Source organism: Pomacea canaliculata, linkage group LG6 (genome assembly GCF_003073045.1).
Source record: "Pomacea canaliculata isolate SZHN2017 linkage group LG6, ASM307304v1, whole genome shotgun sequence".
In the NCBI taxonomy this organism is placed as follows: domain Eukaryota; kingdom Metazoa; phylum Mollusca; class Gastropoda; order Architaenioglossa; family Ampullariidae; genus Pomacea; species Pomacea canaliculata.
Window position 1 is genome coordinate 16,953,007 of NC_037595.1, and position 144,179 is coordinate 17,097,185.

Genomic DNA, 144,179 nt, shown 5'->3' on the forward strand with positions numbered 1-144,179 from the left:
AAGAACGCTGTTGTTGTTGTTGTTGTTGTTGTTGCAGTGTTGAATGTCCGCGAATCAAATTTTGACCGGTATTCTAAAAATTGACAGCTATCTGTGAGATTCTAATTCAAAGAGCATTTACGCGGTGTAAGCTATTTAAAATATAAGTTGTGTGATCGGGTAGAATAATTAAATAAAAGATTGTAGTTGTATGCTACAGAGGATTTACAACTCAGAAAGTAGGTAAAACGTTGAAAATAAGCAAAAATATTTACACGAGATAAACAAATATAAAGTACCAAACAAACAGATATTTTATTAGAACTTACATTAAAATGCAAATATCATTTACTGTTTTCTACTTAGCTTTGGTTGTTTAAGTACCATTCAATGTTAAATTGAGTAACCGGTAACCGACTTAAACATTGCTGTTGATCAGTTTTTCGCCTACTTTCAAACATAGCGAAATACCTGAGGGTTTATTTCTATACCTGTTTTAGGGAAGTGATTTATAGTGGGACAACTTCTATTGGTTCCAGTAGTTGCCTCCCTTACGTATTTATTTAAGCGCAGTGTAAAGTGTATTGCGATTCTACCCCTAATTGTCAGCGAGTAGTACATATGTGTACGAACTGTCTCTGGCGGCAGTGTGCAGGGTGAAGTCAAATTTGAACCAACTGCTGAGAAGAGGCTATTAAGTCTATTGCCAGAAAAAAATAAAATGCTTCTGAGGATTATAGATGTATGGTGGGGCGAGGAAAAGGTATTGTTGGTGCATTCGAAGGTTTATGTAAACGATCATTAAGAACAGCTGACTGTTGAAAGTAGAGTTCCTGATTCGTGTGACAGCCATGTTAGTGTGTCGGCCTGTCTGTCAGCGCTGGGGACGCCCCGGTAATAGACAGGCTGACAGCAGACGACGTCTGACGTCATAGCCCAGGCTATTTTTACCAGGTTCGGGAGGGGAAAGGTTGAGGCCTTGTTTTCGCTGACTGTAGCACCGTCTGACGTCATGCCCATGTTACGTCACGCGTCGTCTGCTTGATGCTGACTCTGCTTCTTGTTGTAGCAATTCATTCGCTGTTCATGGCCTCTCCCAGCCCTGTCCGCAGTTTGGGCGCCGAACGCCTTTACGCTCAGTAGCGTCACGTGGGTGTTGTGGGCACTGGCCATTGGTTGCAGCCCCTGGGAGACAATGCAGCGAACCCAGAGCGTAGCGTCCCTCGCGGCATCCTTCCTAAGACGCTGAGAGGAGCGGGTGGTTGTGAAAGGTGAGAAGCCGCCTGGGCAAGGGGCCGTGTGTTGACACAGCAACAGTAGTGACCACAGGGAGCCAGTGGAAATCCGTGAGGTCTTGATTGTCGTACGCAAGGCTGCGCATATATGTGTATGTGCGGTTGTGTTATACTCTGTGCTAGGCTTAAAACTTTGTTTGTTGATTTAGTGATATTATCGTCGGTTAGCGCATTGGGCGCGCACTCTGTTGGTTGAAGTTGAAAAAGGAAAACTTAATAGGACTGTATTAAATCATAGCTATAGGTGGGTCTTGAAGAGAACGTTTTTTGGTTTTATGCTGAAGCCAACTAGTGACAAATGTTCTTTTATTTCTCTCCACTCTTCTCATCCTTTGTCACCTTTGTCATCTTGTCATCTATGCGATCACTGCATTTCTTCAACTACATCCTCTCATTCTTGTTGCGCCCTTTCCACATTTGTGCTGTACAAATAAATAGCTGTTCTACGTTTGATCCTCCCTTCATTTCTGAGAGATCGGATTGAGTTTTAAAGGAAACGAACATGTCTAATGAATTTCGCGATGGCCAGTTTTTACATCCACTTTTCATCGGTAAGATGTTTTGAAATTATGACGACGGTGAGATAGCAGACAAGTCGACTGGCAAAGGCGTCAATTGGTTTGACACCTGTCTGTCAGGTTTACTAGGAAAGGCTTAGTCACCTGTCTATCCCTTGACAGTTTTTTATATTTATTTTGCACATTTTTATGCTAAAAATCTGTTATATTAAACGTTATAGAACATGTCGAGTTTTGTGTTCGGGGGAACAAACTGGATCGAGAGGCTCGTGAGCCTGGTGGTGAAAACTGGCTGATCGACGTGTGATCATTGTGCGTATGGTCCTCCTGCAACTGTTTATTGACGTCTGTAGCAGGAGTTAAAACTTGTCTCCCACAGTTCACTGGGGTCATATATACTGCAACACTACCCTCTGTCTCTTAAAGATCACGTTCTGTGAGAGGGCGATAGGTATCTGTAACAAGAGATTGAGAACCACGTGGAGGAGTAGAATATGGGAGGATAAAGATGGAAGCGATTCCGGGTAGAAAATGATTTGGTAAATTATTGAGCTAGTACTAGAAGAACTGAAGGTGTTGGACGTACAAGGATGCTGATTGAACAGGGTCACCTGTAAGAGACAAGAGGCATAAAGGAGCAGCGGGATGATGCGGAACTGGGGGAGAATGGAAGAGAAGTGGACCTGGTTATGCACTAGGGTAATGGTCTAGCAAAGCAGTGCACGTCACACGTTCTAGGACTGAAGAATTGAGAATTTTATATCAGATCCTTTAATGGAACACAAACGTGCAAATTTTTTTAACCTTTTTCTGAATAATGACTCCAGAGGTTTTTGTAGATGTTTTGGACTAAGTACCCCTTTATGCCTACTCATTATTCGTATGTACAATAGTGCAGAATAACCGCCAAATAAAACCAGTTTTTTATCTTTACAAATAGCCAGCAGACCAAACATTGTTCTACACCACCATAAAAACTCTGCAGGTCATATTTACTTATGTACTCAGTGGAACTTTCCTGATAATCGTCTGCACGTGCCTCATCACATCCGCCACGTGGGCGGATCCTAGTGTCTGTTGAAGCTGCAGCATATCTGGAAATATTGACATTTGTCGATCTCCGAGCTTCTCTCCTTGCAGAAGTAGACAGATCCACCTGCAAAGATTAAACTTTAAGAAAAAAACGTTGCGCAGTTTCTCTGAAAAAAACCACTGTGACCTTTTTGTCTTAGAAAAGTGTGTTTATGAGTAATTCTAAGTACTTTACTTTATTTGTTTAAAAACCACACAGTGTCATTTAAATACTGACCACTAAACATTTTGAGCAAGACTAATTACCTATCGTTTCTATATAGGTTATTCCTAAATTTTCGTAATAAAATGACATTTGTTTTGCGAGACATCGCCTACTTGATTTTTACTAACGGATGTCTATTTATTTTATTACCATTAAGATTGTCATGTGCCATCAAAAGTTAAACGACACTACAGGCTTCAATGTTGTTAAGAACAAAACGAGTCTCAGCTGGTGGGGTAAAGCAATATAACTATCATCAGCATAGGTTTGCTGAGAAACAAAACCCAGACTAGATGCATGATCAAAGTGGTTTTGTGTAAAAAAATAATTAGAATATTGACGAGTACTGAGCTTCGTGGGATTCCATTAAAAAAGTTTAGTAAACAACACAAAATTTACATCACAACTGTCAAACCCATGCAAATCAACAATAAAACAGAGACTAACGTACAAGAAGTAAACGTGATATCATATATAATTACTATTTAATTTTTTATAATTCGTGTTACCGCGGTTCTTAAACCACAATGTCAAGAAGATACAAAAATCAATCTTGAGGTAGGTAGGCTCTCTCATAAATTTAATTAAATGTCCGTAATTTAAGAAAAAGAATAAGGTGTATTTAATTTTCTTTTCTCACAAACAATATATGTCGTTAATATGATGATGTTTAAGTACCCAAGGTCAGTTATTAAAATATAAAAAAGCTAAATATTTTAAGAAGAAGCAGATAATTGTGTTGAAAAAAAAAGTAGAAAGTAAGCGACAGGTAGGGTTTGTGTGTGTGTGTGTGCACAAACTAAAACTAAAACTAAAAGTCATAACATGCAGTTGTAACGCCGGTTACTAAGCTCTCACAAGCAGGAGTAGTTTCATTGAAAGCATCGCTCTGTGTGTAAATGAATGAATTTAAAAGTGAAACAACTACTGCAGTCTTTATATGAATTGTTTCATTATGAATTTCTTCCTTTTTACAGCTAATCGCGTCAACCAATCAGATAGTTTGTTATGTTGCAGGCAATGGTTCGGTTTATCAAGCGCTCGGTTGCTGGTTACTGAAAATGTAATATTTTAATGAATTGAAATGTATATTCTTATAAAATAGATGTAGTTTTGGCACTTCAATGTTTGTATATATTGTGTAAATATTGTTTCGTTAATTTCTAACTTTTGACCTACTTCTTGATTTGTGATTCAATTTGCAATCTATCATTTTATTTTACAATAAGAAACCAAACCCTAATTTATTAAAGTTTAAGAGGAGTATCACAGATTTTTTTCTGTATTGTAGATTAAATAGATTTCCAACAGTACCGGTCGAAATTTTATTTTTGGGTATTTTGCGCCACGTCTAGAATAAGTATCGCGGGCATTCGCCGTTACGTCCCGCGTGAGTTTTAGTACAAAAATGATTTTTAAACAGGTTGAAACATCTAGTTCACGTTACAATTTATTTATTTATTCTTTAGAATGAGCGCTAAAACCACAGTTACGCAATAACTATATTCTTTATAGATGGCTGAATGGTCTAAAATCAAATGCTTTATTTTTATGTGACAATAAAGGTTTTATATTTTCCTGAAAAACAATTATAATGCAATGCAAAACTACATTAAACATGTATAAAAACATACATAAGATATACATATTTATATGAAGAGCCGAAAACAAAATAATTTACACATGTAGTTTTTTTTTTAAATAGTACAGTTGCATTGTTTCTCTTTATATCAACGTTAACAGGGTTTAGCCTGATTAAACTTCGGTCTCTATTATGGCAGTACAATAAACCAAGATATCATTTCCCGTTTTTGCTTCCGTCAACTAAATAATACACGTCTTTCATGTTTTACACAAAGTATTTCGACCTGTGGACCAACAAGGCTTAAAATTACTCTGTACTGTGAATTACAAATTTAAATGGCTGTATTTTTTCATTACAGTTCAAAAAAGATATACTTTCATTACAGTAATATAGTAATACGTTTATATAAAAAACATACTTTACAAAGTACGCAAACAATTAAATCTAAGGGCGTGCACTGCGTTACTTTGGTAACGGATGACGCAGTCAAATGACGCATTTCTGGAACTGTGACGTCAGGAGTTAGTTGGTCAGCCAGCCAACGAGAAGCTCGGCAGCGATACAATAAACACTGGTGTGAAATTAACAGTGGACTAATTAGTGTACCTGGCGATTGAAACATCGCTTTCTGACATATGATGACTGTCAGCAGCGGACCATCTGACATGCGCACGGCCGACACTTTGAAAGCCACTGGTCTACAGCGTCCTAGCCAAGGGCAACAGATTCAATGCCTTGTGGGTAATCTTGGGTAAAACTAACGGTAAGTAACCCCATGGCATCAACATATGATGCTGACACCGCATAACTAGGAAAAAGCTTTCTTACACAAATTTACCTTCTGAAAATAGTGACGTGGATGCGATACTTAATATCAAAACCATTATGTGCAGGTGCTAGTCATTCAATAAGCTATTTTAGGTTTGTGCAAAATTACTATAAATCTAAATATGACTTTTTTTTTTACACAAATTAGTGTTTCCTGTATTGTTAAACATGTACTTGAAAAGTATTATGAAAAAAAACAACCCTACACGACTGCTACTTCCATTTGTTTCGTTAGCACACCCTTCTGCAACTTATGGTTTGTACAGACATTGATCTGAAAAACATCAATGGTAAACTGCAAGAGCTTCCCATCCACTAAAAGACAATGGCAACTACATATAAGATGGGACTGCCAGTGGCAAGCGCAAAGTTATAGTTAACGCCACTGACAACAGCATGAAAAAACTTATTTTAAATGAACACATCTCGAGGAAGTTAAACACTTCTAGTACTTAAGAATCAGTGGTTACCGACTACAGACAATCTTTTCGTTATCTATCTCATATTTAACAGATGTAAGACGAGAGCACTAATTAACTTGCCGATGCAGGTAGGCAAAATTAAAACATTCGACACCACGTGTCTGAGGACATGTTCCAAAAATGTACAAAAAACGGAAAACCAGCTATAAGGCCACTTACTTATTTTATATTACAAATTCAACGTTACTGATAAAACATATCTTCGCCTATAATACGAGATTAACTGTGCATATACTGTTTACTGGCAAATTCTCGTACTCCGCTAACGATACCATTCATGGTCACTGCCATATTCTAGTAGTGAACAAAAGATAAAGCCTCATAAACCTATGAGTAAAGCGAATCGAAAGACAATGTATATCTATCTATCTATTTATTGGCGTTTGCACATAAGGCTAAAAGTCCGCCAATGTCGATCGGCTGAAACAAGCTCTAGGTGACCCACATGTCCAGCCCTTTCCTTTCATTTTTCCACTTAAGTTTCTTTGGTCGTTTTTTGGCCGTCTGGAAGTCCATCGTAGGGCGACTCTGGGAGAGGTTTGGTGTCTGTGGCGGAGCACATGTCCAATCCATCGCCACGCCTTTCGTTGAACCTGACGGACTCGTTTCACTTCTTCGGAGCCGACGTTTTTGCCGATGGACGTTTCGCCGCCGAGGCATCTGTTTTGGAGTCAAGCTTGACGATTTTTGTCATCTCCAAGATTCTGATCGTAAAGGAGGGTGCGTCACATTCTTGAAAGATTCTCAGCTTGATCTTCTGGCTGATGTTTTTTGCCTTCCATGCGGTGAGGCAAAGGCCTGACTGGCATTTCGGTCAATCTCACGCATCCCAGGGAACTTTTGGACCGAAGTCAAGATGTGTGAAACTGCCCTTCCTCACATCTCTCTCCATTGTAGTTTGATGCTGTCTCTCTCGTTCACTATCTCATAACTGTTAGCTTTTCTGACTTCAAGCCATTGCTGTTCTGAAAGGCCTTTGTTTTTCCTCATGCTTGGTGGCGGTGTGACAGCAGGGCAATGTCAAGCAGTGAAGTGTGCTGTTGAAGTCATGGTGAGCACTGTAAAATTCCAGTCCATTGAAGAGAAAGAATTATTGGTTGTAATCTGTGAGCTCCGTACAGACAACTGGATTTGAAATCATTCAGCATTGCAATGAGAAGTTTTGCAAGTAAGCTCTCTCTTCTCTCTGACATAATGCGGTGAAAAGCCGGTCGCAAAACGACTCAAAGTATTATTTATGGCGTTTTAAAAAAAAAAACGCCGCAAATTCACGACAGGACCTAATACTCATTTCCGATATGTTTGTCAATAGTCTGCTTTAAAGCTTTAAGTGTTTCTTACAACAATTTTAGGTTTTCTATTATTAGGTAGCGTTAGTTACGATGTTAATATTTTATACTAGCTTAATCTTTGTGCTATAAGTCATGGACGGGCAAAATGTCCATTTATGCGGACCAGTTTCAAAATCTACGCTAAACGGCGGCTGGTAAAATACCCTAATCCCAGGCCACGTGACTACACAACAAACATTGTGATAATGGAATGGAAAACAAATAAAGTCTTAATGGCGTTCGCCTATCGAATTTTTCGTTTAAGTGAAGCTGTTTGAATTTGCTCACAACAAAACTTTAAAACCAGTCGTTCGTTTGCAGTCGCCCCGTTCTTCTCCTCCCATGGACGCTCTCTCACGACTTCATCAGACATGTCAGCTGTGGTAATTGTTATCTTTGTACTTCGTTTGTGTTATAACCCTAAAAATTTTTGACGAAACCAAGTTAATGTAAAATTAACCAAGGTTAAATAAAAAATAAAATGAAAACAAGTGCTCTTGTAATTTTTATAGACCGAACGGTCGAAAGATGTTTGCAGGCCATAAGTTGACCACCCGTGCTATAAGGTGTTAGCATCAGCAATGTAAGCCACGACATAAAAATTTTAAAAAGCATAATTATAACATTTCTTGACATTAGAGATGTTTGCCACGATCTGAAGTGGTGTGGGGAAAAAAGCTTCTTTGGTGTCGATGATTGATAAAAATACTATCCATTTTTTAATTTATCTTTGTCTTAAATGGTACAGACAATTGTCCTGAGATATCTGTTAAATCTGTCCTGAGTAAAAACGTAGTAACGACAATGCCCAACGTCACAAATAGTATTTTATATTCTTGGAACTAGGGATAATCATCGATATTGACCACTCAGTTTCCTTTGACACGGTTAATCCTTCCTTCTTACTTAGTGACCTTACCACTATATGTACACATAGTTTAGAATGCACACTATTGACATTTATGATACTCCGAGTAAATAGCACATAATGATCGAAAAATATGCTTTACGATTTAAGAGAAGAAATATTTTAAGTATGCGAGATATACAGGTAAGGTAAACTAAGCACAAAACATTGATTTCATGTCTTTTTTAAAGCGAGAAGATTGAGCGAAATAAATTAAAAAGTTTACAGACGTGTTTAAAAGGGGAAACAAATTTCCAACTGTGTGAGAAACTATTAAAATATGTGTGTACCTTGGACTGGTAGAAAAATCAGGCACCGCCAAGAGTCAGAAACACCACCAGCACAAAAGGCATCATGGAGATGATGTAAGTACACGACACAAACACCAAGCATGCGCGTCAGCAACGTTTGTTGATTGTTTACTACATTTGTAGAACTGTTCTTTTCTCGCCACATAATGGCGGATTTGAGCTTAAAAACTGTGATTGCCGTCACTACGGAAACAGTTACGAAGGTTGAAAACGGCAAACAAATGCTCAGTACATTGTTAAGGACGACGTCGAATAAAAGTCGGTTTTTCTGATACAACTTAGAAGTACTTAGAGTCCAAACGCTCTCTATTCGCAATAATCGTTTCAACCAAAGTGAATTTAATTGGAGCGGTGACAAACCCCAGCTGTAGAATGATGGCAAGTGACGTCAGCAGAATCCCCATCGAGCGAGTCGTTACAAGTGACATAACACGCAGTGGACACGTGACGCACACACACCGCTCGATTGCTATCACCATGGTGTATAACCCAGATGTCGCCCTGAAAGCGTACATACACCCTGTAATGTTTAGTGATATATTTTTCAGCAGCTTTTCTTCTTCGAAACCCCATACACCTAGGTGAACTAATATAGTTGTTAGGCTGTTGATGAATCCAGTCGTTGAATAGAAGACATCTGCCATCGCCAGAAAGACAAGACAAAGGTTCATTCTATCTTTTAGACCCTGATGCCGAAAAATGAGGCAGTTTAATAAGTTAGTAAGAAATCCACAGATGCTTAACAAAAGAGGTATGCAGCCATTGGCGATGAAGCGTACTTGAATAAAAACAGCATGAGAAATTAAAAAGTTTTCTTCTGACACTAATATAGGATAGGCAATATACGAGTCTTCAGAACCATTTGATGTACGGTTCGTACCGTTCGTAACATTCATTATTGCTTCCCTAAAGCTAATAACTAAGGTCATACACAATGTATACAATATCAGTTACTTGCATTTACGATACCTTTTGGAACACTAAGTCTGACTCATGTGAAAACGTAGCTACAAAGGTGCCCATATATACATGTTCTTTTTTCATGAATATGCGTTCACTTATGCGCAGAATCGAATTCCAATGTTCTAATTATATTCATTTTAATAATATAATAAGCTTTTCTTTATAACATGGCGAAGTAACTTGATGTTTTTCCTACGTAGGTGTGCCTGTGCTTGTGTTTGAAATGCACACGGACTCTTTTTGATCTTTCAAATACTTTTTTTAAGTTTAATTAGAATTTATTTTTTTAATTATATTTTATGAAACCTTACACAAAATGGTGTTTTCTGTCTTCAGAATCGTCTTTTTTTTACTTACACACAAAAATACCATATTACGGCATATTCATTTATGTGCGAGCACACTCACACACACACACACACACTTGTGCATAAGGGGTAACAGAAGAAACCGTAGTCTAAATTTCATTGCAAGCTGTCATTTCAAAATAAGTCTTTTTATAAAATACATATGATATTTATTTTCCTAATTGGATTTGTCATTGGTTTATGATTCCTTAACAGAAGCCCTTAGAGTTCCACTTATTGATTCTTAAGGTGTTCCTCCAGAAAACACACCGCCTCCTTCACCTGCTGCTGCTGCTGCTGCAGCACTCGTAGACAACATGAGTGTGTTAAAATCCAAAAGCCCGACCTCTTCTCCGTGATTTGTGTCTGTTAATGATCTCCTAATTCGTGGATAAGTGGAAAAAGAAAGACATTAACAACAGATAAAATTATGTTAGAAAGAACTTGCGATCAAAACGAAAGAGCGAATGCCCACGTTTTTGTAGACACATCGGTGAATGTCCGCGTATGAAATTTTGACAGTTTTTTTTTAAAAATTGTAATCTATTAACCGACAAATAGACAACTATCTGTGATACTCCGTTTTAAAAAGAATTTGAAAAAAATTTACGTGGTGTAAATTTGGAGAAATATTGATGTTCCGAAGCTCATAAAAGACAGACTGAAGGACATAAGTTACTTGTCTATCATAACAGACTGACAGACTGACATACAGCTGTAACTTGTCTCCAAGGGACATGACTGCAGTAACGATAACCCGAGATTTCGGAAAAGGAGGTGAAGGTGATGTTGGTGTCGCCCGCCTTGACGCACGTGGGTGGACATATTATGAGCGATTATCGAATTCTTCTTCTCGAGCAGAAAAGGGCATTCTTTTATCATCGTCTGTCCCATCAAATCTGTGATGTCATTATAAGCTTCAGTGGTGTTAAGAACAAGAGAGTTTGCCGGCGGTGTAGAGCAGTAAAACATCATCAGAGCAAAAACTAGACTGGGTGCATGCTAGAAGTTGTTTTATATACAAAAAGAATGCGGCCGATTACTGAGCCTCGAGAAGATTCCGCAAAAAAAAAGGGTGAGATGTTTCAGAGTCGACAACACAGTCTAAGTCCGTTTCAGTTGAATAGGCATCGAGCCATCCATCTATGATTCTTAGATGCTTTCATACATTAGAATTTATTCATGCACTGTGTTAACAGTATTTTGAAATCATTGCATATTATATTTCAGTTTTAAAGAGTCTTAGGCTGTGTACAATTGTTGCTTTTCACCTTATTAGTTTACTTCTTTTGTTAACAATCGCAATAATAAAGTCGGTTGCTATGCTTATGAATGACAGATTTATGTGTGCATTTGTTTTGCATACAAACATTTTGGTTCAGTGTACTACAAAAGATAATTTTTGATCAACGTGGCCATGTCGTTCCAAAATTCGCCACTTCCTTCTTGCCAACATCATATTTTTACCTGACAGGGTACACAACACTCAACAAAAAACAAAACATTAAAAACACAACTGTGAAAACGTAAACAAATCAACATTTTACAGGAACAGAGAGACTAATCTAAAAATACGTAAAGGTGAGATTTTACATCATGAATATTTAATTTTTATTACACGTATTGAGGTAGATAGGTTCTTGCTTAAATTTAAACGTTGTCTTCAATTTTTAAAAACTGTGTTTTTTTTTCTTTGGTCACAAACAATAGATATAGATAATTTGATTTTAAAAAGTAACCAAGGTCCTATGAAAAAGAAGATAACTGAGTTGAAGAAAAAGTAGAAAGTAAATGACAAACAGGATTTGTGATCGAGCACACACACATTACCTACACTACTTAAAAGCAACAAAATAAATTAAAAGGTGGTCGTAATGCCGGGTACTCCGAACTCACAAGCAGGGGTAGCATCATAAAGCACATCGCTCTGTGTGTAATGAATATATAACGGAAGGTAACTACTGAAAACTTTAGAAAATCTCCACTATGAATTACTTTCCTTAACAGCTGAATACATCAACCAATCAGGTTTTTCGTTATGTTTCAAAGTAGGCAAAGGTTCAGTTAATCAAGCGCTATGTTGATCTCAGTTGGTGTATTTGTACCCAAACAACCGACAATGAGAAGAAGACAGTAAGTGATATTTCAATTCATATATTTACAAAATATTTGTTTGTTTAGAACTCTGTCTCTGATGTTATTATGTAAATATTTTATTGTTAACAGTTACCTATTGACGTATTTATGGTTTTTAAATTCTCTGTTCCATACAGTTACAAGCTTTTTATTTGGTTAAACTAGAAGAAAGCAAAACCTATATTTCTTAGAATTCACAAGTGGAGTATCACATATAGTTGTCTTTATTGTCAGTTATAGATATAAGTTGTCAAAAATACCGGTTGAAATTTTAGTCGCGGGCATTCTTCTTGACAACCAGTAACCCAGTATGAGTTTTAATAGAAATAGTTGTTTCACACGCTAAACATCTAGTTTACTTTACAATATATTAATTTATATTTTTGAATGCGCGATGTTAAATGTTGATTGAAGGTGCGAAAAGACCTCAGTATGCGTGACCTTTTGTTTTTTTAAATTTCTGAATGGTCTAAAAAGACAGATGCCGTATTGTCATGTTCCAATACACGTTTTAAATCGAAAATAATGAAAACCTGAAAAAATAACAAGACAAGGCGAAATTTTATTAAATGTGTCCAATAAACAAAAATAAGATATACCTATTGAGCATCTGCACAATGAGCTTAAGAAATCTTACTGTTGAGTCATGTTTAAATCAATGTTAAATGGTTTAGTCTCATTAACCTTTCTTCCTTATTATGGTAGTACAAAAAAGCTAAAAAATTATTTCCCGTTTATGCTTCCATCAACGGTGCTGTACCACGAAGTAATACGATATTCCCGTGTTCTAGAGCATCGTAGCCAGGGGCTTTTGGTATTATCGTTGCCTTGTGGGTAATCGTGTGCAAAAGCTAACGGCCAAGGAAGTAGCTCCCTGGCATCAAAATATGATGCTGACACTACTGGGCAAAAATCTTGAATACAACCTTATCTTCTTAAAAAGGTGACGTGGATGTGGTTCATAATATCAGCACCAAACAGGTCTCGGTTCTAGACATACAAGGACTGAGCAAAGGTTTGTGCAAATTAACTATAAATCTAAATATGACTTTCTTTTTACCACAACTGTTTGTATTTCCTGTATTATCAAGCATGCACTTTAAAATCATTATGCAAAAAACCTACATCACTGTTACTTCCATTTCTATCGTTGGCAAACCATTTTGCAACTATGGTTTGCATCAATGGTAAACTGCAAGACCTTACCATCATCTGACAGACAATGATAATACTTACATAGAGAACAGCACTGACAAGCGTTAAGTAGATAACGCCATTGACAACAACATTTATATAAATTGTACAAAGATTACACACATCTCGAGGAGTTCAAACACTTGGGAATCATCCTCTAAACACAAGCGGTTACCGATACAGAGAACTACTTCATTACCTATGTAATAAGCGAGCAAGCCGATGCAAGTATCAGAATAAAAACGTTCTACACCACGTGTCTGCGGACATGTTCCAAACATGTAAAAGAATAGAAAACCAGCGCTATTGCGCTTTACTCATTTTATATTACAATGCCACTGTACTGATAAAACATATCTGGGCACCAATTATACAAGATAACCTACACACATACACCTTTACTGGCCAAATTCTCGTACTTCGCTAATGATACGAGATAAACTATTCATGTTTACTCGTACTGCGCCAATGATGAAAGCCATGAAGTATCTCGAAAGACATGTAATTATCACAGAGATTCCATTTACAATTTTGTATACAGTAAAAGAAATGCACAACTCTTTTAATGATGTTTTTAATATAAAAATTTATTTTCGAGAGACCTACACGACCTAATGGTAATTTTCTAATTGTTTCTAAATAGTCTCCTTTCTATTTTAACATGTTAACTGCTTCTTGCAACGATATTAGGTCTTTTATTATTAGGTACTTAGTACAATTGTTAATACTCTTATACTGGCTTTATCCCTATGTTATAAGTCAGGAATGTACAAGTTTGTTTTCATGCGGGCAGGTCTTAAAAATTTACGGTTAACGATGGCCAGTAAAATACCAAAATCCCAGGCCAGATGATTATACAGAACCCGTAGTGATAATCAGGGTTGTCCATGGGACATATTTTTCTATCCCATCCCATCCCGTCCCATGGCAATTTATGCCTGTCCCATCCTATAACATCCTATGGACAACACTGAAAACCACTTTCTTATATTCCTGCTACACATACAAGATGATTCAGAGTTTCCTTGTATGATGAAATAACGTACTTTATTTTGCAGATCCCATCACATCCCATGAGTGTGACGTTTTTGCGAAATTGGTGCGAGAGACCTTAGGGAGGTTAGTAAAAATATTATTCATTTTTAATTTATCTTTTTCTTAAGCGTACATACGTTTTTCCTGAGATATCTGTTAATCTGTCTTGAGTCAAACGCAGCAACGGCTATGAAGAACGTAGACACTAGGTTCACTCAGATCCCTTTGACTCCATTCATCATTCCTTCTTACTTAGCGGTCTTACTACTATGTGTAATAATTCACAACACACACCGTTGACACTTATGATACTCCGTGTTGGCATTATATAATTATGGCAGGTGACTAAAGCTTTAGGCAGCAGGTAAGTGTTTTGGACACGGATACGACGAGACAATCCTCGTTACCGAAAGGATAGCAAAAAACCCCCAAAACAGCGGGTCATTAGGAGAAGAGTTTGAATGAACGCTGATATTACCAAGCCGGTAATATTTTTACGTTAATATGAAAATATTTTGTATGTACACTGATAAATATACACAGAATGTAACGATTAACTATGCGATGTCAAACCTTTACTTTAGAAAATTAATTGATGAATCTCAGTGATACATTTTGACTGATAGAAAATGTAAAAAGGCTGTATCATAGAACGATGAAGGGTGAAATGGGAGTACATAGTACATAAAGTCGAAAATATGTTTTAATTTTTAAAGAGAGGAAACCTTTTTTTGTAGGCTATATAAACAGGTAAGGATAACTAAGCACAAAACATTGAGTTTATGTCTTTTTTAAAGCGAGAAGATTGAGCGAAATAAATTAAAAAGTTTACAGAAGTGTTTAGGAGGGGAAACAAATTTGCACCCGTATGACAAACTATAAAAATATTTGTGTACCTTGACTGATAGAAAAATCAGGCACTGCCAGAGTCACAAATATGACTAGCACAAAAGGTATCATGGAGATGATGTAGGTACAGGACACGAACACCAGCATGCGCGTCAACAACGTTTGTTGATGGTTTACTATATTTGAAGAACTGTTCTTTTCTCGCCACACAATGGCGGATTTGAGCTTAAAAACAGTGATTGCCGTCACTATGGAAACAGTTACGAAGGTTGAAAACGGCAAACATATGCTAAGTACATTGTTAAGGACGAGGTCGAATAAAAGTCGGTTATTTTGATACAATTTAGAAGTACTTAGCCTCCAACGCTCTCCATTAGCAACTGTGGATTCAGCCAAAGTGAATTGAACCGGAACGGTGACGAACCCCAGCTGTACAATGATGGCAAGTGACGTCAGCAGCATCCCCATCTTACGAGTCGTTACAAGTGACATAACACGGAGTGGAGACGTGACGCACACACACCGCTCTATTGCTATCACCATGGTGTACAATCCAGATGTCGCCCTGAATGCGTACATACAGCCTGTAATGTTTAGTGATATATTTTTAAGCAGTTTTTCTAATTCCGAACCCCATACACCTTAGCTGAAGTAACATAGTCGTTAAGCTGAAGATGAATCCAGTCGTTGAATAGAAGACATCTACCATCGCCAGAAAGACAAGACAAAGGTTCATTCTATCTTTTACACCCTGATGCCAAAAAATGAGGCAGTTTAATACGTTAGTAGAAAATCCACAGATGCAGAGGTATACAGCCGTTGGCAATAAGGCGTACTTGATTAAAAACAGCATTAGAAATAAAAAGGTTTTCTTCTGACCCTAATATAGGATAGGCAATATACAAGTCTTCAGATCCATTTGATGTGTCATGTGTACCGTTTGTATCATACATAGTTGTACCACTTACTGCTTATAAAAGCTTATAACTAATATCTTAGAAATTGTAATGCCATACCCGTCACTCGAATTTCACTTTACCTTTTGTGACACAAAGTATTTCTCACGTGAAAACGCAGACCTAAAAGTGCCTTTATATACATATCTGTTCTTCTTTGCATGTATACAAGTGCACTTAGCTCAAAATCAAATATAGACGTTTAAATTATATTTTTAAAAATGTCATAAGCTATTTTTATAATACAGCTAAGTACCTGGATGTATATCTTTACTACCATTTACAGGTCTGCTGGCGCTTGCGTGTGTATACAGGGTCTTATTATCTTTCAACTACGTTTTTTCCTAAAGTTTAATTTTCATTCAATTAACGTGAATCATATTTTTGAAACATATATAAAACAGTGTACTCTACCTTTAGAATCGTCTTTTTTTTTCATGCACACAAAACACCATATTCAGGTATATGCATTTATGCGAGCACGCGATCACACACACGAACACACCTGTATCTAACTTATTAATTTAACTAAAATGTAACAGAAGAAACCATAATCTGAATTTTTTTACAGGCTTGTCATTTTAAATCATTCTTATAATATAGATACGTTGTATTTTTTTCCTAATTAAATCTGTCTTAGGTCATGATTCCTTTAGTGGATACCATTAGAGCTCCACTTATTGATTCCTAAGGAGCTCCTCCAGATAAAAGGCACGCCTCCTTCACCTGCTGCTACATCATTCATAGGCATCATAGGTGTGCTCAACTCTATATCCGACCTCTTTCTCTTTCTGGGTTTGTTAATTATATCCTAGGTTGTGGATAAGTGGAAAAGGAAACATGTGAACAAGAGATAAAAAAAGGTGGTATAAAGAAGGTGCGTGCATTTAAGGGCAGTTAAGTCTATACTCGGAAAGAAAAAAAAATCCTTCCAAGGATTAGAAATGGTGGGGCGAGGAGAGAGTGTTTTTGGTGCAGTTCGAAGGATGGAATCCTTAGGGTAAGGCAGACCAAGGCAGACTTCGAAAAGAACGGTAGAGAGCGAGGTAAAGGACGTGGGAACCACATGGGTCCAACTAAAGGGTCTGCCCTATACCGTGTCCACTGGCAAGGTGTTGTTGAGGTCCTATGCTCCTTGAGGAGTAACAAGGACTTAACTAAAAACTCGAAGGCATTGCTGAAACGATTCTTACGAACGGGTGGGCTTACAAAGAATTATCACCATAAGTACCACAGAAGCATACCTATTAAGAGAGAATGCAAGAATTCAGCAGTATTGTCACAGATAAGTATTCGTTTAAACACAAGAAAACATTACCGATAAAGATAATGTATCAAATATCCTAAAATTAAATAGCTGAGTACAGTTCAGTTAGTCACAAAACTGGCATTGAAGCATATACTTTGGGCACCAGTCGTATAGAAGCTCAGATATATAGCAGGAGAGTTGAACTCACACCAGCAGGACTGGCTGTCACTAGCCTGAGCAGGTCCTCTAGTGACCCTGTCCACCTCTTCACGTTAGTCGCACATTTATTTATGTTTGCCAGGGCGTCGACCGCATTCAAAGTAACCTTGCAGTTATGCAGAAGGCATCATGTCGACCATTGTAGGTTCTGCAGCGTGGCGGTGGTGAGCAGGACCTACTGGGGACCCACTAGACCGCGGAGTAGCTTGGATACGTTTCTGTAGGTTATAAGAAGTCTTGTGGATCACCTAATTAATTTTAAATGCCTGGATCCACTTCTGTTCTGTTAGCAGGGTCCACGTAGAAGCCGTACAACGAAAGGCTTAATGAGCCTGAAGTTCGTCAAGAATCCGAGGCTTCTGCTGTTCTCAATTTGTTGCCTGTTCATTGTTTAAAGAGAGCAGTACAATCCATTGTTCATCATGCCATATTCTGTCTAATGCTTTCTTAAAGCCTGTGCTGTTCTGGTATATGTTTTTACTGTGCTAGTGGTGTTTTTCGATTGGGACTCGACTTTTGATGATTTGGTCAATAGTGCTGTTGTCGGCCCCGAATCGACCTGTTCCTCACCAGGTATGTCCTCTAACGCTGTTGTGAGAAAGTTTGGGAACACCTTCAGCAAAACTTTGCTTTGGTGACTGAGGATAGTTCTGACACCGCTTGCGTTATTTGTATTGGGCAAGGTACAGCAAGTACCGCGTCCAGTTTCCTTGCCATTGCATTGTTGCCCAGATCTTTCAGCATAAATGGGTAAGAGAGTTCGACCTCTGCGCGTAGGACTTGTAGGTCCTCCCGGTCGTCGTTCGTTAAGTTTGTGTCCTGGAAGATGTGCGTGTGTCGTCAACTCCACCCAGCGATCCGGGAGTGCTTTTGAATTCCAGAGCGGGCGTTATTTTCTGTCTTTGATAATGGACGATGCCTTTTGGATTATATCAACAACGGTTCTAAAAAGGCGGGCGACCCAGACTGTAAGGGAAAGTGTATTCTGTTGTGAGATCGCATCGCTGTTGCCAGTTATCTTCTCACAGACCCATAATATTCATTAGCAAAATTGAGCTGTTATTAGCTGTAGACTAGGTTTTAGTCAATCTTCTACTTTACATATCGCACTGCAGATAAAAATCAACACAAGTATTGACAGACACATTGATATTTTGCTTCTTAATGCACTAAGTTTCAACAACAATTGCAAGCTTTCCTTGCAGTAACACAAACTTTCTTACATGACAGTCATCAGAAGGTTCTTTCACTTGTTATATATTTGGATGCCTTAATGGCGAAGCTAGTCCCAGTCCCATAATAAAGATTCTCTACACCTATCTTTTTTATTACTTCTTGTACATTCAATCTTAAACAGTTGTTTATAATCTTGTTTCTATACAAAACTCCGGCTGTCGCGAATTATAATCTTGTCGCAGAGTGCCAAGCTTTTTAAGCTCCCATTCCCATCCCGTGATTCTTAGTGTGTTTATCAGCTTTAAAGACAAGAATAGAATTGAAACGAGATAACGTTGATTCATCCTTTAACACATATCACAACTGTCTGTCTTTTAAGTGTCAAATCCTATCCTTTGTGTTAGAATATACACTTTAACTCATTTTTGTCTCATTTTTATCTTCAGATTTTGTGCACACACACACACACTTGCTTTCTCTGCAATAGTGAAAGGCAGCCTTATGTATCATTTATTTGCACTTGTCTTCACCTTCTGCTGAATATCTAATACAATACTCCTGTCATCGATCGGAAATGGCCAATCAAAAATTTCATAACAGGTAAGAACAGTTGGCACAAAAACCTGACTTGCCATCACCCTCGTTTAGGGCAAACCACTAGTTGTTGCACGAGAAGAACACAATGAATTCTAAGATTACATTTGTTGACATACTGAAGAATATAGTTACGATATATAGTTTGTATTCAAGTCATGCACACGTATCCATTACAAATAAAGAAACAATGGAGACATAAATCAATGAATTATAAGTGTCCAGTGGCACTAAATCTTTTGTCACAGACGATTGCACAAGAACGTTTAACATTTAATGCGTAAACAGTAATATGTTGTAGTTTCTTTACATGCGTTACAACATATAACCAACGTATATACATTTCATGGAAAAAGTTCATCTTAAATAAAAAAAACAACAACAAATTTTTTTGTGTTGAGGAAACCAATGTGTGTTACCTGCCTTGTTTAATTTGTTTCATTACAACATTGCACGTGGCTGTAGACTTTACCATCAAGGAATAAAAAGAGACCAAAGCTAGTTTCCTAGAAAAAATAGAAACCACGTAGAAACTCCTAAAATTAACACAGAATCTGAATTTTTTCTTGCTGTACTAAAGCATCAATATCTTTGTCATAACCGTTCATAATGTCCAAAGATAAGCATTGTTATAGAAATAAAAGAAAGAGCACAACAAATTTACATACATTTTAGTTTATTTACATCTTTGTTTTGCAAACAATTAAAAAACCAGCATATCTAATTTAATTTACTGCGTGAGTGATAATTCTTCTATGACCAGCTAGACTCAAAGAGTGTTCACACATAGAGAAGCACAAGTATAGTCTTTATAAGGTACCCATCACGTGCACCTTTATCGCACCAATCGCCTTCTTGTTTTTCCTAATAACTTAATTGTCCTTTTAACATTCCATTGAAAATAAATAAAACCACTTATAATTACAACAGTTTCTGAAAAAAGCCTTTAAAATACAAAATGTTCAAGTAAATCGAGCTATGCTCCACAAAAAAAGACTAGCTATGTTACAGCCATGTTCTAACTGTACGTGTGGCTTCAGTCGAGATGTTTTAGTCTGTGACAAAACATGTTTCTAAAGATTAACTGGTATCGAGATGAGCGAACATAATAAATAAAAATATGTATGGAGCTGTTCATTGCCGGAATCGAATGTGAAACTGCTTTCAAAGTTAAGTAAAAATTGTAGGAAGCGTTAAAGGGATCAGGTAAAATGTAGTAAATAACTTGGCAAACTACATACGGTATCAAGGTGACGATGTGCACAACAGACACCACCAGCAGCATCACAGTCAACGCCGTCTGGTCGCTGTCGTTGTTCCTTGTCACCGCTACACACCGTTGTCGCCACGTCATGGCTACTTTTAGTTTGACTACTGTTATGGTGGTCATCACTACTAGGATTGTAAGGTTAGCAACTGGAATCGCTACGTCAAGAAACAGTGATTGAAAAGTTTCAATTAAGATTGGATTGTCGCTTAAGAATTGTGTCTAACGCCATGTACCAATTTTCACCTTTGGTTTATTTCTACAGACTACTTCTAAAGAAAGTGGGTAAGTAACATAGACACACTGAAATGACAAGAACGAAGCAATCATAAGTATGGACATAGTTTTGGTACTGGTTAATGTTGAAGCCCGGAATGGAAGCACAACGCATACACACCTCTCCACTGCGATCACCACCCCGATGAAGCGTGATGTTGCTCGAGAGCAGTAAAGGACACCTACTAGAGTTGTCATAGATTTTAGGTAATATTTTTCTCCTAGAATCTCATTGAAGAAACGTACACATGAACTCACTGGAAATATTGAGAACGCAATCGTCAAGTGCAGACAATCCACGATGACCAAAGAAAAAAGACAAAGGTTCATTCGATCCTGAAGTCCCTGACACCAAAACACGAAACAGTTTATGATGTTTGCAGGGATACCAACACAGCAGACTGGTAAAATAAATAATAAAAACCAGACCTTCTCTACGATTTTTCTTGCTTCGTTGCTTAAGCCATCGAATGTAGAAGATTCTTGGTCGAAAAGGGTTGTTACCCCGTTTCTGCTTTCTAAAGTCGTAATATTTGCGAGGAAAGCCATAATGTAAGATGACTATGATAGGAGTATCTATCAGAAGCCTATTGAATAATGTCATTAGGCTAATGCCCACTTCGTAAGACACTGGCTGTTAGCCTTTTTACTAATAAACACTGACTTATTACATTCCTGACAAACTTATATAATATCATCTGCCGTGCGTCACTTAAAATTTTCTATATTATTTTTTTTTAAATTGATAAAAAATAACAAAACAAAATCTTATCTGTGCCTTTGCATTACCATTGTAAACTACAAAACATTAACTTTTTTTCTGAATTGTTAAAACACAGCCAAACGTTCTCCTGAAAATGTTTGATTTACGAAAGGAGATGTGTGTCCTTTTAGCGAATGTACAGAAACTGGTTGTTTGCCTACATTAGTGAGGGCTTTGATAAGTTTGTAGAGCACTTAACGTGTGCATTATTTACATGAACTAGCGAAATTGCATTTTATTGACGGTTGTTACTGAAGATAGCAACCTGAAATGTCAGACTAGAGTTGTAGAAAGTACAGGCTGGCGTGCTTGCAGCTGAACAGACCATCAAATGCACAGACTAAGAGGATAATAACAGGACAGACAGACAGACAGACAGACAGACAGACAGACAGACAGACAGACAGACAGACAGACAGACAGACAGACAGACAGACAGACAGACAGACAGACAGACAGACAGACAGACAGACAGACAGACAGACAGACAGACAGACAGACAGATGTACCGTCACCACCACCTGTAGTTGGGGGGATGACATAGACGCGGCAGCTGACAGACCCTCTATTCTTGTCTGTTGTGGACGACAGTCAGCAGGTCCTGAACAGGACGATGTCCAATCTTGGACTTTCGTAAGTCAGTTCGTCCTCTTGTCACCGCAGCGTTGATTACCCTCCAATGTACCTTAAGAAACAGTCTTCCACGGGGTGTCGTGTCAGGTCACGTGACCACAGAAGACTAGCTTACGTCAGTTGACTGTTCAAAGTAAAGGTTATTGGTGTTCTACTAGTGTGAGTATCTTGGTTCGTACAAGGTCCAATCACATAAGGTGCCTTACTTGAATGTGACCCATCCTTTCACCCTTTACACCCTTCTCAGTGTTTGTGTGTCATTTGTGTAGTATTATCGGCTAAGTATACTGATCTCTTGAAAAAAATATCGCTAGTGATGAAGCAGGAAGATGAAAAAAAGATTCCTCTAAAAGGAATACTGATAGACTGCTATAAAATAAACGGTAAGGATAACAGTGGCAGCTACTAGTGTTAAGAACAGAAAGAGTCTCAGTCTGTAGGTTACAGCAATATAACTATCATCAGCATAATATTGCTGAGAAACACTGGATGCATGATCAAAGTGGGTTTGTGTAAAAACAAATTAGAATATTGACAAAAGGGACGCAGTAATAAAGATTGGTAAACAACAAAAAATTAAAAACACAACTGTCAAACCCAAGCAAATGAACAATAACAAAGAGACTAATGTTACAAGAAGTAAACGTGATGTCATATATCATTAGTATTTATTTTTTTAATAATACTTGTTACCGCAGTTCTGAAACCACAGTGTCAAGAAGATACAAATTCAGTCTTGAGGTAGGTAGGCTCTCTCTTAAGCTCAAATGTCCTTAATTTAAAAAAAAAAAAGAATAAAGTGTGTTTCTTTTTTTCTCACAAACAATAGATGTAGATAATATGATGTCCTAAAGTAACCAAGGTCAGTTATTAAAATGTAAACATGCCAAATTTTCTTCAGAAGTAGGAGATAAATGAAGAAAAAGTAGAAAGTAAATGACAAGGGTTTGTGTGTGTATGTGTGCGCGCGCATTCCGTACAATACTTAAAACCAGAAAAAAACAAATAAAACCTATAAAAACATATAACGCCGCGCTCATAAGCAGTAGTAGCTTTATAAAACGAATCGCTCTGTGTGTAAACGAATGAATTGAAAGAGGAACCAACTACTGTAATGTTTATGAATTGTTTCACTATGAATTACTTCCTTTTTACTGTATTTTTTCATTACGATTCAAAAATAAATGTACTTTCATAACAGTAGTATAGAAATAAGTATATATGAAAAGCATACTTTGCAAAGCAGACATAAAAATTAAAAGCACTGTACATAGGTTTGTCCAAACTTATATAAATCTAAATATGACTGGTGTACTCGAAAAGTATTATGAAAAATACCTAAACGACTACTACTTCCATGTGTTTCGTTGGCACACCCTTCTGCAACATATGGTTTGTACACGACATTGATATATAGAACTTTAATGGTAAACTGCAAGAGCTTCTCATCGACTGACAGATGATGTAAATACATGATGGAGACTGGCAGTGATAAGCGAAAAGTTATAGTTAACGACACTGACAACAGCATGGAATATAACTTGTTTTAAATGAACACATCTCGAGGAAGTTAAACTCTTCTAGTGCTTAAGAATCATCCTTAAACATCAAAGCGGCTACCAATTACAGACAATCTTTTTATACTCTATCTCATATTTCACAGATGTAAGACCACAGCATTAACTTGCCGATGTTGGTAGCAAAATTAAAACATTTGACACCACGTGCCTGCAGATATGTTCCAAAACATTTACAAAGAATGGAAAAGCAGCGCTAAAGCCACTTTACTTATTTTATTTGCATTACAATGCCAAGTTACTGATAAAATATATCTGCGCCGATAATACCAGATTAACTGTACATATACTGTTTACCGGCAAATGCTCGTACTCTGCTATTGATACGAGATACATGTTTACTATTGATACTATTCATGTTTACTGCCATATTTTTGTACTGAAACAGCGATAAAGCCTCACAAACCTATGAGTAAAGCAAATCGAAAGACAATGTATATTATAAAGATTTTATTTTTGGCTTTTTATACAGTAAAAAAAAAACAAAATTTATTTTAAGGGTATTTTTGAATAATGATATTTATTCTGTAGAGACCTACACGACCTAATGCTCATTTCCTATGTTTGTCAATAGTCTGGTTTGACTTTTAACATTTTAATTGCTTCTTACAACAATTTTAGGTCTTCCATTATTAGGTAGTATTAGTTACGATGTTAATATTTTATACTAGCTTAATCCCTATGCTATAAGTCAGGGAGGGGCAAAGTGTCCTTTGACCAAAAGGTCTCAAAATCTACGCTAAAATACCCAAATCCCAGGCCACGTGACTACACAACAAACCTTGTCGTAATGGAACGGAAAACAAATTAAGACATAATGGCGTTCACTTTTCGAATTTTGGGTTTAAAGTGAAGCAGTTTGAATTTTCTCACAATAAAACTTTAAAACTAGTCCTTCGTTTGCAGACAGTCGCGACCCTTCCACCCATTTCGACGCACTCTAACGACTACATCATGTTAGCTGTGCTAATTGTTATCTTTGTACTTCGTTTGTGTTATTGCTGACTGCCGATTTTTAACAAATACAAGTTAATGTAAAATTAACCAAGGCTAAATAAAAAAAACTAAAATGAAAACAAGTGATGTTGACATTTTGATAGACTGGACGGACCAAAGACGTCTGCAGGCCGTAAGTTGACCACCCTTGCTATAAGGTGTTGGCATCAACAATTCAAGACACAACATAAAAGTTATGAAAACCATATTGATGACATTTCTTGACATTCGGGAAGTTAGCTACATACTTTAAATTTGAAGTAGTGTGTGGAAAAAAACGCTTCTATGGTGTCGATGATTAATAAAAGTACTATCAATTTTTTAATTTATCTTTCTCTTAAATGATACATACAATTGTCCTGAGATATCTGTTAACCTGTCCTGAGTCAAAACGCAGTAACGACTTTGCCGAACGTCACAAATAGTGTTTTATATTTTCGCAACTAAGGATAACCATCGTTACTGACTACTCAGTTTCGTTTGACACGGTTGATCATTCCTACTTACTTAGTGACCTTACCACTACAGACTAATACTAAAGAATGCACGCCATTGGTATTTATGACACTCCGAGTACAGGGAACATAATAGTCGACAAATATGTTTAACTATTTAGGAGAAGAAACATTTTTAAGGAAGGTAAACAGGTAAGGTGAACTAAGCACAAAACATTGATTTCATGTCTTTCTTAAAGCGAGAAGATTGAGCGAAATAAATTAAAAAGTTTACAGATGTGTTTAATAGGGGAAACAAATTTCCAACTGCGTGACAAACTATTAAAAAATTTGTGTACCTTGGACTGTTAGACAAATCAGGCAGCGCCAGAGTCAGAAACACCACCAGCACAAAAGGTATCATGGAGATGATGTAAGTACACGACACAAACACCAACATGCTCGTCAGCATCGTTTGTTGATTGTTTACTACTTTCGTAGAACTGTTCTTTTCTCGCCACCTAATGGCGGATTTGAGCTTAAAAACGGTGATTGCCGTCACTATGGAAACAGTTACGAAGGTTGAAAACGGCAAACATATGCTCAGTACATTGTTAAGGACGAGGTCGAATAAAAGTCGGTTATTCTGATACAACTTAGAAGTACTTAGAGTCCAACGCTCTCTATTCGTAATTATCGTTTCAACCAAAGTGAATTTAATCGGAACGGTGACGAACCCCAACTGTAGAATGATGGCAAGTGACGTCAGCAGCATCCCCATCGTGCGTGTCGTTCCAAGTGACATAACACGGAGTGGACACGTGACGCACACACACCGCTCTATTGCTATCACCATGGTGTACAATCCAGATGTCGCCCTAAAAGCGTACATACAGCCGGTAATGTTTAGTGATATATTTTTCAGCAGTTTTTCTACTTCCGAACCCCATACACCCAGCTGAAGTAACATAGTCGTTAGGCTGTTGATGAATCCAGTCGTTGAATAGAAGACATCTACCATCGCCAGAAAGACAAGACAAAGGTTCATTCTATCTTTTACACCCTGATGCCAAAAAATGAGGCAGTTTAATACGTTAGTAGAAAATCCACAGATGCTTAACAAAAGAGGTATACAGCCGTTGGCGATGAAGTGTATTTGATGAAAAACAGCATTAGAAATGAAAACGTTTTCTTCTGACACTAATATACGATAGGTAATATACACGTATTCAGATCCATTTGATGTATGATGTGTGCCGTTCGTAACATTCATTATTGCTTCCCCTAAAAGCTAATAACTAAGGTCATACAAGATGTATACAATATCAGTTACTCGCATTTACGATACCGTTTGTAACACTAAGTCTGACTCATTTGAAAACCTAACTACAAAGGTGCCCATATATACATTTTCTTCTTTGCATGAATACACGTGCTCTTATGCACAAAATCGAATCCCGATGGTCTAATTATATTCATTTTAAGAATATAATGCACTTTTCTTTATAATATGACAAAGTAACTTGATGTTTTTCCATACGTGTATAGGTGTGCCGGTGCTTGTGTGTGCTATGCACACGGACGCTTTATGAACTTTCAACTACTTTTTTTAAAGTTTAATTAGAATTTAATATTTTAAATTATTTTTTTATGAAACCTTACACAAAATGGTGTTTTCTGTCTTCAGAATTGTCCTTTTTACGTACACTCATAAACACAATATTAAGGCCTATTCATTTATACGCGAGCACACACACACATACACTTCTAAGTAAAGGGTAAAGAAGAAACCGTAGTCTAAATTTTCATGCAAGCTGTCATTTCAAAATCAACCTTTTTATAAAATAGATATGATATTTATTTTCCTAATTGGATTTGTCATTGTTTTATGGGTTTTAACAGAAGCCATTAGAGTTCCACTTATTGATTCTTAAGGAGTTCCTACAGATAAAACACACCGCCTCCTTCACCTGCTGCTGCTTGTAGTGAACATGAGTGTTTTACGCTTCAAAATCCAGACCTCTTCTCCGTGTTTTGTGTCTGTTAATGATCTGCTAATTCGTGGATAAGTGGAAAAGGAAAGACATTAACATCAGATAAGAATTGTGTTAGAAAGAAAGTGAGTGTAATACAAAAGCGCGAATGCTCACGATAGTTTATGTAGACACAGCGCTGATGGCCAACGTATGAAATTTTGACCGGTATTTTAAAACTTGTAATCTATTAACCTATAACATAGACACTTATCTATGATACTCCGTTTTAAAAAGCATTCTAAAACATTTACGCTGCATAAATTTTGAGAAATATTGATGTTCCGAAACTTATAAAAGACAGACTGACGGACATGTGTTACTTGTCTCAAAACGATGTCATGTCTGCAGTAAAGATAACCCCGAGATTTCGGACAAAGGAGGTGGGGATGATGTTGGTGTCACCCGCCTTGACGTACGTAGATGGACTGATGAACGATGATCAAATTCTTCTTCTCGATCAGAAAAGTGCGTCCGTTTAACGTTAAGACGTTAAGATTGTCCTGTCCCTTCAAATGTGTGAAGTCATTACAAGCTTCAATTGTGTTAAGAACAGGAGAGTTTGCTTGCGGGGTATAGCCGTAAAACTGCGTATCATCAGTATAGGACTGATCAGAAACAAAAACTAGGCTGAATGCATGTTAAAAGGGGTTTTATATAGAAAATAGAATGTGACCAATTACTGAGCCTCGGAGGATTCCGCAAAAAAAAAAGGGTGAGATGTTTTCGAGTCGACAAACACAGTCTAAGTAGTTTCAGTTTAATAGGCATCGAGCCATGCATCTAGGATTCTTAGATGCTTACCATACATTAGAATTTTATGCATGCACTGTGTTAACAGTATTTCGATTTCGTCGCATATTATATTTCAATTTTAAAGAGTCTTATGCTGTGTACAGTTGTTGCTTATTCGCCTATTAGTTTACTGCTTTTGTCAACAATGGCAATAATATAGTCGGTTGCTGTGCGTATGCATGACATACATTTATTTGTGCATTTCTTTTGTATAGGAACATTTTATTTTTAGTGTACCGATAAAGATAATTTTTTGCTAGTAACTTGGTCATGTCGTCCCAAAATTCTCCGCTTCTTTCTTGCCAACCATCATATTTTAATATGACAGGGTACACAACACTCAACCAAAAACAAAACATTAAAAACACAACTGTGAAAACATAAACAAATCAACATCTTACATTAACAGAGAGACTCATCTAAAAATACATAAAGGTGAGATTAATATTTAATTTTTATAACCCGTCTTGAGGTAGATAGGTTCTCACTGAAGTTTAATGTTGTCTTCAATTTTAAAAAATGTGTTTATTTTTCTTTGGTCACAAACAATATATATATATATAGATAATTTGATTTTAAAAAAATAACCAAGGTCCTATAAAAAAGAAGATAACTGAGTTGAAGGAAAAATAGAAAACAAATGGCAAAAAAGGATTTGTGCGCGAGCACACACATATTACATACACTACTAAGAAGGAGCAAACAGGAGTAGCAATAGCATCATAAAACGCATCGCTCTGTGTGTAATGAATACATAACGGAGGCAACTGCTGAAAACTTTATGACATTTTCCACTCTGAATTACTTTCCTTTAACAGCTGAATCATCAACCAATCAGGTATTTCTTTATGTTTCAAAGTAGGCAAAGGTTCAGTTAGTCAAGCGCTATGTTGATCTCTGTTGGTGTATTTGTACCCAAACAACCGACAATGAGAAGAAGACAGTAAGTGATATTTCAATTCCTATATATATTCTTATATAATATCTGCTTGTTTAGAACTTTGTATCTGTTGTTATTATGTAAAATATTTTATTGTTAAATGCTAACTTTTAACCTATTTCGACTTTTAAATTCTCTGTTCCAAACAGTTACAAGCTTTTTATTTGTTTTTACTAGAAGAAAGAAAAACCTGTATTTCTTAGAGTTCACAAGCGGAGTATCACACATAGTTGTCTTTATTGTCAGTTAATATATATAAGTTGTCAAAAATACTGTTGGAAATTTTAGTCGCGGGTATTCTCCTTGACAACCTGTATGAGTTTTAATAGAAACAGTTGTTTCACACGCTAAACATCTAGTTCACTTTATAATATATTAATTTATATTTCTAGAATGCGCGATGCTAACTATTGATTGAAGGCGTAAAGACCTCAGTATGCCATACCTTTTGTTTTGATTTTTTTAAATTTCTGACTGGTCCAAAAAGACAGATGCCTATTGTCATGTGCCAATACACATTTTAAATCGACCTGAAAATAATAACTCAGACAATGAAAAATTTCATTAAATGTGTCCAATAAACAAAAATAAGAGATACCTATTGATCATCTGCACATGGAGCTTTAGATATTGTACGGTTGAGTTATGTTTGTATCAATGTTAAAATGGTTTAGTCTCATTTAACTTTTTTCCTTATTATGGTAGTACAAAGAAGCCAAGAAATTATTTCCCGTTTATGCTTCCATCAACGTTGCTGTACCACGACTTAATACGATATTCCCGTGCTCTAGAGCATTGTAGCCAAGGGCCTCTTGTATTATCGTTGCCTTGTGGGTAATCGTGTGCAAGAGCTAACGGCTAAGGAAGTAACTCCCTGGCAACAAAATATGATGCTGACACTATTGGACAAAATCTTTAATACAGAACCTTATCTTCTTAAAAAGGTGACGTGGATGTAGTACATAATATCAGCACCAAACAGGTCTCGGTTCTAATCACACAAGCACTGAGCATATGTTTCTGCAAAATTACTATAAATCTAAATATGACTTTTGTTTTATTACAACAGTTTGTATTTCCTGTGTTATGAAGCATGTACATGTACTTTAAAATCATTATGCAAAAAGCCTGCATGACTATGGCTTGCATCAATGGTAAACTGCAAGACCTTACCATCCCATGACAGACAATGCTAATACTTAGAGAACAGCACTGACAACGTTAAGTCATAGTTAACGCCATTGACAACATGGAACACATCTCAAGGAGGTCAAACACTTGGGAATCATCCTCTAAAACCACAGTGGTTACCGATACAGAAAACTGCTTCGTTATCTATATCATATTTAACAGTTGCAAGAAGAGAGCAAGCTCATGTAAGTATCAGAATATAAATGTTCGACACCACGTGTCTGCGGACATGTTCCAAACATGTACAAAGAACAGAAAACCAGAGCTAAGGCAACCTTACTTATTTTATATTTCAATGCCACGTTACTGATAAAACATATCTGCGCCAGTATTACAAGATAGCATATATATATTACACACACACCTTAACTGGCAAATTCTCTTACTCCGCTAATGATATGAGACAAACTATTCATGTTTACTCGTACTGCGCCTATGATAAAGCCATGAAGTATCTCGAAAGACACTGTATATCACATAGATTCCATTTACAATTTTGTATAAAGTAAAAGAAACACAAACTTTTTAAATGTTTTTAAATAATAAAATTTATTTTGGAGAGACCTGCACAACCCAATGGTATTTTTCTAATTTTTCTAAATTGTCTGCTTGTATTTCAACATGTTAACTGCTCCTTGCAACGATATTAGGTCTTGTCTTGTTAGGTATTTTTAGTACAATGTTAATACTTTATACTGGCTTTATCCCTATAAGTCAGGGATGTACAAGGTTTGCTTTTATCCGGGCAGGTCTTAAAAATTTAAGCTAAACGGCGGTTGGTAAAATACCAAAACACAGGCCACAACACCCGCATTGTTAATGTAATGAACAACACATTAATTCATTATAACTTTTTTAGATATTAAGTCTCAAGAGGTGTAAAAAGGATCCTTTTTTATGGTGTTAGGGTTTAGTGAAAATACTTTTCATTTTGTATCTTTCTCTTAAATGTACATAAGTTTTTCCTGAGATATCTGTTAATCCGTCCTGAGTCCCAACGCAGCAAGGACTTTGATGAGCGTCGACAATAGCGTTCACTCACATCCTTTGACTCCATTTCATTTATCATTCTTTTTTACTTAGTGGTCTTACTACTATGTGTAATAGGTCAGAACGCACACCGTTGACACTTATGATACTCCGTCTTGATATTATGTAATCAGGGATGACGACTAAAGCTTTAGGCAGCAGGTAAGTGTGTTGGACAAGATACTGCGAGACAATCTACTTTACCGAAAGAATTCCAACGAACTTCCAAAAACAGCGGGTTAATTAGGACCAGAGCTTTGCACGAACGCTGCTAGTACCAAGCCGGTCAGATTCCTTTTACTTTTATATACAAATATTATTCATGTACAACTGATAAACATACACAAAAAGTAACTATTAACTATGTGATGTAAAAACCTTTACTTTAAAAAATAAAGGATGAATCTCAGTCATAAAATTGTGACTGATAGAAAACGTAAAGAAAACTGCATCATAGAACGATGAAGGGTGAAATTGGAGTTTGTAGTACATAAAATTCGAAAATACCTTTTACTTTTTAAGAGAAGAAACATTTTTATGCAATCTACATAAAAAAAGCGACGATAACTAAGAACAAAACATAGAGTTCATGTCTTTTTTAAAGCGAGAAGATTGAGCGAAATAAATTAAAAAATTTACAGACGTGTTTAGGAGAGGAAACAAATTTGCGACAGTATGACAAACTATAAAAATATTTGTGTACCTTGGACTGTTAGAAAAATCAGGCACTGTCAGAGTCACAATTATGACTACCACAAAAGGTATCATGGAGATGATGTAGGTACAAGACACAAACACCAGCATGCGCGTCAACAACGTTTGTTGATTGTTTACTACTTTTGAAGAACTGTTCTTCTCCCTCCACCTAATGGCTGATCTGAGGTTAAAAACGGTGATTCCCGTTACTATGGAAACGACTACGAAGGTTAGAAACGGCAAACAAATGCTCATTAAATTGTTCAGGATGGCGTCGAATAAAAGTCGGTTATTCTGATACAATTTAGAAGTACAGTGATACCTCGGTTCTCGAACATAATTCGTTCCGGGAGGATGGTCGAGAACCAAATTGTTCGAGAACCGAAGCAATGAAACCCATAGGAAATAATGGAAACTGGATTAATTCGTTCCAAGCCCCAGAAAATGCCTATTTACTGGCCTAATTTGTATATAATATGTAGAAAAACATGAGTCTCAACAAGAAATAAGAAATAAAAGTGTATTTATTAAAACAAAAACAAAAAAAATAAAATGTACTGTACAGTACAGTAGATTGTGTTTCATTTACTGTACCTGTACCAAACTTATGGCAGGAGGGAATGAATGTGGAGGGAGAGGGAAGGGGATGGTTATTGTTTTGAAGGGAGTCCTCTTCAATAAAAACAGAGGGTAACTGCTCTTCGGTGTTTCTGTTCTCTGTATCTTGCTGAGGAGAATCAGAATCTTGCTCTGCAGTTGCTTGTCTGATTTCTTTAAGGAAGAATTTGTCAATTGTTTGCTGTTTTTTTCTCCTTTGCAAAATTTTGCGGAAAGTGGACATAACATTGTCATTAAAAATGTTAACTGCTCTATTTGCTACCACTTTATCAGGGTGATGTTGTTCAACAAAATTTGCGATTTCTGCCCATTTTGCACACATTTCATGACTCTCTCCACAAAAACCTGACTCTCTCTCTCTCTGCACTCACACTGATGACGCAAGCAAGGCGCGCTGGGCCGAAATGAACGCCATTCGGCTCAACTCGGCTCATCTCGGACGTTCGGATGTTCGAGTTCCAAATATTTGTTCGGATTCCAAGACAAAATTTTCTCGAATTTCCTGGTCGAATACCGATTTGGTCGAAAGTCAAGGCGTTCGAGAACCGAGGTATCACTGTACTTAGACTCCAACGCTCTCCATTCGCAGCTGTGGATTCAGCCAAAGTGAATTTTACCGGAACGGTGACAAACCCCAGCTGTAGAATGATGGCAAGTGACGTCAGCAGCATCCCCATCGTGCGAGTTGTTACAAGTGACATAACACGGAGTGGACACGTGACGCACACACACCGCTCGATTGCTATCACCATGGTGTACAATCCAGATGTCGCCCTAAAAGCGTACATACAGCCGGTAATGTTTAGTGTTATAGTTTTTAGCAGCTTTTCCACGTCCAAACCCGATAACCCAAGTTGAACTAACATAGTCATTAGGCTGTTGATGAATCCAGTCGTTGAGTAGAAGACATCTACCATCGCCAGAAAGACAAGACAAAGGTTCATTCTATCTTTTAGACCCTGATGCCGAAAAATGAGGCAGTTTAATACGTTAGTAAGAAATCCACAGATGCTTAACAAAAGAGGTACGCAGCCGTTGGCAATAAGGCGTACTTGATTAAAAACAGCATTAGAAATATAAACGTTTTCTTCTGAGACTAATATAGGATAGGTAATATACAAGTCTTCAGATCCATTTGATGTTTCGAGTGTGTCGTTTGTATCATACATAGTTGTTCGACTTGCTGCCTACAAAAGCTTATAACTAAGATCGTAAAAGGTGTATGTCATATCGGTTACTCGAATTTCACTTTACCTTTTGAAACACTGATTATGTCTCATGTGATAACGCAACCCTAAAAGAGCCTATATATACATATCTGTTCTTCTTTGAATGTATACACATGCCCCTATGCTTAAAATCTGATATAGACATTTAAATAATATTTTTTAAGAATGTCATCAGCTATTTTTATAATACAGTTAAGTAACTGGATGATGTCTTCATTACCATTTATTTACAGGTCTGTTGGCGCTTGAGTGTGTATACAGGGTCTTATTGATCTTCCAAGTACGTTTTTTCTAAAGTTTAATTTTAATTCAATTAATGAGAATAATTTTTTTGAAACATCATACAAAATAGTGTGCTCTACCTATAGAATCGTTTTTTTCATGCACAAAACACCATATTCAGGCATATCCATTTATGCGCGTGCACGAGCACACACATATCCATACCTCTATCTAAATTATTAATTTAAAATAAATGGTAACAGAAGAAACACTAACCTCAATTTTTATTCAAGCTGTAATTTTAAATCATTCTTATAAAATAGATACTCTGCAGCTTATTTTCCTAATTAGATTTGTCTTTGGTTTATGATATTTTAACGGATGCCATTAAAGCTCCCTTATTGATTCTGAAGGAATTTCTCCAGATAAAAGGCACCGCCTCCTTCACCTGCTGCTGCATCATTCGTAGGCATCATAGTTGTGCTCAGTTCCAATAACCCGGCCTCTTTCTCTTTCTGTGTTTGTTAATTATCTCCTAAGTTCGTGGATAAGTGGAAAAAGAAACATGTGAACAACAGATAAAAATTATGGCATAAAGAAGGTGCGTGCAATTAAGGTCAGTTAAGTCTATACTCAGAAAGAAAAAAATGCTTTCAAGAACTAGAAATGGTGGGGCGAGGAGAAAGTATTTTTGGTACAGTTCGAAGGATGGAATCCTTAGGGTAAAAAAAGAGTTGGGAGACCAAGGCAGACTTGGAAAAGAACGGTAGAAAGCGAGGCAAAGGTCATCGGAACCACATGTACCCTACTGAGGGCTGCCCTATACCGTGTATCCTGGCGAGGTGATTTTAAACTCTATACTTCTCGAGGATTGACCTGTTCCACAGCAAGTATGTTCTCTACCGCTGTTGTGAGGATGTTTGGCAATACCATCAGCATAAGTTTGCTTTGGTAACTAATAAAGTTTCTACTTGGATAGTTCTGACACTGCTTCGTGTTATTTTTCTTGGGCAAAGTTCAACCAATGACCACGTCCAGCGTCATGGCCATTGCATTGTTGCCCAGGTCTTTCAGCATAGTTGGGTACGAGCGTTTATTCTTTCTTTTGTACCATCTTTGGTGAACTCCACTGGGACATTGTCCATCCCTGTTGATTTTCATTATTTTAAGATTTACGTATCCAGTTCGACTTTTTCGCGTAGCTCTTGCAGGTCCTCCCGATTTTCGTTCGTTAAGTAGTGGTGTTGGAAGAAGATGTGTGAGTGTGTCGTCAGTGGGTAGTTGTAAAAGATAGCTCCACCCAGCGATCTGGGAGAGCTTTTGAATTCTAGAGCGGCGTGTTTTCTGTCTTTGATAATGTACGATGTCTCTTGGATTATATCAACAAGGGTCCTATAAAGGCGGAAGACCCAGACTATAAGGGAAAGTGTACTCTGTTGTGAGATCGCATCGCTGTTACCAGTTATCTTCTTACTGACCCTTAAGATTCATTAGCAAAATTGAGCTTTTATTAGCTGTAGATTACGATCTAGGCAGTCTGTTACTTTCCATATCGCATTGTAGATAAAAATCAACACAAACATTGACAGACACACTTATATTTAGCTTCTTACTGCACTAAGTTTCAGATTGCTCAGTTTGCATTGTACACATCAATTGCAAGCTTTCCTTGCAGTAATACAAACTTTCTTACATGACAGTCATCGGAAGGTTCTTTCACTTATTATATTTGTGGATGCCTTAATGGCGAAGCTAGTCCCACTCCCATAGTAAAGGTTCTCTGCACCTATCTTTTTTAATAGTTCTTGTACATTCAATCTGAAACAAATGTTTATAATCGTGTTCCTATACAAAACTCCGGCTGTCGCGAATTATAATCTGGTCGCCGAGTGCCAAGCTTTCTAAGCTCCCATTTCCATCCCGTGATTTTTGCCTCTGAGTGTGTTTACCAGCTTTAAAGACAAGAATAGAATTGAAATCCACGTAAAGCTGTAAGTCATCAATGGCTAAGTGTTGCTGTATACCATTCTAATACTCAGCGTGCAGCGGTGTTCCGCATACTGAACACGAGATAGCATTGATTCACCCTTTAACACATATCACAACTGTCTGTCTTTTAAGTGTCAAATCTTATCCTTTATGTTAGAATATACACTTTAGCTCATTTTTGTCTCATTTTTATCTTCAGATTTTGTGCACACACACACACGCGCGCGCACTTCCTTTCCATGCAATAGTGAAAGGCAGTCTTATTTATCATTTATTTGCACTTGTCTTCTAATACAATACTCCTGTCATCGATCGGAAATGGCCAATAAAAATTTTCATAACAGGGAAGAACAGTTGGCACAAAAACCTAACTTGCCATCACCCTCGTTTACCACTAGTTGTTGCACGAGAAGAACACAATAAATTCTAAGATTACATTTGTTGACATGCTGAAGAATATAGTTACGATATATAGTTTGTATTCAAGTCATGTACAAGTATCCATTACAAATAAAGAAACAACGGAGACATAAATCAATGAATTAAAAGTGTCCAGAGGCAATAAATCTTTGGTGACAGACGATTGCACAAAAAAGTTTAACATCTAATGGGTGAACAGTAATATGTTGTAGTTTCCTTGCATGCGTTAAAACATATAACCAACGTATATACATTTCATGGGAAAAGTTCATCTTAAATTTAAAAAAAACAACAAATTTTAGAGGAAAGGAACCTCTTTGTGTTGAGGAAACCAATATGTGTTACCTCCCTTGTTTAATTTATTTCATTACGACATTGCACGTGGCTAGAGACTTTACCAGCAAGGAATAAAAATAGAGACCAAAGCTAGTTTCCTAGAAAAAATAGAAACCACGTAGAAACTCCTAAGATTAACACAAAATCTTAATTTTTTTCTTGCTGTGCTAAAGCATCAACATCTTTGTCATAATCGTTCATAATGTCCAAAGATAAACATTTTTATAGAAATAAAAGCAAGAGCACAACAAATTTACATGCATTTTAGTTTATTTAAATTTTTTTACAAACAATTAAAAGCCAGCATATCTAATTTAATTTACTGCGTGAGTAATAATTCTTCTATTTCCAGCTCGACTCAAAGAGTGTTCACACATAGAGGAGCATAAGTATAGTCTTTATACGGTATGCATCACGTGCACCTTTATTGCACCAATTGCCTTCTTGTTTTTCCTAATAACTTAATTGTCCTTTTTACATTCCATTGAAAAGAAATAAAACTACTTATAATTGCAGTAGTTTCTGAAAAAATCCTTTAAAATGCAAAATGTTCAAGTAAATCGAGCTTTTTTAAAACAAGACTAGCTATGTTACAGCCATGTTCTAACTGTACGTGTGGCTTCAGTCGAGATGTTTTAGTCTGTGACAAAACATGTTTCTAAATACTAACTGGTATCGAGATGAGCGAAGATAATAAATAAAAATATGTATTGAGCTGTTCATTGCCGGAATCGAATGCGAAACTGCTTTAAAAGTTAAGTAAAAATTGTAGGACACGTCAAAGGGATCGGGTAAAATGTAGTAAATAACTTGGCAAACTACATACGGTATCAAGGTGACGATGTGCACAACAGACACCACCAGCAGCATCACAGTCAACGCCGTCTGGTCGCTGTCGTTGGTCCTTGTACTCGCTACACACCGTTGTCGCCACGTCATGGCTACTTTCAGTTTGACTACCGTTATGGTGGTCATCACTACTAGGATTGTAAGATTAGCAACTGGAATCGCTACGTCAAGAAACAGTGATTGAAACGTTTCAATTAAGATTGGATTGTCGCTTAAGAATTGTGTCCTCGCCATGTACCAATTTTCACCTTTGGTTTTATTTCTCCAGACTACTTCTAAAGAAAGTGGGTAAGTAACATAGACACACTGAAATGACAAGAACGAAGCAATGATAAGTATGAACATAGTTTTCGTACTGATTATTGTTGAAGCCCGGAATGGAAGCACAACGCACACACACCTCTCCACTGCGATCACCACCCCGATGAAGCCTGATGTTGCTCGAGAGCAGTAAAGGACACCTACTAGAGTTGTCATAGATTTTAGGTAATATTTTTCTCCTAGAATGTCATCGAAGAAACGTACAAATGAACTCACTGGAAATATTGAGAACGCAATCGTCAGGTGCAGACAATCCACGATGGCCAAAGAAAAAAGACAAAGGTTCATTCGATCCTGAAGTCCCTGACACCAAAACACGAAACAGTTTATGATGTTTGCAGGGATACCAACACAGCAGACAGGTAAAATAAATAATAAAAACCAGACCTTCTCTACGATTTTTCTTGTTTCGTTGCTTAAGTCATCGAATATAGAAGATTCTTGGTCGAGAAAGGTTGTTACCGCGTTATTTCTTTCTAAAGCCGTAATATTTGCGAGGAAAGCCATAATGTAAGATGACTATGATAGGAGTCTCTAGTAGAAGACTATTGAATAATGTCATTAGGCCAATGAGCACTTCGTAAGACACTGGCTGTTAGCCTTTTTACTAATAAACACTGACTCATTACATTCCTGACAAACTTATATATTATCATGTGCCATGCGTCACTTAAACTTTGCTATATTTTTTAAAAGTTGATAAAAAAATAACAAAACCAAATCTTAGCTGTGCCTTTGCATTACCATTGTAAACTACAAAACATTAACATTTTTTTTGAATTGTTAAGACACAACCAAACGTTCTCCTGAAAATGTTTGATTTACGAAAGGAGATGTGTGTCCTTTTAGCGAATGTACAGAAGCTGGTTGTTTGCCTACATTAGTGAGGGCTTTGATAAGTTTGTAGAGCACTTAACGTGTGCATTTTTACACGAACTAGCGAAATTGCATTTTATTGACAGTTGTTACTGCAGATAGCAACCTGAAATGTCAGGCTAGAGCTGTCAAAAGCACAGGCTGGCGTGCTTGCAGCTGAACAGACCATCAAATGCACAAACTTTAATATACTGGGTTGTCAGAAAAGTAATGACGCATAATTGTAATATATGCCGCTAGTTCATCTTTGGAATTACTAGAATCATTCACATTGTATGGTATTGTATTAATTTTACAGCTTACAGTTCTAGCTTCATTCTAAAACCAAATTTATAGATTTTATTATTGAGTTTTAAAGGAAGTGAACATGTGTTGTCTGCAAAATTTCTCGATGACCAGCATTTACACTGTACTTGTTATCAGTAACAAATTTTGTCCTGATGACCACATTGAAAGCGGCGACAGTACAAAAAAAAACCATTAATGGTAAGAAAATCGTTTAGCACAAGTTTAATTACAAAACCGTTAGGAATATAGGAAAGATGTATTAAAATAGATGTACACAGAAAAAAAAGCAATATAGTGAGCTTGCCATATATACACAGCTAAAACACACTTACAGTAACTATCGTTACTGATGGTCGGTCTCTTCACAGTCGTTCTGCTGCCATCCAATGCTCCTCACTGTGTTGTGGTTTTTAAGAACATACTGCGAAATACCATTCGAAATCGAGATGAGCGATAGTAATAAATAAAAATATGCACAGAGCAATTAACTAGGGGAATCGAACGAGAGGCAGCTTGCAAGACGATAAAAGTATTGTATGTAGTCCTGTGAGGATCTGGTAGATAGTAATATACGATTTGAAACACTACATATGGCGCCATCGTTACAATATTAACGACGGAGACAAAAGTCAGCATCGAGGTCAGGGCAATCTGTGGGTTAACATTGCTCGATGATACCTGCTGACGCCATTTTAAAGCTATTTTTAGCTTAATCACTGTGATTGTGGTCATTAACGTTATCATAATGAAGGTAGCAGTAGGAACTGTGATATCAAGACATATGACAATAAAAGATTCAACAAAGGCTGTGTTTTCCGTATAGAATGTTGAGGTGAGTAAATACCAACTAGTTCTATTATTTTGATTTATCCAAGCAGCTCGTGAGGAAAGTGGAGAAAAGACATAACATGTTTGGAAGAACAGAAAAGACAGAGAAAGTATTATACCCATAGTTCTTGTTCGTATCAAAGTCGAAGCCCGAAATGGAAGCACAACACACACGCATCTCTCCACCGCAATCACAACACTTATGAAACCTGAGTAACATCGAAAGGCGTAAACAAGACCGGCTAAACAAGCCATTGTTTGTGTATAGTATTCATCACCAATGTTGTGGTTGTATAGACGAATAAAAAATGTTACCGGTGACACTGTGAAGGAACACAGCAGGTGCAGACAGTCCGAGACGGCCAAGCAGAACAGACAGAGGTTCATTCGATCTCCAAGTCCTTGCTTCCAGAACACCACGCAGTTGATGATGTTTGACGGGAATCCAAATAAACACACTGGTAATACAACTCCTAAAAATAAAACAGTTTCTATAATATTCCGTATTTCTTCACTTATGTCATGAAAGGATCCGTTTGCATCGTGATATTCTGATGTCGTAGGTTTCGCTTCTTCTGTTGTAGAAATATTAGTAAATATATCCATTGATACCTTTGTCCAAAACAAGCCACGTCGGCACTGTATGTGATACGTAGACCATACAACTTTTAATCTGGCTATTTCCTCCACTAAATAGTACGAATATCCTTTTTGTTCAGAATGCATCTATGTTTTATAGTCCTCCTCTGTGATCAATAAGTTTTTAGTTCCCTCACAAACTCAGTCGCCCGCACACGTCAAGCAGCTACACACGTGACTACCGCAAAGTCCTTCGTATGGATTTACAAAAAACATTTAATGTGGAATGGTCAAGGGTGTTTGAAATGTTTACTTATTAAATCTCCACTAAAGCGCCGGTAAAAGCATCTATTAAACAGAACCGTGAAACTCTGTTTTATTTATCTGATTTGAAAACAAATACTTTTATGCGTTCGTGTGTGTGTGTGTGAGTGTTAGTGTGTGTGTGTTTACATGGTTGATTACATGCAGGTGAACGGAGACGCCTGACAGAAACTTAAAGAAACTAACTTTTTAACTCCTCTTTTTTTGACATTTTCAAAATCGTGTGAATGGGGAAGGAATAGGAAACGGACAGATAGCCGGGCTGTCGGTAGTGGTTACAACACTAGCTTATCACCACTGGAGTCAGAGGCTCTGAGTTCAGATCTCTGTATGTGACGTCTAGGGTTTCCCCGGGTACTCTAGTTTCTAACCCCTTCTTCTTCCCACACAGTGCGAAATCACCTCACATTCCTACTAAATAAACAAACAAACTAGCTTGAAAGCTTGAGGTTAATCTTAGTCTCTTTTGTCTTAAAATCTTTCTGTAAGTTTTACTAACTGTAGTGTATGTGTGTTTTGTTTTTGTATGTTTTCTGTTGGGTTTTCTTTTGGCTTTATAGGAAAATGCGTCAAGGAACCTTTTTGGGGAAATATCATGTAGTTACACTTACATGTTAAAACTGTATTTTGTCTTCACTGAAATTAATGGGGAAGTTCTATAAACTCCGGTACTAACATTTTAGCCGGTCAATAACACTGGAACTCAAACCGTTTAAATTTGGAAAAAGCTTACACTGCAAAATATTTCGCTGAAAGGGTTGCATTCATACAAAAGCGTATTCATGGGATGTGCAGACATTCACTGTTTGCCTACTTCAGTAAAGGATGAGTTGGCAAGCACTTTATGTGTCCACTTAACTTTTCATCTACACATTAGCGCATGTGCTTTCTAAAACAGTTGTTTGTATAGTTGTAATTGTAAATGTTAGAAGGGTGTGGGTGGTCTAAACCTTTTTCTAAATGAAAGTGCACAGCGATGCACATTAACACACCTTCAGACAGAGGGAGAGGGTTAGGAGGAACTAAAAAAAAGACATAAATGTTACTTGCCTGCTGACCGACCGACCGACTGACCGACCGACAGACAGACCACGTAAATAAGCATATATTGTCACTAGGAGCTGTAGTGACCTGGTGCAGTAGGTAAATAAACATTAAACATCTCTAGGGTGTGTCATGGTCTGGTGCAATATTGTCCGACATGGTCAAGTAGAACCGACAGAAAATAGAGTAGGCTAGTGTCGTCGGTTGCCATGGTTATAACATTTCGTCGCTAGGTAATTATATTATTATCTAGGCGTATAGGCATCCTAATTAGCCGCAACTTGGGAAGAGTTGGGTAGGTAACGACTTCCCAAAGAAACACTGGCATTTAGAGGTAAGCTATCTAATAGGATGGACATTGAGAGGGTGAGTCAGTGACTGGACCGACACTTAGAGGCCTGCTGAGCAGCTCTACCACTATCATTACTATCTCAAACATCCTTCTTGGTGAAACCGGTGTGTACGTGTACAGCCGAAACAGACAATGCTTACACAACTTTTGTGTTTGCTTCTGAAGAAATAAGAACACCATGCTGGACAGCGACATTTATTTTATATTTCGCACTCTACCGAAAACTTTTAAACACAGCTCAGAAATACGAAAATATGTTGAAAAATAAGAGAACTGGCACTAAATGTGTTATGTAACAACTACATGGCTAACGGTGGCACACCAATCAAAGTAAAAATTTTAATTGTAACCGCGAGTGAGCATATAAAGCATCGTGCTTTTAGTTAAAAGATACACAAGAATGACAAAAATGCATTTGTGTAATGCCAAAGCACACTATTATACAGCGTAAACCATCTACATAGGTATTGGGGCTTTTCGTTATTTATGCACAAACATCTAAAATGCTGTTTGTTTCTCCTTAGGTTACATAAGCTCCACTGAGACAAAGATGTCACAACATGAACTTACGAAACGCATGTAAGCACACAAACACATACCTTTTAAAGGTCACTTCCGTATATAGTTATAATAACACTAAACACTTTTGTAAAAGTAAAATTATGCCTCTTTAGAATAATGAATTTACATTGGTTTACACAGATTTGCACAATCAGTAAGAAATGATTTATCTAACTGCAGACAGTTGTAGCAACACGACACGGAGTCACAAGAGGAACAGTTGGACACCTGCAATAGGTGAAGAACAGGTGTTGTCTGGTGATTATTTTTAGTTCCATCTTTTCTGCTGCAAATACTAATAAAATTAAATAGGGAAAACTTTCACCTGCTAAAGGAAAGACATTTACAAGTATTTACAATTATCATCATTGCTTTGTTTTTCTACATTTGGTATACAACTATCAGAGCCTCCTGGTTTCTAAATCTTTTAAGAACAACCTGCGAAACACACTTCGAAATCGAGACGACCGAGAGTAATAAATAAAAATATGTACAGAACTGTCGATTGCTGGAATTGTATGAGAGACGACTTTAAATGCATTGTGCATATTGTAAGCATCATGCAGTAGATATGGCAGAAAGCAGTAAGTTACTTGCCACACTACAAATGGTGTCATGGTTACAATATAAATAGTGGAAACAGCAATTAGCATGGAGGTCAAGGCCGTGTGGGGGTTAAGGTTGTTTGAAGTTGCCTGCCGACGCCACTTCATAGCAAGTTTTAGTCTGATGACTGTTACAGTTGTCGCAACTGCTACTACAGTAAACGTACCGATAGTTATGAATATATCCAGAATTTTTCCATCAAGTGTTTCAACTAAATTTATATTTTCTTTATAGAATGTTGTGGACTCCATATACCAAAAAGTTATGTTGTTTTGGCTTTTCAAAACAGCTTTGAAAGAAAGCGGATACAAGACGTAACAACTTTGAATAAAGAAGAAAGAGATGAATAGTATTATTCTCATAGTCCTGGTTCGTATCAGGTTTGGCGCACGGAGCGGAAGTACAACACACAAGCACCTCTCCACCGAAATCACAACCCCAATGACACCTGAATAGAAGCGGAAGCCGTGAAGAAGACCCGATAAGGTTACCATGGTTTTTAAATAGTATTCTTCACCAAAGTTGTGATTGTATAGACGAATAAAAAACGTTACCGGTGACATTGTGAAGGAAAACAACAGGCGCAGACAATCCGAAACGGCCAGACAGAAAAGACAAAGGTTCATTCGATCACCAAGTCCTTGTTTCCAGAACACCACGCAGTTGATGATGTTGGACGGGATGCCAACAAGGCAAATCGGTAATAAAACTCCTGCAAAGCAAACATTTTCGATAATATTCCTTGTTTCTTCACTTATGTCATGAAACGAAACGTTTGCATCGTAAATGTTTTTGGTTGTAGGTTTCTCTTCTGTTGTAAAAATGTTAGTAAAAATATCCATTGAGACCTTTCAATGAAAGAAGCTACGGACGTCTGTACGTGGGATGTAAACGATTAAAACTCTTAAAACATAGATGATAGAAAGAATGCGATTTAAGTTTTAGAATGCTTGCCGATACGATTTTTATTCATGATAGAGCCGCGCTTTATAATTTTACTTTCTTCGTAACTCTATTTCCTTCTAAGCGCGAATCGCTGGACACATCAATCAGTGAACGAATAACTAACACAAACCAAAAGGCAGGGTCTATATGTACGAGACAAGTTTGCTTGGATGATGGACATGAAGTATATTTACTCTCAGAAAATGTTGCGTGAGTTGCGCGGTGAACTGTGTCAACAGCTTGCCAAGAATCTCTGTTCTCTTTTGCTTACTTGTCACTCGTACCCAACTGACGCATTTTTATTCATTTATTATTGTGTGCAAGCGTAAGTGTGCTTTTGTGTGTGTGTGTGAGAGAGAGAGAGAGAGAGAGAGAGTGAGAAAGAGAAAGAGAGGGTTTGGCATGCCTTTTTTGGCCCATTACTTAAAGTTCTTCTCGAAGATCAACAAGTTCTTAAAGTTAAATGCTAGCTAGACGTATATGTATGTTTCTACACAAAAACCGTTTGATCAGCGTTTAAGAACATCAAATGTCGTTAATGTGCTTGCGGTGCACTTTGTTTGCCTAATACTAGAGAGCTTGTCTTTCCCTGTCTTTTTCGCTGTCCTTTCTCTTTTCTGGTCCATTTTGTCAATTTTTTTCCGACTTTTTTCCCGGCTTTTAGAGCTCCTTGGTTGCCTACATAAGCTTTTTTTACACTGAGTAAAACAAGTATTAAACATCTGAGATTCTAGGAAAAAGATATCTCCGTTATGATCTTTGTAACAGGTAAAGGTAATCTCTGACTACTAAGTTTTGCTTAAATTTAAACTTGTTATCGCTTGTATATAACATATTATATACCTGCTGAGATGCATGCATGAGATTTTAATCTGATATATGCAAATACACAATTCATATCCCTAAAAGTAATAAACACAAACTGCTGCATCTCATGCACACAGACATTCTTGACAAGTCCAGTCATACATGCACGCTTTCCTTAATTCATTCATAGCAAAATCTTACATAATAATGTTTGTAATGTAAACATTTATTTGGTTTTTCATGCTTGTTCAAATTATTACTAGCTGAACAAGTGTATTGTGATATTTAGGATTTGGGACTCTGCTTTTTCTTGAGTTGCGAGACAAAATCGTGTTTATCAGATTCGTCGTCTGATGCCTCGTGATTAACTAAATGTTACTACGATTGAAAATGGTCGCACAATTCATGTCCTTCAAAGTAAACACAACGTAAAGGTCTAAAAACATAAAAGAAACCAGTCTTTTCTTGACAAAAAAGTCTGTTTTAGTTTCTTGGAATTTAAGAGTACGACAGTGACAATTCATCAAACAAGTATTTAGCTAAGACACTCTAGGGTGGACACTCAGCTGTAGACAACACAGTACGCCAATCATATGAATCTTTATTACAGAGAAACACAAGAAAGCATCCGTGTCCTAACACAATGGTCTGATGTATGGACCTGCAAAATCTGAGGACTAACAATAAATAATTGTGTGCAACGCCTTGACAGCAGCAGCTCCAGCACTGAATCGGTAATAGATCGAGCGATACACATGCGATAGATATATACATGTTTACTGTATCATAGAAACAAACAGGTATTTAATCCCATGAAACATTTATTGTACAGAAATTTGTGAACTTTCATATGTCACGTGATGCCAACTAATCTTTTTAATCAAACTTTAAACAGACTGACAACATTATTTACACCTGTAAAGGTCAAAAGGTGTAGAGCAGCACCCTATGTTTTCACCCCTCTGCAGCATCATAAAGGTGAAAATCGTGAGTCTCAAACTTTTTGTGCGAGTTTCGGATTTCTTGTGCCTCACTTGCGGTTCTGGCTGAACCTATCTTTTGTGCAGGTGGACAGGGGTGGGTATGTAAGGGGTGGTTAGCAGCCACAGGGTTGTTGTTGCTGCCGTCGCTGGAGCTGTTAAAGCTGTTACTGTACTGCTGCTGTTTGGTTGAAAGTTAATTGCTTAGACCCAGACCTGTCGTCGGGGGATTGCCTAGGTGTGGAATCGTAAGATATGTTTAAAATTGAGGACTTCGCGAGGGCACAAGACCATCAAAGGGAGACCGGGGGGCTCCGGATTCATTGGAGTTCAGACTGATGCGTAGTACACGACAGCTGATGGGGTAAAGACAGGCAACAGGACACCAGCAACCTGATATTGAGCACAGAGCTTCACCATCTACTTAACAACAGCCACGGAAACGCATCGTGGAACGGCCATCCATATACAAACTGAGGGGAGGGACCGTAGAAACTCGGAGGAGTGTAGGGCCGGTGTCGTCTACTCGCCTGCTATCAGAATGTACACCACTGCTTTGTGGTTCATTTAACTTTGTATTTAGCCATTTCTATGCATTGTTATATTAAAATTTGTTTTTATTTTCGAAATATTTGTGTTACTTTGGTCCTTGAAACTCCAAACAATTTTTGTTTGTTTGTTTGTTTTGGAAAGAATGCGCACCTACTTCTAATGTGTGTGATTGCTTTTTCGTTCTCACATCTGGCAATTTCCGAAAGTAGTACAACTGGCACAAGTTTACCCTTCTGGTTTTTTGTGTAAATAAGGCTTGGCAACTTGGCTGAGCTTATTAAAATAGCGAAAGATCCTGGCGAAAGTATCTTAAGGAGGCTTTGTCTTGAATATGTTTACATTATACAATAGTATCATTAAATCATACTATCTTTTTACATCTTGCGCACAGTCATTACTAATAAGACACACGCATCCGTTATTGATCTTACTTAAGATATAATTATATGTATACATTTTTTTACCGAAGCAATTCTCTGTATTTCAAATGTTCCGTTTATTTGGAGCCAGGTGCATTTTTATCATGTGGTATATAATACTCTTTAATGAAAAAGTATGAGAATTACATCTGGGGTTCTACTTGAACTAATTTGTCTTACTTTTTACGTGGCAGTACCCGAATACAGCAAATGTTCTATGACTTTGGTAGGATCAACATATACTTCCCGAGAGCTGAAGGACATCTACAATTTCTTAATACAGAGGTGAACATAATTTCTAGTAAAACGTCCTTAAATTGCACCACGTGTTACAAATGTAATGTAGACTGTGTGCTTACAGCCACAGGATGTTTTACTATTTCTTTGCCAGAAGTATCATCACAAGTATCGTCTATCATGTTCAAGCAGTTTCTTCGGTTTGAAGCACATTTTGCCTTACCGAGTTCAACATAAAATATATCATATAACTTGGTCTCTCAAAGAACAAGAGAAGATAAAGTATGCCATGGGAGCAGTCTAAGGAGGAATAATAGAAAGAAATGATATGAAACAATTCAAACGCCCACCAACACAAATCAAGGGTGAGTCCAAAACCGTTCAGGGCACATCAGGTAACTTTTGTCCAGGCTGACCTGGGAAACAAAATGGCAGTGGTAGAGTGTGGTGATAGCACTTTCAAAGTGCAAGTTTTGAGAATTCTTTATTGTATGAATTGGATGTTTACAGGACCCCTAAAGGCAAAATTGCTGTTTTTTGTGGAGTTAATCATATTTATGTCAGCGCAAAAGGAGGCGCGTGATGGTTCCTGCGATGATCTTATAATAATGAGTAAAGTTACTTAGGCTGTTACTCTACCTGTGCTGAATAAATCAGTAACTGCTAAATTTTATATTTATGGAATCCGAAAACGTACTACTAAACCGCTGCACAATCATTTGTATCATAGTTGTAAGCTACACCTCTTATCCCCCATGAACTTATAAACATTCTGCGTTATACAAAAATTAGTGAAACCTTAACAACTCGCACTATTCGACTCTTAGTGGCTTCACTCAACAAAATCTTTTAACAATCGCTTTCTAAAGTTTAGCTAAAATACAATGATCTGCTAAAAGAGTCATAAGGATAATACTATTGTCAGCAGAAGTAGTAATTTCTTCGGTATACTTTAGGTATAAAATATTATATTATCAATTATTTTATGAAACAATAATAAGACAAACCAATGTAAAAAATAACAAATATATTCGAACTCTCCATACTAATTACAAAGCAGACTTGAAACAAAAATCTCCAGCGCAAATAATTCACAGTTTAAAAAACTACTTTGAAACAACATTAAAATTTATTCAAAGAAAATAACATCAGTAAACTGAGATTCACACCGTTTGGACGGCTCTCAAGAAAAACATTTCAAAACCCTCCACTGCTTAATTTGTGAACGCTTATCGTGGTTTGTTTGTTTATTAAATGTAGGCATACAGCTCTCATTGTTATTTTTTACTTTTACTTCTACAAATATATTAGTAGTGCAAATAAGTTAGCTTAATGTAAATAACTTTTGCCTGAACACTATTAAGAACACTTTATTAACGATCTTTAAACAGTAGCTTTGGTTTTTTTTTTTTTTTTGTTCTCTTATGGTTTTAGCTTTGTTTTGTTTTATAATTGAAGTGTTTTACTAGGTTACAATGCCAAACTCAAGTTTTAGAAGCCTACAGTTGCTTTATGACTCTTCAAAGGCTAACACTATTTTTTTTTAATTGACAGATTTAGGTCTTTCCGGAACAATGCACTTGACCTATTACAACTGCACAGGCTTCGTACAGACCTGTCAGCTAACAACATGTTAATAAATAATCTCATCTAAATATACTCATGTATTTTTCTACAAAATAACAATGATGTTTCACAAAAAAGTATGGTTTAGTCCTTCTTATAGAGTCAAAGGGCAGAGAGAACGCTTGGATTGTTTACTAAGAACTCATGTTGGTTTAGACATCGATGTATTAAGATGGTTAAATACCGGCACTGTAGATTGGCACACATTTCACTGAGTAACTGAGGTAGTAGTTTTTTACTCATGGCAACAGAATTCTTTTTTCTAACCTGTGTTTGGATTGCCCATTAGATGAATTGGGAAAGACGGATTACAAACCACTACTTTTGATGTTTCATTAACTACTTTTTATTGAATTTCACCTGCGTGTCTGCCTGATGGGAATACCAGAAACATTTTAAATCTGAACTTGTTCGTGCTTGAGAAAAGCAAATAAAATAAAAAAAGATCAAAAGAAATTTTGTCTTGCCTTTAACTTTCTTTCCTTCATGTAAAGTTACCGATTCAATCTGAAAAGTGACTTTGCTAATTTTTTTCTTCTTGTGAGAAAGCGTTGCTAGGTTACTCCAGTGAGAAGACAGTAGGTTTAGTTCCAGTCTAAAGCGCGACGAACAACGCCAGTATATAAAAAAAGTAATGGAAGTGTTCATTAAGGGAAACAAATTAACAGCAGTGTGAAGAGCAATAAATACCTTTTCGTAGAGACCTGTCAGGGAGAACTCGTGTATTGTAAGTCGTGCTGCCATTATGGCTACAAAAGGGATCATAGATAATATGTAGATAAAAGATACGACTACCAGCATCCTTGTCAATGATGTTTGGCTTCTACGACTTACAGAACTTGAAGAAGCCGCATTGTCTCGCCATAACATCGCCGCCTTTAGTTTCACGACAGTAATGAATGGTGGCTATGACGACTATAACAAACGTTAGTAGCGGCAAGCTGATGCTCATCACATTATCCAGAATCATGTCTATAATAAATCGATTGTTAAGCCACATTCTAGACAGTTCCAAGCGCCAGTAAACGACTCCAGACATCTCTTCACTGATCCACGGAGTACTTTAAAGGGACGGTAGCAAAGCCCAACTGCATCATCGTTCCTATCGTCGCTAACATTATCGCCATCGTTTGAGTCCTAATGAGGGATGTGGCACGAAATGGAAGCAGCACGCAAAAGCATCGTTCTACGGAAATCACCATGGTGTAGCAGCCAGAGGTGGCTCTAAAAGCGTACATCACACCTGTCAGGTATACTGCCTGCTTTGTGTTCTGCTCCTCGCCGACGCCAAACATGGCGAGGTAGTGCAGGATGGAGACGGTGCTGTGGACATAGGCACACAGAGAGAAGGTGCAGTCCACCAGCGACAGCATGAAGAGACAAAGGTTCATGCGGTCACGAAGACCTTGTCGACTGAACACCAAACAGTTCATGGTGTTAGTCGCCACTCCTAGTCCGCAAATAATAAGTGAGATGCAGCCAGTGACAGCAACATCAGTCTGCCCATAAATGATCTCACTTACATTACTGCTTAACACCGGCGATATCATAGAAAGGTTACTGATGGCGCTGACAGTTAAATTCATATTCAGCTGTTGACAAAGTCTAAAGCAACTGCCATGAATTGACTTCTCAACGAGAAAAAAGCGATCTTTTAAAGACGTTAAGTCTATCGAACTAAGATAAGCAATTTAAAAACTAAAATTTTTTTGATAATACAAAGCTCTCTTCTTACTCGTTTCTGTATAATTTGACACGCACTTATTATTCATTAATCATTAGTAGCGTCTTAGCAAAGTATTTTGCACATATCCTATATAAAACTTTATATCAAATTTCTAAAAGCTTTTCTAAGCCAATAACGATCAGAGATATTACAAACTTCACAAAATAGAATGTGGTTATATATCTAAGTTTCAGTGTTTTAAAGTTGTATTGTCTTCGCTTTTATTGATTGAATTCTGTTTAATGAGGTAGAAAATGTGAACTGGTAGAATAAAAATTTTAATTCAACTATCAGGAATTACTTATTGAACTTCATAATTTGTGTCTGAAACATACAGATATTTAGAAAAAATATTTTCCAAGATCATGTAACATCTTAAATTATTTTTATCTTTAAATATTATTTTCTTAGATTCATTAGTTCACGCACACACACACACAGGTATGAGTTTGTGCACGCAGCAGTGGAAACAGGCAATCGCGCGCGGCTAGCTTGTCGCTAAGGAGTGAATGCCCGTATGTCCTCCTGTCGTCCTACTTCTTCCTCTGTCATCGTCGATTTACTGCTGCTGATGCCAGCCTCTTTCAGCAGTGATTCTATGTGGATCTGATATTTACCAGTGCTCCCGACCTAAGCTGCTTTTATCGGTGCTTTGTATGTTCTTTCACTCTGCGAAACACAAAACATCTGTACGAAGGCTCCGCAATTGTATTTTGGTTTCCTAAAACAACTTACCCTGGCTAAGCGTTTGCTTTTTTCTATTTTTGTTTGTTTGTCTGTTTGTTTCTGTAGAAAACCCAGATAAAATAACTACATTCACAAATACTTCCTCCAGATAAACAGTGTACATTCTTTATTTGAATAAAAACAAAATTATAGCAAATATTAGCTACCTCCAGTCCCTTGACATACACGTTGTTGACCCTGTTGATTTTCCGCCTGAGTAAAAAGTGAATAATTATACATACTGCATACTAATTCTTAGGACGTAGCTGTAATATGACTGGGAAACTAAAATATTACTATAATTCTATAAATGAAAAATATGAATTATGGTTTAGATGGTATTTGTCGAGGACTAGGGATGTGCACATTTATCCTAAGCCACGTGCGTCCCACCCCTCATTTTCGGTTGTTTGAGTACAAATCCACGTCGAATTAAGCAACCGGCAACGAATGCCAACATAGCGCTTGATTTAAAAAAAACAAAACTTCGCGTGCTTCCAAACAAAACAAAATACCTGATTGTTGATTTTTCCAGCTTTTAAACGGAAGTAATCGAAAGGAAACAATTCCTAAGGTTGCCCGTGTTTTCTCCCTTATCTATTCTTTCATTTACGTCTAAAGAAATTAAAAACAACGCAAGGGGTTAAGCCTATCCGTTACAAGAAAGTAATCTGTGCGCGGAAACGGTTAAAAAATACCGTTACGTCGATGAAGAAAACACCTTATAATATTTCATTTGTAGATTCAAATCAAAGGGCTTGCTAACTTTGAAGTAAGGGATTATAAAAGCTTTTAATTATAAAATTTTATAATTATTTAAAAGGAATAGCAGCATATATTCTTTAAAAATGCATTCAATAAAACAAGTAGTATAAAAAAATGGATAACAGCATTTGAATTTAAAATATTGTAAATTAAAACATTATGTCTTTCTTCGTAATGCTCTGCAGGAGTGCAACTACATGTAGTAACAAACCAGTTAGATAATGTTTACATTCATATATAGCTATTTTGTATGTGGGCCATGTACACAGACTAGCCATGCAATATAAAAGTCTCTCATTACAAATATATTTAATTAACTCATAATCACAAACATAAAATTTTGACTCATGAAAGACGTTGGGAAAAAGTCACATAATGATTAAGGTTATAATAAAAATAAGTTGTACAAAATATGTTTTACTATTAAAGACAAGAGACATTTCTATGTTAAAGGTTGAATGAGCTACCAAACAAAACTAACACGAAAACATAGATTCAATGTCTTTTCTAAAGCGAGAAGACTGAGCAAAATAAATGAAAAAGTTTACAGACGTGTTTAGAAGGGGAAACAAGTTTACTATAGTATGACAAACTATAAAAGTATTTGTGTACCTTGGACTGATAGAAAAGTCAGGCACTGCCAGAGTCACAGTGATCACCAGTACAAAAGGCATCATGGAGATGATGTAAGTACAGGACACGAACACCAGCATACGCGTCAACACCGTTTGTTGATTGTTTACTACAGCTGAGCAACTGTTTTTTTCTCGCCACATAATGGCGGCCCAGAGCTTAAAAACTGTGATTGCCGTCGCTATGGACACGATGATGAAGGTAAATAACGGCACAGTAACCCCGAGGACGTTGTCAAGGATGATGTCGAATGCTAGTCGGTTACTCAGATACAACTGGGAGGGACCTAGACGCCAGCGACTCTCCTCCGCAACTTTGGTGTCAACCACAATGTATTTAACCGGAACGGTGACGAACCCCAGCTGTAGAATGATGGCAAGTGACGTCAGCAGCATCCCCATCGTGCGAGTCGTTACAAGTGACGTAACACGTAGTGGACACGTGACGCACACACACCGCTCTATTGCTATCACCATGGTGTACAATCCAGATGTCGCTCTGAAAGCGTACATAGAGCCTGTGATGTTTATTATTGTGTATTTAAGTAGTTTCTGTTCGCTAATGACAGCACATCCACGTGACGTATCATAATCATTAAGCTGTTGATGAACACAGTTGTTGAGTAGAATATGTCTGCCATCGCCAGAAAGAAAAGGCAAAGGTTCATTCTGTCGTTTACACCCTGATGCCGAAAAATGATGCAGTTGATTAGGTTAGTAGAAATTCCTAAACTGCTTAAGAAAAGAGGTATGCAGCTATTAGCTATGAATCGTACTTGATAATATACAGCATCGTTGATGAAATTATCTAATATATCACCGACACAGTTTGATTCCTGACATGCCTCAGTTGTATTTAATGTGCTGTTGATATTCCAGATCATGTCGGTCTCAAAAGGCTACTAGTTAGGTTCATTAGAGTAGATATCACACGGTTTATGTGCGTGCGTACTGCGCTTTTCTAAATAATTTTTCCTTGTGTGAACACTCAATTCCGATACGACTGGGTTAGCTTGGTCTTCCACCATACGTGTAAGTGTTCCATATATACATGTTCTTGTTTGAGTAAATAGGTTCACGGGTGAACTTTCGCGTAAATTCTTTTTAGAATTTTTTTCTACTTTTTTTTAGGCTAAAACAAAGATAAGATACGTTGTGTGTGTGTGTGTGTGTGAATAAAATATAATATTTTTCTCGTTTTTCAACGTGGGTATGCACTTGCGAACCCATACGCATTCACACACGCACGCATTCACACACGCACATGCACACACGCTTTCTCATACACTGACGCATCGAAACAGGCGGAATCTCACGTGCCTACAATTTTTATTTTCTCTGTGTTATGTTATTATAAATGGTGCGAATAATAACAATTAGATATTTTTTAAATCTCTACTACTTTATTTGTTTATTAAATTAATAAGAGTTTCTGCTGTAGTTTTTATTTGCATTTGTGTCCTCGGTTATATTTGTATAAGATGTACGATTTTTTATGTCTATCGATCCATCATTAGTTTTTCAAGAGGAAATTCCATTGCCTGGTGCTCCAGCACCATCAGTGACACCACTACAGCCTCTGTCGTCTTTCCCGGACTGTGAATGTTTATCTACTTTTGCGTGAAGAAGAAGTTAGCATTTGAGTGGCGTGTCTTGGCTCCAGAAAAAAGTAATGCTACCGAGAATTGTACTGCCAGTAGTAGGTACAAACAGCTCAAAAATTTTAAGAGATAACATCAAAACCAGGGTAAAACGTAAATCCTTGGTATAAGGTAGTAAAGGTGTGTTTATGTTTATGTATATCTGTTACTACACTGTCTTAAAAGAAATTCTTATTCTATAGCTTCTGCTAAATTGATGGGAAATTGTCAGGATTACAATACTTGAAATAAGGTGAGGACGACGATGATGGTGATGGTGATGATGACGATGATGATGATAATGATGATCATTATGATGATTAATGAAGAGCTACAAGAACTTTTGTGTAATCCTAGATGTAGTACACGTCTTGCACTACTTCTTCTGGACCCATTGATCGTAAGTTAATTTCTCGGAGTTTTTTTCTCCATTTTTCTATTCGTGAACATTTAATGTTTTGTGACACATTCTTAAAAGTCAAGTCGCTGTGGACCGTTTAGTTAGCAAATGAAGACTATAGAGTTTGTTTAAATTATTTCAACACTTCTGTCGTATAGGATTATTTCCTCTTTGAATGTTGATCACCATCAATGTAACCTAATTTTTTTCTGGCGAATAATGTGACCGTATCAGACGAGTTATTCCATTTCTTATTTACCCACCATCATGCTTTGAACTGATAGATGAACAAACGCAAAACCGCTCAGAAAACAACAAAACAGCGAAAACACAAGTTAAATGTTTAAAATATGTTGCTTCTGATGCTTCTATTTGCATATTGTTTTTTTGCAAAAAAGTAAAGAAATCCTGCAACAGATTACCAGAAACAGAGAGTAATGTTAAACTAAGTAAATGAAATATTTTAACATCTGATAAATTATTTTTATTATACTTGTTTTCGAAGTTATGAAAACACAAAATCAAACGTATAAAAGTCTATCTTGAGGTAAACAGGTTTATGTTTATGTTCAAATGTTGTCTTCAGTTTAATGATTAATCTAAAAGTGCTGAGTGTTCGAGTTTTTTCTCTCAACATGTGTATAATTATAATATTATTTCTTATTTCTTAGCAAATACAACATAAACAATGATGTAGCTTCTTAAGAAGAAGCTGCTAATTTAGCAAAAGAAAAGCTATGGGTAAAAAAAATTCTTTTACCTGTTGGGTAATCTTGGGGAAAAAAAAGACTTGAATAAGTGTAATGATAGCATAGCATAACTGGCCAAAGGTTTTTGTACACAATTTTGTTTAAAAAGTGGCTTGGATTCGATACAAATTATTACAAAATAGAGCTACAGGTTCAAGTTATACAAGCACTGTACACAAAGTTGTGCAAAATTACAATTATATCACTTTTCTTTTTACACAACAGTCACCCTTCTCTTGTCTTATTTAACACAAACTTGTAAAACATTGTGCAAGGAATTCTACACAGCTGGAATTTAATTTCTGAAGGGCTCTGTGTACATTAACATGTATTTCTAAAATATCGGACAATACTTAACAAAAAAACATAAATATTAAAAGACTACTTCTTAATGCGTATCCACAAAGTTATTAATTATTCAAGCACTTTAATTATCAAATAATCCAATGCAAAGTTACTTTTTTTAAGTTTGATTGTCAACAGATGAATGCTATCATTTCAAAGTTCGGCACAAAAGTCACTTTTCTAGCATTATTAACTACAGTTACTGGGTCCTGATGTCCCACTAATCCAACATAAAGACACATTTATTCCATGAATATCTTAAAAAGCTAACGCCTTTACTAGGAGAAAGCCGTTAAAACAACACGGTGCTGCCTCCTGGGGACGAAAGGCCACACTCTCTGGTCTCACAGACGCCGCCTCTATGAAATACAGGGCTACATACACTGGTGCTGTCTCTTGGCAACCAGTGACCACAACTGTCATGGCCAGATACCCTAGGATAAATACTTCATGGTAAAAACTCTCTAAATACTCTGGGGACTATCCCGGCCACATTTTACATCGCACATCTCCCATCTCTAGACTGCGCATGTTGACAATATAAATCAAGTTTAAATTACAAGAAAGACATCCAAAAAAGAACGGGAAACCCAGAACATTAGGCTACCTTAATTTTTTTTATTTTTATTGCAATGCTTCACTTCTGATAAATTAAAGACATATAATTAGAGACAAATATGAATAGCAATGTTATAAACTGAATAGTTTAAAACAAATTTAAACAGGAGGGTAAAATTTGCATCTCACTGTCAAAGCTTTCTACACGAGGTACTGTGTCCATCATGTCACCTCTCAACAATCGTGAGGTTACCAGATTAACTATACATCTTTGTTGGAATATTCTCGTCTGAGCTAATGGTAATGCTTCACAAACTCTCCCTGTTACCTGTGATTGCAGTCTTTAAAAATTCTAGGCATTTGAATAAATTAAAAATTGGCGCATAATTAAAATATATTAGGACACATAAAATTTTACGAAATGAGGGCATTGAAAGACAATGTATACATCATAGATTAATAGCATTGTGTAAAATACAGAAACGAATTTTATTTACAATATAACCCGCATATTGTTTTTAATGTTTTTTTTTTGAATAATATCTACACGACGAATCACATTCCTTATTTTTTTTTTGTTGTCAACAATATGTCCATTGGCAATTGTACAACTGCTTTCAACCATAATATTATGTATTCTCTTATCATGTATTTATAGCGACGTATTGAACAAGGTATACATAGCAGCAATGTTAACCAAAGCATTAAGCTTAGTACAAACATATTCATAGCATTTTTTGACATCAGGCGAGTTTACTACAAAGTTTTATTCTGATGTGGTGTTAATGAAAAAATGCGCTTGTGTCAGTAACTAGAGAAACTTTCTGTCGAAATTTGAGTTTCTCTAAAGTTACAAGCAATGTCCCTGAGATAACCGCTAACCTCTACTGAGTCGGTTTACTCCAATGTGAACAGCACAGAAACATCCATGGTGATCACCAGAAACAGGTTTTGTGAAACAAGAAATAATAATCGCGACTGACTGCTAGACCCCTCAGTTGCCTGACTAGACTGATCATAAACACCACATACAATTTAAGGTATTTAAGACGACAAACCCTTGTAACCCGTGTTACCTTGAGTTGGCACTGAAGTCAATATTGTTTTTTATGCAATTTTCATTTATTGAAGCATGCTGGCTCGTTTGTAGAGCTTACGCCAATAGATGAGTGCATTGTAAACAGATATGACGTCACCAGCAACGTTACGGAAAGAATCGGGAAAAAAACCCCAACAACAACCACCACCGGCCCCCACCCAAAAGAAAACCCCAAAGAATACGCATCTTTAGGAGTAAAACTGATAGTAATAATCCTGTAGGAATCATTTTACATTCTCATATTACAATTTTGTATGGACAACTGACAAACTTACTCGAAAAGTAGCAACTGGCCATGTGTAACTCTATATCTATATATTGATATGATGACCTTCCTAACAAATATTAATTTTCTGAATCACAAACATTAAGATTGTGACAGACAAACCACATAAGTAAATCTTGACTATAAACAATAAAAGTTTAAAAATACAAAGTTCAAAAAGTAAAAAATTGTGCTTTACTGTCTAAGGAAGCAACAAGTTTTGTTTATATAAGGTAAATCCTATTGCTAACAATAACTAACAAGAAAACATAGATTTTATGTCCTTTTTAAAGCGAGAAGATTGAGCAAAATAAATGAAAAAGTTTACAGATGTGTTAAGGAGGGGAAACAAATTTGTAATCGTGTGACAAATAATAAATGTACTTGTATACCTGTTACTGATGCCAGAGTCACAATGATCACCAATACAAAAGGCATCATGGAGATGATGTAAGCACAAGATACGAACACCAACATACGCGTCAACACCGTTGTCAAGGATGACGTCGAATAATAGTCGGTTACTCAGATACAACTCAGATGGAGTTAGACTCCAACGCACCTCCACATCCGTGGTGTCAGTCACAGTGTATTTAACCGGAACGGTGACGAACCCCAGCTGTAGAAGGAGGGCAAGTGACGTCAGCGGCATCCCCATTGTGCGAAGTTCGTACGAGTGATGTCAAACGAAGCGCAAACGTGACGCACACACACCGCTCTACCGCGATCACCATGGTGTACAACCCGGAGGTCGCCCTGTGGTGTCAAGTATTAAACCTTTCAGCAGCTTTTCTCCGTCCAAACCAGAGACACAGAGAGATCTCAGCTGAGTGGACAGAAACATGAGTGACGAGCCACCTGCAGTAGGCCTAGTATTTATAGTTGGTTTTTTTTTGGGGGGAACTACAGTTTCTGCTTTTTTATTAGTGACAGAGACAACGTCAACTTATTTTAATAAACTAAACTGCCTGTGCATGTAATAAACTACACTAAATGTAATTAATAATTATAAAAACTTTATTTTAGCATTTAACTGAAGTGACAGTAGTGTTTGTAAAATTTAATGAAAAAACATTTTCTTTTCGAGGTGCGGCCCGCTGACTGGCTATTACTTTCCACTGCGTCCACATGCTAATATGAGTTTGAGACCCCTGGTCTAGCAGGTAGTGTCTTAACTTGTCAGTCACCGCCCAGTTCAATAGCAAGAAATTCCAACTTCATGCTGCTGTAAGTGCTGTCATTTGCTCTGTGGGGCGCAGACGTCGGTTGACATTGGAAATAACCCGCTTTCTGCCCTCCTGCACCTGCGACAGAATGGCATCGAGTCCCTCGTTGCTGGCATCGGTCTCTACAATGAAGGGCTGTGTGCAGTCAGTGTACCCTAGAACTGGTGCACCTGACAACACCGATTTAAGAGTGTCGGACGCAGCCTGGTGGACATTTTGCTGTGATATCATTCTGTCTCTTTTTCTTTTCTTGCGTAGACTGCGTCGCCAGTAGTACCTAGCAAATCCCAGGAAGCTGCATAACTCCGTGACAGTCTTTGGCACCGGCCACTTCTGAACTATTTCCACCTTACCCGTTTCACAACTGACACCTTCAGTGGAAAGAGTGTGGCCCAGGAAGATCACCTCTTGCCGGAGGAAATTGGCACTTATCCAGCCACAGTTTTCAACCCAGTCGCCGTGATGCGCCCCAAGAGCCGATCGTGATGTGCTAAGTGTTCATCGAACGTCTTGGAGTATACCAAAAGATCGTCTAGGTACACAAGAAGGACCGAAATTAAAAAGTCCGACATGGTGGTCTGCATTAACCTCTGGAAAGTGGTTGGTGCGGATGTCAGACCCATTGGCATCCTTGTATACCCAACTAGTCCCATGGGTGTCACGAAAGCGGTTTTGTGTCTGTCGTCTGGGTGCATCGCTATCTGGTGATGTGCTCGTCACTTTAATTGTGGCCATTGGAAATGCATGATCGTGCGTGTTGCCAGCGGCCCTAGCCAGTCCTTTTGTTGACACTGTCCTCTCAAGATGAGCTTTGTGCACTGCTGCCTGTACTGCCTGCGCCACATCTGCGGTAGAGTCCATTATCCGATCAAGGACGTTCTTCTCTAGTAGAAGCGACACGCACCTCCTGCGCTTACTTGTGACCACATCGACAAGGTCCTTGACCACAAGGATAGGAACGTCATCAGAAACTGGCCGAAAACATGTCCACCACCGCCACTCCTGAGTATGGTACCTCTGCTCCGCCGGTCCCCTGCAAGGAGATAGTGAGATGTTTTAGCTGTAAGTCCTGTATGTGCCCTATGCCCACTCGTCAGTGACCGTCATTACCTCACTGCCGGTGTCGAGCAACGCCATCACTCAACTGCCATGAATGACAACCTCCGCCGTCGGACACTTTCCAGTCAGGCCAGCTACACTTTATTTCCCTGTCATCCTGTTACGGACGACGGGGGCAGTCACTTTCCCTGACCGGTCGGGCTGCAGTCCTCCGAGATGATGTTAATCACCGCCGCTTCGACGCTATGCGCCGCCTTCTACCTCGCCTGCTTAAATTCTGTTTGGTGAAAGGCAGGCTCGCTGACCGTCTAGTTGTCTCGCCTGCTGTCGTCGCAATATTTTTGTTGTGTTGACAATCAGCCTCCCGGTGCCCCTCTCGTTCGCACCAATAGCACACAAGTGCCGCCGGTCTTGTGGTGCCGGTAGGGGGACATTATTGTACACTGTGAGGTTGGGAGACCGCCTCCATTTACAACTGTCTGATTCGTGCGGTTAGGCGATCTATTTCATCCTCCCTGTCATCATTGCCCTCCTCTCTTTCTACATGCCGTGAGGTCTTAGAAGGTCGGCAACAGAAGAAGACGTGGTCAGCCAGATGTCTGGACGTTTCGCTTCGAACATGGCCATCTTTAAGACCCTTAACAAACTGGCCGTTCGCTTTCGCCTGCAAATTCTGGAGCGTCGCGGTGTATTCGTCGACCGCCTCATCACGTCGCTGTCGGCAATTGTCGAAACTGGCAATGATGTCGACATCTTTCCGTTAGCCGTACGCCTCCACTAGGACACCCAAGATCTTTCTCGGCGTATCTCTTGCGTCATGCGGGAGCATCAACACGACGTCTGGCAGGTCCCTCCAGCGAGCTCAAGATGTAACCACAAGCCGCATTCTGAGACATCGGGTTTATGGCGAGAGCTAACTCGACCTTTCTTTCAATCTCGTCGACACTCGTTTGGTCCAAACTACTGAAAGCGGAATAATAGTATGCTTATAGAGCCTCTGCCGTGCTGTCATCCTCTGCAACCATTGTGCACAAATTTCTGTCCTGGGCCTCCTGGACAGACAATAAAGTCTGATTTGATTTGATTTGATTTGATTTGAAAGAAGGAGAGAGGGATGAACATGCCATTTTCGGCCCATTACTTAAAGTTCTTTATAGTTTCTTTTCTTAAAGTTAAATGCTAGTTATACGTAAATGTATGTTTCTACACAAAAACCGTTTGATCAGCGTTTAAGAACATCAAATGTCGTTAATGTGCTTGTGGTGCACTTTGTTTACCGAATACTAGAGAGCTTGTGTACCCTTCTTTTTCGCTATCCTCCCTCTTTTCTAGTCAATTTTGTCAATTTTTACCCACATTTTCCCTGTTTTTTTAGAGCTGCTTGTTTGCCTACATAAGCTTTTTACACTGCGTAAAACAAGGATTAAACATCTGAGATTCTAGGAAAAAAATATCTCCGTTACGATCTTTGTAACAGGTAAAAGTAATATCTGACTAACAAGTTTTGATTTAATTTAAACTTCTTATCACGTGTATACAACATATTTTATACTTGCTGAGATGTATGCATGCGATGTTAAGCTGATATATGCAAATACACAATTCAAATGCCTAAAACTGATAAACACGCTTAATTTTACGCTCCATTGAACGAACCAATCGAACACCTCAAAATAAACAAAAACACTTACATAAAAAAACTTAGAATTTTCCAAGAGTTTATTTTTGAACACCAGCATTTCTTAATACATTTCTCTTACACCAGAAAACAATGTAAAATGTAAAGTTACTCATTCAATCCAAACAGTGACTTTGGCTAAATTTCCTCTTCTTGTGAGAATGCGTTGCTAGGTTACTCCTGTGAGAAGAAAGTAGGTTTAGTTCTAGTCTAAAGCGCGACGAACAACGGCCAGTATATAAAAAAATTATGGAAGTGTTCATTAAGGGAAGCAAATTAACAGCAGTGTGAAGAGCAATAAATACCTTTTCGTAGAGACCTGTCAGGGAGAACTCGCGTATTGTAAGTCGTGCTGCCATTATGGCTACAAAAGGAATCATCGAGATTATGTAGATAAAAGATACGACTACAAGCATCCTTGTTAATGCTGTTTGGTTTCTACGACTTACAGTACTTGAAGAAGTCGCATTGTCTCGCCATAACATCGCCGCCTTTAGTTTCACGACAGTAATAATGGTGGCTATGAAGACTATAACAAACGTTAGTAACGGCAAGCTAATGCTCATTACATTGTAGAAATCATGTCTATCATAACTCGAATGTTCAGCCACATTCTCGACAGTTCTAAGCGCCAGTAAACGACTCCAGAAATCTTTTCACTGACCACGTAATGCTTTAAAGGGACGGTAGCAAAGCCCAACTTGCATCATCGTTCCTATCGTCGCTAACATTATTGCCATCGTTTGAGTCCTAATGAGTGATGTGGCACGAAATGGAAGCAGCACGCAAAAACATCGTTCTACGGAAATCACCATGGTGTAGCAGCCAGAGGTGGCTCTAAAAGCGTACATCACACCTGTCAGGTATACTGCCTGCTTTGTCTTCTGCTCCTCGCCGACGCCAAACATGGCGAGGTAGTTCACGATGGAGACGGTGCTGTGTACACAAGCACACTAAGAGAAGGCGCAGTCCACCAGCGACAGAAGAGACACAGGTTCATGCGGTCACGAAGACCTTGTCGACTGAACACAAAACAGTTCATGGTGTTTGTAGCCACTCCAAGTCCGCAAATAATAAGTGAGATGCAGCCAGTGACAGCAACTTCAGTCTGCCCGTGAATGACCTCACTTACGTTATTGGTTAATTACTTAATACCTGCTATACATTAGAAAGTTTACTGATGGCGCTGGCAGTTAAATTCATATTCAGCTGTTGACAAAGTCTAAAGTAACTGCCATTAATTTACTTCTCAAGTAGAAAAAAGCAATCTTTTAAAGACGTTAAGTCTATCGAAATAAAATACGCAATTTAAAAACTAAAACGTTTTGATAATACAAAGCTCGCTTCTTACTTGTTTCTACATTATTGGACACACACTTATTATTCATTATTCATTAGTAGCGTCTTAGCAAAGTATTTTGCACATATCCTACATAAAACTTTATATCAAAGTTCTAAAAGCTTTTCTAAGCCAATAATGATCAGAGATATACCAAACTTCACGAAATGGAATAGGGTTATTTATCTAAGTTTCAGTGTTTAAACTTGTATTGTCTCCGCTACTATTGATTGAATTTTGTTTAATGAGGTAGAAAATGTCAACTGGTAGCATAAAAATTCAAATTCAACTATCAGAAAATACTTTGTTAACTTCATAATTTGAGTCTGAAACATACAGATATTTAAAAAAAATATTTGCCAAGATCATTTGATATCTTTAGTTATTTTTATCGTTAAATATTATTTTCTTAGATTCGTTCCTTAGCGCGCGCGCGCACACACAGACAGGAACGAGCTTTTGCGCGCAGCAGTGGAAACAGGTCATCGCGCGATGCTAGCTTTTCGCTAAGGAGTGAATGCCCGTATGTCTCCCTATCCCCCTATCTACTTCCTGTCATCGTCGATTTACTTTTGCCGATGGCCACCTTTTTCGGGAGTTCTTCTAGACTGCATTTATCGGTGCTGGCCTCCATTACATTTCTCTTTTTTTTTTTTTAAGAGGCCTAAGCTAATGCTCCTTGCTTGTCTGCGAGCTGGATTTTTTTTCTTGCAATCCTGTTTTATGCGATTTAGTATTACTGACATGACTTTAAACGCGTGACTGTCTCCTTCGTCTTTCTAAAAAAACGTTTGACAACTTTTTCTAACTGCTTACTTGTGGTTGGTACTTAAATTTTTATTATGACTCCGAAAAAAGCAAAGAAAACGATAAACTTTGTGTAGATAAATGACAGATCATAAAATTTGCAAATTAATGACATTGTCTTTAAATTCTTATTTTTTGAGAACCATACACAACTGTAATAACATTACCTGGAAGACGGCTAGGCTAGAGGCAGTTTGACCCACTAGTACTCATGATTTTTACCGTTTTTAAAAAAATCATAAAAAAATAACTCAAATAGGTAGAAAAAGAATTTCTGGTAGAAAAAGAATTCAAACTGATAATGATAGATCACAATGTGTAGAAAAGGAACAATCTTACCTGAAATTTGCTTGAGAACTCACTTTTATTGTAATCTTGACAGAATCGGGTATACGAAGTGAAGGTTTTAAAACGTTTTTCCGGCACTTGTTGACACAGGTTATGTCATCTAACAAGAAATTAGACTTTTAGGAAGCAGAGTTTGATGATTAAAAACCATGAAGAAATGCACACACACTGTCCTTGTCCATAGAAATTTACAAATTATGCGTTTTACTCTTTCAGGACATTTAGGCAGTTTGCCTCTCTGGTACTCAGAGGTGAAACCAATTTCGACCTTTATATTTAACCTACAATAAAAGATAAAAAATAATTTAAAATACATTTACGTGGTTTAAGTTTTAACAAACATACGTTTTGTTGTGTTGTAGTAAAATCATCAAAAACTGTAATTGTATAGGACGAAGAATTCACAACTGTAGGATGTAGGTCAAAAGTTTGATAATCACCAAAAAAAATTTCATAAAATATAAACACACACAAAAGTACAAAACAGGCATATATTTTGTTAGAATATACATTTGAATTTGAATATTACTTACTGGTTTCTATGGCGCTTCATAAACAAAACGTCGAGGGCTCTCAAACAAAACAAAATACCCGATTGGTTTATTTTTTTAGCCTTTAAAGGGAAGTAATCAAAGGAGAAACAATTCCTAAAGGTTCTCGTGTTTCCTACCTTATATATTCTTTCATTTAACAAATTAAAAAACCGCAACGGTAGCGTACGCCCGTTACCACGAGGGTGGCTGAGCGCGGCAACGTTCCTCGGCGCCAGCCACAACCTCAAAGAAAAGCGCTCTGATAGATGAAAGGACTTCAGTCATTAGCCTTCTGGCTAACACATCTGTATCGTTTACGTTTTCTTTTTGCTTAATAGTTAGAAGATAACTAATGATTTACCAAATGCTACAGACATATTTAGGTGCCTTTGCGTGTTCTTTTATTCTGTAAAATGCAAAACCTGTACGGTTGCGTTTGCTTTTTTCTACTTTTTTATAGTTTTTTTTTAAATAGAAAAAAACAGATGGAATAACTACATTTACAAATACTACCTCCAGGTTCACAGTGCACGTTCTTCCTTTGAATTAAAAAAACACTCATAGCAAACATTAGCTACAATATTGTTAACTCCTTCAATCCCTTGACACACAAGTTCTTTGCTGATTTTACGCCTTAGCAAGATTTTCGGGAAAAAAACAATCTATAGAAACTACATCCGTCTGGCTAAATTAATTAAGAGGACATAACAACATGTTATTAAGAATAACAAGATGTATTCTTTAAAAAATAATTGCTTTCAATTAAAAGAAACAAGGAGTATAAAAAGCTGTAACTAACAGCATTCGAATTTTTAAAATTCTAAAACTATTGAAACAGTGGTGTCCAGTCACTTAATCCCCAGACACTTCATCCCCGACACTTCATCCCCGACACTTCATCCCCGACACTTCATCCCCTAGACTTTTAATCCCAGACACTTCAGACACTTCATCCCCGACACTTTTATCATATTGTTAAAGAACATTAAATATACTAGGTTATATGAACTTTAACTAATGTTGTAGATGTTCAAATGACGTTGAAGTTAATAGCATGATTTGAATTTGAATTTCAATAAATTTTTTCGCTGACTTCATAATTTTTATAGTTAAGGATTTAGTTTAGGGATTAAGTGTCTGGGATAAAGTGTCTGGGGATTAAAAGTCTAGGGGATGAAGTGTCGGGGATGAAGTGTCGGGGATGAAGTGTCTGGGGATTAAGTGACTGGGAACCGAAACAGTAGGTCTTTTACATTAATGCATTACTATTTTCTATGTGGGAAATGTACAAAGACGATCAATACTATCTGAAAGTCTCTTAATCACAAACATAAAGTTTTCACTTATGAAAGACGTTAGGAAATAGCTAACGTAATGATTAAGATTATAATAAAAATAAGTATTACAAAAATATGTATTACTATTGAAGACAAGAGACATTTTTATATTGAAGGTTGAATACACTAGCAAACAAAACTAACACGAAAACGTAGATTCAATGTCTTTTCTAAAGCGAGAAGACTGAGCAAAATAAATGAAAAAGTTTACAGACGTGTTCAGAAGGGGAAACAAGTTTACTACTGTATGACAAGCTATAAAAGTATTTGTGTACCTTGGACTGACAGAAAAATCAGGCACTGCCAGAGTTACAATGATTACTAGTACAAAAGGTATCATGGAGATGATGTAAGCACAGGACACAAACACCAGCATGCGCGTCAACACCGTTTGTTGTTGGTTGACTACAATTGAGTAACTGTTTTTTTCTCGCCACAAAATGGCGGCTCTGAGCTTAAGGACGGAAATTGCCGTCGCTATGGACACGATGATGAAGGTTAATAATGGCACAGTAACCCCTAGGAACTTGTCAAGGATGACGTCAAATGCTAGTCGGTTACTGAGATAAAACTGAGAAGGACCTGGACGCCAACGAACCTCCTCCGCAACTGCGGTGTCAACCACAATGTATTTCATCGGGACAGCAGCGAACCCTAGCTGTAGAATGAGGGCAAGTGACGTCAGCAGCATCCCCATCGTGCGAGTCGTTACAAGTGACATAACACGGAGTGGACACGTGACGCACACACACCGCTCTATTGCTATCACCATGGTGTACAGTCCAGATGTCGCTCTAAAAGCGTATGTAAAACCTGTGATGTTTATAATTATGTCTTTAAGTAGCTTTTCTTCTTCGTTAATGATTGACACATCCAAGTGGAGTATCATAATCAGTAGGCTGCTGGTGAACGTTGTTGCTGAGTAGAATAGGTCTGCCATCGCCAGAAAAAAAAAGGCAAAGGTTCATTCTATCGTTTACACCCTGATGCCGAAAAATGATGCAGTTTATCAGGTTAGTAGAAATTCCTAAGCTGCTTAATAGTAGAGGTATGCAACCATTAGCTAGGAAACGTACCTGATAATAGGCAGCATCATTGATGAAATTATCTAATATATCACCGACACAGTTTGATTCCTGAAATCTCTCCGTTGTATTCAATGTGCTGTTAATATTAAGACTCAGCATGTCAGTCTCTAAAGACTAATAGTTTAGTTTCATTAGAGTAGATATCAGTGTTTATGTGCGTCCGTACTTCTGTGAACACTCAATTCCGATACGATTACGTTAATAAGGTCTTCTATCACACGTGTAAGTGTTCCATATATACATGATCTTGTTTGCACAGATTGGTTCACGGGTGACCTTTCGGGTAAATTATCATAAAATGTCTTACAACTACTTTTTTAGGCTAAAACAAAGTTACATTGTGTGTCTCTGTGTGAAAAAAAAAATAATCGTTTGTCTTTTTCCAACGTGGGTATGCGCTTGCGAATCCATACGCATTCACACACACACGCAGTCGCATACGAACATGCACCCACGCTTTCTCATATACTGACGCATATAAAAATAGTGAAGCTCACGTTCCTACGACTTCTATTTTCTCTATATTGTCTTATTCTAAATGGCACGAGCCATTATAATCAGATATTTTTTAAAGCTTTCAGACTTTATTTTTTAAATTTAATTAATAAGAGTTTCTGCTGTAGTTTTTATTTGCATTTCGTGTCCTCAGATATATTTATATAAGATTAGCGATTTTTTATGCCTATCGATCCATCATTAGTTTTTCAAGAGGAAATTCACTGCCTCCTGCGCCAGCACCATCAGTGACACCACTACAACCTCTGTCGTCTTTCTGCGGACTCTGAATGTTATCTACCTTTGCGTCAAGAAGGAGTTAGCATCTGGGTGGCGTGTCTTGGCTCCAGAAAGAAGTAATGCAACCGAGAATTGTAGTGGCCAGGAGTAGGTAAAACATCCTTGGTATAAACTAGTTATGGTATGTTTGTAAATCATCTGTTACGAAACTGTCCTAAAAACATATTAATTCTATGGCTTCTGGAAAATTGATGGGTAAATGCCAGGACTACAATACATGACATAAAATGATGATGATGATGATATTATGATGATGATTATTATTATTAATGAAGATATACAAGGACTTACATATAATCATAGATTTAGTACACGCCTTGCACTTCTTCTTCTGGACCCATCGATCACAAGGTAATTTCTCGGACAAGTTTTTTTTTCCATTTTTCCATTCGCGCACATTTAATGTTTTATGGCACTTGAATTTTTAAAAATCAAAATTTCAACAACAAAAAATTTGGCAAAGGCGGAAAATACCAGACTAACAGTAAACTTTAACAATAGTTATAGACTTTTAAAAAGCCCTTATTGAGAACTCGATATGATTTTACAAAGTTTTGTAAATAAATATTTCCGTAATGTTTTGGGGCCCCATATATATTTATTTTTGTCTTGTTATGTTATTATTTTTGCTCATTTTTGTATTTCTCTCTTATGCTGACCGATTAACAAAAGGCTTCGTCATTCTTGACAGTTTAGGTATCAAATTATAGCATGGCATAACGTGCCAAAGGTTTTCGTACACAACTTTAGTTTAAAAAGTGGCTTGGATTCGATACATAACAAGAGAGCTACGAGTTCAAGTTATACAAGCACTCTACACAATGTTGTTAAAAATTACCACAGTATATCACTTTTCATCTTAACAGCCACCCTTTTCTTGTATTGTTAAACACGTACTTGTAAAAAATTATGCAAAAAATTCTATACAGCCATTTCTGAAGGGTTTTGTATACATTTAATTATATTTTTAAAATAACGTACAATACATAACAAAATAACATAAATATTAACAGACTACTTCTTAATGCACACCAACAAAGTTATTAATTATTTAAACACTTTTTAATTTTCAAATAATCCAATGAAAAGTTCCGTTTTTAAGTTTGAATGTCAACAAAAGAATGCTATCATTTATAGTTCGGCAAAAAAGTCACTTTTCTAGCATTATTAATTACAGTCACTTGGTCCTGATGCCTCACTAATTCAACAAAAAGACACATATTTATTCCACGAATATCTTAAAGCAAACGCCGTTACTAGGAGAAAGCCGTTAAAACAACACGGTGCTGCCTCCTGGGGACGAGAGGCCACACTCTCTGGTCTCAGTGGCCGCCTCTAGGGATACAGGGCTACATACACTGGTGCTGTCTCTTGGCAACCAGTGACCACAAATGTCATTGCAAAATACCCATGATAAATACCTCAGAGTAAAAACTCTGTGGCTTATCCCCGGCCACATTCTACATAGCCCATCCCGTCCGTATACACATGTTGACAGTGTAAATACAGTTTAAATTACAAGACATTCAAAAAAGAACGGGAAACCCAAAACATAAGCCTACCTTAATTTTTTTATTTTATTGCAACGCTTCACTACTGATAAATTAAAGACATATTATTAGAGACAAATACTGAATAGCAACTGAATAGTTTACAAAACAAATACAAACAGGAGAGTAAAATTTGCATCTCACTGTCAAAGCGTTCTACACGAGGTAAGTGTATCCATCATGTCACCTCTCAACAATCGTGAGGTTACGAGATTAACTATACATCTTTGTTGGAATATTCTGGTCCAGCGCTAATGGTAATGCTTCACAAACTCTCCTTGTTACCTGTGATTGCAGTCTTTGAAAATTCTAGGCATTTGAATAAATTAAAATTAGCGCTAATAAAATATAGCGACTTCCTCAAATAAGTAGGACACATAAAATATTATTAAATGAGGGCATTGAAAGACAATGTATACATCATAGATTAATAGCATTGTGTCAAATACAGAAACGAATTTTATTTACAATATAACCCGCATATTGTTGTTTAATGTTTTTTTCGAATAAAATCTACGCGACGAATCTCATTCCTTATTTTTTTGTCAACCATTTTACAATTTACAACTTCTTTCAACCATAATATTATGTATTCTCTTATCGTGTATTAATAGCGACGTATTGAACAAGGTATACGTAGCAAGCAATGTTAACCACAGCATTAAGCTTAGTACAAACATGCTGTATTCATAGCATTTTTTTTACATCAGGCGAGCTTACTACACAGTTTTATTCTGATGTGTGTTAATGAAAAATGCGCTTGTGTCAGTAAATAGAGAAACTTTCTGTCGAAATTTGAGTTTTTCTAAAGTTACAAGCAATGTCCCTGAGATAACCGCTAACCTCTACTGAGTCGGTTTGCTCCTATGTGAACAGTACAGAAACATCCATGGTGATCACCAGAAACAGGTTTTTGTGAAACAAGAAATAATAATCGACACTGATTGCTAGACCTCTCAGTTGCCTGACTAGATTGATCATTCTAGATAGGCTACATATACACCATATACAATTTATGTTATTTCAGACATGATTTCAGTTACAAACCCTTGTGACCATTGTTATTTGAGTTGGCACTGAAGTCAATATTGTTTTTTATGCAATTTTCATTTATTGAAGCATGCTGGCTCGTTTGTAGAGCTTAGCCAATAGGTGAGTGAATTGTAAACAGATATGACATCACCAGCAACGTTACGAAAAGAATCGGGAAAAAACAAAAACAACAACCACCGCCCCTCACCGAAAAGAAAACCCCAAAGAATACTCATCTTTAGGAGTAAAACCGATAGTAATAATCCGGTAGGAATCATTTTACATTCTCATATTACAATTTTGTATGGACAACTGATAAACTTACTCGGAAAGTAGCAACTGGCCATGCGTAACTCTATATCTATACATCTATATATTGATATGATGACCTTCCTAACAAATATTAATTTTCTGACTCACAAACATTAAGTTGTGACAAACAAACCACATAAGTAAATCTTGACTATAAGCAATAAAAGTACAAAAAGTACAAAGTAAAAAAATAAAATATTGTGCTTTACTGTCTAAGGAACAAGTTTTGTTTATATAAGGTAAATCCATTGCTAACGATATCTAACAAGAAAACAGAGATTTTATGCCTTTTTTAAAGCGAGAAGATTGAGCAAAATAAATGAAAAAGTTTACAGATGTGTTAGGAGGGGAAACAAATTTGCAACGTGTGACAAATAATAAATATACTTGTATACCTTGGACTGAGAGAAAAATCAGGCACTGCCAGAGTCACAGTGATCACCAGTACAAAAGGCATCATGGAGATGATGTAAGCACAGACATGAACACCAACATACGCGTCAACACCGTTTGTTGATTGTTTACTACAGTTGGGCAACTGTTCTTTTCTCGCCAGATAATGGCGGCTCTGAGCTTAAAAACTGTGATTGCCGTCGCTATGGACACGATGATGAAGGTAATTAACGGCACAGTAACCCCGAGGACATTGTCAAGGATGATGTCGAATAATAGTCGGTTACTCAGATACAACTCAGATGGAGTTAGACTCCAAATCACCTCCTCCACATCCGTGGTGTCAGTCACAGTGTATTTAACCGGAATGGTGACGAACCCCAGCTGTAGAAGGAGAGGCAAGTGACGTCAGCAGCATCCCCATTGTGCGAGTTCGTAGGAGCGATGTCACACGAAGTGTGAACGTGACGCACACACACCGCTCTACCGCGATCACCATGGTGTACAACCCGGAGGTCGCCCTGAAGGCGTACATACACCCTGTGGTGTCCAGTATCAAACCTTTCAGCATCTTTTCTCCATCCAAGCCAATACACAGACACATAAAGTAACATACTCATTAAGGCTGTTAATGAATACAGTCGCTGAGTAGCAGACATCGACCATCGCCAAAAGACAAAGACAAAGAGTCATTCTATCTTTTACACCCTGATGCCAAAATACGAAGCAGTTGACTACATTAATACAAATTCCAAAGCTGCTTAATAAAAAAGGAATACAGCCGTTGGCGATGAAGCGTACTTGATAAAAAGCAACATCCGTAATGAACAAGGTTGCCTCCAGCCGTAATGGAGGGTTAGTCGTATTCAAGTGTCCTGATCTGTTTGTCTTATTGAGTGTGTCCTTTATGTCATACATAGTTGTGCTACTTACTGCCTTTTAAAGCCAATAACTAAAGTCATGGAGGGTATATGCGATATCGGTTACTGCGTTCATACTTTACTTTTGTTAAACTAAATCTGTCAGCTACGCCCATATACATATATATATATATACACAGCTTCATGTATGAATATCTAATTAAGATCCATTACGCGAAAAATCTCAATCAGATACTCTCCAAATACTTTTCTTTTGTTTTTAAGAAATTCATAAGGTTTTCTTTGTGTATTACCAGCTAGTTTTAAGGTATATCTTTTCTTGGTGTATTGGTGCATACACTTTGATTTTTTAATGTATTCTCCTGACTTTGTAATTAGAGTTTAATGTTTTATAAACTATTTTTATGTCATAGCATAAAAATGTGCTTTTTCTACACATAATAACACCATAGCCATGAATACGTGTGCCTATTTGTTTTAATTTTTACTTGGGCTCAGAAAGAGTCATTATCTAAATTTTTTTGCTTTTTTGTGAGCTGTATTTGTTTTTAATCAATATGCGCAGTTCCAATTTTTTTCCTAATTATATTTCTCTTTAGTTTATGAATTTTTTTATTATGGAAGTTAGCAGATTTAAACATATATCCACGTTCCTAATCGGTTCCTCCAGATAAAAGGCACCGCCTTTATCATCACCAACATCGCTGCTGCTGCTACTACGCTCTCAGGCTACGAAACATTTTTAAATAATCGAGATACTCTCGCTTTTATGAATTTTTTATGGAAGCTAGCAGATTTAAACATATATCTACATTCCTAATGAGTTTCTCCAGATAAAATGCACCACCTTTATCATCAACCAACATCGCTGCTGCTGCTACTACGCTCTCGGGCGTCATGAGTGTTTGAATAGCCCGACCTTTTTCCCCGGAGTGTTTGTCTATTGATGTTCAGCTACGTTAGTGGATAGGTAAAAATGGATTGAGCGAAGGAGAGTGAAACTCACGCCTGCAGGGTCAGTTTTTCACCTGCCTGAGAAGGTCCTGCAGTGAAGAACCTTTCCCTTCTTCACAGTACTTATAAATCCTTTGTTACTGGTGACCTATTAGACCGCAGACCAGGCCACTTCAGAAATTGTAAATCCCTTTCTCTCTGTAGATAAACAGGAAACTTTTAGACTGGTCTACATTTTACATCATGCCTGGCACAGCAAAAGGCTGAGAGAGCCTGAAAAGAAACCGATCCTTTTGCTGTCCTAAATTTTGTTGTCAGACCATCACCGGCGTCGCCTCTCTCATTCTGCCTTCTTTGGTAACGATCGCACCTCCAGCTGTACTGTGTTCATTCGGATCTCTGCCGTGCTACGCCCAACGTTTCTCACCACGACTTTGCTTTTTCCCGTGTTGATCTCCATCCTGTACACAATCACTGGGATGGGAACAAAGAAGGGAGCTGGAGGGGGAGGTATGAAAGACAGCAATCTGTGCGGATGTCGTTGTCACCAGTCTTTTAGTCGGCGTGCCACTCCAGTGATGGCCGGCCTGCCTTTTTAATCAACTAGTGTTGATAGATTGTTTTTTCAAGAGAACTAAGGAAAGAGTGTTGAGGTGTTTTGGATTTTTCTTGTGCGACTGAGTTTTCCTTGATAGGAGTGGGAAGAAGTAGCAGTCTCCTCGGTGTTCTCAGTGCGTCCTCAGCGAACGAGTTGTTTGTAACAAGTCCTGAACCGACTTGGTGTTTGAGTCCTGACTGGGCTGTGTGCAAATCTCCCAAGGTTTGAACCTGTTTAGGTGAGTGTGTATCTGTGCTGATTTTCGGTAAGCGTGTGTTTTAATGTTTGAAGAATGGAAAAATTTCAGTATTGGATGAGAGTGAAACATATGTGTATATTTTATGGATATAGATAGTCGGTATTGGCTTGAGAAGAGGGGTGAGTTAAGTTTTGAACTTGCCATTTGCCTAAAGACTGGTCATTTTTTCTTCAGGTTTTCTGCTTTATTAGTTCTTCTTTCCTTCACCTGAGGTGAGTAGGTGTTCAGATGACAATCACAGCACGCAGATGAGTCTCCTCTAGTCGTGTGCCTTCTGACTGTCATTATTATACTTCTTCCATGGTAACTTAAAAAAATACTGCCACTGTCGTTCTTATTGTCTTATAATGATAAAACGTTTGGCTTGTTCTTTGTTTTTTTTCTAATGTTGGTACAATCGTTAACAATTGGTATCCGGTTTCTTTGGTAAGATTCTGCAGGAGTAGGACGGAAAGGTAAAATATTATAACTCAGCAGTATTTTCACAAGTAGGCAACCACTTTTAATGAAATTAATAGAAAGTACTGGCATTGCATAATTATATAAAGCAAAAACCGCCGAAATCGTAATAATTGCTGCTTTTTTTACATAAGTGTAAATTTGGGTAGGTTTAAAAAAATGAAATTCTTTAACCTATATTAAAGACACTCTTTTTCATCAAAAATGCTTCTGAATTATATACATCTATCATATATCAAAATACAAATGTCTGTTGTTCCACCATGGCATCCCCAAACCACAACCACAACTTTCTGGAATGTCCTAGAATAGGGTCTCTACTTTTACCACACATATCTCGAAGACTTTTAAAGATATAAAAACCAGCATGCTAACAAATCTAGATGATAATTTGTACTATAGAAACAAATTGTTGTAAAAAGCAAATTGAAAAATGATTTATTACAGCCTAAATTTCCCTTGCAAATTCCTAAGATTATACTGTCATAAATTTAATATAAATAGTTTAAACAAAATTGTTTTCTTAATTGTATTACTGACTTAAGGCTAAAAGCAATCTCATTAAGCTATCCCTTCGTTTTTAATTATATAGACATACACTTGTTTTATTTTTTATGTGCGAACAAGTGTCTTAAATCGACGTGATGAATAATATTTAAGAAAATGCACACACTGCACACACATTAGGCATTTGTAAAAAAAAAAATATACGTATCTATATTGACTGAGGCATACTAAATTCTTGGCACGTGGGGCTCTTTATTTAATACCTTTGCTGTTATTTATGTTGATATCAGTGTTAAAATTGCTTAACTCCCTTACGATGTCAGTTTAGTTAAGCTACGAAATCATTTTACGTATATGATTCTGTCAAAGTTTCCTAATCATAAAATATACAAGCTTTCCATTTTCTCTCAGCATCCTAGCCACAGGCTACTAGTGTTGTGCTACTGGGTAATCCTAGGAAAAAAATAAAGGGTAAAAAGGAACTTCTGGCATCATTCGATGCTGGCACTAAACAACTCGCTCTTTGAACACGTCTAGGTTAAAGGCAGTTTGACCCACTGGTACACAGAGGCGAGTTCCCGAAAATGAATTTTCGACCGGTATTTTTTTTAATATATTTAATAGCTTATAAAAAATTCCTATCTGTAATACTGCGTTTTAAAGATCATTTCAAATACATTTAAATGATGTAAATTTTAAAAATATGTTTTTTGATGTCTTGTAGCAAAATGAACTGAAAGACTGTAACTGTATAGGCAGAGAGTTCACAAATCGGGAATAGGATCAAAAGTTTGACAATCAGAAAAAAAAATTGTAAATTTATACACACACAAAAGTACAAAACAGACATGTATTTTATTAGAATATTATACATTTGAATTTTAATATTACTTACTGTTTTTTCTCATTTTCCGTTGTCTAAGTACAAATTAACGTCAAATTGAGCACCGCAACAAGTATCGATAGTGCTTTTGAAAAACAAACTGCGCGTGCTTTGAAACAAAACAAAATATCTAATTGGTTGATTATTTTTCAGCCTTTAAAGGGAAGTAATTAAAAGAGAAACAATTGATAAACTTTCCCGTGCTGCCTCCCTTATGTATTCTTTATTTACGTCTAACAAAATTCAAACAACGCAACGGTTAAGCCTATCCGTTACAAAAAAAAGCTGTCTGTGCGCGGGAACGGTTAAGAAAATACCGTTACGTGGATGAAGAGCTAGTGAAAGGTTTTCTTGCACAACTTTATCGGATGAAAAAGTAACATGGATGTGATAATATCAACACCAAAGAGGGCCAGGCTTAAGTTATCCCAGCACTGTACATAATATAAAATTTTTACACGACAGTTACCTTTTTCTGTTTGTTGAAAATGTCTTTAAAAACCACCATACAAGAAAATCTACATGACTGTTACTGACATTCCCTCACTAGGACACCATATGTTACCTAAGCTTTACAAACGACGTTGGTTTAAAAAACATCAATATGTAAGGGAGACTAGCACTGACAAGTGCAGATGTTTAATTAACAACAACGATAAAGGTATTGAATATAATGACATTTACACTCAGATCCTAACATTTTGGTATGTTGCAATGTGCACTGATCAAACAAATTTCTTAGTCTCCAACACTTTACCCTTGTTTAATGCAAGATAAATCAAACGATGATAGAAACTAACAAGAAAAAGCATATTCTAAATATTTTTTAAAGCGAGAAGATTGAGCGAAATAAATAAAAAAGTTTACAGACGCGTTTAGGAGGGGAAACAAATTTGCAACTAAGTGAAGAACTGTAAAAAAATTGGTATACCTTGTAGTCATGGAAATCTCAGGCACTGCCAGACTCAGAATGACCACTGCTACAAAAGGCATCATGGAGATGATGTAGGTACAGGACACGAACACCAACATGCGCGTCAGCAACGTTTGTTGTTGGTTTACTACATTCGAATAACTGTTTTTTTCTCTCCACATCATGGCGGTTTTAAGCTTAACAGCGATAATTGCCGTTGCCAATGAAACAATCACAAAGGTTAAAAACGGCAAAACAATTCCGAGTATGTTGTTAAGGATGACGTCGAATACTAGTCGGTTAGTCAGATAGAGATGTGAGGGAGTTAGACGCCAACGCACATGCCCAGCAATGATAGTGTCAACCATAATGTATTTAACCGGAATGGTGACGAACCCCAGCTGTAGAATGATGGCAAGTGACGTCAGCAGCATCCCCATTGTGCGAGTTGTTACAAGTGACATAACACGGAGTGGACACGTGACGCACACACACCGCTCGATTGCTATTACATGGTGTACACACCGGATGTCGCCCTGAAACCGTGCATACAGCCTATTATACAGATTATAAAGTCCTTTAGCAGCTTTGTTTCGTCTGAAATCTTCACACCAAGGTGACGTAACATGAATACAAGGCTGTTGATGAATGTAGTCGTTGAGTAGAAGAGATCGACTATCGCCAGAAAGACAAGACAAAGGTTCATTCTATCTTTTACACCCTGACACCAAAAAACAAAGCAGTTTACTACGTTAGTACAAATCCCAAAGCTGCTTAGTAAAAGAGGTATGCAATCATTTATAATGAATAAAACTAAATAATACACAGCATTATTCATAAAAACGTTTTCTTCATACCCTAATATCGGATTGGAATTGTGCAAGTCTTCTGATCTGTTTGCCACACTTAGTGTCTCGTTGATATTATACATGGTTGAGCCTCTTAAAGCTAATAATGATTATAAAAGATATTTGCTACATAGGTTATTCGAGTTCCTCCGTAACTTTTTGTGACACTGTCTTATGTCAAAACTCAGCTACGAAGGTGTCCATCTATACATGTTCTAGTTTCTCTCTCTTATATATATATAGGTGTGTGTGTCCGCGTGTATTTACCAGCAAAACCATATTTAGATGTTCTGCGTCCACCTTTCTTGAAAGCAAAAAAATTATTTTGTTCATTAGTGTACAAAATAATGTATGTCTCTGCTTACGTGTATAGGTGAGCATGTATGCTAGTCTTCAAACATAAAAAAAATTATTTATAGTATTACACATTAGTTTTATGTACTTACTTGCTGGCCTGTAGAGGTATGCATGCGTGCTACTACCTTGACTAAATTCACTTTTGTAGAATTTAATTGAAGTTCTACACTTTTATGCATATCGTATTTATGAATTTCTGTAAAACTGATATTTCCTAGTCTCAGAATTTTCTCTGTCCTGAACACGAAAAAAAGCACCATACGTATGCTTATCCACGTATGGGAGCGTCACACACACACACACACTGATTTATCTATTTGAAGTAAAGCCTACGGTGCCATAATTAGAAATATAGCATTTTTTTAATCTGTCATGTTAACCATTTTTATATCGTGTATTTTCAGAATGCTCTTCCAATTATATTTTCTTTGATATATGATTTTTTTCAGCTGCTGGAACTAGAGCTCCCCCTATCGATAAAACATCAGTTCCTTAAGAGACAATATACGCCTACTTCACCACCGGCATCGATGCTTCCATAACACTCTTAGACTTTTAAAATATATTCAATAACATGACCTATTTTTGCAGACTGTGTGTGTGTGTGTGCGTGCGCTAATTACTGAATAACTTGAGTAGGATCTGAAACTTATGTGAGAAAGACAACTTAGCAGTGAAGTCTATGCCCAGACAAAAAAATTACTTTCTAGAAATGTTGGGTACATGAAAAGAAAGAAACACCTAACATTAAAATAGAAAGCAAAGCCATGGTCGAACATGCATCATTTATATAAATTAATGGAACCAGTCAATCAGTCTGCCATGACCATCAACTGTAGTTGGGAGGATGACATGGATAGACGCGGCAGCTGACAGGCCCTCTACTCTTGTCTATTGTCGGCGACAGTCAACAGGTCCTGTACAGGACGATGCTCAGTCTTTGATCTTCATAAGTCAGTTCTTCTTTTGACCACAGCGGAGTCTGCCACCCTTCAACAGGCCTTGAAGGACAGTCTTTGACAGGGTTTGTGCCCGGCTACATGACCATACAAGAGCAGCTTACGTGGCTTGGCTGATAAAAAAGAGGTTCCTGGTCTCCTAGGAGAGTAGCCATCTTGTCTCGCACAAAGTCGTTGGTTGTATGTTTTTGTATGAGATCTGGAGCTAAGTAAGTTTTTATTTCTCACAACTTTATCGGCTTTAAGTGACGCGGATTTGATACGTAAATATAATACAGAGTAGTCTTGGTTCACATCATCCAAGTACTGAGCAACATTGCTAGAAAACTTAACGTAAATTTTATTTGTACACATTATTTCACTTTAAACAGACACATGACAAGTATTATTCAAAAACAACACACGACTGTTACTTCCTTTTCCATCGATGAGACACCCTCATACAACCTATGCCATGCAGGCGACATTGATCTGAGGAACATCAATCGCGAACGACAAAATTGTACCAAAAATATATACATACAAATGTATAGATAATGGAGACCAGTACTGACAAGCGCAAAGGTATAGTTAATCCCAAGTACACCTCTGATGACGATGATAATTGCAAGACTAACATTTTAAATTCTAGTTCCGAAACTATAGTATTAGTGGATCGTTACATTTTCTCTACAAAAGTAATTTTGCTGCTTGAATTTCATTCGAGAACCTGCGACAGAAAAAAATGAGGTTGTTAAAAAAGTGCTACGAGTAAGGTTCTTTAACTTTTTTTAGTGAGATTGTTAAACAAAAATATATGCCGTTTGACTACTTTTATCTTAAATATAAGCTTTTCAGGAGAACTAGTTTACAGCTGGGACAAGGATTTATTTCATTTATGAAATATCATGTTTAGAAAATGTATACAAAAACCACGATATTTGCAAGTTGACGAGATTGAGTACAAACCCATCCTGTATTTTTATTTTTTGTTTCCATTATTCCTTCATAAACGTTTAATATACAAACACACACACACACACCCAAACACACTGCGAGCTCACTACTGAGGCTTGTAACATTAGTTTAATTGAAAAACTTACGCGGATGATTACACCGGAAGACCTGGTGATATTACTTACAACAAATAGAATAAATAATATTGACTGAAAGAAGGAGACAAAAAATATAGACCTAATTAAACGCGGGAGGTTCTTAAATGCAGTTGAAAAATACTCCTTCATTGGTGTTACATGTTTCGCATGGGAACGGTCAAGCGTCTACCTGAGTCAAAAACCAAATATTGATAGGAAAATGCTAAAATATTCAATATTTTTGAAATTCTATTTTTTCTTTTCTTTTTATCTATTTTTAAAATATACAATCGTTGCTTTCTATCTTGTGTTGCTGTGGCCCCTTTCCCCAAACATTTAAGTTCTCTATTGCGGAAGGTATCTTCATATTAGGCGTGTTTGCGGTCGTACGGCTTGTTTTATGTGATTTGGACATAAAACTATTTCTTGCAAAAAGTATGAATCGTCACAAAAACACGAGTACAAATAAATGTTTGATAATAATTTATTAAGCACAATGTATCTTAATATTACATAACTAATCTCATTCTGTTTACCAGATTTATAAAAGATTATGTCTTATAAGGACCGCGACAGTTGGAGGTAGATTACTTGAACTTTAACTAGAACTAGACCTGATACTTCATACATCGCAGAATGTAGCAACTTTATTACAAAATTACAATAATTAGCAGCTTCAAGTTGAATTTTACTTCGTACCTTAGCAGGATGACCCACAAAATGTCACTAAGTGTCGTAAAAGAAGCAAAATTTCTGTAGGCAAAAAGACAAAGAATATCAGTTGAATTATTTATATTCCATAGCTCTGATTTACAGCGCACTCTACCTGTTCGTTTTATTCTTCTCTATTCCTTTTTAACTAGCTAATTGAAGGGTGCAAACATGTTTATATGAAAAAGTATAAGTAGAATATCAATAGCATTTTGGCAATAGTGAAATAGTTTTTAAAAAGAGATTGAATAAACTATTTTATAACTTTACCTTCGTGTTTATACATCTAAGAGGAAATTTTCTCCTCTAAATAAAGGTACCAGACATGTCATTGCTTTAGGTCATTGTAAGCACAGGACTCTGCAATCTTAAAAGTTTCATTGACAGCAGTTCATTAACAAAGCAATTTTACATTGAAACAAATGTTAATAACAATCTTTGTTTGCGCTATGATGCAATTCTTATTTTCTTTACATTCTGTTGTCTTCCTGTCACTGTTCTAGGACAGACGAAGAAAAGTATAGTTCTAAAATCTTCAAGAACTACAAGCGAACGTACAGTTGAGAAAACCGTGATGGTCTATACAATAGGTTGATGAAAAAGCAAACTAAGTACAAAGAAAGAGAATGAAATGAAACGGGCACAAAACACAGAACTGTCAACAAGCATTACATTAGAACTTCACATCGTACTCAAGACAGTTAGTTGCATTACTGAAAAAAAAATAAAGAGAGGGAGAGAGAGGAATCTTCACTTTTATGAAAACAGACATTTTACATCATGTTTAAAACGAGATGAGCGGCAATAATAAACGAAAAAGTTAACTGAAATGTTCATAAGTGGAAACAGATTCACAGTATTTTGACAAGCTACGAAAAGATTTCCATAGACACCACCGACTGAAAATTCAGTCTCTACTAAACTTACCACTATCACCATCACAAACGGAATGACAGAAATAATATAAGCACAAGAAACTATGACAAGCATGACAGTTAATGTTGACTGCTGAGTACTGTTCACTGCACTTGACGAAGCCACCTTTCGCCTCCATGTCATGGCAGCTCTCAATTTAACCACGGTAATAGCAGTTGCTATAGAAACCAGAATAAACGTTACTAAGGGCACGCTGATGCTCAAGATATTGTCCAGAATGATATCTATGAAGTACTTATAGTTGAAATACATTTTGGACGGCACAAGTTGCCAATAAACAATTCCATCAACCTTCGTGCTCATGACAAAGTATTTCACTGGAATAGTAACAAATCCAACCTGCATGATTCCAGCAATGGAAGTCAACATTATCCCCAGGGTGCGAGTGCTTAGTAGTGTGGCAACATGAAGAGGCAACATTACACACAGACATCGCTCGACAGCGATGACCATGGTGTACAAGCCTGACGAGGCTCTGAAGGCGTACATGATGCCGGTGACATACTCCACATTCCTCTGGTAGTGCTCCTCTCCTAGACCGTAGATGCCGAGATGACACAAGATGGTCGTCAGACTGTTGGCAAATGCAGTCGCAGAGTAGGCGATGTCTATCATCGCCAGGAAGAAAAGGCAAAGATTCATTCTGTCCTTGAGACCTTGAAGTCGAAAAACCATCCAGTTCACCACATTAGTACCGATGCCTACAACACTTAACACGAGAGACATACATCCACTTAAAATAAATCGTGTGTGAGTAAAATGTGAATCATCAGTTACATTTACCGCACCTGACATGGTTGTAAACTTACTACCAATAGTTGTCAGTGTGATAAAGGGTGTCTTGACTGTTTCATTCATATCTCAAAACACTTCAGTTCTGCAAAAAGAACCTTTTCCCAAAAGATACCAAAACTCTTTCTTCGAAGAGTAAGGCATGCAGTGAATTGAAAATTGTCCTTCGTTGATTTGCATAACTGCGAAAATCAACGATTTGGAAACTAATTTGCTTCGAAGTTTTAAATAAATAGTCTTATATTTGATTAAAATCTCACTACATATTTAAGAGGAATGAAAACAAATGTTTGTTTTCAGAAGAACCATTCGTTTACATTCATGGTTTTGCTGTTTGCTTGATAATTAAACGTAATAGTTGATCACTATTTTTTTACTAAAATTTCTACATGTACATAGAATAATGCCAGCATTTTATTTTATTATTCTGTGCACAGTATCCTCTTTATATATTTATATCTTTTATATATTTCCTATGTTTTTTGTGGACGTGTACCAAGTCTCTATTTTATCAGATTAAACTACACAATTATTTAAAAAAAACTGTCTTGCTATTCTGGGAACAAATTTAAACATTTTTATTGGTGTATAGATTCATGTGTACATAACTATTTATGTCACAGTAAAAGTAAAACTTTTTTAATCAAGTAAATTTACTTTACAATGTTATATAATGGAAACTGTTAGAACAACGATCATAACGATGCTACTTTACATTAATTTGTAAAGAAAAAACTCTGCAACGATTGTGTTTGTTACATAAAATGTGTCCAATGTCCAATGCGTTGGATAAGGTTTTCTAAATAGACGAATGTCACCATGGTTGGTATGAATCTTGCATTTTTGCGCTTTGAAATGTGCAATTACAGTCTTGTGGAAGTATAACCCGAATCAATATGGTGCTTTAACAGCAGTTGTTATTTTAGCTTTCCTGTTAAGATCGAAAGTTATCTTTTGTCATCTCTTGCAAATCAGTGTGTGCCGGCAGCTAGGATGTACAAATGGTGTTGTGTACAATTTTTCTTTGTTTTTAGTTCAAATGGAATACATGTATCCGTGTTGTGAAAATTATGCGGAATATATTGGATGAAAAAGCGGTGTTTATCCAATAAATAGGGACCAGTTAGCACAATTACGGATTTTTCATCTATATAGTTGTGATGTGTAAATAGCACACTTAATAACATATTCATGCTCTGCATTTTAAGGTTCAGCAACAGACACCAACGATACGAGCGAGAGTTCTGAGATTCATCTAAATACAGTAAGCCTGTGAGACCAAGCAATGTCGGTAAAATAACCAATCACTTTAATTGCGTGAAACCTAACATCAATCCGAAAAAGGGAAATATGATATAATGCCACATTTATACTCTTTTCATAAACTGTTTTCCTTTCCATGCATCAGGCAAAAGTATTTATGAAACTTTGGATAAATCATGCAAACAATCTCAGAAAATAGAGATCATAAACATTTTTGTTTCACCAACGTAGCTAATGTAGCAGGTGGGTGCTAGCTTGATAAGCAATGTAGACGATAATGAGAACAAAGAGTCACAAGTTTAAAAATGCGTCGTGGCCACGAATCAACATTGTCATGTCAGGATGCAATCCGGTTAGTTGCGTCACATAGTCACGTGACTTCCATGCGACTGCCCCACGACGGTGGCCACAGAACTAATCACTAAAAATTAACTCCGTACACCGGCTAACAGGTGAAACGTGTATTTGAGTCGTGAAAAATCACAAAGGACAAGATCAATTTCCTCAGGTAGGAAAGTGTTGACAAACTGCGGCGTGCCTCCATTGACTGGGAACAAAATGACAGAGCAAAGAGTCTTGCAAGCAATAAGTACCCGACAGTCCTCACATTGTGTACACTGCGAGTGGTAACCAAGTGATGGAGGAGGAGGAGCAAATGACACAGAACGAGCAGAAGACCGATATTCAGAAGCAGGTCGAGGAGAATGACATGCAGACAGAGAAGCAAGGGATCTCCTTGTAACAAGAGATTGAGAACCGTGGGAGGGGTAGGAGCTGTGGGAGGAAGCTGTGCAGGGATAACGAGCAGAAGACAGGCCTTATTGATTAGATGAAGTTAATGAGCAAGTGCTAGAAGGCCTGGAGGTGCTGGCGAGCAAGGCTTGGTGTAGAACTCGATCAGCTACAGGAAGTGGCTGTGGGGTTGCATGGGAGCCAGATGGAACTAGAGGCGACAAAATGCCTGAAGTGGATGTGGATGATGCACAGCTGGAGGCGCATGAAACAGCAGTCGGTGTGTAACGCATACTTTAAGGTTTTCATTAGGCAGTGTAGGAATGCTGTAGCAAAGCACTGAAAGTCACACGGTCCTAAACTAAAGAATATATATTTTTTTTACATTAGATCCTTTCATGGAACACATACTTACTGGGATATAGAACTTTGCTAAGAATATCGGAAGAAGTCCTTGCAGATGTTGCCGGCTTAGTACCATTTTTTTACCTCTTCATTATCTGTTTCTACAATAAGGCAACAACACCGCAAAATCACTAGCCAGTTGACCAACCAATCACCTACACCCCCGAAAGACTAACTGTCCAGGCCTTTTTTACTTGTTTACTTAGGGACACAAAAGAGTATTTCCTGATAATCGTCTGCTCGTGCCTCATCCCAGAGACCCCGTGTGCAGATCCTGTTCAGCCAGCATCGCACCTGGAAATATCGACTTTTGTCGATCTCCAAGCTTCTCTCCCTGCAGCATCAGACAGATCCCTCTTTAATGATTAAACCTTAGTAGGAAAAAAAGTTCATGCAGATTTTCTTTACATACTAAAAAGTAACCGTTTTGTACGCCCATATAGAGAAGACTGAATGTTCTAGGTATTACATGATAGATTAAATAATATACATATAGTATATTTGGACATTAACACTTTACACTCCAATGGTGGTGGACAAACAAACATTGCTTTTGTTGTTTTGTAGGGCAGTTACAATTTCAGGGCAGAAATGTATCTTCTTGGTATCCGTTTGCAGGACAATAACTTACTGATGCATTTATTGTTTATAGAAATATTTTTGAATGAATGATGTATACCACCTATCAATGTATTCTAAAAGAGGTTTGTACATGGTAACCTTGTCATGGGCACTTTTATTCTGCTGTTTGTTTGTCCACCACCATGCTTTGAACTGACAAATCCACAGAAGTAATACAACTGAGCTAGAAGCTACCACGACAACACAACAGTTATTTATACAATCTTTCATTTTATTGTTTTGATTATCATTTTACAAAAACATGAACAATTAATGGATAATTTTACAAGAACAGAGATTCTCTTTAAACTAAAGCGATATCTTACAAACTCAAAAGTTTTTTTTAATAATACGTGTTACTCTAGTACAAAACCACAACGCCAAGCAGAGGACATTCCAACTTGAGGTAGGTAGGGTGGGATTTGGGTTTCTGTGTAGTCTACAGCTTAAAAATATAGTGTGTTTAAATACTTGTCTCATACAAGAAATGCTTAGATTATGATTTCTAAAAAAAAAAATAAACAAGGTCTGCAAATACAGCATAAGATATTAATTAAGTTCTTTAAAAACTATTAATTAAAAGGAAGAAAGAAATACAGAAAATGTCTTATTTTAGCATATTGTTGATAAAGGGTTTCATATTAGAACACTGCTTAAAAGCACCAACAAGACGGTGTACTAATTTCACTACTAGAATGCGTCAAGTTAAATTTTGATTAAAGGTATGGAAGTCTTAGTTAATTTTGTAATGGTTCTATACAACTAAATACATTCAGCTGTAAGACTGCGAAAAAAAGCAACATTAGTTAATTTTTCTGTGTCAATAAACTCTTTAAACAGATATGATTAATACTAATAAAAAAGTACAAGTTCACGTTAAACATACACTAAAATTATATTAAGAGACGATAATTAACGTTTTGAACATGGAGCTTTTATATTTATATGAACGTTAAATTTGTTTAGTCTCATTTAATTCTTTTTCTACCGTGGTAGTTTGATTAGTCCTTGTTTCACCAACTAATAGGAGCATACAGTGTTTTAATCCATCCTAGACAAAAACACCTTTTTCGATGTCTTCTGGGTAATATTGGGAGAAAAGGCTTAGGGAAAAAACTTGGAGTCAAGGTAATACTTTCAACATTGCCAAAAGACAGTATTTTTATCTCGGACGTGTTGGCAGTGAGATGCATTTATAAATTCGTCGTTAGTGACACCAATGACAGATGATAATCTTCATTCAATCGATCAACTACAACGCTAGCCTCGTTACTATAACAAAATTGAACACCACAGAAATATATTAAAGAAAACTGGTGTCAGCAGTCATCTGGTTAACTGCAAAATCGTTTATTAAGTATACAGAATAGGAGTCATTTTTTTCTTAAAATAAAAGATAAATCTTTGGCATCTGGTTGTGTAAATCTTTTTTTAAATCTGTGAAATAGTTTTAGACATTTGGTACAGGCGTTTCCCATTTCTTGCTGCCTTTTGGTTTTACATAAACACTGAGGGCCTGTTCATATTGTAACTATCTGAGCAACAGTAGCTATAAAACAATTACTTGACAGGATAAAATGTAATTGTAAGATCTGCCGATCAAACTTAAAGAACAAAATTATTAAACATCAGTTATTAAACTACGGCACGTGAACAATGTACCTATAGCATAAAAAATTAAAAACAAGGTTGTTGACTAAAGGTAACAATTTAAGATGAAAAGTACACTAACGTCCTCTGTATTGCTAAAAGATAATATAAAGAAACAACATTAGACATCTTGTCCTTTTGGTAGTACAATTAAAAAAACAGCTGACCAATTGAGACAAAAATACATATCAGAAAGAACGTGGCCAGCTCAAGGAAAGGGCTTTCATGAAGACCAGATCTCGTTACATAACAAGGCTTCAAAATGTCATAATAATATCATACACTATATTTCACAGCTTTGATAGAAAGCTTCTCTGATAAAGGGAAAATCTACTTCAGCAGTTGTTCTCTCAAAAACAGGAAATTAAGAGCAATTTCTTATACCTACTAACTATTGATACTATAGCGACATTAGAAATAACTTTTCAAAACATGTTAAACTACTTATGAAAGGCCAATAACATCATACACAAAGGGTTTATAGTAGAACTTTGTAAATGTAAATAAACCTATAACAAGAATAAATGGAGTTGTCAATTCTTTTGTGGATAAAGATGCGGCACGCAACAGTAATGTTATAGAGTAACTTTAAAGAGGAAAAACCCAGAAATCCTAATTCTAAGTTTAAATTATCAGTTTACCACAAGATTACTTATTGCTTTCTGTTACTTGTCGTGATTTTCAGTACAAGTCATTAGATTGAAACATTTAACAACAGAAAGAAAAACCTTTGGGATAATTTGTTGTTTGGATTTTAAAAAGCTGCCACTATAAAGTAAGTATTCTTGGCAAAATTTGAAAGGACTAACACATATTTTCCTTATACAAAATTACAAACATGCATGTCTTTATCAATAAATAAACCATTCAGATAAAATTAGGATGTATGTCGTGAACAACACAGAGAAAAATAAAACTAGACAAGTTGATTTTAAAATTAAACACGCGTAGAAAGATGTACAAACAGTGCGACATAGCGATTTGGCAAATTTATAGTAGGATGCCATTGGTGATAGGCACATTACAAACTACAAGGAGAAACTATCTACAGTCATGAGAACCTGTAAATCAACACTCTTCTCCTCCTTATTATCCATTGTCCTTAAAAATCCACTGTCATTAATCCACCGCGAAGCAAAATTGGTTTAGACACCAGCAACAGAAAAATGATTTTCAGAAAATAATAGTTTGCATTGATAGTTAATAATTGTTTTCCTATGTATTCAAGTGTTTCAACAGCTTATTAATAAATGGCAATAACAATGAAGCTGTATACGCGATAAAGGAAGGATTAGAATGATAACGGTGTTGGTTTGCTTTGACTCTAAAAGCGAGTTTTCATGGGTGAAAGGCCGATGATATTTATCTGTAAAAATGTATTTACATATTTTAACCGTAACTAGAGGTAAATGGTATTTTTATAATCAAAGGCACAGGTGCTAGTTCATTTTTACAGATTTCAACTCTTATTGTTATCATTTGCAAAAGCGTTATTACAGTAATACACAAGAGAATGGGTTCAATCTATTGGTAATGTTAAAACTATAATGAAGACACTATCAAAGGATCAATTCACTTATCCTTTCACTATTTACTGTTGCATCATGGAATACTACTTACAATTAACCTTTGGTTACTAAGGGTGAAAATATATTTGAAGTTACCTTGTAAATAACCTATTAACAGTTTAAAATAAAACTCTAATACTCCAGAAAGCAAAGTTGCACTCACTGGCGCCCCCGGCATGTACCCGCACGTTTTCTTTGGCAACTAGAAGCAATGTGATTGTCGATTCAAGAGCACACGTCCATGAGATGATCTCAGAGAGTGTGACTGCTTACAACTGTTTAAAAGTAGCAGCAGTTGCTGCAGCATTCGTTGTCTACTGTGGGAAGGTTTTCACAGCAGTAATGTAACTGCCTTCCTTAACCCCTCGTTAAAACCGCATGATGACATCACCCCCGGAGTAGAAATTCCGCTGTTTTTCAAGTGTTCTCTCACTTGCGAGGACTCTACTATTTTTGCTTCATCTGTTAAATAAACCTTCATTGTTGAACTTTGAGTCACACGCCGTTTAGTCCTCTGTTTTTGGAAGATCAAGGATGGGGACTCGTGAGAGCGAGGAATGTGTAATTATTGTACATATTGTTCCTCCGCGTTGTTTTTCTGACGTGGGTATCAAGAAGTAAACCCTGACTTTCACACAAACGCAGTTCCCGGGGACATAGTTCCCGTTGTTGTAAATGTTAGAAAAATTGCGACAGACCACAAGGTATTTTTATAAAGAACTTCCATTAAATAAATTAATCAAAAGAATGCTTGATGCTAGAGGAACTGTGGGAAGACAGAATCTTTAACTAGTATTAAAAATAGTCTGTTTAGCATATTTCATTTTTCCATTGTCAAGAGGTATGAACTAATTGACAAAATTAACTGTAACGGAAGATTGGCATATATTGTTTACATGAGATTAGCTCATGGAGAAGAAGGCATGACTACCTGGAAAACGGATTTCAGATCCTTTCTAAATCGAGACGAAAGTGAGTAATAAATATAAAAATTGACAGAACTATTCATGAGAGGGAACCAGTTAACAACGTTGTGACTCACTGCGAAGACATTTGCATACCGCAAGCTTGTAGAAAATTCAGGCACTGCCACAGTTGCCATGGTCACCAGCACAAATGGAATCATGGAGATAATATATGCACAGGAAACAGCGACTAGCATTTTGGTCAGAGTTATTTGTTTACTGGTTGCTGCGTTTGATGAAACCGTTTTTTCTCGCCATAAAATGGCGGCTCTGAGTTTAACTACAGTAACAGCGGTCGCCATGGACACAAAGAGACATGTGGCAAAGGGCAAGCTGATGCCAAGCATGTTCTCCAAAATTATGTCAAATAATAACATGTTGTTTAGATATAGTTTCGAAGGTTCCAAATGCCAACGAACCTCCCCAGCAACCACAGTGCCGACGACAATGTATTTCATTGGAACAGTAGCAAACCCAATTAGAATGATGCCAGCAATACAAACCAGTAATGTAGTCATAGTGCGAGTCTGTAGGAGGGACAGGGCACGAAGTGGGAATATCACACACAAACATCTCTCTACTGCTATCACCATGGTGTAGCATCCGGATACTGCCCTGAACCCGTACATCGGAACTGTCAAGATTATTACATTTTTCAGCAACTGCCCCTCGTCAAATCCTGACATCCCAAAGTGACAAACGATGTGCATGAGGCTGACGATGAAGACACTTGAAGAGTACAACACATCCACTGTCGCCAGGAAGAAAAGACAAAGGTTCATTCTATCTTTAAGACCCTGGCGTTGAAACATAAGGCAATTTATCAAATTTGTAGAAATTCCAACGATACTTATAGCGAACGGTATAAAACCATTGACAAAAATCTGTATTTTGTAATAAGCGGCGTCACTAATAAACCTATCTTCTTCTAGTCCAAACGGAACATTAACTGAACCTAGTTCCTCAGTTCTGTCTGTTGTACTCAGTGTGTCTCTCATAAAATGAATTGTGGTCTGAAACATTTTCATCACGACGATTAAGTCTATTATTACTCGTAGTCTATTATTATTGCCAGGCAGTTATTTCAAACTCTTCGCATTAAAGAGCCGGAGGCTGTCAGGTTTCTCGGCATGTAGATATGCGCGCGTCTTTTGTCGGTGTGAGGTGCAATTTTTATTGTGCCTCCAAAGACTTATTTGATAAATAAATTGCATTTTTAAGGCCATCTAGGTTCCATTATTTTTTAATAAAAATAGCATTGTGTCAGGGAAGTATTTTTTAGTCTCTTTATATATATCTATATCTATATCTATATCTATAAAATAATATAAAAAAAAAAATTACCTCTCTGAAATCTTGTTAGAGCTCACCGCAATTGAATTCATTTAGTGCTTCGTTTAAGGTAGTGTATAATGCCGATGAACAAGTCAAATATAACTTCAGGTGGGTTTTTTTATTTATTTATTTAATTTTTTTTGTTAATTGCTTTCAATTTCCACAATATTTTCTTTATAATTTTCGTGCAATTTTGAAAATATTTCTTTGATTTGTTGATAATTAATTCCTTGTAATTTCTTTTGTATTTACTTGAAATTGTAGATTTTAGTTGAATATAACAGACTTGGATACTATTTGCTCTCTAAGATTTGTTTTTCTTTTGTTGAACGTTTTGTTTGCTTAAATGTGCCTGTCTGTTGATTCATTACGTTTGCGAATGAATAAATAGAGGAGTACGTGAGCGAGCAAACGAATGAAACTTTATGACTAACAGAAAACTCAAACATACCCATAGTCAATGCTGAAATACAGAGATACTTGGTCAGTTAGCCTGAGACTAAAGAAGCAGGTCTGGCATTATCTGATATGCAAGGGATCACTGAGGTATAGGAAGAGCCCGCAATAAAACAACAACAACAACAACAATAATGTTTGTGCCGAGACTGACGTGGCTGACGTTTGAGCGGAGTACGTCACGTGTCCCTGCATGAACATAATCACGTGGGCTACGTCATAACCGTCATCCACGTGCCCACATCTCGGAGCCAATCTTTCGTGTTATACAAGAAAACGGAAAACATAATAAATTAATCATTATTTTTAATGACCATGCAGCTGTTGACTAATAATGTTTTGTCACAAAACTTATTTATGTTTTGTCTTTTTTTAAGTATTGCCGGCTTGTTGAATAGTTTCGGAAGTTGCTAGGTATTTCATATGTTTTCATTAGGTACTTCCTTGCACACCTCTCAATCAGTTGAAAGTCCGAGTAAAGTTAGACGATGGAGGAACATCATGTTGACATGTCAAGTATCCGAACCCTTAGTGTCAATGACATGTCAAATAGCAGGTGACAACGTACATGCTGTACACGTCTCTCAGAGATCATATTCTTGTCAGTCACTCTGTCTACCCGTTTTGTTTTAGGAGGAACAATCTTGTTAGCTAAATTTTCTTGAAGACAAATAGTTTGTCAGATGAAAGGTGTACTTGTTGTTACCAGTCGTGGGATGAGTAAATAAATGACATTTCAACGCTTGTAAAGAACGTGTGGTAGCTTGATTTTTCTCGACTGTGTGACAGAATCGTGAATGTGGCGAAGATGACATTCAATTTCCTTACAGAAAGTGTTTAATGGTTGAGGTTCCATGTATGCTTGTGTTATCAGCTCGCCAGCTCCGGAGTAGCAGCTAATGCACGGCACCAGTCCTCTGGCAATTATCAGAAACAAGGACAAGATCAATTTTCTCAGGTAAGGAAGTATTGACAAACTGCGGAATGCATTTATTGACTGAGAACGAAATGAAAAAGGGAACACTAGCAAGCAGCAAATACCCGGCAGGTTTTTTCTGGGTACACTGAGCGCAAAAAAGGAAAGGAGGAGGAGCCGGTGACACAGAGCAGAAGAGCAATATTCAGACGCAGGTCGAGGAGAACGACAAGAGCTTAGAGAAGCGAAAGATCTCTTTTTAACAAGAGATGGAGAACTAGGGAGAAGGGTAGAACCTGTTGGAGATGGAGGTGCAAGGCATTCCTAGTAAAACAAAAGGCCTTATTGATGAGGTAAATTTAATGAGCTAGTGCTAGAAGAACTGGGGATGTTGGGTGAGCTGCCGGGACACAATACATTGCACCAGAGTTCCTGATAGACCTCAATCACCTGCAGGAGGTGGCTCCAGAGAAGCAGGACAACCAGATGGAACTAGACCACATGGAACTAGAGGAGACGAAAGGCCCAAGAGAGTATGGAAGAACAGCCAGTCTGTGACGCGCACTTCCAGATTCTGGTCAGACAGCAAGTCATTAATGGGAACAATCTAGCGAGGAAAACTAAAGAATTTAGTTTTTAGCATCACATCCTTCCATGGAATAGATGCTTGGGAGGATACAGAATATTTTTATAAAGAATGCATGTTGAGGTCTCTGCTAATGCTTCTGGCCTAGTATGATCAATTAAAAGCAATTTATTATCTTTAGAACCAGCTAGTCAACCAACTGATCACCTTCAGATGTACAAGCTCCGCAAATCTGTTCTCTTTAGCTAGACACAGACGCCTTATCTGATGATCGTCTGCACGTGGTTCTTCACACCGATCGCGTGTGCAGAGTCTTGCACCTGCTGAGCCCGCAGCGCACCTGGCAATATCGACATTTGTCGACTTCTGAGATTCTCTGTCTCCACCAGCGGTTCCCGACCTGCTTCACGCAGCTTACAGACTAGAGAAACCGTCTTGTGCGCACCTACAAAGATGTATATATCTACACATCTCCCTGTGTTTCTACATCAGGCTTAGACCGTCTTATGTTTATTTTCCTAACACAGCGCAATTTAAATTCTGACCGCCCAACAGCCTGTGCAAGATTTATTATTATTATATATTATTTATCATCTCTGTATGTGTCGCTTTCCCTGTGCTTGCAGAAGAATTACTTTTTTTTTCATTTCCTCAAGACATCGGCTAAATGATTTTTGCATGTCCATGTATATGGGTATTAGTGCTAAAAGTGTCATCACTTTGTATCTGTCTAGCTAATAGCAGTAATCACAACAAAACCTATTCCTCAGGAGATGCAAATCTTGACAACATATTAACGGACTTGATTTACAACTGTCATCAGCTCCTGTAACATAGACGTGAAATGTTGTTCCTTGTGTGTTGATGTGTGTTTGGCTAGTTTCATTTCTGTACAACACTTCTAGCCTTCCTGTCCAAAAAACAGTACAAAAACGTATTAATGCAAGATAAATATTGTTATTGTTTATTTCAAGGTGTATTGAGCTTACTGCAAGCAGGGAAATGTCGAGTAAAAACAGCTTTATTATTTAATTATTTAATCTCCGGTCATTGTAGCGATGTTTCATTAGAACAAGGTGAACGACCAATGGCCCAAGGGATGTAACTTAGTTGTGTACAATTTAAAAAGGAAAATTAAAGTTAGCTTCCTTGAGTATTTTGACCCTAACCCGTAAGCTGGTATCAAATTCTTATCACAGAAATGTCATTTTATTAGAGTCAAACATTCTGAGCGACTTGGAAACTCCGAGTAATCTAGGAAACAGCACGCAATTATAATTTTTTTTATAAAATCCTTTATTTAGGAGAATATGTATTACTACCTAATATTAAATTTTCAATCTCGCAGAAAAAACGAATAAAACCATTATTTCTTTGATGTCTACAACTTAAAAATGATCTTAATTTAGTTATGTTAAACTAGATACACTAACACTTTAAAGTTGTTTTTTGAAAAGCAAATAAAAGAAAGTTTGCAAAACGTAGCGCTGTTATAATTTTAAAATCATTTCCTCAAATTCCCCCTTTTGCACTTGCGACAGTATTGGTTATCAACTTTAAAAATCGCATTCGAATACTTACTGCATACAAAAGATACTCTATATGCAGTAAGATGCACAACTAATCTCTCACTCACCTTGCTCTCTGTATAGTTTTTGGTTACCCAGCTATCTTTATCTAGCAACGTGTGAATGTCACGTGAAGAAAAGTTATTACTCTGTGCACATTATCGTAGAAAACGTAGAGAATTGCATGATGTCTATTTCAGACTTCATGAAGTTTTGAATGTAACGGAATAACCCTCCTTAACATTTTTCTTTTAAACTTCTTTATCGGTGAAATACTAAATGAAAATCTCAGACGACCTGCTGGGCATCAGACGATCTCAGTGCTACGTCGGCATAATAATGCGTTGTCATGGTGACCGTTCCGCCATTGAACACGCATACACACCTACATAATCAATACCTACGTAATCGGTATTAGCAATATCAACTACCACTACGACCCCGCAGTAGCCAGAAAACGAACTTTTTGGATCTTCTTATTCTCTTGCTCTTTATCACAACAATTGTTTTTACCTTTTGCACGCCCTGTGTGAGTAGTCTGCCTTTATTCGCAAACACCGCTTCTGCCGATCACAGTAAATATTAAGTAAACAAGAAACTCTAACAACTTCTATACTGCCCTTCTTTCTCTCTATACCGTTCATTCATTCCTTAGGTTCAAGAGCCAGCGAGATGTTAATATGTTTTTTACACACACACACACACATTTGCTCACTACGTGCTCCGCCTTTTCTCTTTTTTGCAGTTAAATTTAGTGCAAAGCTGACTGGGTATCACACACATATTTGCTAAGAAAGAAAAACATGTTATGTTTATTTGTCAAGGTGTGTAAAGTGACGCCCTGATTTCCCTAAAGGGTTTCTTCGTTACATAAAAAAACATCTGTTTTTTTGTCTAAAATTAATGTCTAATGATGTTTACAAAAGCAGTGTATCAGCAATTTCCACCCTGATTTATCTTTCTAGTAAAAACTACTGTGTGCATAACTATACTGTCACCGGTTCAACAAAAATACGCATTAAAGTTGACAGCAAAATATATGTTTAGTTACTACGGCACCAACTATATCATGAAGTGAGATACATGTAAACGTTTTTTAACAGAACAAAATAATAATAATAATTAATCTTGTATATAAGGTAATGTAATATTTCAAAGCGTCTAACAAGTTAATTAACAAGCTATGTGACTCATGTCTTAATTATAATAAACATAAACACAAAATTATATGTATTTATTAGATAATAGATTTTTCTTCCCTGTGCATCCATCCATATGTTTTTATGCATGTTTTCGTAGCCTTCCTTTGTCTCTCGTCCCTGCTTTATTCTGTACATCCACAAGTAGTAGTAATAAAAACAATATGTAAAATATGTAAAATATTATTTTGACATTATGGCTACGATGCTAGTGTCTAAATATCAAAACACCAAACAGTTTATTCATCAAAATCACTTAGCAGTAGGATCGGTGACAAAATCTCAAACTTATTGCAATAGCCATCTTTTGAGACATAGCTAAACCACCCGGGTGGCGAAACACATGTTTTTTGTTTATATTTTCAAACCTATTAGAAAAACAAAAGTCGACAGTTACATTAGTTTTTTCTTTCAATTAGAATCACATTTGTTTAGTTGCTTAACGACGTACATAACTTTGGTTTAATTCTATACCCACATAATTGTTTATTTTTTTTATAATATACTATAAATGGACGCATAGAACTAAAGAAAAGGGAACGTTTTCTTACCCCTTTAAACAAAACCTGTTAGCTCTCTAACCTTATTTATGACTGACATAGCTCCCTTAATCACACGTTAGGTAATATGAAACCTAGCCAGTAGGTCCATTTTTGTGTTTTACCTGTAAAGGTGCGTATGAGAGCAAAGCGAAATTGTTCAAACAGTTGTTTCTAAAAGACTCATTGAAGGAGGCACCGACTTTCCGTTTTGTTGTTTGTGTGTGTGTGTGTGTATGTCACTGACTTCGTTCCACGTGATTTAAACATTTTGCTGCAACTGCTCACTTCAAGACTCGCAAAAAAGGTTTTGAAAACAATGGCATCAAGGATCCAGGGCTCCTGCCACATATTTTTATGTGCTAGAGCGAAAAATAACTGATCAAATGATGTGGTTAAGGTGAATACTGCTCTTATCAAATGGATCCCTCAGCAATCGGTCCGTTTTTTTCCGTTACATTTTAAAACACATCTTACCAGTTTGCATGACTTATCCTGTATGAGACCAAATTCACAGGTACTTTTTTCCATTTAAATAGCGGGATTAAACGTGGTAATAAATGTTAGTACAGGCAGTGTTTAATACTACACCTATGATGGGGAAGCATTGCATCGACTCAGAGCAATGAATGGGCCGAATGAGTATTTCGTGTTTACTAAAAATAATTGTAATTAGAGGTATTGGCCTGTTTAAAGCTCAAATTGGCCTTTAAAATATAAATTACATGCAAAAATATCACATCTGGGTCGACAAGAGAAATAAATGGAATACGCAACAGCTAAAATTGTCTCTAAAAGCCAGTATTATTGTTATATACTCTCTTTTTCTTCTTCTCTTATATTACTATTATTATTACTTAGCAGCAGTAATGAACACGTTCAGAGTGTTTCGTGAAAAGTAAACACGCAGGGATACCAACTAAATACACACAATGGGATATCATCGGGAGTAATCTAAAAGCCAGTTATAAAACTTACATTTTTCTAATGAATGGCAATTCTGAAGTGTCATAAAGAAAGGAGTTTGTCAAAAATTTTGGTAGGTGAGACAAAACAGAGTCTGGAGCTCACGTCTATACCGGGAGGATCGCCACAAGTAAATAAACAAGTTGACGGAGCCGTGTGCCAGCGGAAATAAATTGACGATCATGCTGCACAGCAAGTAGAGATTTGAGTTTCGTCCATTGAGTGAGAAATCCTGAACAAACAGTCGCGTGAGAAAGATCATCACAAAAGGAACCATGGAGACGATGTAGGCACAAGAGACAGTGATGAGCATGCGTGTCAGGGCGAGTTGTCTGCTCTGATTGGCGGCACTGGACGAGCTGGTATTTTCTCTCCACATCGCCGCCGTTCTCAGCTTGATAACAGTAATGCTTGTAGCCATGGAAACGGTAATAAATGAGTTAATTGGTAAGCCGATTCCTAAGAATTTATCTAAAATTGTATCGATGACCAACTGGTTCTTCAGCCAAATTTTCGATGGAGCTAACTGCCAGAGAACTGTGTTTCCTGCTGGTCTACTAATCAAATCGTATTTTAGAGGAATCGTAACATAACCAAGATGAACAATAAAGGTGATCAAAGTCAGAACTATCCCCATGGTAAGAGTCTTCATACAAGTTGTTGCCCGAAGTGGAAGTATCACGCACATACAACGCTCTAGTGCGATCACCACATTGAAACAGCTTGAGTACTTTTAAAACCGTACATCACACCCGTAACATAGACAATATTCTTCAAGTAATGTTCATCTCCGACTCCACAGACACCCAGTTCATAAAACACTGTGATGAGACTGCTTACAGAGGCAGATGCTAAATAAAACAAATCCACAGCAGCAAGGTAGAAGAGACAGAGAGTCATGCGCTCTGCAAGGCCCTGGCGCTGAAACACCAAACAGTTGATAACATTAGTAGCGAGACCGACGATGAAGATAATAAAGGAGACGTAGACGTTGAGAACAAAGCGGATGTGGCGGTATGTGGCTTCACTTATGACCGGCTCTGACAAATTCCATGCAACTGATACTTTGGAGTCGATGGTCCCTGCGGTCACGTTGCTTAGTGTCGGAAACATTTAGAAATGTCACTCAGCAGCTCAGATTTAATGAGGACTTCCGAGCTTCCTCGCCGTAAAGGAATTTTAAAGGTTTAACTCGTAATTAGATTTTGTAAAATGAAACATTATTTAAATTAAATGATATCTTGAGTTAAATATAAAAAAACCGCTTTTCCTCCTTATTAGTGACTTACACTACACTCGATTTACATTTAAATTGTTTTGACTATTTTGTTTTATCAAACACAGCATAATTATGAGAGGCAAAAGTATTTTTTTAATATGAACTAAGTTTTTTTTTGTTAATTAATTGTTTCAAAGGAATGTAGAAAATATATTTGTTTTTATACTTTCTTTTAAATATTAAAATATCATTTAAAATCGACCTTATCTTCTTTTTGTTACACGTTCATTAATTTGTCCGTTGACTGAAAATAGTTTTTGGGGAGGCGGGTATGTAAAAGACACGATGCCGACAAGGCTGAGTCCTCATGCCAGTCATCTGGCGATGCTAATCAGGTCTTGTGACGACAGGTCCACTCCCCTTTCGTTCGCCAGTTCCTCCTGAACATCGACCATACTCCAAGGTAGTCCAAAGAATCCTTGGATTCTCTTTCTCTCAGAGGCAGAAACAATGTTTTGCATCCGTACAGCAGGATCGCGACTACAAGGGACTTGTATAGAAGGTATTTTCTAGTGACAATGATGTTATGATAGCCAGATGTTGCCATCCTAGCCATTGCCGCTGTTGTTGTACCTGTCCCTATCTGTTGTCAAGCTGCTGTTTTTGAAGAGTCTGATTTCAAAGCACTTACAAACTTTCGAACTCTTCGAGCCGCTTATGAAAATATATATTTTAGCCTTGCCGATGACCACGACTTTTTTTCCTGTTAGTTTTTTAATTCACTCTAAGCTAGAACTCTTAGTGAAATTACTGGTAAAGTCTTGTAATATTTTGTTAGTGTCTTCTATCAGACTGATGCCTTCTGGGAATCATAGGTTCCACATCAACATTTAACTAAGGATAATGGAAATAAGATGGTTGTTAAGGGCTTCAAGTATGATGTTCTGTAACATAGTTAAAAGCACAGATATGCAACTTTGAGTTACTCATACTAACGCAGACCTGGGCAAACGCCGGCCCGCGGGCCGGATCCGGCCCGCCTCCTGTCTCTGACCGGCCCGCCCGCCAGTATATAATATATATACAGTATTGGGTAACACTGAGTTTTCTATATTAGTCTGGCCCTCTAGAACCATCCCAGTTTCTCATGCGGCCCCTTGGGAAAATTAATTGCCCACCCCTGTACTAACGTGTGAAAAAAAAAAGTTCTCATTTAGTCATCCACCACTGCTAATGTCGACCTAGGACTTATAAGTCTGCAGGTTTGCTGGTCTGGTTTAGTTACGAAATAAATGCTATATTAATTCTATGTGGTGAGGCGCCCGGTCGCTGGGGGCGCTGTAATATATACTTGACCCCTTACTTGACCCCACTTGTGTCCGCCGCACTGACCCGGTCGTCAGCATCATACAGGTAGATGAGTGTGCGAGAGTGGCTAACGATGGACTTGTTAATCATAATGTTTAGTGTGAAAAAGCGCATGCGTGACAAGTACAGTATATACTGAAGGTTTATACATGTTTTGTACAATGTGTATAAGACCTGAGAGTGCGTGACGAGAGAGTAGTCATGGAAACATCGTCATGCCTGTGTCGCCGTGTATCGAGCTTTGGCGTGTGCCGCAGCTTGACAGTGGGCCTGCTAACAGTGACAGATGCCATTGTATAAAACTGTAAACAAAAGTGTTAGAAAGCGTCTTAGACTGCAATGATTTAGTGTCTTAAAGAGGTTGTCAATAGTCCATATTCCACCTTTCTCGTGGACATTAATGAATGCAGGTATTTCAACATGTCTAAATTTTCGAAAGCGGAATTAAAAAACTCATAAAATCTTCTGTAGTGAACTTTAAACCTCACTAGTTAATCTTCAACTCTTCAGGAATCAAACCATCAAATATTCCAAAATGTAAACTCTTTTAACCAGGATTCTCCTTTATAAACGAATCACAGTTACTACAAAATACATCCACAGTGCAATAAACTAAGAGTTATCTTTCAAACCAACTCTTAACCTAAATTAATGAAAGACGTAAAATATCAACCAATTAACCACGTTAATAGAAGTTAATTAGTTTATAAAATGTGTGCTCGGTGGGTTTTTTGTACAGCTTTTTTATAGTTCTTTTTGTATGTTAATGAATTGGAAAGAAATACCATAACATCATTGGTGACAGAAGGGCCATGGACAGTACTTTATTCGAATAACTAAACAAAGATTTACTAGTAAAGGAAATGTAGTAATGGACATATTAGTAGCACAGCAGAAACTTTTTCTTACGTTAGATTAGTTAGTTATCCTATATCTTAAAGAATACGTATTTATTACATAAAATGAAATTTACCGCTTGTGCATACATATTTAATTTGGTTTCTTAGGCCCAACTATATATACCTACTTAAACACTTACAAGATTTGTAGGGTGAAATATGTCAATACCTGAATAGTTCGCAGGCAAACCAATGTCCATGGACACGTTTAACAGGCAGGTGACCGGAAGAAAGAAAATAAAGGAAATCTTTTAAATGTCACGATTGCCCCATACACTGTTTGACTAGCCACAGTATTTAACTGAAGAAAACATTCAATTAAGCATAGACAAACATAACAAAACTCCTGCTATGGGGTCTTTCTATCGCCGCGTGGGCCGATATCTCTCTAGAACACACTGGAATTTGATAGTTTTAATTAAAAAGCTGAGGTCCCCAAGTTGAGTAAGATTGTGCGCACACTCTCACTTTATATTCTAGACCTCTAAGCTGGAGTGTCAAAAACGCGTTTTGTGCCAGTTTCCTGTGGTCTGACGAGAAGCAAAGTGAACAATTCAGTATTAGCACCCTCTGTTAACAGGTCGTCAGGACATAGGGCAAGTATCTTTGTTGTAGTTTTATTAACCGTGGTCATGTACACACTGTGTGGAGTTCACAATAAAGACACAACTCTAAAGACAATCACAGCTTCAATCCACTTTCATTGCCTTACTTTCAATCCACATTTGTTTGTCTCTCCATTTTATCATTTTTTGGTCATGCCGGCAAGTGTGGCTGAAGTAACTGTTCTTTATTGAGTTGTTTTTTTTTCATTTTGTTTTGCAGTTTAATACCAGTTTACATAAATGTAAATCTTACTATCGTCAAATATTCTTGCCTTTCATTCTACCTGAGTAAATGAGTATTTGCCATGTTCCGAGTCGTTACCGAGTTTCCCAGAGTAAAACGTGCGCGCGGTGGAGGTGGCCAGCAACAAGTATACAGAGAGCAGTCCAGTCAAAGTTGTTCCAGTCAAATGTGTGGTATTAACAGATTAATGTTCTTGGATGTCAACCGACTATGTTATTTTTGGTTTATATATTTTATTACAAGAGGGGACAATAACATTTGTTAATTTTGGTGGCGCTGAAATGTCAGCACGACTATATCCATCGTTTAGAAAGAATGAGTAAAATCTTACTGACCATAAATAAAAACAAATTAACAACGAAAATAAAGAAAGCAAAGAATCCTGTATATAGCAAGTCGATCCTTACTTACCGTCAGCGACAGGTTCTTGAAAATAGCGACTTGACGAACCTAATTTTAAGATATTGATACGCATCCCTGATTATTGTATAGGTGAAGAAAAATCATCTCCTTGATTCTTTACAGTTGGCTTCTACAAAAGACCATTGTAATGAATCTGCTCTTCTCAAAGCTGTCAATGATTTTACCTCCGTCCTTAGGATGACAACGTGTCATTTCTGGATTGTTAGACAAGTCAGGTGCCTTTGCGACTGTAAATATTTCTATGGCTTTATACAGACTTCAGCAACCTTCGTCACTCTGATTCTCTTACCACCTTTAAGTCCAACTTAGACACATCTTTTCAGAAGGACGACTTCACTGTGACCCTGTCCTGTGAGCGTGCACGTGTGTCTGTAGTTTACTTTGTGTATGAGAGTGTGATGTGGAAGCGAGCGAGTCTGCTATATGCTAGCCTATGTGGATGGTGGTTTATGGTGTAGTCCAGTGATGCCCAACCTTTTTCGGCCTGCGGGCCATATCCATTTCGGACAGCCGTGTCGCGGGCCACTTCACCGCAAAAAATACAAAAAAGAAAGAAAAAATAGAGCAGATACCATTTTTTATTAGAAACAAGTTGTACTTACCATTAATTATGTGGTAATTAGTGGGATATTTGAAGTTGTTTTCCCAAAACCAACTTCTGAATGTCCGGCCTCATCGTAGAGACACCAAGTCGGAGCACTGAATCGAAATGTTCGTCCATCGAAAAAAAGATTGAGAGATGCCCCTACATGGGGATAAATACTTCTTCTTGCATTTTTTCGTTTTTTTTTTTTCGGTTTCTTTTTTATTTCTAACATGCGGATTTCCTGCACTGTGGGCAGAAGTTTCGCGGGCCGGATGGCACTCCGTCGCGGGCCGGATATGGCCCGCGGGCCGTAGGTTGGGCATCCCTGGTGTAGTCTATATCTGATTTATGTAAGGCGCTCTGAGCAAGTTTCTTGAGAAAGGCGCTATATAAACCACCATTATTATTTTACTTGCATACAAGAATTAAATTAATCTATTCTGGCAACATAAGCATAAGCAAACTTTCTAACACAGTTTACAGTTGAGGTAAATACCCGCATGAAGCTAAAGGATAGAACGTAAAAGGCAATAAAGACATTTTTTTTAAGTTTGGTAATCGCCTTTTTCCTTTTCCTATTAACATTATTGCACAGAAACACCCCTGCACTAATTGTGATTAATCAGATATTCCGTGTCTCGTAGATATTGCAAAACAAAAAGAACTATTGAAAGAAGGCAATAGATGTCTTCATTAGGAATGTGGCAAGTGAAAGACATCAGCAACGCATATTCTGTCTAGAATCTCACAGAAATGGTAGATGTCATGAGCCATATCAGTCATGATGTTGACAGTTCTGAGTTCTTCTCTGACACTTTCCGACCAACGAATCCGTTAGAAACAGCCAAAATGCATATCTGCTTTTCTGAAATATCTTAATAAGGATCAAGTAGCATTACCGTATATGAAAGGTAAAGTAAATTTAAGGCAGAGTACCTGTCACTGAGGTCACAGAGCTAGGAAGTTCTTTAAAGTTCCGCGATCCTATTTTTCGACATTCCGCACTGAAGTGGGAGGACCGTGTATAATACATACAAAAGTTTACAGAGCAGTCAATTGCTGAAAATAAAGAAGTGATTACTGTGCACGTCAATGACAGGTAAGCAGTAGAATAAGCAGTAGAAAAGTCAGGAACACTAAGATGAGTTAAAATGGTTGCTGCGAATGGAATAGTCGCGATGATAAACTTGATTGACACTCCTACAAACATCCGTGCCAGAGCCGTTTGTTGTTGCTCCTTGTCTGAATACGTGGAGCTAATCGTTTTTCGCCACTTCATTATTGTTCTAAGTCTTACTAAAATAATAAAAGTAGCTATTGTTGCAACAGCTATCGTCACTAAAGGTATAATGGTACTCATACCAGAAAGCACTATCTTATCTATTAAATTCTTGTACTTTAATCCTGTCTCAGAAAGGACCAATTGCCACTGAGATATCCCGTTTAGTTCAACTTTTCTCACTTGATATTTTAAAGCAAGGGGAACATACCCGAGCTGAACGATTATTGAGGTAGAAGCCATTATTAAAGCCATGGTACTTGTTCTAATCAGAGAGGTTGCTCGGAGAGGAAGCATCACACACAAGCATCGTTCAACAGTTATCACCATGTTAAAGCAAGCTGACGTGGCCTTAAAGGCACAGATTACACCTGTACTCAACTGGATAGCCCTCAGGTAGTGCTCCTCGCTCATTCCGAAAAACACAAACAGGATAACTAAACCGAAGCCTAAGGAAGACACAAGAAATAAAAGGTCCATTAGTGAGAGACAGAAGAGACTAAGGTTCATCCGGTACTTCAGTCCTTGTCGCCGGAACACAAGGCAGTTAATGAGATTCCCAGGAATACCAACTGCCGTGATGACCACTGTCATAAAGCCACCAACGACCAGACGGATGGTTTGATAGGTCTGTTCACTTACAATAAACTGGACTGTGTGGCTAGTCGTCTGGTTCACATGGTTATTAGTAGATAATGTGGTGAACGTTGACTGACCGAGGGATAGAGTTTCATCAGAATTACCATTATAAGAAGCCATCACGATCGACTGTTCATCTCTTTCTTTCCTAAATTCCTGAATAGTCTGACGAACCTATTTTATAGAGATTTACATCACAATAGGCTTCTACCTTAATATTTGTATTTTAATATTGTATTTCGTGTATTTACATAACTTAATTGCAGAGGCGTCTTCACAGTAGTTTTCGTAGTCAGTTTACTGTGAAATAAAAGTGTGGAATTATCCAGCCACACCTTAAGGTAAATTAAACATTGTTACGATGATTGCGATCTTAAATGGGTTTTTTTTTCGAAAAGATTTCTTGAATTAGGCATCTCGTTAAAGTAGCAATTATATATTTAGTTTACCTCTTTGTGTTTTACAGTAATGATAAAAAATATGTGGTGTGGAATTTTGGATGCATTTTATGCAAAAAAAAATATTTGCGAGTTTAAAATCTAATAATAATAGTAATAAGATGTCCCTGGTGTTTATTTAAAAAATAGATATCCTATTATGTCACATTTAAATAAAATAATTCTAGATAAATATGGCACCTTCACAGACACACAGCCACACGTAGACACACACTTATGTTTGTACTCGTGTATGCGCGTTTGAGAAAGTACTTGTCTGATGAGTGTGATGAAGGTTGTGTACTCAGGTAGGTCCATGGTTTTTATATTAATATTATCTCCTTTTCCTTAAAATATAGTATTTTGAGGGATTATTTTTTTAGACCAGCTGATAGAAAACTGTTATTTTAAACAAACCTTTCCTTAGATTATCAACCATTCTTTCACAATTGTGTGTGTGTGTATGTTACGTGTGCTAAATGTGTATCTTTAATGTGTTCTATAACTTAGAAAGCAAAAGAGAAGTTTTCCCGAAATTCCTTTTTCACATAATATCGGTAAAAACGATACACATTCCTGCAGGGATATGTGCTTCATATAGTTCTTTCTCTATCTCTCTTATATCGTCTTTAGGTTCTAACAACTACACCAAACAAATTGTGTATAGTTCAGTTTGTCTTACTGTTCTTTGCACATCTGAAGAACTTAATGTCCACGTTAATCGTCACAATAAACCAAAGCCTTTGTGTTTTCATAAACACTCGCTACTTGTTATTTTCTGAAACTCTTTAGTGCTTTTGTCAATGCTTTCAATAGTTTTACTTTTATAGCCTGAAGATTGCAACAATCAAACCAACACTGATTCCCGATGAATAATCATACGAAAACATCACCTCTGACTGTTCCTGCATCTCCTTACTAAATGTTCTAATCGGTTACTGTGTTTTGTTTTATGAGTTGATAGTGATTTCACATGGCAAGAAAGAGAGCTTCTAATCACTTGTACTTTTCATCTTAAAATATGTTGTTCATTGTATGTGCGTGTGTGTACGTGCTGAACTGTAGGAAATCACTTGGCAATATATTCTGTAACTGATTGCTGAGAGACAAAAGTGTGCCACACCTTTAGGTAAAGATGACATCGTTAAAATAACTGTTACAATTTAAATTCTCTTTGTTTCGATTTATGCTGAATATATATATATATATAAGTCTAATCTTTGTGATTTTTTTCGTTTTATTTTAATGACAGTAAAAAAATAATAGCAAATGAAGTACTAATATCAAACTTAAAAATACAACGTTAGTACTGATGCTTAAAAAAATATAAGAATGGTGACACGCCTCTGATATTCGTGTAATCAAAACACAATTTTATTTTAAGAATATTCTCAAAAAATGTAAATAATTGTAAGTGAATTTCGTCCATCGTAGCGCGCGCGTACACACACACAGTGCGTAATCACAAGTTGTTAATAATAAGGTTAGCTGCCTATGAAAGGATATCTTACGAATGTCTTTTCTGTGGAAAGCATAAAGTAATGACTGCCATCAGTAAGTCTACATAGCATCTAAGGTTATTCGATGTGACAAAGAAAGTAAAGTATCTCGGTGTTGATATACAATCTGTACCAGACAAATCTTTTTCTATGGTGTTAGCAGACCATATTTTCAACATTAATTCCACAACCATATAAGTCAGTCCTTTAGTCGTCCTTTGTCCTGTCATCGGGAGGATAACATGGAGGATATGCAGGTCTTGCACAGGACAACCAGTTCATTTTGTTAATATTAGTAAAGCGTATCTTTTGTTGGTACAGCCACATTGACCACCATCCAAGGTACATGTGGGACAGTCTTCGATAAGACTTTTTACTGGGTCACGTAGTCAAATCAGCTTGTTTTTAATTTGTTCGCAAATATGTTTGAGTGAATTACATAAAATCACTTCACTTGAAAAAGCACACACACTCAAAAGAAAAAAAAGACATAGTTTTTAATTTGCTTTTAACGCAAATCTCACAAATCTTTTAAAAATACTGGCAATTTTTTTAAATCAAAATTTTATTATTTGAGTATTTGGAAAATGGGTTTTATTACTTACCTTACAATTTTAAAATAAAAAAGCACTAATAATTGTGTACAAATGTAGTCCAATTTTCCGTCATGTCATTCTAAGAGACTCCTACATTTAGTAAGGCATGAATAGAGTTGCAGGACCTTAATGGCTCTCATTGGAAATCAACATGTTATTGCAAACACCATCAGGCAGAGAAAAGCAATTATCTCCACAAACTGTCAGCAGCTAAAATAGGTACAGAACTTCAAGACCCTGTGCGTACCGCTCTTCAAGGAGGACAGTCGAGATAACATGATTTCATGATGTAGCTTTGAACTTGATTGTGAACAGAAGAAACTGTAACTGTAGAGTTTTATAGGTATAAACTTCTCAGGTGGTTGTCGGGTTAGGGCAGTTTCCAATTCCTCCGTCTTGCTGCCTTACCTTCCCCAACTCCCTATGGAGTCAGCTGGTCATTCCCGAAAGCCGGTTTGACAGAAGGAAAGTGTGCTGCGCTTATCAAGAATCGAACCAACGCCTTCTTAGTTTCGACGCCAGCCTTCTACCCGCTGTGCTATTGCGCTTCCAGAAGTTGGTATTACGATTTAATATATTTTTGTCAAATACTACAACAATTTCGTTAGTTAAAAAAATTGGATATGGTTATTTTTTAAATTCAGGTTGTTTTTCTTTCATCTCTTCTAAAAGCCGATGTCTGGTGTCAATTATCAGTCAGTAGCTTGAGAAATTAATAAATCTGTGAGAGAGGTTTTGCAGAAAGGGGAATGTAATAATAAGGACAAAACAAAACGAAAAATGTTTTAGTAAATGTTAACGTTTGATTGTGTTTTTATTATTTTTGCAATATTGCTTTTTGTTGATTTTCCTTTTGCACCTGAGTACCTGAGTACTTCCCTCTGGCAATGTACATTTTCCACGTTTTTTTGTGCGTTACCTGGGGTTAAGTCAATAAAGTGTTCAGGTACTTCATCACTAGGTGGGGAAGGGACGATTAAAGCTCTGGCCGACTGAGGACATTGCCAGACGCTTGTTTGATAAGATCGAATTCACTTTACTTCTGAAAGCTCAGTCAAAAATATTTTGTAATGCTGGTAAAATTGTGCAAGATAATAATATCATGAGGAAACTGACACAAATTACCGCTAATTCTATTTAGATTAGTCTAAATAACTATAACAAATGTTATATTATCTACACATTTTATTCATAATCAAACATTTAAAATACGACTATACGACCATACAGTTAATTACCCGTAGACAGTGCTCCGAATTTCTATTCACTCGTGTAGGTAAGCGAATCAACTTTATTTATGTAGCTGTCAGTCGACACAGAACAATACACAACATCAGAAATAGGGAATAGGGAATAATAATATTTAAACAGCTTTTTCATACTAGATAATAATCTAGCCATGAGAACAGCTAATTTATTTGACAGTTTTTTTAGTTTATATAGTTTTATGACATTTATATGACATTACTTGTAATCATGGTAAAAACAAATTTGTCATTAACGCTCGGGTGATAAATTTAGTACGAACAAGTTTTAAAATGTGTTTGGGAAGCTGCCTACAGAGAGATCTTTATGCCAGCAGTCAGTCTAATGTCCCCATACTCGAAACACCGGTAAACATCGTACTAAATAGTAAACAAAACTTCAGTTCAGCTTATTGTTAAAAGGTAAGGTAAAGCACAAAACCATTTACACAATCATCGTCAACCACCTTTTACAGCAACATTAGTGCCTGGAACTTGACTTCCACTACAAAGAACCGCTGAACGCAGCTCAGCTTTAAACCGAGAAGACCGTGAATAATAAATAAAGACATTTACAGAACTGTCCACTATTGCAAACATCGACATCAGTATCAAACATGTCAAGTACACGTGATGATTTCAGGCAAAACAATCTGCGTAATCACAAACATTATAAAAGGAATTGACCCCACAATGAACTTGACTGACACACCAACGAACATTCTTGTCAGCGCCACCTGTTGGATGTTCCCCTCGACACACGAGCTGCTGTTGGTACTGCGCCACGTCATCGCTTCTCTGAGCTTGATCACGGTGATCCCTGTAACCAGGGTTACCAGACTAACAGCTACTAACGGTAATACTAAACTAAGCGAAAACACTATTGCATCAATGGCCTGGATGATCTGAGGACCCAGGGAATCTGAAGGAGCGAGTATCCATTTGAATCCATTATTTAAGTTGACTTTTCTCACCTGATATCTCACCGGCAAAGGTGAGAATCCAATTTGCAATAACAAAGCAGTCATACATAGGAAAACTCCCATAGTCTTCGCTCCAATCCAAGATGTCGCCCGGAGAGGAAGACTCACACACAGGCATCTTTCTATTGTTATCAACAGGTAAAAAACCCGGATGTCGCCTTGAATGCACGAACAACACCCGAACAAAACTGATATGTTTTTAGAGAATATTCTTCGATGACTCCGCTGTTGTCGACATATGTCAACATGTTTAAGCAGCTCAATAAAAATGAAGGCAGCACATAGAGCGTGTCTACAAACGAAAGACAAAAGAGACAAAGATTCGTGCGATGCTGGATACCTTGCCTCCAGAACACCAGGCAGTTGACAGTGTTCCCTACTATCCCCATGGCACTAACCAAAAAGGACACCACACAGCTATTAATGAGGCGTAGAGTCTGAAATGCATTATCACTCATTATTATACCCTGAGTGTAAACATTTTTTGACAAAAGAAGCGAATTTGTAGACAAACGGTTAGTTACAGCTTCAGTAGAATGATTATAAAATGAATCAAACATACTGATTTGTAATGAAAGAAATATGTCCAAACCTTATATATATATATATTATCTCTTTCTTCTGACAGGCATTTCTTTTATAACAGATGTCTGTGTTAAGCTCGCTCCATGATATTTTAGATAGGTATTACTATTAGGTGGCTGTCCGTAATTGTTTAGTAAATAAAGAGAAAAAAATCATTTAACGATTTCAGTGTCATGGTAAGCAGATATGGTTTAATAATCTAAGTTATTAAAGTACAGGGCTCTCAGAAATGTGTATTAGACACCTTCAAATTAAATTTTAATATTTACCGATGGTTTCTAGAACATATTTTACCAACGACGTTTTTCCTCTCTTATTTATTTTATTAACAACTTATATTAATAGAAATAACGGAGAGGGAACATCACACATCCCTACTTCAAAGCAAGGTACACATGCAATAATGGCAAGACACACAAGCATGGATTATGCGTTTTTGTCTATTTGTAAGTGTGTGTGTGTGTGAGAGAGAGAGGCAGAGAAAGTAAATTCATACATGTCGTAAAACACAAATAAAATGCCGAGTGCCAGCTACTGATAAAATTGCTTATTAGCTTTTTCAGGAAATATAAATTTATTTATTTAGCTCGTATGGAGATGCTCTGAATGATCTTCAGTCTATAGCCTAGGAGTGCAAATATTTTAGGGTACGCCCTCATTCACAGCCCCTCTCTCTGTATATCTTCCTTAACACACACGCACACACACTCGCGTGTGCCCAGAGACACACACACATTTCCAGAAAGTTTTCCAGGACTTGTTAACATGCAGTAGAGACAAACAAACCAGAAGGCTCTACACCAAATGTACTTTTGTGCTCGTATTTTTTAGTGATAATATTTATTTTTTTCTTTTTTAATTTTGTGTAATAAAGTGCAGTCCTAATCTCCGTGCGAGAAATCGGCTAGAAGTGCGGTTAGAAACGGTGTCGTTTGAACTGCGCTGGTTCGATTCCTGAGTGGCGCAGCGAGCTTCTCACAGTCGACCGCAGCTAGCAGGAACTGGTACCTGACTTGGAAAAGGTGAGTCACATAGGAAAGGAGATGGACCACAAGAAAAGTGAGATGTCTAAAACCTTACTCGTCAACGACCTTTACCTTGTTTTTAATCACTGTGCATGTCTGACATCAATTTTATGGTAATTTATGTCTTTGGAATAAGCCTTGAGTGAAATTCTTAAAAAATTGCTATTTTTATCACTATAATTAGAAATTAAAATAAAAGACAGTTCATTAAATCCAATAGATAGGACAAATGTAATAACAAAACAACAGATATTTTTTGTACAAACTGTAACTATCCATCTGATGAATCAATTTTCGTAAACTTAAAGTTAACACAACTGCAACTTCATCCTTAAACAGTCCATTGCTACCCACATTCTTAAAACCCTTGCTAATGTGTTGAACAAAGGTCGTAAAAAAACAAACTGCTAACAAATGTATCATCAGTTGTCGTACACATCGCGTATCTCTCCCAATACTCTTACATTGCGCATATCATAGTTCCCGAAATCACTTTGGTGAAAACATTGCATGGTCTAGGATCCTTAAGCCGATGATCTCAATCTAATTAGCCTCCCCGCCTTTTCATGAACTTTGTGGACAACATAACTTCTCGAAACCCATCAGTGTAACTAAACTATACCACACCCTTTCCGTAGCCCTTCTATTACATCCAACCAATCTATTACTAGTACCAAAATTAAATAATTTTATTTGCATAATAAAGCATGCATAAAATATAAAAAAAACCACGAACCCCAACCTCCCTTCCAAACATGAGTATCATGCAGTTTGTGACATGTGATAGACGTGGACCCGCACGTTCACTTCCCGCTGAGACAGTAAAGGCGCCAAGTACAACATCATTGATGCAAATCCAACATGGACAGCAAGGTAACAATAATCTACATACAGGAACTGCTCCTGCAGTTGGGCCACGTCTGCTGCTACGCTCAACCACTCAGGGTTAGGACTGACAACCCCCAGTGGAAAGGTAAAACAACAAAACTTGTATCAACACTGCGCTTTTTTGAAACGTTTTCTGCATAAAATGTAACTTATGTCTTTCTATAGGGCTTTATTACTTATTATTGACTAGGCTTAATGCACGGTCAAAAATGGATATTATTGGCCAGGTACCAGCTGTACCAAGAGATAACGGGGCGGCTGTACATCTTCTCCATAAAGTAGACAATGGATCCGTTATCAATGTCAACACCGTGCATTACTCTGTACTCTTAGCTACCTGAGGTTTGCAGTTTGTGAATCACAGACAATGCATTGCTATGTAGGCTACAGTTTGTGTATAGGTAGACACCTACTGAACCGGATAATGATAAGACTCGGGGGGTCACCTGTTCGACACCTCTCTTTATTATTTATCTCGTGGGTTGCATGTTATCGCCGGTCTTGTGCCATGTTGACAGTTTTCTGTAGAACTCGAGTCAAATACGAAAGATGCTACGAGGCTATGCATTTTTATATCTTTTTCTTTCAATTGTTCTAAATAAAATTTTCTTAAATATAGCCCGTTCTTTTTAACGTGTGCATTTTTAGGCAAAAATATAAACACGCGACAGTATGCTTTATCTTTAAATAAAAGCTGTGCGCGGTCAAGCGTATCCAGGCGACAGACGGAGCTCAACTATGCTTTGTAAAAGCATGTAAGACGACCTCTTGTATTGTGAAATCCACTAATCACTAATTTAATAAAAGCTGTCTTGCTGTTGTCTTTTCTTTATCCTTTTAATCTTTTTTTTTCAGTGTAGTGCTGCCCAAGTGCACATGAATGAATGCAACACTGCCTTCGGAATCTTTCTTGAGACAGCTGGTGCTTTATACAACGAGGATGGCTATCTGTCTCCACCTAGCATATTAATCATAAGAAAATGTGCTGTCAATTCAAAGCAGTGAGGCAGTGGACCTCTTGGGTGAAAGACTTCTTCATCATTAGCAGATTATCATGAGTCTACGTGTTGCCACGCCAAAGCTGTTTGTGACATGTGCGATGAATGATGAGGTAAAAGCAACATGTCTCTTGTTTGCTGAACCCTGACATCTGCTAGCAAGCTCTCGAAACATCACTAATTTTGAATAATTGTAACGAGAGTTTATGTTAACCAATAGTTTCTCTGATTATGTACATGTTTCTTGATGTACATAATGCAAGTAATCCACAAAGAAAATATATTGCTTTCTTCTAGAGTCCTTTTAAAGGGCTTTTTTCTTACTACCTAACACCAGCAATTTGTTTTATAATTACCTTTAAATCTTAATTTCGTTTTGTAACTGACTGAGACAGGTGGTGCAACATCGAAGCAGCATCGTTTTTCTGTCCTGATCAAGTCTTAACACATTGAATTGAGAAATACCGAGCATCTACATCAGGTAGGTCAGTCAAACGCGTGACGAGAAAGAATAAATTGTGTTCCTGTGTTAATTTGCCGCATGCAATAGGATGGTTTTTAAAAGGTTGATTACATTCTAGAAATAAACTAAAAACAGTATTTTTTTAATGACTATTTACTGAAAGACGCTGCCTAACAGGTTTTACAAGAAATATGACTGTCTGTTGCCTCGAACACATGTGTTAACCATTTATAGATCTTTGATTTAAAGCTTATTAACCTTTGTCTTCCGCCTCCTAACCCCATGATGAGTGGGTGTGAGAAAGGATTGAGTGTGACTGGCGTGAAACACGAGAAACGGGAGACACATCCATGGACATAGCGATTCAGACACCCGATTTTACGATACTGTTTACTACTGCCTCAAGCTGTCCTTACATATTAGTAAAGAGGATATCAATCGTGAATTTTTCTTGTAGTCATTTTGTCAAAAACTAGGAATATCTGACTGAGTTTGATGGCGGTAAAGATAAGAGCAGCCTCGATCTATTGTCAACCTGTTACTTTATTTTCTGAGACATTTTGTCTCAAATTGTTCGGTATGGTGGTTACATGGCCACCTCTCTCTCTCTTAAATGTCATTTTCTTCATAATCGTCATTGCTTTATTTATCGTTGCTCAAAGGAGGCTTGTTTTTTCTTGTATAGAGGCATGTCATTGCAGTCTCCTTGGTAAGTCTACATACTTAACATATTATTGACAGCTTTTTGTAATGTAACACATTATTTTTATAATTCCTGTTTTAAGATTCCTCGTGTAATACAACAAAAATAATTTTTAAAAGATGAAGATTAAAAAGTATTTCTCTTACAAGAAAACAAAGAGCGGAGTTCTACTCGAAAACTAGACGATACGGCATAATAAATGAAAATCTTCACTGCTCCATCCCAGTATGCACATATCGCTAAAACTATAAGTATGGTAAAAAATTCGTTAAAATATCGGACAGACGTAGAAAAATCAGTGATGATTACATGCATTACTAACAGTACTACAAACGGTGTCAAGGAAAGTGTGTATACGTATGACAAAAGTATACACATCTTTGTGATTGCAATTTGCTGGTCGTTAATCTCTTTACTGACACTAGTGAAGTGTTGTCGCCATTTTACACACTGTCTTAGCTTGACAACTGTAATCACTGTGGCCACGACCACAACAACCACGTTGACAGCCGGTACGAACATACACATAACTTTAAAGACAATAGTATCAATCAGTTCTTTGTGGTGCAAGTCAAGCTGAGAAGAAGCAAAATGCCAGCGATAGATGCCGCAGTGATGTCGTACTGTACCTGGTATTTTAATAACATCGGGAGGAACCCAAACTGAGCGAACGCAGCAATCAGTGCCAGCATGATGCCCGTGGTTCGAGTCTTGATGAGGGTCGATGCATGGAGAGGAAACATCACGCACAGACATCTCTCGACAGCAATCACCATGTAGTAGCAGCCCGAGGTGACCTTTAACCCACACATGATACTCAGAACTGATGCAACAGTCTGAACATAGTGTTCATCACTTGAAACATTTGCATTTGTCAGCACCGTTACACATCCAATCAGAAATCCAAAGACCTCAAAAGAAAAGTCTGCAGCGGATAGAAAGAAGAGACAAAGATTCATGCGGTTGGACAGACCCTGGCGGCAAAAGACGACAGTTACACACACTGGCTCCGATCCCTGGAACTGAAATTAAAAGAGTTAGACAACCTCCTCCCGACACTCGGAGGATGTGGAAAGTTTCGTCGCTAATAAGAGGATCTTCACAGCCAGTGGTATTTTCATTTGTTGATAGAAGGAACGTGCTGTTTGTGGAGTCATTAAGGAACTGCATTGAAAATCACTTGTCCTCGAGGTTTGTGCACATTAAGTACGAACGAAAACATTATCTATTTAATCCGAGACAGTTTAAAGCAACAATCTCAGATGAAATAAATTCGACAATCAAATTATTCTATTTTTCTTTCGGCAGCGGTAAACTATATGAAAACGACAAACAGAAATATCACGATAACATATATTTAAAAAATATGCAAAACTGTGTGCGCAATATGTATGCTCTAGTTTTGAATAGAAATCTGTATGCATTTGAATCATAAGGGCCCTTCAGAGGTGCACATGTTTATGTTTTTGTTATTTCAAACATATAGACATTTGTTTAAATTATCTCAGTAAAAAAATACAAGTTTAGTATTTGACTGCTATTTGTATAGTTTATATAAAAAAATTCTTTATCGCAAATGGTGATCATAAACATTATTGTTAAAATCACACAGACATTCACATAAAACTATTTTCTTTTTGCGCTTGAGCGCACGCACACATACATAATCTTTTTTATAGCTTTCTATTTTTTATGAAAGACAAAACTAGCAATGGTTCTGAACTTTTAAGTGAAAATGTAAATTTCATACATATATACATATACCTTGTATTGCAAATGAAAAAATAATGTAAAGATGTGTTTTGGATTTTTCCACACAGAATTTTTGTTCTTATTTTTAATGAATTTGAGGTACTAAGACAAGCTTAGAGATATAATGGTAATACAAATTAAGACTCAACTCACTTCACCAAAATACTGCAATACTTTACTGCCTATGTGATAGGAATTATCACTCACTTGTAAGTTTCCCTTGTGTAAAGTTTGATTTTAAAGCAGGTAAGAAATTAGTTTAACTGTTACTAGATCCATGATAGTGAGATAACAACTTTACACAAAATGATGTAATGTACAAGACCTGCCTACTACAGCGACAACAAGTATACTAACAATCATTATTTCGACCCAAGTTTTTGCTATGAAGAACCTAGTTCCTGAACTAAAGATGGAGCGATGTTTGCACACACTGCACGTGAGCTGGAGGTGTAGTGTATTGACTTTTCTTTCCATCCCTTGGCCCGGAAAAACCGGCGCTGACAGGTCTATTGGTCTATTCACCTGCAACATCGCTCGTTTGTGCTTCGGCAGCCATGTCACCTGAAAGACCTGCGAGTCGTCAAAAATGTTTTTATATTTTTGTGATATTTGTCATAGTGTGTAATGTAAGTTTCGATCAATGACTTCATCATATCTTTACAAAGAGAAGACATTCATGATCATTATATATAAGCAATTTAAATCAGTGGTTTTGCACTGACTCTTATATCATCATAATAAACAACATTATTGAGTTATTCATGTAGTTAGACACACTTGAGCAAACACTTAAAACACATCTTAATGTGGTTTACGAAATAAAATGACACATATATAGAAATATCACCTGTATTAATATCGTTAAGCACGTGTACAAGGTAATGCAAGTGAACGTTAGTTTTAGATTCATTTGTTTCTTTCAAAAATGTCATCCGGAACACATTACAACTAAAAGTGACAAACGCAGGAACTAAATCAGGCAATATAGCAGTGTTTTAATCTTGTATTTTATTTACACAATAATTAGCAAATAATATTTATTAAATATACTTCAAATTCTACAAATGTTTGCAATGATAAGTGTGTTTGTATCATTTTATAATTTAGTGGTCTTTATACTGAGGTCACTTTATACAGCCTCTCAAACATGTCAGGATTTTCGAATACCCTCTGGGTAGCACTGATAACAGAGTTACCTTTAGATATAATGCTTCTCTTTATTGTGGTATATAAAGTGTATTATGCATGATAACCATGACATTATATTTATGAATAGACTGACAGAACGATAAATGAAGCTCATCCTAACCTGTTTATTATAAACCGCAACCATGTAGCAAAACTATTTTATTCAGTTACATTTTAGACGAAAACGAACTTTTCCAAACATCTACACCCACAGAGATTAAATCAAGCAAAACGTAGTGAGCTTGTTCTAACTATAAAGATTATGGTTTATATTGTTTAGGAGACACAAAGTGTAACACAAACAAATAAAAAGCAAGTGAAAAGACTTTCGAAGAACCATAAATTTTGATATACTGAGCGGTGCGTATAGTTAAGCCAAACCCACTTTTTATTAAACCTCTACTTTATATAGAAATAATCCAACTGGTTTACGAGGCGCAAATGTCTACAACAAATTTACGGTATATTGATGAAAACCTTTTATCACACCCACAAAATACAACTGCAAATTGTTTTAATAAAGTAATCTGGCAAGCTTGTGGTTCCTTTGTATTTTCAACATGTTTTAGGAATCTCCTGAGTCCAATATTAAGTGGTCTTAAAAGATTCTCTTGCTGGTAGCCAATGAAGAGAATGAAGAAGTGATGTGACATGTTCACATTTGCGAGTCCGGAAAACGACACCAGCAACTAGGTTCTGGACTTTTCTGAAGTTTATAAATGAGGTATTGTAGACAGCCAGCAAGAACTGAGTTGCAGTAGTCTAGTTTAGACAAAACAAATGAACAGATGAAAATGTTTGTGGCTGAGATGGACAGAGTAAGGAAAAAATGGAGCTGATCTTTCGGAGCTCATAATATGCAGAATGGCAGATGTGAAAAACATGTTCATCAAGAGACATGTCAGCAGACATTATGTAACTTAGCCACGTGCTGAAGTAACCAACGGACTATCAGTATCGCCTACCCCAACATAGACAGGCAGTGAAGGGAAAACTCTGGCTCTCTTTGAAAGAATAAGAGCTTTTGTCTTATCTTCATTCATGTCAACTTATTGTAGGTCGTCCATCATCATGGTCTACCATGTGAAATACAATCTTAGATGCTCTGGATGGCAGTGTAGCTCAAAAGGAGAACATCTAGTATACAGGTGAGAGTCGTTAGCAAAGGATTGATCGGACACAGAGTGAGTTTGACTGATACAACGGAATGTTTTTAAAGGTAAAGTCTACTTTTCCTATAATTATCAGTATTCGCTACAGTAAAGAAAACATACAAAAGTCTTAAAGCCCAGAAGTGAGGCGGTTCTATACCCGTGTACCGCAGCAACCTTCTTCAAGTTAATTCAGTTTCTGACATAGTCATTCAATCTGTAAATCTCAATCTCTCACAAATAAAAGCCTAAAGTATTTACACCTCAACAATCAAACACAAACACGACTGATGCTTAGTAACATACATTATGCTAACACGCGACTGGTATCATAGAAGTAACAATACTGTTCCCTTACAGTTTTATTGTAGACAAAGAGAGAATACGTGATAAACACACTTTGCTCTTAATAGGATAAACAACCAAAGTAAATTGTCACATATGTTTTGTACCTGAAACAAGCTCCATCTCAATATCTAGTGTATTAAGATACACGTCCGTAAATATTTTTATTCAAAAATGTCATTTTTCTAAATAGACGAAAACCTCACAGCATTTACATCTGTAATATAATTGATACCATATAACAGGTGCATAATATTAATCTCCTGGTCATTATTTTCAAAGTATTTCTATGTCTGCTCATAAATTTTATAATGAAAGATCCTCTTGTGTCTGGTGTAAGACACCTCATATGTGTCTCATTAAGTTTGATTGATGACTATTATAACTATTTACACACTTTGACTTTGTAGTCACGAATATAATTTTATGTTACTGGTTGTTTCAAGATGACACACATGACATTGTGTAGTTGTTAACGAAACTGTAAATTTTAAATGCTTTAGAATCAAAAGACTAGCCACAAAAAATATCCCTATATGTTTGTATTACACTAGTCTAACACTTATGAAAATATCATGCCATGTTTCTGTCATAGAAAGTATGAATTATTTTAAAAGCTTCCCTGATCAATGTGAAAACAACGAATTAATTTTCTGCATTCACTGTACAATAGTAGAATGTTGAACTTTTACTGCTTTTAGTACAAGCAAAGCTTTAGAAAGACTAGACACTAGTTTCAGGGGTCAGTTGACTAAGGGGTGCCGTTAACATATATGATTTTGTCTATGTATGTTGAAATTTCTTTAGAGTGTTTGCGGGTGTGTTCGTGTAAATGCGCGTGCAATATTTCTGACGATAATAATTTATTAAAATATTATTTCCTATTCTTCAAGGGCTCCTTTCTTCAACTTGATTTTTTTTACTGACGTCCAAATCTTGATTGTTGCGAGTTGTTTCTATAATTTTTTTTTCAAAACATGTTTGAACAAAAATTTGGTAGCGCGTGTCTCCATCGTAGTGAGAATGGAATATCTTGTGCGATATCAAGGTATTTAATGGCTACTCGATTGTAAAAACCGAATAAAACATTAAAGTATTTACTCCGTTTGACGAACTAAAACCTGATGCTTTTTCATTACTTGGTTTACAGAATTGTTTTAAAGATAAACCTGATCAAACTTATCACATCCAGAGATATTTGATTCATTGAATTATTATTTATGCTGAGTTATACCTGAAGTTTTAATTGCAATTCTCAATAAATTTATATTCGACGATATCCATCCCATATTTCTTAGTTGAGGTAAGGTAGTTGATAATCACCAAAACGCATTGACTACAGCCAAAGTTATCCACCATTTACCAATTAATTAATATTAAATGATAAGAAGAACAAGAATGAGTGAGAATGTATATAGAGCAGTATTTTAGGTAAAAACAAACTCACTGCGCTGAACAAGACATAAACTAGTCACAAAGAGTTCCAGCGGCTATAGTCGATACACTGTAGACTTAGCGGCAACAGCTTATGGAGAAATAAAAGATTAGTGACATCAAGAGAAAAGTGAGAATAGATTGAAAATTCATAAGAATATAAAGTGTTATCATATACAAGTGGTGCTGAATCCCACTAATAGACCCAAACAGTTCACACTATATTCAACCCTGCTACCAAAAACAAAAGGTAAACCATGACCACAACACAGAAACAAAATAAAGGTGAAGGGAGAGAAATATGTAACAAAAGACTAAACGCTAACTGATGTTTGTTTTACCTTAGAGGTTTATGTGACAAGGTTTTTTGAAACAGATAACGACTCAGTTCGGTCATTATTTCCAGAGTAAACAGATTTAGACATTTTATGTCGTCTGAAAAAGACAATTTCCTTCAGCTCCAAACTGAACCGAGAAGAGCGTTTGTAATATATGAACACATTGATTGAGCTGTCGACGAACGAAAACACTGACGCAATGATGACACACGTCGATGTCAAGTAGAATAAGTGGATAGACGATGCGAATTCAGGAACGAGAAGCTGGGACAACACAAAGGTAGTGAAGGGAATCATCGCAATGATGTGCTTAAAAGACACACCCACAAACATTCTTGCCAGCGCCACCTGCTGGTCGTTGCGCTCAGCATTGCTGGCGATGTTGGTATTTCGCCATTTCATCGCTACCTTTAGTTTAATCAATGTAATGGTAGTTGCCAGTGTTACAGTACTGACGGTTACAACAGGCAGTAATACACTCAGAGAAAACACGATTCCGTCCATCACCTGGATGGTCTGAGGTGGCAGGTCAGCGTACAGAATTATCCATTTGGACACACCATTTACCTTTAGTTCTCTTACTTGGTATCTAAAGGGCAGAACGAAGAAACCCAGCTGCAGGATCAAAGCAAGAGAAATTAAGACAACAGCCATGCCTCCTGGTGCTGATGAGGGTCGCTGCCCTCAGTGGAGCATCACGCATGCGCACCGCTCGACAGAAATCACCGCGTTAAAACAAGCGGAAGTCGACTTTAATGCTCGGATCACACCTAAAGAATAACTATACGCTTTTAAATAATATTCTTCGATTCTTCACTTCCCGTGGCGAACATAACTAAATTAAAGTACACGAAAAGCGATGACAGCGGTAATGAACAAGAAGTCCACGAAAGAGAGAAGGAATAAACTAAGATTCATTCGGTGTGCAAGTCCTTGTCGCCAGAAGACAAGACAGTTAACGATGTTTCCTAGGCAACCCACTGTGCAGAGATGAGAGACACAAAGTAGTTATTGATGAGTCTCACGATGTAATAAGCTCTCTCGCTCATCACATAGTCCACGGAGGTAGTAGCATCTACTCTTGGTGATGAAAGTGTGATGTTGGAGGGTCTGTAGACAGACACCACATCTGTCCAGCTCTCAGTAAGGAAAGAAACATGGCGAACTGTCACACAAGTCTTTATTATAATAGTGTCCAGTACTGACATGCAAATGAATCTTTTATTAACCATAGCATTTTTAAAAAGGGAAATATGACTTGTTTCAGTGTAACGAGTAAAGCTAATCAACATTTTAGTATTTATCAACAGCGTTTACAAATTAACTTAATTTTCTTTAGAAGTAAAAACATTCGTCTCTAATTATGACTTTTTAAAGGTTTGCAAGCGAATTAAATAACCAGGAAATAGTACTTAAAATACTTTTTAAACAGTGTACTTATGTTTGCATTAGAAAAAATGTCTTGTAGATAATTAATTTTTATAGTGAATGAAAATAATTATTTTTCCCCTAGGTGAATAACTTTGAATTATGTAATTTTTGTATTTAAGTAGAACCGTGTTTAACAAAAACAAAAAAGTAATTAGAAACAGTAGAAAAAATAGATCTATATATATATATAGCTATGCTTGATCGAATAGTAAAAAATAAAATGAAAAATCGATGCATAATCATCAATAGCCCAAAGGAGTATTTGCGTATTCCCATATTATTTTTTGTATAAGATAAACATATATTTAGCAAGCACAGGCGCGCGCGCACACACACAAATCAGTTTCCATCACATTCTTTTTCTCTTTTGTTCTTGTATCAGAAACAGACAGACAAAGACAGAAGTCGGGTAGACATTTCTCAATGTTGTGTTTAAACATCTCAGACTTTCCTTGGGATGGAGCGTTCGTGTGAGTTATTATGATATTGTTACATTAGTTGTTGTCTTTTAATAGAAGGAGCTATCAGTCGAGTAATTACACTAGAGTGATGTCAGGGTTGAGCGGGATGCAGTTTCTTTCTCTCTTTTTCTTATTTTTGTCTTTTTCGTAGATTTTTGTCTTCGTGATCTGTGCATCCTTTTTTATGTGCATTTATCACTCATCATGACTGTTCTTATTTTTCTGCTCTTTACCGGATTTCATCTACATACCTCTTTACAGACATCTGTATACCTCCTGCTATATCTCCCCATGATAGTTTATTTTTATGGAAATCACCAGAGCCAGTCACACAGTCTATGTTTATCCACTACTTCGTGATTGTCAGTCCTAGCTTGTCTACGATGGACAAGGGCCAGTTCCAGTGTAGTGCCCTTCATACATGTGTTAGGTATCTGTCTTCCGTTATATCCTTTTCTCTTAAACAGTTAAACACTGGATTTACACTGTTTTTTTTTTTTTACAGTCACAGGAAAGTCTTCTATTAATCAGAATTTCTATCAGTTCTATGACGAGCTGTGGTGTGCAGAGGAGCTTTCGTGGTCTCGATTACAGTTTCATTGGTTACACATCTTTCAGCTGAAACAGCTGCCTCCGTCTACATCACTCTCTCTTTCTCTCTCTGGATCCACACTGTAACTGAGGCGATGTAAGAAAAAGAACTGAGATTTAAAATAATCAAAAGAAACATTTATATAGCGCGTTTCTATAGACTAGCCTAAATCACATAACAGAAATGATATACAGAAGTATACTGAGAATCACCAACAACCATGCACAGATATTCACATATCACAGGCTTATTTTAACAACAAAAATACTCGCTCATACACGAAATAAAAACAGACAATAGTTAGGTGTGGTCAGGGTTAGGACAGGGTCACAGCAAATTTGCTGTTGTAAAATATACACTCTTCTTGAGACAGGTAATCCAAGGGTATGTGGAAAGAGAATGCAAGCCGTTGAAGCAAATAAAATCGTGGTGGACTAACATTAAAGAAGAGGGTTAACTTTGAAACCGTTCTTTCTGTAATACTACTTTCACAATTCTATTAAAACGTTTAAGCCTAAATTCCGTTGACAGTGCCTACATACCTACACCTGTAATCTTCATAACTTACAAAAAGAAGAGAACTCTCTCCCTCCAGCTCATCTGTTATAAATCGTAACGTCACCGGAAGCTAAAAGGGAAAAGAGAGCAAACCACGTGTTTTCCCTGTTTTTATTTACACCAGCGATGGAGAACCTTTTTTCCCGTTAAAGGCCATTCTGATATTTATAGCAACAATTGCGATACATACAGAATTATCTACTGAAACATTCGCCTGCTTTAATTGGTCAAACTATTACTTTGCTACAGATTGCTAACACTTTTGCAACGTGTATAAAGCTATCCTGCCTGGCACTCTCTCTCTCTCTCATTCACAGACACACACGCACGCACACGCGCACAGACTAAAAATCAAACCGCAGGTCACGCAAACACAGTATGAGAAAGAAAATTCGAACTTGCTACTTTCACTATTCCCAAATGTTGTTTATTTCTAACTTAACTATATCAGCTAACGTGTGAAAGGGTCAGCAGTTGTTACTATTTTGACCAAATTGACAAACTTAAACTCGGTCTTTGCATTGTTTGCTTTATGACCGAACAGCTGACCGGCATCTGGGTTTTACCCTACCCTGAAGACGGACGCGTAAACAAGAATTCGACTCTCAAGACTCTAGTCTGCTAGTTTCTTCATTAAAATAAAAAGACAAAGCACCTTCGTCACCTCTGACCTCAAAGCCACTGACGAGGATCAAGCTTTGGCATTTGTTCTTCTTGACTGACCACAGAGTGCACATCACAGACGGTTCGTGCGAGCGCAATTATGTCAACCTAACCGGTAGTGTTTTCATTAAAGGCCTCTACTCCGACATTAGACCACACGTCTGTTAAAGGTTGGGAAGAAGGTGTCTCAGTTTTGAAAACCTACTTCACATCCCAGTAAGTCATTCTGACCATTCTTATATTCATAATTGGTTTCTGAAAAAAATTGTTTCATTTCAAATATATTTATATACTGTTTATACATCTTTTTTAAAACAATATAAATATGTCTAACATCCATCAGCATGAGGTAGTCAAATAAACATTTACTATGTTTAAATCTTTATTTAGCATCGGCCTGAAATTGTCTTTTTTGGTAATTTAAATCATTATAGAGATGGTCTTACAAACTTAAAAATCAATCCCTGTGGTTATCACAAACAGCTTTGGGGAAGATTTCAATGTGTTGATTAGCAAACAGTTATTTTTATGATAACACAAAACGACGACGAATTGGCACAGTGGTTTCCATTGGAACAAACCGATATTACTTGTATGATTGTGAGGTCGCAATGATTACCGACCATAGTTTATTAATCCTTTCAAATAGCAATGTTTTTTTTTCTAACAGACTTTAGAGATTATATGGAGGGGTCCACCTGCTTCGTGGTAGTGGTGGTCAAAAATGTTTTTATATTTTTGTGATATTTGTCATCATGTATCTCAGTTTTGATCAACGACTTCATCCGATCTTTACAAAGAGAAGACATTCATGATCATTATATATAAGCAATTTAAATCAGTGGTTATACACTGACTCTTATATCATCATCTTCATTATCATCCATTGTCATCATCATAGTCGTCATCGTCATCGTCATCATCATGACACAATATTAATCACTTATTCACGCAGTAAGACACAATTGGTCAAACACTTAAAGCACATCTTAATGTGGTTTAAGAAATAACATGACACATATATAGAAATATCACTTGTATATTAATGTCGTTAAACACGTGTACAAGGTAATGCAAGTGAACGTTAGTTGTACATTCATTTGTTTCTTTCATAAATATCATCCGGTACACAGAAAACTAAAAGTGACGAACGTAGAAACTAAATCAGACAAAATTGTACTGTTTTAAACTTGTATTTTATTTACACAATAATTAGAACATACTATATATTAAATATACTTCAAATTCTACAAATGTTTACAAAGATAATTGTGTTTGTATCATTTTATACTTTAGTGGTGTTTATACTGAGGTCACTTTACACAGCCTCTCAAGCATGTCAGGATTTCAAATAACCGTCTTGCCCCCTCAGGGTAACACCGATAACAGAGTTACCTTCAGATATAATTCTTCTCTTTAATTTGTTAGATAAAGTGTATTATGCATGATAAACTAGACATTATAGATATATACGAAAAGACTAACAAACGATAACAAATGGAGCTAATGCAAACTATTCATAAAAACTGCAACCATGTAGTAAAACTATTTTATTCAGTTATATTTTAGACGAAAACAAAATTTTCCAAACATATACACCCACAGAGATTAAATAAAGCAAATGGTAGTGAACTTATTTTAGCTGTAAAGATTATGGTTTACATTGTTTAGGAGGGAAAAGTGTAACTCAACAAATAAAAGCACGTGAAAAAACTTGCGAAGAACCATAAATTTTAGTATTCTGAGTTTTCAGTGGTGCGTGTAGTTAAGCCACATCCATTTTTTTATTAAATCTCTACTTTATTTCGAAGTAAGCAAGCTGGTTTATGAGGCGCAAATGTTACAACTTTTTCAAAGGCCAGGTAGATCACCTTCAACTTGAAAGGTGTATCGTAGGGATTTCATCTCGAATTTGGCATGATGAGGATGTGTTCTTGAGCAGACGATCTGAATGACAAATAGCACCTTAAGTTTAATGGCGCTTGTCAAAAAATATATCGGAATCTGAGAAACCCGCAAACAAGGCGCATCCCTGGGTTCAAAGCTGGGAAACAAAGTCGTGACTTATATTCCAAAATTTACGGTATATCGATGAAAACCTTTTCTCACACCTGCAAAATACAATTACATATTGTTTTAATAAAAAAAAAAAATCTGGCAAGCGTGTGGTTCCTTTGTATTTTCAACATGTTTTCGGAATCTACCGAGTGAAATATTAAGTGGTCTTAAACGAATCTCTTGCTGGTAGCCAATGAAGAGAATGAAGAAGTGATGTGACATGTTCACATTTGCGAGTCTGGAAAGCAAGACCAGCAGTTGGGTTCTGGACTTTCTGAAGTTTATAAATGAGGTATTGTAGACAGCCATCAAGAAATGAGTTGCGGTATCCTAGTTAAGACAGAACAAATGAACACATAAAACTGTTTGTGGTTGAGATGGACAGAATAAGGCAAAATGGAGCTGATCTTCCGGAGCTCATAGTATGCAGAACGGCAGATGTGAAAAACATGTTCATCAAAAGACATGTCAGCAGACATTATGTAACTTAGTCACGTGGTGAAGTAGCAAACGGAATATCAGTATCGTCTACCCGAACATAGACAGGCAGCAGAGGGTAAACTCTGGTTCTCCTCTTTGAAAGAGCTTCTGTCTTATCTTCATTCACGTTTCACTTCTATAGGTCGTCCATGGTCTACTATCGGAAATACAATCTTAGATGCTTGGATAGCAGAGTGTAGCTCTGTATTCAGTGAGTGTCGTTAGCAAAGGACTGATCGGACACAGTGAGTTTTACTGATTTTTTAAAGGTAAAGTCTATTTTTCCTATAATTATCAGTCTTCGCTAAAATATAGAAAACAGACAAATGGTCTTAATCAAAGCCCAGAAGTGAGGCGGTTCTATACCCGTGTACCGCAGCAAACTTCTTCAAGTTAATCCAGTTGCTGAAATCGTAATTCAATCTCTAAAAGGTAACTCTCTTACAAATAAAGGGCCTAGAATATTTACACCTCAACAATCAAACACAAACACGACTGATGTTTAGTAAAATACATTATGCTAACACTCGACTGGTATCATAGAAGTAACAATACTGTTCCCTTAATGCTGTGTTGTGGTGACAAAGAGAGAATACGTGATAAACTTTTAATAGGATAAACAATCAAAGTAAATTGTCACTTATGTTTTGTACCTGAAACAAGCTCCGTCTCGATATTTAGTGTATTAAGATACACGTCCCTAAATATTTTTATTGAAAAATTTCTTTTTTTTTAATAGACGAAAACCTCACAGCATTTACATCTTGATACCATATAACGGGTGCTTAATATTAATCTCTGGTCGTTAAGTTCGAAAATGTTTGTATGTCTGTTTATAAATGTTCTAATGAAAGATCCTCTTGTGTCTGGTGTAAGGCACCCAATGTGTCTCATTAAGTTTGATTGATCACTATTATAACTAATTTACACCTACGTTGACTTTCTAGTCACGAATACAATATTATGTTACTGGTTGTATAAGGATGGACACATCGTGACATTGTGTAGCTGTTAACGAAATTGTAAATTTTAATTGCTTTAGAATCAAAAGACTAGCCACAAAAAATATCCCTCTAAGTTTGCATTACACTAGTCTAACACTTATGAAAATATCATGCCATGATTCTGTTATAGAAAGTATGAATTATTTTAAAATCTTCCTTGCTCAATGTTACAATAACGAATTAATTTGCTGCGTTCACTGTACAATAGAAGAATGTTGAGACTTGACTGCTTTCAACACTAACATAGCTTTTGAGCTAGACAGAGACTAGACACTAGTTTCAGGGTTAGTTGACTAAGGGATGGCCTTAACATATATGAGTTAATGTTGAAATTTCTTTAGAGTGTTTGCGGATGTGTGTTGTCAACGCGCGTGCAATATTTCTGACTTTAAAATAATTTGATAAAATAGTATTTGCTCTTCTTCAAGGGCTGCTTTCTTCAACTTGAATTTCTTTACTGAAGCCTAAATCTTCATTGTGGCGAGTTGTTTATATATATATTTCAAGACATGTTTTAATAAAAAGTTGGTAGCGCGTATGTCCATCTTAGTGAGAATGGAATATTTGTGCGATATCAATGCCTACTTAGTGTAAAAACCGAATAAAACATTAAAGTATTTATTCCGCTTGACGAACTAAAACTAGATGCTTTTTCATTACTTGGTTTACAGAATTGTTTTAAAAATAAACCTGATCAAAACTATCACATCTATGAATATTTGATTAATTGAATTAGTAAGATATGTTGAGTTATACAGGAAGTTTTAATTGCAATTGTCAATAAAATTATGTTCCACAATATCCATAACATATTTCTTAGTTGAGGTAAGGTAGCTGATATTCACCAAAGCGCATTGACTACAGCCAGAGTTATACACCATTTACCAATTAAATATTAAATAATAACAAGAACAACAATGAGTGAGAATGTATATAGATCAGTATTTTAGGCGAAAACAAACTCACTGAACAAGATCATGAACTAGTCACAAAGAGTTCCAGAAGTCATGGTCCATCACTGTAGACTTAGCGGCAACGGCTTGTGAGGAAATAAAGGATTAGTGACATCCAGAAAATAGTGAGAATAGATTGAGAATTCATGAGAATTTTAAGTGTTATCATATGAAATTTAAAAAAGGTGATTGTCAGTTAAGTTTATTCACTGCAACTGAAAGTCACTGTTACAGTGATTGAAGCACAGTGATGCGGAATCCCACTTACAGACCAAAGCAGTTCACATTTTTGAAAAAACCCATTATATTCAATCTTTCTACCAAACGGAAAAAGAAAAGCATGAACAAGAAAAATATCCTGCAAATTGCTAAGCTATAACTGATGTTTTTCTGAAACAGATAACGACTCAGTTCGGTCATTATTTCCAGAGTAAACAGAATTAGACATTTTATGTCGTCTGAAAAAGACAATTTCCTTCAGCTCCAAACTGAACCGAGAAGAGCGTTTGTAATATATGAACACATTGATTGAGCTGTCGACAAGCGAAAACACTGATGCAATTATGATACACGTCGATGTCAAGTAGACTAAGCGGATAGATGATGCGAATTCAGGAACGAGAAGCTGCGACAACACGAATGTAGTGAAGGGAATCGCAGCAATAATATATTTAATAGACACACCCACAAACATTCTTGCCAGCGCCACCTGCTGGTCGTTGCGCTCATTGCTGGCGATGTTGGTATTTCTCCATTTCATCGCTACCTTTAGTTTAACCAATGTAATGGAAGTTGCCAGGGTTACAGTACTGACGGTTACAACAGGCAGTAATACACTCAGAGAAAACACGATTCCGTCCATCACCTGGATGGTCTGAGGCGCCAGGTCAGCGGAAACAATAAACCATTTGGACACACCATTGACCTTTAGCTCTCTTACTTGGTATTTAAAAGGCAGAACGAAGAAGCCTAGATGCATGATCAAAGCAAGAGAAAGTAAGACAAGACCCATGCCCCTGGTGCTGATGAGGGTTGCTGCCCTCAGCGGGAGCATCACGCATGCGCACCGCTCTACAGAAATCACCACGTTAAAACAAGCGGAAGTCGACTTTAATGCTCGAATCAAACCTAAGGAATAACTATACGCTTTTAAATAATATTCTTCGATTCCTTCACTTCCCCTGGCGAACATAACTAAATTAAAGTACACGAACAGCGATGACAGGGTAATGAACAAGAAGTCCACGACAGAGAGAAGGAATAAACTAAGATTCATTCGGTGTGCAAGTCCTTGTCGCCAGAAGACAAGACAGTTAACGATGTTTCCTAGGCAACCCACTGTGCAGACTACGAGAGACACAAAGTAGTTATTGATGAGTTTGACGATGTAATAAGCTCTCTCGCTCATCACATAGTCCACGGAGGTACCAACAGCTACTCTTGGTGATGAAAGTGTGATGTTGGAGGTTCTGTAGACAGACACCACATCTGTCCAGCTCTCAGTAGAGGAAACAAACATGGCGAAGTCTTCCACAAGTCTTTGTTATAATAGTGTCCAGTACGGACATGCGAATGAATCTTTTATTAACGACAATATTTTTAAAAAAAGGAAATACGACTTGTTTCAGTGTATCGAGAAAAACTAATCAACATTTAAGTATTTATCAAGAGCGTTGGCAATTTAGCTAATTTTCTTTTTCAGTAAAAACATTTGTCTGAAATTATCACTTTTGAAAGGTTTCCAAGCTAATTAAATAACGACAAAATGGTCCTTAATAGATTTTTAAACAATGTGTCAATATTTGCATTAGAATATATTCTTGTAGATAATTATTTTTTTTATTGAAAGAAAATAATTATTTTTTTCCTTAGGTGAATAACTTTGAATTATGTAACGTTTGTATTTAAGTACAACTGCATTTATCAAAAACAAAACAAAAAAAATAAATAGAAAAAGTTGAAAAATATATATATATACATAAAAGCATGCTTGCTCGAATAGTAAAAAAAAAAGACAAATCGAAGCATAATCACCTAAAGCCCAAAGGCGCATTCCCGTATTAATTTGTATAACACAAACATATATTTAGCAGGCACAGGCGCGCACACACACACTACAAATCAGTTTCCATCACCTTTTTTTTCTGACTCTTTTATTCTTGTATCAGAAACAGAGACAAAGACAGACGTCGGTAGACATTTCTCATGCTGTGCTGTAAACATCTCAGACTTTCCTTGGGATGGAGCGTTCGTGTAAGTTATTATGATATTGTTACATTAGTTGTTGTCTTTCAATAGAAGGCGCTGTCAGTCGAGTAATTAGATGAGAGTGATGTCAGGGTTGAGTTGGATGCAGTTTCTTTCTTTTTTCTCACTTTTGTCTTTTTCGTGGATTTTTGTTTCCTCGTGATCTGTGCGCGCTTTCTTATGTGCATTTATCACTCATCATGGTTGCTCTTATTTTTCTGTTCCTGACCGGACTTCATCTACATACCTCTCTACAGAGACTTGTTTACCTGCCTGCTCTATCTCCCCATAATAGTTTCTTTGTGGAAATCGCCGGTGAGCCGGTCACACAGTCGATGTAGTGTGCTTTATCCACTCTTTCGTCATCGTCAATCCAGCTTTTCTACGATGAATAAGGGCCAGTTCCAGTGTTGTGGCCTTCTTACATATAGTAGGTATCTGTCTTCCGTTATATCGTTTTCTGATAAACAGTTAAACACTGGATTTACACTGCTTCTTTTACAGTCACAGGAAAGTCTTCTATTAATCAGAATTTCTATCCGTTCTATGACGACCTGTGGTGTGAAGAGGAGCTTTTGCGGTCTTGATTACAGTTTTATTAGTTACACATCTTTCAGCTTAAACAGCTGCTTCCGTCTACATTCCTCTCTCTCTCTCTCTGTCCGGATCCACACTCTAACTGAGGCAATGTAAGAAAAAGAAGTGAGATTTAAAATAATCAAAAGAAACATTTATACAGCGCTTTTCTATAGATTAGCCTAAATCACAGAAATGATATACAGAAGTATAATAAATCACCAACAGCCATTCACAGATATTCACATATCACAGGCTTATTTTAACAACAAAAATACTCGCTCATACACGAAATAAAAACAGAAAATAGTTAGGTGTGGTCAGGGTTAGGTCAGGGTCTCAGCAAATTTGCTGTTGTAAAACATACACCCTGCTTTAGAAAGTAATCCAAGGGTATGTGGAAAGAGAATGCAAGCGGTGTAAGCAAATGAAATCGTCGTGGACTAACATTTAAGAAGAGGGTTAACTCTGAAACCGTTCTTTCTGTAACACTACTTTCATAATTCTATTAAAACGTTAAAAGTCCGTTGACAGTGCCTACATATCTGTACCTGTAATCTTCATAACTTACAAAAAGAAGAGGACTTCCTCCCTCCAGCTCATCTGTTATCCCTCCGTACCGTCACCGGAAGTTAAAAGGTTAAAGAGAGTAAACCACGTGTTTTCCCTGCTTTTATTTACACCAGCGATGGGGAACCTTTTTCCCGTTATAGGCAATTCTGATATTTGTAACATCAATTATGACTTACAGAATTATCTACTGAAAAATTCGCCTGCTTTAGTTGGTCAAGCTATTACTTTGCTACAGATTGCTAACACTTTTGCAAAGTGTATAAAGCTAGCCATCCTGGCACTCTCTCTCATTCACAGACACACTCGCACGCACATAGAGTAAAAATAAAACGCAGGTAACGCATTCACAGTATTAGAAGGAAAAATCGAACTTGCAACTTTTACTATTCCCAAATGTTGTTTATTTCTAACTTAGCTATAACAGCTAACGTGTGAAAGGGTCAGCAGTTGTTAGGGACATTTCAACCAAATGACAAACTTAAACTCGGTCTTTATAGTCATGCCCTTTGTTTGCTTTATGGCCGAACAACTGACCAGCAACTGGTTTCTACCCTACCCTGAAGAATTCGACTCTCAAGACCCTAGCCTGATAGTTTCTTCATTAAAATAAAAAGACACAGCACCTTCGTCACCTTTGACCTCAAAGCCACTGACGAGGATCAACATGCGTTGGCACGTGTTCTTCTTGACTGACCACAGAGTGCACACCACAGACGGTTCGTGCGAGCGCAATTATGTCAACCTAACCGGTGATGCTTTCATTAAAGGCCTCTACTCCGACTTTAGATCACACGTCCATTAAAGGTCGGGAAGGAAGGTGCCTCAGTTTTGAAGACCTGCTTCACATCCCAGTAACTCCTTCTGAACATTCTTATATTCATAATTGGTTTCTGAAAAAATATTTTTTCATTTGAAATATATATATATATATATACTGTTTATACATCTTTTTAAAACAATTTAAATATGTCTAACATCCAGCATGAGGTAGTCAAATAAACGTTTACTATGTTTAAATCTTTATTTAGCATCGGCCTGAAATTGTCTTTTTTTTGTAATTTAATTCAGTGAGGAGATGGTCTTACAAACTTAAACATCAATCACAGCGGCTATCACAAACAGCTTTGGGGAAGATTTCAATTTGTTGATTAGCAAACAGTTATTTTTATGATAACACAAAACGACGACAAATTGGCACAGTGGTTTCCATAGGAACAAACCGATATTACCTGTATGATTGTGAGGTCGCAATGACTACCGACCATAGTTTATTAATCCTTTCCAATAGCAATGTTTTTTTTCTAACAGACTTTAGAGATTATATGGAGGGGTCCACCTGCTTCGTGGTAGTGGTGGTCGACATGGCCTTTGTCAGCGAGTAGGATGTATTTAAGTAACACTACCTTTATTTGTCACCGTGCTAACGGTGCTCGCTAACTTAGACAAGCAATTTATTTGCTGTTCAATAGGCTTTTATTTTACAAGTAAGCACTTCATCAAGCTAGCTTCCTCCAACTCTGTAAAAAAGATCTTTTTGTTTCTATAAATTCCAACATACCTGTACACGAACTAGTCTATGCTGATGGACGATATAGATATATCAGTTACTCTCAAACTTTATTTTTCTAAATCGTGCCCTTTATTAGTCCATGTATGTAAAGCCTACATTTAGCGCATGCGTAAAATCACTCCAATCTTTGTACATATGCAAGTACTGACCATTGCTGAAGCAAAAACAAAAAACAAAACAAACACAACAACATTCAAAAACAAAAAAATCAAAACCAACTTCAGTATTGGTCTCTATTTCATGGCCTTAAGTTATAAATACAAATGTAATCTCAAGCTCGGTCCGCGTAAATCTAGGCGCCGTATGTTCACTACATCCGTCGCCAGCGCAACTAGGTTATGAAATAATTTGGAAATTCCTGAATACACTTAATTATCCTCAATGTCTGTCTTTACGTCGTTCGATAACGGCTCCAACTGTACTAATTATAATCAATAATACCACGAGCGGATCATGACATATTCAGATATACTGCGCACCTCACCGAATGCAATAATGAATGTTGTTATTAATAGTTTTTCAAAAACCATGCCTCTAAAAATATAGTGAAAAACCCGAAAATTATGACTCCTTATAAAACCGTATTTTTGTTTAACAAATTTCCGCATTGGCTTGCCAACGTACATGATACCCCGTGCTTGACCGCACGTGTGTATTACCGATGATGACAGTCTTGTGCCCAAAGGAAGATTTATAGTTTATGGCATATCAACTTACTTGTTGGCCGGTAATAAAGTGGTTCCTTATTAATGAGCAATCCCCCTTCGCTGCACCACTGTGCTTCTCCGTATTCAAATGCTTATTCAAGATGGCCTTATTCTTGCAGACATGTTTTCGATATTAAACGCTGTAAAGATGTTTATCCGTATCGTTTATACACATAGGCCACAGAAAATGGTTTAGGGTCACACATTTAGGAAAAACTAGCTAAAATCTGTAGATAAAAATACAACCCCGAGGGAATAAATACAAAAGTCAGTAGTGAAACCGACTTAAGCTCATATTTAATTCTCAAGTTTAAGGCTCAACACATCTTTGCAATCCGATCCACCTGTCACCCTTTCTTGGAACGTACAAATAGACCCAGAGACGCCTTAAAGGTTCTGTCAGCAAAGTTAGAAGATGTCGTGTAAAAACACTATCCTGCCTCTGCATGATCACGATCAGCATGCCGAAATGAGGACTGTGTTGCATTTCTACCTGTGGTGGAAGGATGTACCGAGGCATCTCGACGGTGCACAGCAAATCAGAGACATCATCAGAGAAAAACTTTTGTCTCCGAAGAGCCCAAACTATCAGTGTCTGCACTCAAACTGTGTCAAGACAGTCACGAGGCTAATCAACAGATGTACCAACGAGTAAATTCCTTCAGAATTCATACAAGTACGACTTATTACCCATTGCATCATCAGTCACGCTGCACAACATACAGAGGATGTTCATCTCTTGCTTTGGGTGACATTCAGGGAGCCTGCGATTAGATACGAAACCCACCCGCAACTGGCCCCGGTATACGATCAATAGTGCTGGGCTACAACCAGTTTTTTAAGACGGCTACTACACATAACAGAACTTTGTAATACAGGAACAACTCTATTTGTGAATCACCATGATCAATAACTCTTGCTTCCAAAAGTACTTGCAACACTCAAAAAACCGACTTCATGTACTAACCTCACACATCTATAACAATCGTCACCGATGTACAAAAAAGACAATCACATTTGTATTGAAAGTTTTGAATCAATACCAGTTGAAACTGGCCGTACCTATATATATATAGTTAACAAAACGTACAGAGAAAAGAAGAGTTGGGATAAAAATAATAAAGCTTTGTCAACGTGGTGTGCTGAGACCGATGACCAAACCCTTGTTTGGGTTTTCTCAAAGCAGAACCATTAGGCCATCATCCGTAGTGACATCCAATAATCCGAAACTTTGATGAACGTTTAAAGTAAATAAAGAAGTAAAAGGCGTTGTTTACCAAAGCAAGTGAGAAGGCAATGGCCTGGAGTGCCATGTAGACATTATAACAACCTGCAGTCCTGGTACAATCCTAAGTAAAATGTAAAGAACAGTTGCTGAGCTATTGTAGGTAGCGTGGTGATGACGTAGACACATGACACAATGACAAGCATGGTTGTCAGGGAAACCTGCTGACTGTCATTGCTGCCTGTCATGTTACCTGTCGTTTTCCTCCACAAAATGGCAGCTTTCAGTCTAACCACAGTAAGTACAGTCGCGACTGATATAACCATAAAGCTAACTATCGGCACTATGGTTCCAACGAAAATAAAGCAAATATAAAGCAGGTTATCATCGTACAATCCAGTAGAAGCAATTGTCCACATCACACTGCTTTCTGCTTTCTCTATAGTTATCGCTTGGACCCACAGAAACCAGTTACACGCATAGCAACCCTGAAAGAAAAAGAGGGACAGACATAAAAGTAAAGCTACGGTTCGGGTTTTTATAAACAAAGATATGCCGAACGGATTAATGACACACAGGCATCTCTCTACTGCAACTACCATGGTTATACAGCTGGATGTAGTCTTAAAGCCGTGTAAGACACCGACAAAGTTTATAATAAGCATTTCGGATTTGCTGTAGGTATTGTTCAATCTTAACCAGATCTCTTCATCGAACATAGTCGAGTATTTATGTTCCTAAGTCGCTTCAGCATGAGAACCGCACAGAGCGACTAGGTAGCAGATGTCTGACAGAGCGAGAGAAGAAGAGATAGCAGGTTAACATGCGATGTCGTCCTTCAAGTGCGTCTGGCGGCGAGTAACACCCAGACCCAGTTGTTGATGATGTTGGTTTGTGTGTATGCAAGCCATGCAGACGAGCGGTACCAGAAATGTTACAGGAAAAGGTGTCTAACAATAGTTTGCGACACATAATCACTCTATGGCATTTCTGACAGTCTCACTTACAATTGCAATGATATCGTCTTGCATATAAATAAAGTCTAACGTCTTTGTTCGCGCGGTGCTTACACCATTTGCACAGCGAACATGTGTTGTTGGTTAAATTAAAAGACCTCTCGACACTAGAGTATGGTAGTGTTTTTTCTTCTAGAAAACAATTTGCATCCATGTCGCCTAATGTAATATTTCATAACGTATCAACATTAGGAATAATCGTTACACACATTAGCGTGGACAGCGCGCAAAGGTAATCACGCCGATAAAAAAACAAACTTATGTCATCAAGATTAAGAGCGACAGGCACGTTGAAGCACAGATGCCTGAAGATACTTCTCTGATGTTAGTGATACACAGAAGTACACAAACATTACAATATCGAACCCGTCCAACAAATGTGCTTCATGCATAGCTCAACCCTAGCGGCGTATTTATATATTATTCCTAGGTGACAGCCAAAAATTGAAACCATTTCACGAACTGGTTGTTATAGTTTGTAACGTATTTTCATATCAAACACACATTCATCATAAGTAAGTACTTTGTATGTGGCCTGCCAATATAGTGAATCTGCCCACCAAAACAATAAACTACTGTAGTGCTGTTCGTGGACCTAGCGAGCCAGGGTTACATGCAACAACAATCACAACCAAGGAACAATCAACAAATCTGTCAAAAACTGACAAATCAGACAGCTTTCGAATTCTAAGTAAGAGACAAATATTTTTGTAAGTTAAGTTTTCATCTTAGTAATTAGAATTAAAATGAAATTATTTCTTACAAGCACAGATGATTTTTGCATTAAATTATGAAAACGAGTGTCCTTTTTTCATTGACATTTGGAAACTGAAAAATATATAGCATTTACCAGTACTATTCACTAATACAGGAACAAAAACCTTTACTGACGTCTTCTCATGTCTAGACGATATTGTCCATGCCTGCACACGTGAGGGTGTGTGTGCAATCTTTGTATAAATGTATAAATTGTGTGTATATTGGTGCGTGTGTGTGTGTGTGTGCGTGTGTGTGTGTGTGGAGGTATGTGTGTGTGTGGAGGTGTGTGTGTCCTGATAACGTGGTCGCGTCCAAAGACTTCTGACATACGATGTCGATGAAGTCAAACCTTCCTCTACCTTTAACATTTCACACACAGGGAATAAAACTGAATAAATAAAATTGTGTACTTACTAGTTCTATTCTTCACGCATAATTAGGCTAATTTAGAGCTTACTTCATAGATTTGCCACCAGGATTATAACATTGTAGTGAGCCTTACATTATCGAAGTCCTATACAAGAGCCAGCGAGCGCAGTATTGCTTGATAATCAATTAGAGAAAAGTTTCAAAAAAAAAAAAAAAAACTGCAGACTTTACCCCTTACGCATTTCTGTTCTATATAATTTTGGAGAATTTTATTCGTAAGCCTTCCACGATCATGGCACTTCCATTTCCCGTTGTTGAAGATACTACTATCAGCCTACAATTTACAGACAACTTTTATCTTACAACACATGCTATCTGAGAAGTAAAAGACCTTACTAACAGACGGACAGACATTTAACGAAATACGGAATGGTGACCTGCTCCGTCATAAGGAACCAATGAAGAGAGAGAGAGAAAAAAAGTAGGCCCGAACCAGCTTCCCAATACAAAGAAGTGAATTGTGCCATCAAGACAGGAATCAGGCAGCTAGTGAGAACTTGATCGAGAGCCAACGTCTCGACATAGAGGATGAAATGACACGATATGGTGACAACAAAGAGAGAGAGAGAGAGCTCAAATGCATATGGATCAGAGACCAACACTGAAAAAGATCAAAGTTATGGTCAATGGCAGCGACGAACGGGTAGAGCTCAGAAAGGTCAGCAGCTTCAAGTTCTTGGGAGCCATCCTCTCCAAGGACGGAATCTCCAAGCCAGATACCCGCATCAGGATCGCAACAGCAGCAGGGCAATGGCTAAGCTAGACAGGATCTGACACGACCATAAGATAAGGTTCACTACACAGTAAAAGTTGAACAAATCCCAGGTAGTATCGAAAACCAGTCACTTTACCCGACAAACGGTGAGTTAGTGGACGTGCGGACGTGCAGCTGAGTAGCAGAACTGTTTCAGTAAGTCATACCGACGAGGTACAGAAGAGGGATCTGCACTTGTGATAAAAGTTGATACTAACCCTTTGAAGATTCACAGAGAGGTAACAAAACAAATTCATGCTCTTACTCTAATCGCAACTGTACGAGTATTGAAACATATACATATACCAGTAGTCTATTGTAGTGTAATTCATTATATCCTGTTTGTTGAACTACTCAGAGGTGTACGCAGATGTAGATCCATGCTACTAATTACTTTAAATACATTTCCATTGGATTTTGTTTTTCCTTGATAAGAATCTAAATCTAAGAGCTTTACTTGTGAGCATCGTCGGATATAGCAAAGCAGGGATCATAATGAGTGGAGTACAGATGAAGGCAATCATTACCGATGACAGTATGTGTGGAGAATATTCGTCAGAGGATCACATTAGCAAAAGCAGCAGTGGACAGACTGAACAAGATTTGGAAGTCATAATTTATGTCTCTCGTAGGTCCAGTCATGTTGTACTTCTGTGGATTGTGAACCTTAACGAGAGCGGTGGATTCAGAAGCTCAAAATTAAATGTTTCAGGAAACTCGAAAAACGAATGACTTGAGAGGTTACTTTAATTCTTTTGTTTCCGGGCCAATATCCTAAAGTGAAAATTACCCATAAAATAATACTGCACATCATTTTATATTTAACATGACACCTGACTGAACAATATGTGTGTCTCTCTCTCTCTCTCTGATATTGTACGTGTATGCTTATGTGTGTTTCTTTTGCATGTGTTTGCGTATACAATCGTCACAGTGTAAAACTATGACTCAAATACAAAGCAAGTACAAAAGACTTGATACATAAATGTCTAAAGAAGCATCACTGGCATGCGACACCATGTAAGTCAATGCTGCCATATTCATTCAGTGTTTTAATCCCTGAGTAGAACATTAGCAAGACTTTAGTAAAGTGTACAACCAAGTAACTCAACAACAGCTTTTAATAAAGATTGAATTATTCCATCAATTTAAAGTTATACTTAGCTACATCAACACGTGGAATCTGCGGTATACATGTACACGTATTAACAGCTTTTTAGAAGTTGATAGTAACCAGTCAAAATACACTTCTTTACGTTAATTTGTGTTTAGCTGTAAGCTGCAATGACAGAATAGATGAGGTATATTTTAATATTGTGTAATATACTTTGAACTGACAAAATCTGTTTTTACCTCAAAAACTGCCGTAGAAGTTGCCTTTAAGTACTGCCTTTTTTAAAAAAAATACATATCCAGGTGAGGAATATAAATGTTAAACAAAAAACATGGTATGCAAAACAATAAAAGATTTTGGTTTATAAATTGAGTGGTCATTAAGTTCAAAGCTAAAATTCCTTCGTTTAAGTTTATCGTTGAGGACCGAATTCACGAGCAGGAGATAAGGTAAACGGATAAGAAAGACCAGATTGTCTGTTGATACAAACATAGACATAGTTTAGCTAATTGATCAGATTAATAACTTAATCCTATGCAGTTTTCTTTACAGTAAAACCCACCTCCAGTAACAGATTTATCTCCTTGCCTATAAAATGAGATTTTTACTTTTTAAGATTCTCTTTATGGAGTATTTCAAAGTGCAGCATTTGTCAATGGTTACCTAACATTATGATGTTTACCATGTTTAGCCTTATATTATTACTTGTTGTATAAGAGTTGAAGCTAATGTATTCCTACTTGTCTCATTGGAACATAAGTTACTTATCCTGTTATTGTCATTTGTTGCTTTGAACTATGTGTAATATATATGTAATGTTCCTTTGCCACACTGTCTTTAGTGAGTGATGTTTCTTCTCCATATCCTGGACCTGTAACAACCATAGTTTCTCCTGCTGAACTGTTTACCGAGTTCTCTGTTTTATTGTTCTTTGCCTGCAAGTCATTTCGACCTGTAGACTACATTTTACAATAACAATTTCTGCAGTCATCTCGTCCTACGTTGTTTCGCGTGACTCAATTTCTTTGATCTTTCTGGTTTATGGTCATGTAATATTGAAGATTTTGCCGCCACAAACCTTAATTAAGCTCGCCAAATTTTTACTACATGTTCAGATACTGGCCTACTTCTGGTACAAAAATCAACTGCTCTCCCTTGAAGAAGTTTTAATGAATCTTGCTTATGCAAAGACCTCAGTGATGGTAAAAATTGCTATTTAAACCATATTGTTGTTGTTATTATTATTGTCGTTGTCATCGATATTAATGCAATAAACAATATTAATAAAAACAAATTTGTAGTATGCAAAACTGTGTAGCTCAAAAACTATTTATTTATTGTTTATTTTTTATGTGGCTGTCTTAAACTCTAAATACCTGTATAGTATGTAATCGTCAACGGCACTACTACACCACACCTTTCCCTTTCCCCGTATCTCACTGCACGGACATTATCTCCGGCTCAAACTCTGGTTACTTGTTAGCTACTTTGCGTTTCTGTAGCTGCCGTGTGCCTGCAATAAAAAATATAATTAATAGTATGAAAGCAATTTTTTTCTCCTTTTTGTACTAAAGCTACGGAATAAACATGTGAAAACCTTCAAAACAACAAACAACCCTACATCCAGCTTGTTGTTGAACCAAGTGATGGTTGTGCAATCTCGCACAGTACGAGGTGAGACTAAAAATTTTTCTAGGAAACAGAAAACCCTGAGTCAATGGGTCAATTATGTAAAATGTCTCCAATTTGAAGCGGATGAGCTTGCCATCGTACAAAAAGAAGCTAAAGTAATTATCTGTAAAGTTTCATTTTTCCCCCTTAGCTAGAAGCAAGAAGAAACAAATGGATAAAGGTGAAAAGGGACTATTTTTAAATGCACTAAAGCAAAATAATGCTATCGTTTGCCACCATGTACTGGTTGTAAACAACATATCCTTTTTATCAAATTGTTGACCCTTGCCAAATTTTTTTAAAGAATCCATTAGACTGATTCATGTAATTAATGGAAGACTTTCAGAAAACAGACACTGGCTATTCGTAAGATTTGTATACGGCAAACGCGCAAGGTTAGAGTTAGAACAAAGAACTTCGTGCTGCTCTGTCATACAAGGAAATTGTTTGGTTTCTCTTTTGTAAGTGTGCAACATATAATACCTGGATTATTTTAATTAAGTCATGTTTCCAAATGATATTTTATGGGTGACAGAGTTTTCTGTTAACATAGTTTATGTGCATTTTTGGCACTAACGATGAAGGTTAAGCATAGTTTATTTAAAAAAAAGTTCATATGTTAGAAAGCTCATTGTAAACTGTTTTGGTAGGAGCTCACACCTTAGTGACTTAAATACATAATCCAGTAATAAAAATACGTTTTCGAACATCCGAACATGACTGCTAAAGTTCAGCATGATTATGAAGTACTTGGAACCCACTTCCTCAAAAACGTCAGATCCTAGAGAAATAAGGGATAAGCTAGAAATGACAGGGTCTGTCGCAGCCATAACATTAGTCTGTACAAATCCCTAGTAGTACCGATCCTATTTATAATTGAGAATAATAGTCTTTGATTGCCAATATGGAATTGAGAATTCGAGGCATTCCAGATAAAGGGCCTAAGGAGACTATTCTTCGGACTTCGCAGAAGGATTCTAAAGCAAACGACTGTACAAAATATTGTCGTAAAATTCGTAAGGAAGCAAAAGCACCCTACTTGCAACAATCAAATGGTGTAAGGTGGACTGGTTTGACGAACTGACTTGATACAACACTTTGTCGAAGTCGGCTCTTCAAGAAAAAATAGAGGGTGCTCTACACCGCTATCATCAGAGAAAGAGCCGACTCACGATCCGGATCCAGTGGACTGGTTGCCCTTTGCTGGACCTGCTCACTTTCATCAAAGACACGTTACGGCTGGCATCGCCAGATGTCGTGTTTATCCATGTGCACCCCTAATTACCAAATTGGCTAAGTACAAATGACTGATTCACTGATCTACTTCCTGTGCAGACAGGCGAGAAAACATTACAAATATTTGTCACTAAATTGCATGTTTTCTATTTATATATGTTACCGTGAAACTATCGCTAACATTTATCTATAGAATATAGAAAGGTGTAACAAGATTTGATACTACATACCTTCAACATCAGCCTGCTGTCTTTACAAGATTTTCTAACACACATGACATGACAGCGACACAATACAATGCCTAACGCGAGCCGAAACTTTGACGACCGACTATAGTAAATAAAGAAATAAAACGAGTTATTTACAAGGGCCACGGAGTAAACTACAGCTGTATACGTCATAAAGACATTGTAGCAGCTGCCACTATTAATACAGTCTAAATGAAATGTAAAAATGAGCTGCCGCAATATTGTGGGTACCATGGTGATGACATAGACACACGACACGAGTACGAGCATCACAGTCAGCGACATCTGTTGACTGAAACTGTTTATTTTCATAGTACTCACTCTTGTCCTCCACAGCAAGGCGGCTCTTAACCTGACAACCGTTAGGACAGTAGTAATTAATATTATACTGAAACAAGTGACAGGTATTATTGTTCCAAGAAAAATCAGGAAAATGAATATTTTATGTTTTGGTAGAATGTAGTGGGAACCATTGTCCATAATTATGTCCACTTTCAGTCAAAACAACTGGCGAAAGGAGAAAGGGGCTACAAGATAACAAGCTTGGAAGAAAAAGAAGCAAAGAATAATAATTGTTTTCATGGTGCGGGGCTGCTTGAAGGAAGACGCGGAAATGGACTCATAACACAGATACATCTTTCTACAGTAATCATCATAGTGATACAGTCAGATGTGGCTTTAAAGCCGTGTAAAACACCAATCAAGTTGTTTATTACGACTGTGTAATACTGTTCACCGATAATCACAAAGAACCGTGTGATGATGTGACCGAGAGCGTGGACTACACCTGCACACGTGAGGTAGCAGAAGTCGGACAGAGCCAGTGAGAACAGACACAGGTTCATGCCATCCTTCAGCCCCTGGCGCCAGAACACCAAACAGTTGATGATGTTAGTCGGGATACCGATCATACAAAACAGAGATGTCAGGAAAATATAACAAAATATCTCCCCGGTCTCTTGGATGATGTGACTCAGACTGTCCTGGTCAGCTTCACCTTCATTTATATTTTCTAATGTAGCATTGACAGTGCTAGTCATGGCGGCTGTTCTGTTGTTCCAGGACAAAACCTCTTCACTCACAAGACCGTACCAGCCTAAATAAAAATACATTTTTAACACACTTCGCTACTTCGCTGGTTTATATCATTTCTGCAGACCAAAGGAACTGTCAAAAAGCAAGTTTGTAATTAACATGTTGTAGCAACGAAAGGCAAGATGATGACAAGATAGATGACAAAGCTGAGAGCAGATGTGTCAAGCATGTGGACGGTCGCTGAACAAAACGAAGACAAACACAGGTTTGTCATGCCTGAGCACAGGACTGTCCTGCTCTTAAAGAAGCACAATACTTTTAATGTCTTTTACCCTTAAATGTCAGATCACGAGGCATTTATACTCTTGTAATTAACAAAAAGTAATATTATTTATTTATTTAATTATACGGTAATGGGTGTGGTTTTTGAGCGCATTTGTGTCTGTGTGTGTGAGAGAGAGAGAGAGTTTTGTGAACTATTTGCAACTTACCCCGAAATAAGTTAACAGTCAAAAACAAGTAAACTAAGAAACAAACAAAACAAAATATAATGTGAATATCCAATATACCCGTAATTTGTATATTTCTAAGAAAAAATTTTTTATTTTAACGACTTATGTTTTTAGTCCCACATGAAATAGATACGAGTTGGATGCGTAGGTTCAGAAGCATTGAACTTTACAAAACTAAAGAAATGTAAGCCATATAAGTAACATTCAACAAATGTCAACTATT